General features: G+C 46.1%; 2 protein-coding genes and 1 long non-coding RNA gene across 7 annotated transcripts; 1 reads left to right on the top strand and 2 right to left on the bottom strand.

The window, feature by feature from the left end:
* Positions 1-42966: 42966 nt before the first annotated feature.
* On the bottom strand, positions 42967-112192 carry PFDN1 (prefoldin subunit 1). 5 transcript variants are annotated; one of them, XM_054694323.1, is made up of 5 exons: positions 109608-109724; positions 102891-103089; positions 99715-99881; positions 75980-76064; positions 42967-44642 (listed from the first exon to the last, which is right to left on the bottom strand). In XM_054694323.1, the coding sequence occupies exons 2-5, from the start codon at positions 102921-102923 to the stop codon at positions 44559-44561; spliced, it is 369 nt and encodes a 122-aa protein (XP_054550298.1). In that variant the 5' UTR covers positions 102924-103089; positions 109608-109724; the 3' UTR covers positions 42967-44558. The 5 variants fall into 5 exon arrangements, with proteins under 5 accessions (XP_054550298.1, XP_054550299.1, XP_054550297.1 ...); XM_054694324.1 differs by having other exon boundaries at positions 42967-44639; XM_054694322.1 differs by lacking the exons at positions 42967-44642; positions 109608-109724 and adding exons at positions 66120-68010; positions 112101-112192.
* On the top strand, positions 109793-128975 carry LOC129145626 (uncharacterized). Its single transcript, XR_008551430.1, has 3 exons — positions 109793-109863; positions 113728-113775; positions 128926-128975. It is a non-coding gene; the product is annotated as an uncharacterized LOC129145626 (long non-coding RNA).
* On the bottom strand, positions 127851-139820 carry HBEGF (heparin binding EGF like growth factor). Its single transcript, XM_037509159.2, has 6 exons — positions 139517-139820; positions 139143-139316; positions 136021-136198; positions 130460-130615; positions 129627-129717; positions 127851-129303 (listed from the first exon to the last, which is right to left on the bottom strand). Exons 1-5 carry the CDS (start codon positions 139560-139562, stop codon positions 129645-129647), a joined length of 627 nt encoding a protein of 208 aa, XP_037365056.1. The 5' UTR covers positions 139563-139820; the 3' UTR covers positions 127851-129303; positions 129627-129644.
* Between the last annotated feature and the right edge of the window lie 4359 nt (positions 139821-144179).

The following is a 144179-nucleotide window of genomic DNA, read 5'->3' as shown; positions in this document are numbered from 1 at the left end:
TCATGTCCATGACACCATACAGGGTCATTCCATCTCCTTTTGCTCTCTGTGGGCGCCAGCCATTTTGTTGCGTGTAGTAATCATTCTTTTGTGTAACTAGACCATAATCTCTCTATTCAGTTGGTGAACCTTTGGATAGCTTTCAGTTTGGGGTTGTTAGAATAAAGCTGCTTTGAGCATTGCTATATACTTCTTTTGATGGACTATGTGCTTAGTTCCCTTTACTCTATTTCTGAGAGTAGAGTTGCTGGGTCATAGTGCAAATACCGCCAAAGTCATGAATATATTATAGGCTTTCTTCTAAGAGCTTGATTGCTTAAACATTTGTACATTAGTCTATAAGGTAGGACTTTTTTTTTTTTTTTTAAATGAGGATGGGGATCAAGGTTCATTTCCCCACACAAGAATATCCAGCATTATTTACCAGTAAGACTGATTTTAATTTTTGAATTGCAGTGGTGCCTTTCTGTTAAATCACATCACTACCCTATGGGTCATATGTTTTATGGATCTATTTATCATTATTTTTTAAAGAAAATATCTTAGGCCTCCATGGTGGCGCAGCAGTTGAGCGCTGGGCTGTGAAGCTGCCCGCAAGTCTCTGCAGCACCGGTTCAATCCCCGGCTGCTCCCCGGCCACCGGAGGAGGGTCCCACATGGTGCGCAGACCTCTCCTGCCGCCCGCTGCTCCCCTCAGCAGTGTATCGTCAGTCTGCCTGTTCTGTTCCCCACTCTGGTTCTGGTGCATTCTCTCACCCTTCCGTGCTTCTGACTGTACCCAGTGCTTGTATAAATAAATCTTTAAAAAAAAGAAAAGAAAAAGAAAGTATGCTGAATACATAACTCTAATTGTTTCTCACACTTTATATTACATTAGCCTTCAAAAACAACTTTTTTTATTATTATTTTTTTTTATTTTTATAGAGGCATGTTTATTTATTTATTTGTTTGTTTATTTTGTTTATACAAGCACTGGGTACAGTCAGAAGCGCGGGAGGGTGAGAGAATTCACCAGAGCCAGAGCAGGGAGCAGAGCAGGAAGAAGGACCGAAGTACACTGCTGAGGGGAGCAGCGGGCGGCAGGAGAGGTCTGCGCGCCATGTGGGACCCTCCTCCGGTGGCCGGGGAGCAGCCTGGGATCGAACCTGTGCTGCAGAGGCCGCGGGCAGCTTCGCAACCCAGCGCTCAACCGCTGCGCCACCGGGGAGGCCCACAAAAACAACTTTTTAAAATGATTATAAAAGAACTATTATATATATCACATATAGTCCACAATTGAACTTTTTTTGGGTCATTTACATTGTTTTCCCTCTTTTTCTTTTCTTTTTTTTCTTTTTTTAAAAGATTTATTTATGCAAGAGCTGGGGTACAGGCCAGAGATGCAGGGAGTGAGAGGATTCACCAGAGACAGAGTGGGGAACAGAACAGGCAGACTGACGAAATACACTGCTGAAGGGAGCAGTGGGCGCAACAGGAAAGGTCTGCCCCGCCATGTGGGACCCTCGCCGGCTGGCTGGAATCGAACCAGCACTGCAGAGGCTGTGGACAGCTTCACGGCTCAGCGCTCAACAGCCTGTGCCACCAGGGGAGGCCCCTCTTTTGCTTTTCTATGTCTTTTGTGTTGCAGGCTTTCCTCAACTTCTGATCATCTTTGTCCGTTCATTTATATTTGAGGCAATGAAAAGTCTATTTGGATTTCTGGATGCATGGGTTTTTCTGTGGGGTAACTGCATAAGTTATCCTGTTGGAATCTCATCAAGTATTGGTATCAATTATTTTTCCCATTAGAATTCTTCAGTTTTTCCAGAGAAAATTCTCTGTTGTCCTGCCTGTAGGGTTAATGCCAAGCTAGCAGGTATCAACTTTGAAAAAGATTGTTCTTGCCCCCATCTCCACATCGATGAGTTCCTTTACTGTGATCTTCTCTCCATGGGCCACTTTCCCAAACTCCCGTTGAATGGTTGACTGACTGCTGGCCTTGTGTGCACAGCCCTGGGACTGCAGCGTTTAGCATAGTCTCTTAACGGCGCGTGGTGCTTGCTCTTTCTGGAGCTCTGATTGATCTTTAATGCTGCAATTTCCACTGCTCACTGTTTACATTTGATGCCCACTATGGCAGAATTTATATTTGACTCTACCAAATTTGTAAGGGAAAACATTCATGTCACAAAATTTAATGTCCTACCTTCGGTTTAAAGCTCATTTGTGTTTGGTTTTGGTAAGTGATTTGTAGTACATTGCTCCCTGGCAGGTGATTTTTTTTTTTTTTCCCACTGTGGTTTCCTTCTGTACAAACTTGGGAACAATTGATTCTCACTAGGCAAAGTCCTGCTTTTCAGATTCGGCTGTACGATGACCATGTCTTGGGATGCAGGGAGGAGGAGAGTGCACATGCATGCAATGCATTCGTGTGTATGCGTGTGCATGTGTGTGTGAGAGAGAGAGAGAGCGAGCGTGAACGAGATGGCTGCTATAGCATCATTTTAAGTGCCTCTCTGAGTAGCACATGGGATCTTCCCCTCCCCCCTTACTGAGTGGTTCCTCAGGCAGAGGGTGAACAGTGCACACTCAAACTCAAAATGAGGGGGATACATGATTGAGGAAAAAGGGGAGAAGGGGAAGAACACAAACATTTGGGGAGTTTTGAGGGTCCCAGAGAGAGAACTATAGTGAGGTATAGAAGCAAATAAATGGATCAAGAAAAGTCATAAAGAACTCAGATCTGAAGTTATAATAGATCTGCACACTTTGTTCTTTTTCCTTGTCGCTGTTCATTGCTCTTAGAAGAGTAATGTCTTAGAAGAGTGTTGTCGGAGAAATATAGTCCAGAACCGGAAAAAGTGAGGACATTACTGCAGGGTTCTTGTTGGACTCATCCAGTTAAACTGTGTTTGATGGAATTAGGTCAGTCTGGAGGGCCCTTCCCCCTGCCCCGCAACACTGAATTTCTTGAAAGAGTAGTTCTGGTGGCTGTCTTTTACTTCTGTGATTTAAAAAATAAAAAATGGAATGGACAGGGATGTAGGGGGGTTAAGGAGATTGATTTTGGGCTAGTCAGGCTCGGCAGCTTTCCACGGCCTTCTCGGCCGGAGACAGGAAAGCAGAAAGGGTCAGCACTTAATGCACAGGTGGTCCCTGGAACCTTTGCGTTAGGGTGGTGAGTAAAGGGCAAGTCCATTCCCAGTGTTGACACCATGTTGGCACAGATCAGAGAGCAGAGAGGGAAAAGAACTCTTCTTAGTTCCTGTCGGGCTCCTGGGAAAATAGTCTCTAAAATGGAGACTACATGCAGGTGTGCTGGAAATAGAGCCCTTCAAGTCATTCTGATTTGATATTAAAATGTTTCCATTTATTATCACCTCCTTCTAAGGGCTTTCCTCCCCACCTCTGCCTCCTCCTATTGGGTATAAGCCCCTCTTCCTAACCAGCAATCTGTTTACCACGTTAAAAAAAAAAACAAAAACATTACCCTTGTTTGTCTTCTCAACCCATTTCCCAAGGAAAGCGCCCGAACCCTCTTCACCACTATACCCACTGTGAGAACAGTGCCAGGCACGACTGGTTTTGTGTGTGTGCTTGGTTGCAAGTCACCCACAGCGGCTTAGTAGCTTACCTTACTATTGCTTCCTTGTGCTGGAAATTCTGTAGAGCTAGCTCAGTCTGGGCTTCAGTCTGATCTATGAGCTGGCATGGAGTCATCTGGAATTCCATTTCTTTCTCCTCTGCCTTTCTAAAGCACCTGCTTCCTCTCACGGCTGACTCCCTCTGGGCTGCATATGAGCTGTCAGTGGGTTTATAGGCCATGTCCTTGCTAGACTTAGTGTGTGTCTGTGCCATGGCAAAGGGAAAGGTGGAGTATGTTAGGAGAGCCCCCAAGCTTCTAACTGACAAAAATACTTCCAAACCGGTCCCAGCGGCAAAGAGATGCCATTTGAGATAGGCTAAGTTCTGGATTCTTTGAATTGATTTTGATGAAAAAGGGAAGAGCGTCAGTCTGTGCCCACCCGCGAGTGGAAATGGGATGCTGCTTCCTCTGGGGCATCAGGACTGAAGAATGGGCGGGCACTAACTTGGAATCTGACTGTTATCGCGAGGGGGCTACGGTGGTGGTTTGGGCCAGCTGTAAAGTCACTAGTTCAATGCAGATTTCCTAGGGAGCCTTACTTTATGGCTATTCTGTTCTAAATATCGAGTCACTTAATGAATTTATTGATAGTGTGTTATAAAGAATAATGAAATAGTAACTGTTCATTGAGACTATCAACTTGCTGTTTAGTTGGAATAGCAAACACTCTGGCACTAAGGGTTAAGTCTCAGCACTATGTAGCTATCAGCAGCCACTGCAGCATGAGTTCAATCCCCGGCCAGGGAGCTACCCACATGATGCAGCAGACCTCTCCTGTCTCGCCCGCTGTTCCCCTCAGCAGTGTATTTCTGTCAGTCTGCCTGTTCTGCTCCCCACTCTGTCTCTGGGGAATCTTCTCATTCCCCACACACACACCTCTGGCCTGTACCCCAGCACTTGTATGCATGAATAAATACAATAAATCTTTTAAAAAAAAAAAAACACTCAAATAGGTAAAAAGTTAAATATTCATGCTGGAGCCACAGGCAGAGGCAGGAAAGATACCACTCCAGTCTTCTACCATGCCCTCTGCACAACCCGGTGATGGTTTGTTTGCTTTAACTTAAAAGTCATTGTGTCTGGGGCCTCCCCCGGTGGCACAGCGGTTGAGCGCTGGTTTGCGAAGCTGCCTGCAGGCAGCCTCTGCAGCACCGGTTCGATCCCCGGCTGCTCCCCGGCCACTGGAGGAGGGTCCCGCATGGCGCGCAGACCTCTCCTGCCGCCCGCTGCTCCCCTCAGCAGTGTACTTCGGTCCTTCTGCCTGCTCTGCTCCCCGCTCTGGCTCTGGTGAATTCTCTCACCCTCCCGCGCTTCTGACTGTACCCAGTGCTTGTATAAATAAATAAATAAATAAATCTTTTAAAAAAAAAGTCATTGTGTCTGGCACTGCAGGACAAGGAAAGGAGACACTGGCCCTCCAGACTTCAGCCCAGTCCTGAGAAAGGCTAACAGACTTGGGGGCTAGGAAGCAGGAGCCTCCCTCTCTGAAGCCGCTGGAAACGGGAACCTGTAAACACCAAGGGGCTTCTCCAGAGTCCTGGGAGCCCAGGGGACCCTTGCACCTGGGGCAGCGGTTCTACTCTTTGGGTCACTGGTGGCAGTGCTGCTGTTAGAAGCCCCCAGTGTGGTCCAACCGTGTTAACTGGGGGATTGCTCATCCCGGGTCACCTCCCCTGGTCCAGTCACATTAGTGATGACTTTGCACCTTTCCTCAGGCTGTCTGATCGCAATTGTGAACATCGCTGAGAATTTTAGTAGTATATTGTTGTCTCCACGTATTACAGTTTGTTTTTTTTTTTGTAGAGGTTGATTTCTAGCTTTATAACATTATGGTCAGAGAGAGTACTTGGTATAGTTTCCATCTTTGTAGTTTCATTGACAATTGACTTGAGACCCCACCTGTGATTTGTTCTTGAAAATGTTCCGTGTGCACTTGGGAAAAATGTATACGGGGCAGTTGTTGGGTGGAGTGTTCTGTAGATTCTGTTAAACCGCTTTGATCTCACTCCTTGTTGAAGGCCGGGTTCCCATTTCAGAGCATTTCAAAAACAAAATAATATCCTGTTCTTCATTCAGCCCATCTGTTGAGAGGCTTGCCTGGAGTGAGCGCCGTAACTCGGCCCTAGGGCAGCAGCGATGACCCCCAAGCTGACTTGGTTGCTGCTGTCCCAGCCTAGCGCAGAGCGGGGAGGCAGACACAAAGCACATAAGCAGATACATAAGGTGTTTGCCCTTTGTGATGGCAAAGGAAACAAATGGGCAGAGATAAAGATGGGGAGATGGGGTCTGAGATACCTTGAAGGCATTTTGTAAATGATCTCATGGATTGACATTTTTTTCCTAATGATTCCAACAGATTAAACGCAATTTTTTTTTTTTTTTTTTTTTTTGTCTCTTAGGTACTCTTTGCAGGCCAGTGATGAACCCGGAGAACCCTCCACCGTACTCAGGCCCTGGTCCATCGGCTCCATATGCACCTTATCCACAACCAATGGGGCCTGGGCCCTACCCGCCGGGGCCAATGGGAGGGCCCTACCCACCTCCTCAGGGGTACCCCTACCAAGGATACCCACAGTATGGCTGGCAGGGCGGACCCCAGGAGCCTCCTAAAACCACAGGTACCGTGAAGGATGAGGGGAGTGTGTGTCTATTCATGACTTAGAGTGTGGGCCTGCAGTCCCTTGCTGCCAGAAGAGGTGTTTGCATGCTCTTTCTGGCATAGCAGAAACTCAGCTCTGGTGTGCCGTGCTGATGTTCCCAAAGCTGGTGACCGCTTAGAGTCCTGCTAACTCCTGAGAAGGACTTCTTTCTCAGGAGGCCCAAGTCAGTTCTACTGGCTCCCTCCATGTCTCCTGTCCTCTTTGGGGCTGATGACTTCCTGGCCAACATGCTCTCAAGTGCACCTTCTAGAGCCTGTGAGAGACAGCACCACTTTGACTCTTGCTCTGGCAGCCAATTTCATTAATTCAGGTTTAGCCTGTTGGGATTATTTTATCTCTCAGTATGTTGGCCCACAAGTCATCCTCTTGCCCTTGTTTTGGGAGTTTTCTTTACTGACAGTTTTTCTTAATTCTAGCGCAGTTTTCAGCAGGCTCCAAGTCTGTCTTGTGTGCTAGAACAGTGCTACTCAAAAGTTTACTCTGCAGACGAGTGCCAGCCCATTAATGGCGCTGGACCACGATAAGTACGGAAAGTGAGAGTAAACATTTACAGACTTTGAGACCAATTTGACCTTGCTGTGACTTTCAAGCATGAAACCTCGCATTTTACAAAAAGTCTGTCGCTGAAGGATTAGAGAGAAAACCTCTTGAGCAGTGCTGTGTGCGGTGTCTTCCTCTCTTGTAGCTGCTCTTCCACAGCGGTTTTAGCTTTTTAAAAGTGCTAATTCTTACTGAGTGTTGATTATAAGAGCTTTATGTACATTAACATTTAATCCTTGCAACAGTTCAATGACCATTGTCCCATTTTACCCTGAAGAAATTGAGGCACAGAGTGGAGTAGTGAGGTGCCCATCCAGCGTCACCCAGCCAGCAGAGGCAGGTTCTGAATTGATTTGCATCCTCATTGTTTGGCTAAAGAATCTGTACCTGTAACTGGCCTTCTCTGAACCAGTCCACTTCTTTCTAAGTTTAGGGGTTAGGCTGCCTTTGAGAGTCTCTGGTAATTTAACCCTTTACTAATTAAAAAGAGTAACAGAATTGATGGTTCATTTAATCCCAGGATTTGAGGATTTTTAGAATGGGTGGGTGCCGTAGAAAAACATTAAAGGGGAAGTTACACTCTTTGGAAAAAATTATACTTCTATAGTGACAAATCAGAGGTTCAGAACACATGAATGTGAATACCTTTAAAGGTTTGGTTTTTCATGAAAAATTTACAGTCCAAGATTATTTTGTTGTAACAATTTTTTAAAATTTTTTAAAAGATTTATTTATTATGCATATAAGAGCTCTGGGGTGTAGCCCAGGAGTGCAGAGGGCGGGGGTGGGAGGATTCACCAGAGACAGAGTGGGGAGCAGAACAGGTGGATCTACTGAAATACACTGCTGAGTGGAGCAGCGGGCAAGAGAGGAGAAGTCTGTTGTGCCATGTGGGTCACCTCCCTGATGGGGGATCAAACCTGCCCTGTGGTGGCTGCCAAGAGCTTCATAGTCCTAAGACTTAAACCTTTGTGCCACCAGAGAGGCCCTGTTTTAACAGTTTTTATAGCTCCATTTGAGAGAGTACAAGAAGTATAACCAGTCAGTCAGTAGTTGGCATTCAGGAATGTGATCTCAGAGAGGGATTTCCTGAAAATAAATCTGTTTCTGGGTTTTCTGCCTCAAAGCAAGGTAATTCCGTGATGAATGAAAAGCTGATCAAAAGACCACATTATATGTGATTCCCTTTATGTGAAATTCAAGAATAAGCAAAACTGATCAATGGTGATAGAAATGGGGATAGTGGTTACTCCTGGTGCAGGGCAAGGGTAGGGCTGGCTCTTTAATAGGAAGGGTACAAGGGAACCTTCTGGGGTGTAAGGAATCTCAGTATAAACATTCTTCAAGCTACAGACTTACTGCTGGTGCACTTTTATATGTCAGTGAAAAAACATCACCCTGGCATTTGGGTTATCCAATAGACTCAGCCCAGGGCCTGCTGGGTATAGGCTATAGTGAGTCAGTGGTTTCAGTCCTGGATTGTTTGTACCAACTAGCAGGATTTGGCCCTTTATAGAGCTGGCCTCATGCTTCCTGGCTTGGTTGACTTTGTTCCTTCAAGCAGAAAATACGGATTTGGTCTTCTTTCTTGGCCTTGGCGTAATTTAAGTATCATGTCAGCCTTTTTGAGGAAAAAAAAAAAAAGTCTTAATTCTTTCCTGGATTAAAGGGTTAGTTCAGTGTTGTCAGTTAATCATGATTTCACAAATGCATTTGAAAGCTATTAGCATCCTTCCCTATGGGATTTCTTTCTCTAGCACAGGCTTATGAATTGTTTCCTTCGTAGATTCATTCTGCACCCTAACCTAGAAGGTTATGCCACATAGTCAAGTTCTTCTTTCACTTGGGGCCCTGGTTCAGTGCATGAGACCCTTTGAACCCTGTGCTAAGGGATGCACCCTTTAGGGACCCCTCTCATTCCTTGCTCTCTGTATTATTTCTGAGACCCCCAACCAGGATCATTCTCAGGGCATGTATTCTCTGCTTGTGTCTGTGGCTTGTGAACAGAAATGGAAGGTTTTTTCCTCTAAGTAGATGATTTTAGATCATCCACTTATCTACTTCTCTAGATACATATCTTCACTGAAGCTCAAGTGTGTAGTCCAGGTGGCAGTTGTTTCTTTTATAAAGGCGGGAGGGGCCTGGTTATTCTTCACTGGTGTCTGGTAATTAAGAACGACCTTAATGAAAGTGTGAATGGAAGGGTAAAGGGTAGATGGCTGATCCAGCCAGGGTAGATGGTAATCTGTGGCTCAAAGGTCATTTTTCAGAAATCATAGTTTAGAAAATCTTTGTTTTTCTCAAGAAACCATGTGATTGGAAGCAGCACATCTTTTGTGATTGAGGCTTCCCAGAGAGCAGTATCTTAAGGATCTCTAGGGAGATTTAAATAATGATAATAACGATATTTCCTGGATGCCTGATCATCGCCTCACGTCATCTTACAACCGCCACAGCACAGCATCAGTCCCATGTTAAGAGTGGAATCTGAGGCCCAGCACAGTTGCATTTTGCATTTTGATTATCTGTTGTGTACAACAGCACCCAAACTTAGTGACTTTTCACAACAGTAGTTTATTATTTCTCATGATTCTGTGAGTTGGCTTCATGGTCTCTCTTCTGAGGTCACTGGTGTGACTGAACTCAGCTGTCACCTTGGCTGAGGCTGCAGTGTCCAATGTGGCCTCCTCCCTCACATGACGAGGGTCTTAGTTTGCCTCCCCGAGAGAGCGCCGCATGGTCTCTCATCTAACCTGAGCTGCTTTCAGGCAAGCAGCTTCCAAGAGGGTTGAAGCAGAAGCTGCCAGGCTTTTAGCAACCGGTCCTAGAACAGCACAGCTGCCCTACCTTCTATTATATTCGTTCAAGGCAAGTCACAAGGCTGCTGGATTCAACAGGATGCCCTCTCCCTCCTGCCCCAGATTTTTGTTGTTATTGTAACAGCTTCATTAAAATGTAATTCACATGCCAACACCTTTCACCCATTTACAGTGAACAATCCAGTGGTCTCTAGTGTGGTCACAGGATCGTGTGACCATCACCTCAGTCTAATCCTAGAGCACCCGCAGGTCATCCAGCAAGGATGCCATGTGCCCTCAGCCTTCACTCCTCGTTGCCCTAATCCACCTGCTCCATCCATCTTCTTTATGTCTCTATTGATTTGCCTGTTCTGGACATGACATATAAATGGAAGCATGCAATATCTAGTGTCCTATGACTGGCTTCTTTCACTTAGCATAATGTTTTCAAGGCTCATCCATGTCAAAGCATGTATTAGTACTCCATCCTTTGTATTGCCAAACAGTATTTCATTGTATGAATAAACCACATTTCATCCATGGGGTTGACGACCTTTGGGCTTCTGCTCTATTATGACTAATGGCTATTAAAAACATTCGTGTAAGATACACTCACTGGGAGGAAGCGCAAGAGGATACAGGGTGAGAGCAAGTGACAGTGACCACCACATTCCACCCTTTGACCTCACCTCTTAGTTCATGCGTCTTCCCCTCTGCTCCATGTTTAAAAGGCATCCTGCCCCTTCCAAGACCACCAGATGTCTCATCCAGTAACTACATCCTGGTTGTCCTTGAGGTCCAGGGCTGTCATTGCGTAGCCTGTGTGCAGATGAGGCCCCCTGCCCTGCCCTGCCACCCTTGCCCTCAACTCCACTCCACCACACCCACACATCTCTAGAGATCAAACAGGATATCTATCACCTCCTCCTCGAAGCTTCCTCTGACTATCCTGTACCTCCAGTAGGATTCACCCACCGCATACCTCCACTGCACCAGACTTTTTTTTTTTTTTAAAGATTTATTTATTTATTTATACAAGCACTGGGTACAGTCAGAAGCGCAGGAAGGTGAGAGAATTCACCAGAGCCAGAGGGGAGAGAGAGCAGGCAGACTGACGAAGTACACTGCTGAGGGGAGCAGCGGGCGGCAGGAGAGGTCTGTGGGTCATGTGGGACCCTCGCCCGGCAGCCGGGTATCAAACTGGCGCTGCAGAGACTGCAGGCAGCTTTGCAACCCAGCGCTCAACCGCTGCACCATTGGGGAGGCCCTGCACCAGACTTTTTGCAAAGTACCCCCACTCTCCAAATTCAATTAGTCTTTGTTTTCTCTCCACTTTTCCTCTTTAGTGTCCGCAGTCAGCCAGCCTTGCTCTAACTGCCCTACTGGAAGCCTTCACCATTTGTGTTAGTCTAGACTCCCAAGGCTCTGTTGACAAAATCTCAGCCTTAAATATTTTTTAAAGATTCGTTTTTATTTATTTATGCATACAAGAACTGGGGTGTAGGATAGAGGTGAGGGGGTGAGAGGATTCACCAGAGACAGAGTGGGGAGCAGAACAGGCAGACTGACTGAAATACACTGCTGAGGGGAGCAGTGGGCAAGACAGGAGAGGTCTGCTGCGCCATGTGGGTCAGCTCCCTGGCCAGCACTGAGACTTAACCCCTAGTCTACCAGGGAGGCCCTCAACCTTAAATATTAACCAACAGAGGGTCACCAGAGACTATGGAGAGACTCCAGAGTGACAGATGTGACCAACCAGACAGAAAAGGACTCTCAGGGTGCAGAGGCAATGAGGAGCAAACCCTCCTAGAACAAAGAAAAAAAAAACTTCCAATAGACAGAAAAAATAAATCTTATTGAAGTAAGAGCAGGGATGCTGTATAAAAAGGAATGCAGGAGGGGTCTCCCTGGTGGTGCAAGGGCTTAAGCACTGCACTATGAAGCAATCCGCAGCCTCTGCAGCATGAGTTCGATCCCCAGCCAGGGAGCAACCCACATGGCACAGCAGACCTCTCCTGACTCACCCGCTGCTCCCTCAGCAGTGTACTTCAATCTGCCTGTTCTGTTCCCCACTCTGTCTCTGGTGAATCCTCTCACTGCTCCCCCACCCCGGCATCTCTGGCCTGTACCCCAGCTCTTGTATGCATAAATAAATAAATCTTAAAAAAAAAAAAAAAGGAATGCAGGAAACAAAAGCACTTAAAGAAAATATGAAACCGACCTCTGCCCAAAGATGAGGTCTTGAAGCCACATTTGGCAGCCAGATCCTGCCAAGTCAGAATTGAAGGCTTTGTGTCACAGGTGGAAGTTTGACGTGTGTTTCACTGTGTTGCTCTATAACAAACCACCCTAAGTCTTAGAGCAAGAGGTTAAGGGCAGGACTTGGCAGAAAAGTTTCCCCACAGCATCTACTATGGCCAGAACGTGGCTGGTGTGTGCTGTCTACCCTCCAATGAGGTTTTCAGCCGTTCCTCTTGGCTTTGTGTTTGCAGCGTGTCCGAAAGTGTTCTGTGGGCTTGGCTTACACCTGCAATACAGACGGAAAAGCCGTGTGGTTTGGCAACTGCTTCCCAAGGCGGGGCGGAGGGAGAGAGCAGGACGGCAGGGGGTCAGAGGCGCCCGCTGAGGCGCTGCTGTCTTAGGTGTGTGTTCCAAGCCCGTCTTGTGCGTCTCCATTCTGACTGGTGTGTTAGAGCTTCTCGTTTCCCTGGAAGGTTTAAGTTCAACATTATGTCCTCTGTTTCAGTTTTGGTGCAATGTGTTTCGGGTTCATTATAACAAGGAATAATTTTCCAAAGAAAAAAAGAAAAAAAAATCACACGTCTCAGCCGGGAGGTCCTGATCTCTCCCCAACCCCATGTGCTCTCATGGGGGCTGACTTGGGCCTGTGGAAGAGTGTTGAAATGGAAGCGGCCAACAACAAATCAAAAACTTTTTTACTTAGCTTTTACGTTTGAAACAAGTTCAGACTTAGGAAGAAATAGCACAAAGGATTCATACTCCTTTCACCCAGATTTCCTCCAGCCTTATGTAACCACCATCCGGTGACCTGCCAGGCTGCTGCCCAGGCTTAGAATACCACTTGCATCACACTGTGTGGCTTGAAGCAGATGAGGGCCTGTCCAGCCTGGACGCTGGTGGGGGCAGCAGACTTCACTCCTCGGTGGTGGGGTGGCACAGACATTATCCAAGAAGGAGGTGGGTTGGAAGATGTTAGGAAACCCTTCCACAAGTTCCGATGGTGACAAGGCGACCTGCTCCTCAGGGAAGCAAGCTAAGTAAGGACTATTTCAAAGGGTTTGTGAATATGCTGTAGTGACAACTATTGAAAGGGGAAAACACTATCTTCTGTCTCATCAGAATAGGCAATCTTTTTTTTTTTTTTTTTTTTTTTTTTTTTAATAAATTTTATTGTTATATTCCCCATACAATTGCAGCCCCCCCATTCTGACCCCAATCCCTCCCCTCCCACCCCCGCCCCCCTAAAAGTGTCTCTGGTTCATAGTTTTTTGTTGATTTTGATTTTCACTTTCTTATAGTTATTCATTTTCCTGGTCCCTTATTTAAGTTTTCTAGATTCCTGCTATGAGTGAGACCATCCGGTATTTTTCTTTTTCTTTTTGGCTTATTTCGCTGAGCATGATCCCTTCCAGCGCCATCCATGTTGCTGCAAATTGCATGTGTTTATCTTTTTTGAATGCTGAGTAATATTCCATGGTATATATGTACCACATCTTCTTGATCCAGTCATCTATTTTTGGGCATTTGGGTTGTTTCCAAAGCTTAGCTATTGTAAACAGTGCTGCTATAAACATAGGGGTGCAGGTGTTCTTTGGAATTGATGTTTCTGTGTCCTTTGGGTAAATACCTAGGAGTGGAATTGCTGGATCATATGGAAGCTCTATGTTTAGTAGGTCCAGAAATCTCCATACAGCTTTCCACAGTGGTTGGACCAGTTTGCACTCCCACCAACAGTGCAGAAGAGTTCCTTTTTCTCCACACCCTCGCCAACATTTGTTGTTGCTAGTTTTTTTAATATGTGTGAATAGGCAATCTTTTTAAAGACTGATCTGTGAATTGGCTGGAAGTTCTTGAAAGAAGAGTTTTTTAGTTCTGTCACCAAAATGGAAATGACCCCCCCCCCCTGCAAATCAGAAGTCCTTTTGAGCTCCTGGCAGACATCACGAATCGGCTGTGGCTTTCTGCTCAGCCCAGTGTGGCTTCAGAATCCTCCTTCCTAGTGTCTAGGCAGGCAGTGTGCATTGTTAGGTCAGGTGAAGCCATTGACTTTCTTGCTAGGCCAATCCTCCACTCCCTCCCCCATTTTCTGAAGAAATGACTTCCAGAGAGGTTTAATGACTTCTCCAGAGTCAGTGATTGTTGATTAGAATGGAAGGCCTGATTCCAAGCAAGCTAAATGCATTTCCTCATTATGCTCTGCTGCTGCTGTGTGGCCCAGATTCCAAAGACATGCTGAAATCCTAGTGAAGGAAGATGCCTCTTTCACCCCATTCCCTCCCTACCCAGCTCCTCCCCTAGCCCACAACAAAACCTGGTAGATACAGCAGCACCAGCTTCCTAGTAGACAGAATCAAGTGGAATGAGAGGCAAATGCCCTCATCAACACCAGACCTGGCAGGCCGCTCCTCCTCCCTGACTTCTGCGCGCGCGTCACCTCCGCTTGGAGGCAGCTGTCCCTCTCCCCCTCGCGGCGGCTCACTGCTGACTCACGGCATTTGCTCAGTAAATACGTGTCTGATGAATGGTGGCTGTGAATTCATGTTTGGGGTCTGTCCCTCTTTCCTTTGCTATTTAACTCTCCTGAATGCAGATATTGGGGTTACTGGGGATATTGGGGTTTTCTTCTGCGTTAGGACTGTGATAGCTGGCAGTGAATTGCTTTAAAAGGGAATTTGCCTCAGCAGCATCCTTGGGGTGGCCCCCTGGGATTCAAAAGCCCCATGGGCCTGCGGGCTGGGTTTCTAAGCCCCCCTGGTGGGAAGGACCGGTGAGCCTATTCTAGCTCCTTTGTCATTTGAGAAGCAAAAGAAGAGTGCGTGTTCCAGGGGTGCCCTGCTGGCTCATCAAGCAAACAGCTAGAAGGTGGCAGCGGCCCCTTTATTCCACATCTGAGGCCGGGGAGTGATTGTGGTGTGTTTCTCCTCCTGCGCCCTGGTCTTGGGTCTGTCTCGTCTGGGAGCGTGAGGAAAGGCGTTTTTACGGGCTGGCAGCTCTGGCTAATTGGCTTGAGGGATGAACTTAGAGCTTGGCTTCTTTGAGCCTTGTATTCCTTTTTTCATCAGATACTCTTCGCAGGCATTTTTATTGCCCCGGGAAGCCTTTCCAGCGAAGGCGAAGTCTACTTCAGGGCCCTTGCTCCCTGCCGGGTATCAGATGACAGAATGTCCCAGCAAGGGCGCTGCGTGGAGCCGCCAAAACCCGCACTGGCTTAGGAACCTGGGTAGAGTTTCTCCAGTTCCCTTGGCTTCTGTTTCCTTATCTGTAAAATTGGAATTACAGGACTGCAGTGATGAGTAAATAAGATAACATGCCCTGTGCGGAGTGTACCCTTCCTCAGCCCACACACGCTTTCAGGCTTTTGCTTGTCAAGCTGCCTGGACTCTTAGGGGAAAGAAGTTTTTCCGAGGGTCACTCCTCATCTACTCTTGGGCTCCCCACTGGCCAGCGGGAGAGCACCAGAGGCCTGGCATCTGCAGTCATGGCCACCCGACTGGGCTCCCTCCTCCTGCCCTTTCTCTATTTTCTACCCAGACCCTTCCAATGGCTGGTGTCTGAGAGTAAAAGCCAGCAAGGCCCTGCATGAGCCAGCTGCCCCCGCATGCTCTGCATCACCTTCACGGGCCCCCTGTTCACCCATCAGGAACCCTGTGCCCCCAGGGCCTATGTATATGCTGTTGTTGTTTTTTTTTTTTAATTTTATTTATTTTTGCATAGAAGAACCGGGTCTTAGGCCAGAGGTGCAGGGGTGAGAGGATTCACCAGAGAGTGGGGAGCAGAACAGGCAGATCTACTGAAATACACTGCTGAGGGGAGCAGCGGGCGAGACAGGAGAGGTCTGCTGCGCCATGTGGGTCACCTCCCTGGCCGGGAGCGAACTCAGGTTGTAGTGGTGCAAGCGCTTGAGATTTAACCCTAGGCCACCTGTGCTGTTGCTTTTCCCTGCATGAATGGCTTCACTTTCTATTGATTCTTGCTCAGCTGTTGCCTAGTCGGAGAGGCCTTCCAACCACCGCCCCTCTCCCTCCACCCGTTTAATAGAGTGCCCTAACCTGGTGTTCTCTGTGCCTGTTGTTCCCCTTTTTCCTATTTAATGGATGGTTTTCATGTTCGTGGGCTGTCTTTCTCCTGCTAGGATGTAAGCTCCTTGAAGGCAGGAGCTTGGTGTCTTAGTTCACTACTGAAATAATAAAAATTGGTTCAGCAGCCAATATCTTCTCCCACAATATCCTCCACTGCTACGGCCCCCTGGGAGGCCACTCCTCTGGCCTGGCCTTGGGTTCCTTTCCCTCCTTATCACATCTGCGCACACTCCTGGAAGTGGCCCTAAGAGGCTGCTGCTTCCTGAATTTTTGCTGAATGGAGGCCTGCTGCTCAGCCCCGAGTCTGTGCTTGATCATCTCATTGGCGTGACAGCTGTGTGAGGTGGGTCCTGTCAGAGGAGAGAGCTTGCCACGCCGGAGCAGGAGGCAAGCGCGGAACAAGTGTTCTAGCTCCATGTCTGACCGAAAGGTGTTCTCTGTGACTCACCTGCCACAGCCGGCCCACCCCCAGGAGAGTGCCCAGCGCCCGCGGCTCCTCCACGCTGTAAAGATCTGCCTCCAGATCTGATCCTTGCTCAGCTCCTTTGTGCTTTGATGTTCCTTCTTTGCCTGGTTTTTCCTGGTCTTTGTCTTATTCAGAGCTGAGAGTGTGCTGGTTCTTGCAAAGTCTTCCTTTAGATTTTATCCTGCTTATCTTTGTTCAGTCCATTTAAACTTCATCCTTCCTCTCCCACATCTTATCGCATATCCTGGGGCATTGATTTGAACCTTCTGATGCCCAAATGACACTTAACAGAAGTCCTGGGTAAAGTGTCACTCTGTTTCCTAGCGGCCTAGGCCCGCATCTTTTAAGACCTTAGCCAGGCTTCTCAGAAGTAAAAAACTTGTGCTTTTTGACCCAGCAAGTGGGTCTGGGCACGTAAACCTTTTGCTGTGAGAAGAGAGAGGCAGATCTGGTGGCCTCAAGGACGGAGGTCTCTAGAGAAAAAGGAGGATGAAGATGAGCAAGGAAGGGGGAGTATGGGATGGGGACAGTAAGTTCCCCAGACAGTATAGTCGCTGCTAGTTAGTATAGGACTTCCTTAGAGATACACTGAAAGCTCGAATCCCCAGGGCCTGTGCAGATGACAACACAGAACCTGGGAGAGTTGGCTGTGATCTGATCCACCCTGAACTTGGTCCTTCAACTAGGGATACTTATGGGGTCCTCCTAGTTTTATGGCTCTTGACAGGACCTCTGCCATCAGTATATTTCTCTTAGCCTCCCTATTCCTCCCCCAGAGAGGGCATAGACTTTCATGGTCCATTGGGCTTAGAACCTGCTGATAGTTGCTTTGGAGGGAAAAAAGTCCCTTTTCTTTCTTTCTTTTTTTTTTTTCCTTTTGTAATATTCTATTGACTTCCCTTTAGTTTGAAGACTTTTCCATTGGCCTGGGTTTCTATGTGATAAGCTGGAGGTTTTGATTTGTCTGAGCATAAAAAGGTTTCCTCACCTAAGCCTTGAGCCTGCTAGTGTAGGAACTATATACAATTTATGGGTTTAAACATTTCTTCTACCCTCCTTAATGGTGTTCTTTTATTCTTTGAATAATAATCAACATTCTCCAAGGCCTTGAGGACCTCCTGGTCTGGCGCTGGTTAGCAGATTCCCTTCAGTTCCTCAGCCTCACCAGGCCTCTCTTCCCACATGACTTTTGCCAATGGAAAATTCTTCTTGCCTCTCTCCCTGAGTACAAGTAGCCCTGGGTAATCCTTCCATATCACTCATCTGTCACTTCAGCGTCAGTGGTGTCCCACCCCCCAGTCTGGGTCAGGTTTCTGTCCTTCTTAGTACTGTCTGGGTTTACAATTTTACAGTCTTGGCTCTAGTTGAAGAATGAAGATCTTCCCTACTATCTGAAAGCAGAGACTTGTTTGACCACTTGATTCCCCAGTCACTTCTTGCTGATGAAGAAATGTTTAGACATACTGCAGGAGAGAGGACAGAGTGAGATTCTGGAATATATCTTTTCAAGTTGTTGAACTCTGGGCTTGATTTTGTAGAAAATACATTATTACCTCGGTTTTCTCCCTCACCTTATTTTTGTCTGTGAGCCTAGCGAAATATTCAGTGTGTGGTTGGGGGCTGGGCTGCCACCTGAGACTGGCAGTCACAGATGTGTGCATACTCAGAACAACAATGACCTTCTCATGACCTTTTGTCATCTCAGTTCACTTTCCTGTTCTTATTTCCTAGACATTTCTTTCTTACAGCACATGTCACCTGTCCCTGGCTGCCATGTGCAGACACCGCTGTGCTCTCGGCCCACCCCACCCCCAACACACACACCCTTGGTCATAAGCAGCTTTCCTGGAGGGCAGCATCTCTCAGCATTGTTGCCATTTGGGCTGGATAATTATCTGTTGGGGGTCTGCTGTGCTGTGTGTTGTAGGGTGTTCAGCAGAGTTCCCAGCCTGTCTGCTGGGAACTGTCTGTGCCAGTAGTGTCTTCTCAGTTCTGACAGTCGAAAAGTCCCCCAAAATTACCAGATTGTCTGGGGTCCTACTCACCTGCCTTTGAGAACCACTGCTATAGAGTCTTTGTAATAAATAATTTAAGTTGGCCATTGCTTTTGAACCCAGTGGAAGCAAAGGCCTTCCTAATCAACTTCATCAGCAGGGGAAAAGCACATGACTCTGTCTGGTGGCCTGCCCAGGAAGGAGGATCCAGGAGTTTGGAACTGTGAAGAACTCCCTCTTGGCCTCTGACTGGACAAGCTTTGGTTTTGAGCCTCTGTTCAGTCTAGGCCTAGAGAATCTGGTGTTCACTACCAATTCCCACAGTAAGACTATCAGAGCCAGAAGAGTTTGAGGGCAAGGGTCTAAAATTTTTAACATTTAATCTTCACTATTAAGTATTAAATAATAAATACCAGCTGAAAAATAGAAAGTCCTTATTGAGTAGTTACTGGGTGTTAAGCATTTTTTTTATATTAATTCATTTAGTTCTATAAACCACCCTCTGAAGTAGATCTTTTATTACCCCGTCACACAAGGAAACAGAAGCATAGAAAAGCTGACTTGTCCGTGGTCACGGAGCTAGGAAGCGGGGGAGCTGGGATTCAAAACCACCAGTCCAGCCCCCAAGCCATGTTCCTTAGTGACGGCCATTTACCACGCATGTGGTGAGGGCCTGGCACTGAGCTGCGCCGTGGACGTGCCTTCAGTCCGCACACTGGCCCTTTCGCGTGAGTGGCGTTATCTCAGACTAGAGATGTGGAACCAGCATCTCACAGGAGCCAGCGTCTCCCCCTCCACCCCCAAGGGCCTGGCACCTGCTGCTGTGGGTCACATGGCCTCCCGTGATTGAGTAAAAATGTTTTCTAATTTCGTCTTGCCTCTTCCCTGGAAATCCCCACTCAACTCAGCATTTGTTAAATGCCTTCTGCAACTTAGTGCCAGTCACTAAATAAATGTTATCATTTCTAATTAGATCTTACTCAGATGCTTTGTGTATATTATCTTATTTATGCCATACGGCAGTCCTGGAGGTTTCCCAAAGAGTAATTTGCTGAGCCATGAGCTGAACCCAGGGCTGTCTGGTTTCAAATTGTATTCCTAGCTCTTACGCTCTTTTGCACTCCATTAGACAATATCCTTAAATCACTTCAAAGTTAACAATAACACGCATGAGAGCAGTGGTGAAGGAGGGTTGTGTGAGCAAGCTGCGTCCTTCCTGGGTTACTTAAATCCAAACTCTGCCTTTCTTTTCACGAACACAGATGAGATTGGCCTTCAGTGAGGGCACTGGGCGCCTGGCATCAACTGTGCCTCTCGTCCACATACTTGTGACAGACCCCACAGCCAGGCCCGCACTTAGTGAGGACCCCTCACCTCAGCACTGCGTTGCGTGGACCTGGGCCTCATGTAAAGGTGCCTGGTCACGAGGACTCTGGGGATGGTAGGCTCCTGCAGACGGCCTCGGCTTCCACCTTGTCAGGTGTAGAGCCACGGTCTGGTTTTGATCAAGTACTCCATGCAAAACACTCTTTTGCCTGTTCAAGAGCCTTGGCCGTTGCTCAGGGGTAATGGAGTATGAAAAGGCAGCTGCTCTTTGCAGATCTGATTTACTTGGCTGGCCATTGGGATGTGCCAGTGCCCACTGCCTGGAAGCCGGCTGGGTTGGCCAGGCCTGGCTGACCCAGGGAAACAAGGGTGTTTTGAAGTTTTGTCCTGCTTGCAGACCTGTGGGCTTCGCTGCTCTTCTTACCCCCCTGGATCCGGGGGCAGCCTGGGTTTGCTGTTCCAGTACTGCTTTTACCCAGTGCTGACATATGACCTTCACGTTCCCTTCACCTCTTTTTAAAGTTAGGTTGTATAAGCAATGAGGAAATTGGTTTGTTGAGCAAAGAAAAACTTGTTTCGGGTACAGGTATCTCAAGAATTTGCCTGGTGTGGGTGGGAGAGAGTAGACCAGTCCCTCGGATTGCACCCAAGACCACGGAGTTAGGACCTGCCTGTCCCCACTGCACTCTGCAGAGCAAGCCTGGTGCTGCGGGTCACGAGTGGGGCGTCACCTCTTAGCGAGGACCTTTCCCTGGGACATAACCTTCCAAGTGAATGTGCGCAGGCCAGGCTGGCTGCACCACACCCCTGCCGCTGGCATGGTGCCCACTGGCACCAAGCGCCACTTCCCAGCGGTGGGGGTGGTTAGCCACAGGGGAAAATCTATATTCTGTTTATCTTGTGGCTCTCTGGAGTTAGATATTCTAAAGAGCGGGACATAACACAGGATAATTATAGCTAAAATGCTGACAGTGAAGATGGCAAGGAACATGCTGGTCACTGGGTCTGGCTGGAGCAGGTGCTAGCCTGAGTGGTGGCGACCGCGTCCGGTGTGAGCAGGCCACAGGTGCCTATGCTTTCCAAGCAGCACCTCTGCTGTCCCCGGGCTGCTGCCCATGGTCACACTGGCTTCTCACCCAGAGAAAACACAGCCTTGTTTTCTCAAAATAACTTTTTAAATTGCAGAGTACCTCTTCCTTATAGAAAGGAAATGATACCCACAATTTTGCTACCCAGAATAATAGTTATATTAGCATTGTGGTATAAATCTGTTAGTTTTAGTTTTTTGTTTTTTGCTTTTGTTTTTCTTTTTTTGATGCAGCCCTTTTGGAAATTCAGCTAGTACATTCATCCCTGTTGAGGCGTGTATTTGCAGCTAGATACAAGTGCTGTTGGGTGTTTTGGGGTTTGTTTTGCATTTTTATTTTTTCCTCTAAAGTTCATCAGCTCTGTGTGTCCTTAGCTGATCTTGGCCCCGTAGCTGATCAAGTCCTGAGTGGGATCAGCTGCCGTCGAGGGCGCCAGGTCAGATGCCAGGCTCACTGCCCTGTGTATTCCCTGCTGACCGCCCCAGCCTGCCCTCATCTACATGGTTCTTGTTTGCGAACATCTCAGTTCAGGGTAAAGCTCTGCAGCATAAGATTGCTTTTCTTCTTAGCCCTGTATTTATTTGGCTTCTACAATAGCAGCAGCAGTGATAGCTATGATTTATTGCCTGTCTACTCTGTGCCCTGCACTGTGCCAAACTGATTTTCAAGGAGTTCATAATTTAATCTTTATAACAGTCTGAGAGGTTGATGCTGTTGTCTCCATTTTTAAATTGAGGAAACTGAGTCACAGAGAGATTAAGGGGGTTGCATTTTACACAAGTGCGCTATGCAAGGGATTGCCAGCATAAGCCCTGAATCCAGTGAACCCATATCTGCAAGACCTGGACCTCGGGAGGACATAAGAATGGAGGGGTTGTGAGCTGAGCTGATAACCTGGCGGGGGGCTGAGAGACCCCCAAGATAGGTCAGTGAGTGGAGTGTGGCAGTGTCTGAGTAGCTTCTTCTCGAAGCTTCCTGCTGTTCTGGTTTGCCTTGGCTCCCTGAGGGAGCAACCACCTCCTCCAGGAAACACTGACTATCCCAGCTCTCAGGGAAAACATCGCAACCAAGAAGCCTGCTGCCCTGTGCTGCCAGGGCCACGGCCCTTTTGATTTTGAGAGGCCAGTAGCGCCTACCCTCTTTCCCACCGCTGGGCTCTGTGGCTTTTTCCTCCTTTGATCACAGGTGTCTTGCACGTCCAGGCTGGGGTCTTGCTTGGCAGAGGTGGCGCGTGCTCCTAGGATGCCGTTGCCCATCCTCAGCCTCTTAGACTCGGAGGCTTTGGAAGCCGGAGAAGGGAGTAGAGCAGCAGTCTCCCTCCCTCACTTCTTCCAGGGAGTGTCTCAGGTGAGCATATCGAGAGCCTTGGCCTCGGGACCCTAAAGACACACCTGCTTGCAGACTGGAAATTGGGAGTAACCGGGAGACGTTTCAGTGCCACTCAGCAGTTTCCTCAGGGAAAAATCTCCATCAGACTCTCTTCAAAACAGTGTCTTGGTTCCCTTTGAGCTTTTCCATGTGCCTGTTTTGAGGGCAGTTCTTCCTGGGTAAAAATGGGGCATGTGTATCTGTGAGTACTTGAGAAAAGTCACTAGCCCCAACCCCCAATAATTCTCTGTCTCAGCACCCTTGTGTGGCCTGGGTGGCCATGAGCTGCTCCAAGGATAGGATGATGACCCAGCACCAAGGACTCTGCCCTTCCAGGAAAGTTCAGGATCAGCTGAGATCTCTTGAAGGATTTGAACTGACAGAAGTGGGGGTGACTCCCTTAAGAACTAAAGATGTTTAGTTTTTTCTTCATGTTTGTCTTCACAATACCTCGCAGTGACTCGGAGCATAGCCAGCAACGCCCCTCCGAGGCTTGCCTGCTGTGCAGGCCAGCGCCGGCTTCCCCAGAGGAGGTAAAGGTGCAGGACAAGTTGTTCTTTGTTCATTTACTTGATCATTCACTCAGATTCACTCATTTCCTGGATGTCTCCTATATGCCAGGCCTACCGCTGCCCTGTGCTAGGCTAAGCGACCTGGGTGTCTCCAGGTTTGTTATCCAGGTAGGCTTGGGAGCTAAGGATCGCCAGGGTTCGCCTTGGAGCTCAGAAGGCATCCCCAAGTAGGACCGTTCTTGGCTCAGGCCGGGCCAGGGTGGCAGAAGGGTCTGGGTAGTCACCAGCTGCAGCTTCTATGGTGGGCAGCGCCCTTTCCTGGTGGTCACCTGGAGCTAGCCCAGGCAGGACCCCAGATACACACCTCTGCAACCCATGTCCCCAACTCTTTGTTCTTCAAAAAGACCTCAGTTCATCGTGCCAAGTGAAACACTGTCCCTAGAGTCCCCCGCCCACGTCTACAACGCTGTGCCGGTCCCGATGTCTCAGCAGTTGGGGAGCCCTGCCATCTGCCCTCAGCTCTCTGGGCAGCTGCTCGCCCATAGAGGAGCTGCTGTATCCCAGGCCCTGGCCTATGTGGGACTAGGCGCAATTATTACCACCACGTTATGGGGGCAAGACTGAAGCCGGAAGAGGTTGTCACGCTCCGGGGTGTCCAGCTGCAGAGCCACCTCCCCTCATCTGCACTGTTTTTTGGCGGACCACTAGGTCCCAGAAATTGGGTGTGCCTGTGCTATGGCCTGGGGAGGGGCGCCACTGCCTGCGGGCTGAACGTGCTGGGGTTTGCCCCCGTCCTTCTGCTCTCCACGCTGGTGGCCTGTAAATAAACCACCTCTGGGCAGGCGACCCCTGCCCCCTGCCCCCTGCCCCATGCCTGGGAAGCAATCAGAGCTCTCGCATTCTCACCACACGAGCTCCCTCCATCCCTGCTCCCCTCCAAGGCTAACCCCACTTAGTGTCCCACGTCAGGTTTTTCACTGCAAGGGTTAGCCTGTCTTCCTGTTTCAGAGGAAAGGTGGTTTGGAGACTTTTTGATCTGGCTTCAGCAACAAGCTGGTTGGAACTGGCAGAGCTGACCGCGAGAAGGTGTTTGGTGTGTGCCCGAGTTGCAGTCCCACTGCCAGGAGGGCGGATCCAGGCACAGTCCCACAGCCAGGCCGTACTCTGTCCCGCTTTCTCCCCTGGGGAGACGCTGGCCTCACCTTTGCCTGCTACCTCTCCCCGGGTGCGGGGAAGACGCTGAGTGCGGGGGTGGCTCTCAGGACACCATGTTGTTGACTTTTGGGGGATGTGGGCTGGGGCAGTGTGAGGACCGTAGGGCGCGAGTGGAGACCTGAGTGGGGCCAGAGCCCCTCGTGGACCTTCCCCTGTCTCCAAGGAGGCCCTCGCCCCTCGTGGTGGGCAGCGTGGTGCAGGGGGCGGTGGGGACAGTCCTCGTAGGTGAGCCGCTGCAGCGAGCTGCCCATGCTCATGAGCCCGGGCAACCTGTCCCCCGTGACCTCAGAATTCACCTTGTGCCTGGGCTCTAAGCTGAGGTGTGTGCAAGGGAACAGCCATTTTGTCACAAACGTAGGTAAGCGTGATGGTGGAGGAAGCAAACCTCCTAGGTGTTTTGCATAAATGTATCTGCCAGAGCTGTTAATCAATAACACAGGAACCTAGTATGTGTAGGAGCCAGTCGGGATCTGTGGACCTAAGATAAAAACGTGCTTTGTGTCGAGGAGAAACGATATGGCAGTGTTTGCCTTGCTCGGAAAGGCAGCGTGCGCTATCTAAATGAGCCGCTCGGCCGGCACCAGAGTGAGTCAGACCAACAGATAGCAGCAGCCTGTGCCTGTCTGCGCCTGGATGCTCACGGCTAAGACCCGGGTGACCCGTCCACTGGAGCCTGCTCCCCGCCGAGTAACTTCTCCATGTTTCAGGGCCTGAAAGCCAGGGAACTCATAACTCTTTGCATTTCTCCCGTGCAAGTACTAACCAGGCCCAACCTTAGCGTCCAAGATCAGGCACATTTTGGGGTGGTATGGCCGTAGAAAATTCCTTGGATTTCCATTTTAGCCATCCAAATCATGGCAACGGTTGTTTTACATTCATGGGCCACTGACATTGGGAGTTGGTGGTTTCTGATTCTCTTTGTTCCCTGTCTTTCTTTTCCTCTCCTTGCTTTGTTTCCATGATTTCCTGGTTCCGTCTTTCCCGCTGCCCAGCATGAGGAGCTGATCACCACCACCACACCACCCGCTCCTCGGGGGCTGGGGATCGGGGCCCTGGTAGATGGGCCAGTCTAGAACAAGGCCCACTCTGGGCCAGCCCCTCATTAGCGGTCACTTTAGATTGTCATTTTAGATTGCTTTAGCATGAGGGAAGACAAGGGAGGACGGAGTGGAGCTACATTGGACTTCCCTCCCTCCTTAGTCATGGAAGATCATCCTGATGTGAATTCAGTCGTTGTTCGTGGTCCCACCCAGCATGGCCCGGCTCCGTGCGCCTCCTCAGACTGACCCTCGGCTCCTCTTTCCCTGCGGTCAGCGGGTGGCCGGAGTCCGGGGGGCAGTCGTTTATCCCCAGACCCCTGCGCAGGCTTGGCTGTGTCAAAAAGACGAGCAGTGAGCCAGTGAGGTGAGGGGGGCGCCAAGAGAAGGGGCAGGCGGTGGAATCCCTGTTTCTGATGACACGTGTCTCTGGGGGATGAGGCCAGGCTGGCGACTGCAGGATTGGTTCCCAGACCCAACTGATAAGAACCGAACCCGCTGCCGGGACCGAGTGTCCCCGCCCCGCCACCCCACTGTACCCGCGGTGAAGCTGAGAGCGGGTGTCTCTCCTGCCCAGAGTATCGAGGGGCCTGAAATCCTCACAAATAAGCAGAGGACTAGACAGTTCAGGGTTTTTTGTAGGTGGTGAAATGTTAATAACATTTAATCTTTTCGCCAATTTTAAGTACAGTAAGTCCTTCACCTTGTGTAGGTTTTTGGAAATAGCAACTTTAAGCCAAACAATGTATAATGAAAGCGGGGCCTTGAAGCACTGGGTTTCACTCAACTCGGTGGGATTTTTTTTCTCTCCAGCATAACACAGCAGCGTTGCTCAAGCCCGTCGTGGCTGGTGCAGTGGCAGAAGTACATTCCTGCTGCTCTGTAGCCGTCCCCGCGGCTCCCCAGCCCGACAGCCACCCCCCTGCTTTCTGCGAGTGCACCTGCTCCTTGTCAGCGGCACCTTCCAGCATTGGTCCTGTGGCAAACGGCACTTGGCCCAGCTTTAAGGTTCGCCCAGGTGGTAGCGTCTGTCAGCAATTCATTCCATTTGAAAGCTGAGTAACCACCACCCCGGTGTCTGGATACGGCGTGCCCGCCGCTCGTGCACCGGTGGACACTGGGGTCGCATCCACCTGCGGGCCCCTGTGGCTGTGCCACTGTGAGCACAGGCCTGCAGATACCTGTTCTGTTTGCTTCCAGTTGAGTGTTTACTGGCACAAGGAGCGTTTCTCTGAAGGGCAGTTTCTGATGAATCACCCTTCTCTGCCGAGAGCCAGTCTTAGACCAGAAGTCAGCTTTACTCACCGCCCAATTTTAGGCGCCACCACTGGCCACTCGTAACCTCACACTCCACTTTGATATTTGATAAGACTTTTCCACGGATGATAGTTCCGGTTTGACACAGCACCCGCCATCGATGACTCAGTTGGCCACTTGTACTTTTGGGGGCACCTTTGTCAGTAGCGGGCACGGGCACTGGCAGTACACCCGCCCTAGGGGCGCAGGCTTTCTTACCCAAGTTAGACTGGTCTTCTGGCCTCGTCTCCCTCCCTCTCAGGCCCTGAAACCCCGAACCCCTTGCCAGCCGAGGCTCTTACAGCCATCTGTCCACACACAGCGGCTCCGTTCAACCACAGCAGTGCCTCTTGCCATCTGTTTTCAGCCATCCAGTTCCTAACACAACGTTGAGCATTATTAGAACTAGATGTAAATCTTTCCTAGGAAAGTAGAATGTACGTATGGCATACTGTGGCATTTGGAATCACCACCAGGACTGGCATTCCCTGCACCAGCTTGGAACGGGTCCTCGTGCCCCCAGGATGGGTGAGGGGCACACTCCTCACCAGCTGCCCCGTCCTGAGAGCCACTGCCCCTGCATGAGACTCCTACGCCACTGTCCCCCTCTATTTGCCAAGCCACTTCAGACATGGAGGGGGCTGGCTGTGAAAGTCTTGTCTTGATGGGTATGTGGTCATTCTGTGCCGATTTCTTAGTAGAAATTCTCCAAACCCACAAATGCGCCAATTCAAACCTCTTCCACGGAGCCGGGAACCCTGGCAGCCTTGAGTGCATGACATGGTGAGTGTCCCCAACTGGAGGGCCTTTGGCCACCTCTGCAGCTCCTCGTTCCACCCACGCCACGCTGCCTCCTGCCTCTTGGGCCCTGCAGGGGCAGCTCGCAGCGAAGACGTGCCTGCACTTGAGAAACTCCTAGTCCAGTGAAGGCCTTTAGAAACTCGGAAATAAATCAGTCATTTCTGAGACAGTCCTGTTTTCTCCTTCCAGAGCCACAGCTGCTGCTCCCCTGTGTCCCCGGCTGGGTCTGTTCTGGGCTGTCTGGGACACATTCTGTCCCACGCCGGCTGAAGGCCGCCCTCGGGCCCTGCGTGCTGTGCTGTGCCCTGCAGGACTGGGTGGTGCTGCTGAGGCTGTTTCTGAATGGCTGTAACCGTCATGGGTAGCAGCAGCTCAGGGTCAGGGAGATCCCGGCTGGGCAGGCTGGGCCAGGAGCTGCCTCTGGGAGAAGGAGCTGCTGGGCCCAGGCTGGAGGAGGCAGAGGAGGGGCTGGGCCTGCCGCTTGCTCTCCTGTTCCTCTGCGGGCCGACTTCCTGCCGCTGCCTGGCGCGGCCATCGGGGCCCTGGCTGGGAAGCTCCGAGCCTTATCTTGAGCCAGTGCGTGTGCCTCTCCTTGCGGGCCTCGCTGTCGACGCCGTCAACCCAGCGCCGCACAGTGAAGGCACTAGGTTCACAGAGATGTTGAGGATGGCCCGGGCCGGGCGAGCCGAACTGGAGCCTGAGCTAATAAGCGTGGGAGGGAGGAGGAGCCGCGGGCGAGTCGCTGGGACGCACAGAGAAGGCTTCGGTACCGGCTCGGCCCTGTGCCCACCCTCGCAGTCCCGATGGGTGATTTACTGGGGTTTGCTTTAGCTGCTGGAAGAGGAAGGGCGGAGCTTGCCAGGCAGCAGATCACATGCTCCTCAGAGGGTCAGGAGGACTGTGGGTGTGGAAGGGGGGCCTTTCCACAGTCATCCAACCCAGCAAGGCCCTGCCGAAACTCTGGGTGTGGCCGCTGGTGAATCAGGCGGCTATTTGTGGACCTGACGGGGGACAAGGGGACACTTTTCTGTCCCGGTTGAGTAGGCCGTTCCTCCGGCAGGGAGAGAGACACCTTGTTCAGGGGGCGCACAGGCACGTCCAGGACCGACTGCTGTCTGCTCACGGGGGTCACTGTCCACGCAGGGAGGCTGAGGATGGGCGGGTTCTGGGCAGGTGCCTGTGAGATCCACTGTGGGGTTTCTGGCTGGGGTGGCTCCCAGGCCCTGAGGGGTGAGGTGGGTCATGACGAGGCGTGGGCTGGCAGTCAGGACACAGGTATGTCTGTGGCCCTTGGGGTGCAGTCCCTGTGCTGCTGTCTGCTGCTCTCAAGCAGTCAGGCACCCTGCCTGTGTCGGCACTCCCAGCTTCCCAGCCTCGGAGTCCCACTTCCCAAAGATAGGAGCTTTTCTCACCAACCGTGAGCCTGGACTCAGGTGCCCTGTGGCTGGCGGAGGCCAAGGTTAGAAGCGGTGAGGCTGCGTGTGTGGCATGCGCATGAGCTGGCGTGACAGAGCATGTGCAGAGACAGGGCCCTAACTCCAGGCAGATCCCCCCTGCATTCTGACCTCCCACCACGGGTCACTGGAGATGGAGCCCTGGTCTGTTGACTCATCTCTTCCCTCACGGTGGCCTTGGGCAGACCCCTTCCTTGGCTGTGCCCCAGTGACCTCGCAGTATAGTCAGCCCTGCAAGTCCTTTGTTCCCAGAACAGCACTCTGGTCTTTTTTCTGAGGTTTCGCCCTAGTGACCTGGTGCCCCCTCCTGCCTTCCCTCTGTCTCTCTGGGTCTGTCTACCAGAAGCTGGCTCTTTCCATGGGCAAGGGAGGGGTCTGCCTGAGGGCCAGGGTCATTTGAGTAACAGCAATTAACATCAGTCAGCAGTCATTGAATGCTTTGCGGGGTGTTGGGCACTGGGTTAAATGATGCATGTTTTTTAAGATTTATTTTATTTTTACGCATACAAGGGCTGGGGTAGAGGCCAGAGGTGTGTGGGGGGGGAGCAGTGAGAGGATTCACCAGAGACAGAGTGGGGAACAGAGCAGGCAGATCGACTGAAATACACTGCTGAGGGGAGCAGCGGGCGAGACAGGAGAGGTCTGCTGTGCCATGTGGGCAGCTCCCTGGCTGGGGATCGAACTTGTGCTGCAGTGGCTGCGGACAGCTTCATAGGTTGGGTCTTAACCCCTTGCGCCACCAGGGAGGCCCTAAATGATGCATTTCTTATGCCTGTCATCTGTGTATTCCCGGCAACCTGTGGGGTATAGATCACTAATGTTGCCCCTATTTTACAGCAGAGGGAACCGTGGCTAAGGGTGTGTGGCCAGTGAGTAAGGAGCTATACAGTGAAGTCCAATGTGATGCGTCCCACTGCCAGCTTTGTACTGAAATCCTAATTGCAGTGCCTCCGGTAAATTGGGACAGTGTCTTTGGGAATTGACCTGGATGGGGTGAAACTGTCACTTAGGGAGAGTTCCTTCCTTGTTTCACTCCGAACTGCCTCTCTCCAGAATCTAATGAGAACCCACAGTTTCCCCCACCTATACCCACTCCCCTACTACTTCCTGTTGAACCTGGGGTTGCTGGGGACTGATGCTTGGAAGAGGCGCTGCGGCTTTAGCGAAGCAGGCTTGGCCCATGGGACAGCTGGTGCCCCCTGCAGGTTATCTTCACGCATCGCAGGGTGGGGCGCAGACGGGCTCTTGCAGCCTGGACGTCCTATGCCCACAGGTCTGTGCTAGGTGGCCTGTGCCCGCTGTGCTGATACACACCTCGCCCCCAGCAGCTGTCCCTCTGCTGTGAATGCTGCTGTAAGTGGGCTGTGCCTTCCCACAGCAAAGCTGTCCTTACCCAGCTGGCTGCAGACGCCAGAATTCTGCCACCACCAGATACAGCGGTGCCCAAAGACAGAGGGATTTCACATGTGAAATTAAACTTTTCTCTGGATTATGAGTCAACCAAGTACATACCTCCGCGGGGTGCAGGGGCTAGAGTTGGGTCACCTGACTCAAGGAGAGCAGCACTGGCTGGCCTCCCCAAGCACGCCCAGAGGCCGTGATGCCCAGTGCTGTGCCAGAAGCAGCCTGCCTTACTTAGGTTGGCTCTGGGGCCTGAGAAGCAAGTGTTGACCTCAAACACCAATTAGTTATTTTGACAACAAACGGTGTTTATTGAGAAATAAAACAGAGCGGGCAGATTGGATAATGCATTCATGGTGACATCCACGTGCTTTTCCCTGATCCAAGACCAGTAGCCCCCCTGTAACCTCTGGGGGACCACCCCTCACTTTCCCCTGAGGGGAAACAGTGGGAGATGCCTGCTCTGGGCCCTGTAGTTGGCTGATGTTGACACAGGGGCCACTTTCCAGCAGCCACACTCGCTCACAAGGGTTCTGAGTACTCGTGTTCACACAGGGCATTGGCTGTGCAGTCTCTGTGGGCAGGGCTGGGGGTGTGGGTTGCTGAACGAGGGTCCATGCTGTGACTGGGCAGTGTAGGGGGCCGAGGAGAAAGTGCTTTGGAGAGGAGGGGGGACCTGCCTGAGCGAGGCGTGCCATGATGGGCAGTTCATGTGGGAGGGGGCATGGGACTGCTGTCTCCTAGCTCATCCTGGACAAGCTGTGTAGCTTCTGCCATGCACCTGCTTCCTCTACAAACTGAGGCCACAGTGCGTTCTCTGCGGGGCCTCGGCAGACCTGAGCGTGAAGGTGGTAAAGGCTGACGCAGGTGGTTGCAGGAGCCACGGGCGGCGTCCTGGCTTAGGAGACGTTAGTGTCCCAGCAGCCCCGGGTCGTGTAGGGTACGGGGGCAGAGCAGAGCAGAGACATTTCCAGAGGGAAAGAGGATGAACCCCATGACAGTGTTGCTGTGTCGAGAGGCCAGAAGGGGGGGATCACCTTTCAGGGTCGGCCGAGAGGGCAGTGGGGCTCCCGACAAGGGCGCGGCAGGGTCACGGGAGCGCAGGATGGGGCGTCTCAGATGCAGGGGCTTGGCAGAGGAAGGGGGAGGAGTATGGTGTTCACCCTCATGGGGGAGAGCAGAGGGCAGCCAGGGGGCTGGTCCAGAACCTGAAGGTGGCCTCTCACTGTACCCGCTCCCTTGGCAGCCTCTTTCTGCACAACCCGGCCAGCTGGGCTCCCTATTACCCGCCTGAGTCCAAACCCGAAGTGGAGGCACAAGAGGCCAGGGGTGGTGTGGTCAGTTCTGAATGCCACCCGGCATTGGTGCATAAGGAAACCTGGCAGCTGTTTGGGACCTGGCATGGAGTCGAGGTGGGGGGTTTCTGCCTTATGGGGTTCCGCCTTCCAGATTGCATCAGTGCCGGGGTGTGCTGATCTCCAAGCCCCTTGGCAGGGAGGAGCAATGACCTAGGAGCTGCTTCTCACCCGCTTGTCCAGCAGGACGCCCCAGTGTTTGCCCGGGGCTGGCAGAGGCAGCGAGGACGGGGGAGTCGGCCTTGCATCGGAGACATGGCTGAGGCTGTGAAGCGGCGTTGCAGGCCACAGGCCAAGTCTGCTGAGGAGCGAGAATAACTGGGAGCATCGGTTGGGTGGAGCGGGTCCAAGTGGGCGTGCGGTACCAGGGCTGGGAGGAGGAGGTCTGAGATTGAGGCCCGTGCCACTCGGGAGCCCAGGTCGAAAATGCCAGCTGTCCCCAAAGCCCTGGAGCTAGTAGTGGTTGTGTTCCCGCCCCCGCCCCCGCCCGTTCCTTGCAAAGAAATTCTGCCGATTCACACTCCTGCTGACCGGTTGGTGAGTTAGAAGTGGGGGTGACACGGAGCTGTTGTGAGGATTAAATGAGATGGTGTGCAAAGCTTCAGCCGGTGCCTGCCAGGGTGGGGCCCCCTTCAAACTGGACCACTTAGGGCGAGCTCTGGAAGGGGAGGGCCGGTGGGAAGAAGGTCTCACGCTCCCTGGCTGATGTCTCCTTCCTTCAGGAATTTGAAGCTGGCGGTGAGTATCGGCCTTGTGCGGGCCGGGCCAGGCTCGGCGGGGCGCAGACCCGAGGCCTGGGTCGGGCTGGTGCTGGCGGCAAAGGGCGCTGCTGCTTCAGCCCCTCTGACTGGGTGTTTCTCTCCCCACCTGCCCCCAGTGTACGTGATGGAACAGAAAAAGGACAGAAACGTGGGCTGCGAGGCGGTCCTGGCCGCGTGCTGGGCCGCTCTCTGCTGCTGCTGCCTGCTGGACTCCTTTGACTAAGCGCCCGAGCTGCCTCCGGGCCGCCGCCTCCTGTTGCTGGAATAAACAAGAGTGTTGCACAGTTTCCATCTTTTCTTTCCTTGAAACATAACTAGTCCACAGACTTTCAAGTTCCAGCAGCTTTGAGCGGTGTAAACTGGTATCTCACAATTTCACTTGACCTTTCCTAATTACCAGGAACCTGGAACATAAACATTTTTGGTGATTTGTCCGCATGTATCTTAGGGTTGGCGTGTGTTTGTAGCCCATTTTTTCCTACTGATCTTTCTTTGATTTGTGGGAGTCTTAAATAGTCAATAATATTTTCATTTTTTAAATAAGCTTGGCAAGTATCTCCTCCCTCGTCCAGCTCTTATTAACCTTTTTAAAAGCGTATTTTCTAGTCTGAAAGTTTGTAAATAGTCTTTCCCGTCATGCTTTTTGCTTTAGTCTTTGAGAAATGAAAAATCGTTTTCTATTCCAAGGTCATCAAGGGGCCCAGCATGTCGGTATTCTAGAAATTCATCACACAGAGTGTTTAGTCCACCTAAATTATTTTTTGATCATGATGTGGGATAGGGTTTGTCTTTGTGGTTCCATGTGTGGTAGTCCTAATGCCCACTGTAGATTAGGACATGCTCTCCTACCCACTGATGTGAATCGAGCTGGCATATGCGAGGGGGCAGGGACCGGGAGTCTGGCATGATGGCCTCTTCCTCACCCGGGCACTTGTGCACCGGATTTTAGGGTGAGTGCGTCGGTTTCTGTGGGCAACAGCCACTTGTCATTAAATGGGATGATGTGTAATTTGCAAAACTGTCTTCCTCCCATGAACATGCTCTCTCTCCATTTATTTTTGTTAGCTTTTATGTCCTTAGTCGCCTAATTTTCTGGACAAAGCTTTCACATAATCTTTGTTGGTTTTTAAAATTTCATCCAAGAGTACAGCTTAAATGCTGTGAATGGATTCTTTTTAAAAAAAATTACATTATTCGTGGAATACTTTAACTCCAGGGGGCTTGCAAATTACAAGTTTTTTCAAAGATTTATTTACTTATGCATATAAGAACTGGGGTGTGAGCCAGAGGTGGAGGGGTGGGGGTGTGTGTGAGGATTCACCAGAGAGTGGGGAGCAGGACAGATTGACTGAAATACACTGCTGAGGGGAGCAGCGGGCGAGGCAGGAGAGGTCTGCTGCCCATGTGGGTAGCTCCCTGCCATGTGGGTTAGCTCCCTGGCCGGCCCAGGAGTGGCTACAGTGGCTGGTGATAGCTTTAACAGCGCTGTCTTTAACCCCTGCGCCACCAGGGAGGCCCCAAATTAAAAGATTTTTAATTTATCATAGCATCGGCTTGGGCATTTGCATTATGGGAAGAGCAATTCCTGATCTACTGCTTGTTTTCCCGAGGGGCCCACGCCTGCCAGCCCTGTGTTCCTTCAGTCAACCTGCACAGCTCCAGTGTGGTGGACATCTATGTGGAATACAGAGTCCACCATGATTTTATTCCTCCCAAGAACACCAAATAGGGACGCCCCACTCGCCATCTCGTTCCAGCCAGAAGCCCAGGAGTCATCCTGACCCTCCCTTTTTCAATCTTCGTATCCAGTCCATTACCCATTGTATCGTATCCATCCACAGAACAGACACCACCCCTGGCCCGGGCGGCTTTATGTGCGAGGAAGGAACCAGACATTAAATAATCCTGCAGGCAACAGGCGATAGAAGGTTGGTATTGCTATGAAAACACAGAAAAGCGGGACAGTGTAAGAGGGATCTGAAAAGTGAATTAGGTATTAGAAGGAAAAATAACTATAGGAAGAGCAGGTACTAAGGCCCAATGAGAGAAAAGCACAGGGCCATTTGAAAAAGTAAAAGAAACTGCTCTGGCCCAGAGCAGTGGGATGTTGGCAACAGTTGAGCAACAGGCAAGAGCGAGACAAAAGGCTCATACCCGCCCCCCCACCCCATTAAGGACGCTGGTCTTTGTCCTATAAACAGTAGGAGCCACTGCAGGATTTTAAGCAAAAGGATGAACATGATCAAATTTGCACTTTTAAGAGATCCTTTTAGCTTCCCTGTGGAGAATGGTTTGGAGGAGCCCCAAGGGCACCTGGTGAAGCTGGAGAGACGTGAATGAATTGGAGACATTTGGAAGTGAAACTGACAGGCCTTGGTAATGGACTGGATACGAAGATTGAAAAAGGGAGAGTCAGGATGACTCCTGGCCTTCTGGCTGGAACGAGATGGCGAGTGGGGCGTCCCTATTTGGTGTTCTTGGGAGGAATAAAATCATGGTGGACTCTATTCCACACAGATGTAAAACCATCAGTATATGTCCTTTTCCTTCTGTCTTATTTCTCTTAGCATCCCCTTCAGTCCCATCCATGTCGCAAAGGGCAAGAGTTCCTTTTTTGTTTGTTGTTTTTTTTTAATGGTGACTAGTATTCCATTTGGGCGCTTAGGTTGTTTCTATAACTTGATTACTAAAAATCGTGCTGCAGAGAGCATGGGAGTGTACACACTGCTACAAATTAGTGTTTTTGCACTCTTCAGGGAGCTATCTAGGAGTAGAAGTGCTGGATCATAAGGTAGATCTGTTGTTAATCTTTTGAGAACCCCCCATGCTATTTGCCAGAGGGGCAGGACCAGTGTGCATCCCCACCAGCAGTGTGCAAGGGTTCCTTTTGCTCCACATCCTCGCCATGGTGGTGGCTGTGGTGTGGTAATGTACATCTGAAGGTACGATCCTGTACCTCTGAATCATAGATACTTGTAACCTCAATTAGAATATTGTCTTGGAAGCAAACCCATCACTAACTGCTGGTGTATCCTGTGAGGACCTGCTGAGTAGTATTCTGTTATATGGAGGTCTCCCAATTGAAGGATTTTTGCGTCGTTTGCACTTTTAGGGGATTGCAAATTGACGCAGAGAGGCTTTTGTGGAAATGTACATTTTCATTTTTCTAAGGTGAATACTCAGAAGTGGAATTTCTGGATTAAGTGTATGTTTAAGAAACAGCGACTGTTTTCCATAGTGGCTGTACCATTGTGCACCCCCACAAGCAGTGAGAGAGAGTTCCAGCTGCTGTGTCCTTGACAGTCCTTAATATTGCCCAGTATTTTTTATTTTCGCCATCCTGATAGGTGTGTCATGTGGCAGTGATCTGAGGTCATAGTAGTTATTAGCATCTTTTGAACAGCTGATGCTGTTTCCGTGTGGCCACTTGCCTCTCTGACACCCTCTCCTGAAGCGTCTTTTACCCACTTTCAACTTGGGATGGTTTCTTACTGTGGACTTTTGAGAATGTTTGTTTATTCTAGGTACAAGGGATCTATTAGGTGTTATTTGAAATATTTTCTCCCACTTTGGAATTTGTCTTTTTATTCTTCGCAGTGTCTTTCAAAGAGCATAAATCTTACATTATTAGTCCAGTTTATACTTTTCAAGATGATGCTTTTGGTGGTGTCAGGTCTCAGAACTCTAACTCCATGTCATGAAGTGTCTTACATTTTCTAAGATTTTTTTCTAGTTTTAAAAGTAGATCTGTGATCCCCTTTGGGTTAATTTATAGAATGAGCATTAAAATGGTTGAAGTTGCCTTTTGCACCCCAATTTCTTCAACATTTGTTCAAAAAGATTCTCTTTCACCCTCGAACTGCTTCTGTGCATTTGTCCAACATCAGTCAGCCATGTCCATGCGGCCTGCGACTGTCTATTCCATTCCTTTGATCTATTAGTCTCTTTTGCCGAGAACATAAATGGCTTGACTATTGTGGCTTTATAGTAAACCTTGAAATAAGGAAGTGTGATTCTTCCAGTCTTCTTCAAAATTATGTTGTTCTAGCCTTCTTGCCTTTCCACGAATTTTAAAATCAGTTTATATCCCAAAAAAGAGTGCTGGAATTTTGATTGCAAGTGCACAAAGCTTGTCATCATTATGGGCCCTGATGGGTCATTTAATGGGACTGCTGGCTCCATCTTATGTGTCCTACAAACCTCTCATCACACAAAGCACCTGCACTTCCCCTGCTGCATTGTCATTTCCCACCGCGCCCCAGCTTATGGTGGTAGTCCTCTGACACTGGTGGTGTGCAGCCCAGCGGCAGGGCAGCCAAGGAAAGCTGCGCTATGTTGTGGGGCTTGTCCCACCTGGATCAGGCTGAGCAGGATGGCACGTGTTTGCCAGCCACTAGAGCAGACTCCCTGCCACGGGATCATGGGTCTTTCGTGTGCCGCAGATAGCCAGTTTTCCCTTTAGATTTTCCTTAACTACTTCTGTCTGGCACAACCCTGCTCATGTTTATTTCTCCAAAATCCACATTAGAAATATATCCATACTGTATCATCACGACACAACCAGCTGCTTCTCCCTTCGTCGTTAGGTCGCCCATTACACTGGGGCTTCTCACACTTGTGGACGCCCCATGCATTCCCTTTGATCTTTAAGGTGAACTCACACCCACGGCTCGGGTGGGTCTTCTGAGACATGAAACAAAGGTACGTGTTGGAACTGGGGGTGCTGGGAATCGCCCTGCTCCTGCTCTCACCCTGCCTCTCCTTCCCCTCTTCAGCCCCCCTCCCCACTCTCAGGATAAGAGAAAAAGGCTTCCCAGGCTCCGTACAGGAACATGGGCCATTCTCCAGTGCCTCCTCCCCTTGAGGAGGCCTCCATCTAGGGGAGGTTAAGGCGGCTGAGGAAGCTACTGCTCGAAGTGACGCGGTCAGCTGGTATAAAGACATGCCAACGGGAAGGTTTCATCACGGGTGTGGGGCAGATGAGTCAAAAACAAGACTTTTTCTGCCCTCCCGCCATGAGCACCTGCGGTCTTGCACGTGCACCTGCAATTATGGCCACCTGGGCCCAGAGCGCGCGCAGGTGTGAATGGGGACACTACGTGTGCCGCGGGGCTGTCCGTGCCCGTCCTGAGCCAGGACCGAGAGTGAAAAAGCCAGAGGCAGGCCAGAGAAAGAGAGCAAAGATTTGTGGGGGTTAGGGGGCTCCGTCACCTGCCTGCCGGCCCCAGCCCCCCTGCCTGGCCCCCCTGCACCTGGCTTGCACTGGAACAGGGCTCTTGAATAGTGAGCTGATGGCCATTTCAAATGCCCTCTCAGTTTGCCCGTATGCCACCGTGGGCCTTCACACAACTGAAGGACGGAGCTGCCGGCCCCGCACCCACAGAGCTACCCCATGACGGGAGGGCTTGTGCGGCTTGGGGGTGCGGGGCTGTATTGGATGAGTTTACAAGATGATTTCCAGGCAGGTGTAGGTTTCTGTAAATCTCGAGAGACAAGAGCCCGTGGTAGTGAGGGAGAAGCTACTGAAAGGGAACCTAAAATGTTTACTAGAGGCTCAGGACGGGCAGTTTCCTCTATGGCTCTGCCTGTCGGCATTTCTGCCTGAGGGTGGGGCTGGTGGGGCAGGCGCTCTCCCTGTCAGGCTGCACAGTGTCCACACGTCTTGTTTATCAAAAAAATGTTGCTCTCAGGGCTACTGGTCACAGGCCTGACTCGGGTAGGCAGGACGGATGTTCAGGCTGGCCTGTTACTAAGCCGGGGTGGGGGACATCCCTGCTGTAGACTCTGGACGCTCCGGACTGGGGGTTCCCTCGAATCCTTATCAAACTCTCAGAAAACTTGGTCTTGGCTCCGAGGTGGCTGCCTCCATCACAACAGGAACCCACATACTGGTCAGCAAGCTCTTTCCAGACCCATCCAAACACCTAGCACTTAGGGTCTGGAGAAAGATGGAGTGGTGACTCATCTGCCGGGCAGTGCTCAGTGGATCCATCAATGGGCACCAGCTCCACACTGTTCCGCCCTGGAGTGGGGGTCTTGGGACAGGAAGAAGGGACAGGCGTGGGAGACCAGGCGAAAGCTGCAGAAGGAGACATGGGGGGACTCAAGGGACGCCTGAGCTTAGCTGGCAAATGCAACTGCTGTGGCAGAGCCAAGACCCAGGCTGCGTCAGCGCTGCTGGCCCCATGTCCTGCCTGCCTGTGAAGGAAGAGGAGTGTGGAAGGAAAATACCCTCACCTCCCTGAACACTGGAAGATTCAACAGGGCTAGGGGAAAAAATTTAATCCATATACATTTGCTTTCCACAGGCCCAGGAGGACAAGGCAGGGAAGTAGAGGGGTGACTAGGCTGGGGGTTGGGGGGGCCGGGAGGCCGGCAGCACCAGGCCTCCCAGCCCCCAGCGAATCTTTGCGCTCCTTCTCTGGCCTCCGGAGTCTCGTGGTCTCGCCTCAGTGTGGGCCTCACCGCTGCTGCCTTGCCCCCAGCACAGGTGTGCACACTCACACGCACCCCACACACCCTGGCCCAGGTGGCCACAATCATAGGCGCCCGTGCCCTGTGCTGCCTGTTGGCCCTGGGCATCCATGCCAGCGGCATGTTTAAAATAGCAAAATCTAAAAAAATACATAAAATGTATTTTTCCAAATTTTTTCTAGGTGGTGTACCAAGCTTAGATTGAGAAAACTTTTTTTGCTAATGTCTGCCAGTCACAAGTTGTATAATCTGCACGGCATCTCCGAGCTCACGTCCCTACACTATAAATGCAGCCTCTCCTGCTCTCGACCCGTCAGGGTCCAGGGCAAACGACAGACCCTTGTTGGCCCATGCTCCTTCCCGCACGTGCTTACCCGGCGCTGGCGGGCTGCAGAGAGCAGGTGGCACTGCCTTTAGGACACTCAGTGCTGGGGCCCCACTGTGCTGTGACTCCATGATCCCCCGGCTGTGTACATCCAAGGAGAGCTGAAGTGAACCTCCAGCAAGTTGTGTGCGCCACTCTGCCTTGCACGAAGGGACAAGACCCACCCCCATGGCTGTCTTCGGGCTCGCTTTATCCCTAAAAGTTTCCCTCCCGTCCTGCCTCTCAGCCTAGGCAGTAAGAGGGCCCTTCCAACATCCCCGGGCCCTCCGGGAACGCGGGCCTTCTGTTGGTCTTCGTGCACCAGGGCGGGTGAGAGCAGCTGAGCGCAGGCCACAGGTGCTTCTCCCCAGGCAAAGCTGTCGTCTCCCTGGGGCAACCTACTGGGAGGTGCTGTGGCTGCGGTGGTCTTAGCAATTGAGACCAGCCTCGGTGCCCATCGCTGGCCTGGGCTGTGAGGCCAAGATGTTGCTCCTAGTTCTGGGCAAGGTGGTCAAAACTGAGTGACCTCTGTCTTTTCATTTCCCTCTCCGTGTCCGCTCTCGAGCTGGGACCGTGTAGAGTGCACACACAAACAAGAACGGCCTAATGAGCTCTATGACTATTCCAGAGCACTGGATTAATCATTTAAAATGTCTGTGGTGAGCAAGTAAAGGTTTCAGATTCAAGATAAAGCTGACTAAGGAATTAGTGCTGCCAGCTGAGAAGGCCTCTTACTGGTCTTGTTTGCAGGTCATCTCTGCCCTGGCCCTGTGGGCCCCAGAGCCCCACTTACCTGCCCAGAACCCGGCCTCTGATTCGCCCTTGTGAATGGCACCCCTAGATCTCAGGACCGGGGGAACTGCTGGTTGGTATGGCTGCTGGGCCTTGGTTTGGTGGGCAGAGGACTGGCATGTTTCCAAGTCTCTCCATCTATCTCACCTGCTTCCAGCACAGAGCTGAGGAGGTGTGTGACTGTCTCCTCCATGTGAGCTCTGCCAGGAACTGCTCTGAACCAAGACCCAGGGCTTACCCGGGACCCCCTGACCTAGCCTGGGCACTACACACGCACCACATGGCAAATCCTGCGTGCTGGCCCGCTGCAGAGAAGAGCACGGAGGGTTGCTGCCCTAGGGCACTCGGGGGGCAAGAGAGACACCGGGGAAGGGCCCCCTGAATCTGATGTCCAACTCAACTGCAGACTTCTGGGAACAGAAAGTCCTTAGCTCAGGTCACTGGCTCTTGGCCTTGGCTGAACAGGGTGCTCTTGGCTTCTGAGACGTGAAAAGGAGAATAGAAGGTGAGCCTTTTGGCTGGTGGGGTGCCTTTATCCATCAGGCTGGCCGCTGCGGGGTATGGCTCTCCAAGAAAGCAGCCCCTGAAACGGCCCACCTGGGCATCAACTGCTGAACTTGCAGGGTAGTGCCTACTCCCACCTCCACCTACTGCTCTTTTGACCTGCCCTTTTATCCCATTAAAAAAAAAACCAAAAACACTTTTTATTATGAAATGATTTAGACTTGCAGAGACAGCCTCTCTATACTGTTCACCCAGCTTCCCCTAAGGTTTCACATCAGATGTAACTGTGGTTCTGTGGCCTTTTTGGGCCCTGCTTGGTAGCGCAGGCCAGTTCCAGGAAGGCCCCTGTGGGCTGGGTGTGGAATGCATGCATTTGGCACCATCTCTGCCCTGTTCCTGCTGCATAACCAGTACTGCCGGTGCCACAGGTCCCCTGGCTTTAAATACCGAGGAAGGCTATCATGGCCCAGGGCTGTCTGGGAGCTCAGTAGCTGGCCGGCCAGGGCAGAGAGGTGCCTGGGGTGAGGTGGTATTCCAGGGTGACTTGCCCATGCAGAGCAGTGTGACACGTGCCGCCCTCTGGAGGTGCAGTACCCTGGACCTCGAGTGAGAGGGCATTGAGGGGGATTCAATTATAAAATACACCATTACTGACTCCCCTTTCTCAGCTCTCTCCTGAGCTAGTCACCCCTGAGGGACCGAGAAGCTGCGAAACACAATTCACTGTACCTCCAGGCCACCCACCACCGTCTCAACACCTAGGGGCACAGGTTCTGTCATAGCTACTGGAGAAAGTCACAAGGACTCGGGAAGCGCTGTTGCTGCTCTAGGAAACAACTGACTCGGGTTTCTAAGGTACAAAGGGCACTTACCACCCCGGCTAGGTTGACTGCAGCCCACTGTTCTGTCGTGATGCTGATTATTTAACTCTGTAAGCACTGTCTGGGAGTAATGAGCTCGAAGTCCCTACTGCCCCAGGTGTTGGACTGTCATGTGAAGTAAGCCCTGGAGAGACCACCACACTGAAGGAGGAAGGTGACAGAGGCAGCAGGCGTGGGACATTTTGTTTCCAGACTAAATGCGCATGGTCCAGTGGTTCTGACGGGAGGGAAGGACCAGTAGGAGGGGAAGCAGTGCCCGATGCTTGTACCACGGGGTCGTGGAGAGGGAGGGGGACCCTGGAGGAAAGGCGCCCAGCACAGGTCCTGGCACATTTGTGACCATCTCAATAATGGTAGCTTAAGAGACCACCCTCCCAAGCGATCGGCCTCGATCAAGCAGACTATTTCTAGAGGTGGCGTGGAGAAGGCCCTCTACCCCAGGGGCACAGAGATGGCACAGATTATTCAGAGGGGCCCTAGCCAGTTGAGTTTCCCTGTCAAGGATGCCCATGCAGAATCAGGGGAGCCTAGGGACTTAGGTCATCCGGGCAGATGGCAGGTGAAAGTCTGCCTGGTGTCCCCTGCTGCAGTGATCCCAGGGCCGGAGTGTCCAGGCTGGGCTCTGGCTGGTGTGAGAGAGGACTGTCCCGAACCCCATTCACACCTGGTCGTCATCCTCTCCAGGCTGGGCCGGGGCAACACCGGCTTGCCAGAGCCCCTAGAGCCCAAAGGGCTGAGTGCAGATCCTGCCCCTGCCTCTGGGTGGTCCATGTGCTTGCACAGCCTTCAGGCCCTTACCTGTGGAAAGGGGAATGACGACAACCTCTAGTCGCAAGGTTACTGTTAGGAACAAGACAGGTCATGTCGCTGTCAGGCCCCAGAAGAAATGCGTTGTCTTCTCCACTCGGCTTCCCTGGTGGTGGTCTCGTCTCCCAGAACAGGGCGCGGTGTTACTGGGTAGGCCCCCTGAGAGCGAAAGGGACAGCGGGCCAGGGCTGTCTGGGGGGGAGGGGCGAGGACGCGCCTGATGTGAGGGGAGAACCGGGAGACGCCCGCTGACCGCTAGTGGCCTGCTGCTACTCTACCAGCCTCCAGGGAGAAAACTGCCAACAGGGGTATAAAATTTTTTCTAGCCTTCCTTACTAAATTATCCTGGGTAGATGCGTGTTACTTTACTAAAAGTAATGTTGCTGAAGTAAGACCTGTAATGAGCTGTCCGACATTACAGATAATGCAGTGTAATAAAAAACTCATCTTGGGATTTTCGATGGTAGAATTAAAAAAAAAAAAAAAAAAAAAAAAAGGAGACGTGCCCCCGGGGACCACAGTGCTGGCCGCGGGGTGTGGCTGCCCAGCTTCCCGAGGACTTGTCTCGCAGGGATGGAGGAAGGCGGAGAAGGGCAAGAGGCTGTACCTGGTGTGCTGGGTGCTTTCGGCTGCCTCGCCCTCCCTTGGCCTGTTCCCGCTCACCCCGCCTCTCTTCTTCCCCTCCAGTGTATGTGGTGGAAGACCAAAGAAGGGATGACCTGGGCCCTTCCACCTGCCTGACAGCCTGCTGGACTGCTCTGTGTTGCTGCTGTCTCTGGGACATGCTCACCTGACCGGCCCAGCCCTCCTGTCCTGCCAGCTCTGCTGCCACCCGACGGGTGTGCCTGCCCCCATCTCTGATTGCTGAAATAAATGACTAGCTCCGCAGACACTTCTACTTTCCACACCGTGGGATTCTAGATTAGCAGGGTTGCTGCTGTTTAATTCAGTGACTTGATCTTTTTAAGGCTCAAAATCCATTTCTTACTGGCCTTTCACAAATGTGCTAAATGACTTTCATTTTTTTTTTTTTTTGGCCAAAGGCTTATTATGAAATATATATTTATAATTTTGGAATTATGCTTTCAAGGTAGTGAGGAGATAAACCACTGAATGATTTCTCTGCTAAGACCCTGTATGTTTCAATAAATTTGTCTAAGCCTCAACTGTCTCCATTATTCCAGATAGAACCCAAGCCCAGGTCCCCACTGCCAGGCGCTGTGACCACTGCTCACTGAGGGCACCTCCGCTAGAGGCCGCCGCCCGGCATGTGAGGAGCAGTGTGGGTGCTATCGGGAAGGCAGGTCCTGAGGTCGGCTGTTGTCCTTCAGCTCGCTCGTGCATGCGGCCCCTTGCAGAGCTAGCACCGTCTTCCTAGCCCCATTCAGAGATGGACTTGCGTGGGAGCTGTCCCTGCTTTTACCCAGGGTCCAGGAAAGGGCCTGCTCTGGAGGGAGAGGAGCCCAGGGCCACACCTGAGGCTGGCTTTTCCTGCAGTCCCTCCTCCACCCATTCATCTCCACTTTGGCCACGGGGTGGCGCTGAGCTGCCACAGCAGCGCCTCGGCCTTTCCTTCCTCAGCTCATGCCTTCCCTGCAGAGGAGGGATGTGCTAAGGAATCTTTAACTATCAGTTCCCTCCGACTGACAGACAAGCCATGATTTTGTATCACCTGATTTCTGTGGTGTAAATGGTCCCACCACAGCTGGCTTCAGGCTACCATGTGATGTCCTGGCCGTGGAATAGGAAGGAGAAGCGCACGGTTATATAGTATTTCCACCATCCAGATACAACAGGCTGTGAACCTCAAAAATAGATAATGGCCAGATTTAGTCCATTAGGAAGGGATAAGTTTTGAATATTTATTACCCTTGTTTTTAATATAACTTGATGGGGAATTTACATAACTTAAATTTCAAAATATTGGCTATGTTTAAGTAATGACCAGTTGCAACAAAATTACTGAAAACTGAACAACTGACCCTCCAACCAGGGTGAGCTTGCTCCACTGTCCCTCAGCTCCTAGGAGGAAATCTGGGGTGTGGTGCCCTCCTTATGACACTGGCCAAAGGGACACTAATGATGAAGACAGGGCTGCTGGCTTATTACTGAGTTTTCTTTTGGAATGTTTGGGAAGAACAGGAAAGAAATCTTAGGACTCCCACAGAGGAGCGACTGTTGTGCTCACTTACGTCCAGCTATGCCTTGGTCTCTTCTTCCTTATCTGTACACTAGATAGAGGCTCAGAGGTGGCGGAGGCTCAGAGGAACAGAAGAGAGGAAGGGGGTGGGCTTCAACGCAGAAGCAGCAGGGCCACACCTGGAGGAGGGCGGGAAGGCGCTGCGGTGGACAGCCTCTGCCTCTTGCCCTGTTCTCATCCTCAGCCCAAGAAAAGCAGACTTCTTAGCAGAAGGGGATGCCTTTTATTGGTCTGACCAGCATGGCTAGTAGCAGGCTCGGAAGAGCGCCCCTAGCTGTCCTCTGCCCTTTCGGGGAGGGTGGGCTTATCCCTAGGGGAGAGGAGTGTCAGGCTGGGCAAGGATAAGAAATACAGGGTTGGGATCTGAAAAGGGGCTCAGGGTGATGTAGAAAAATCGGGGTTACCACACAGCCACATTAAATGTCCATCAGGGCAGAGCAGAACCTGCTGCCCCACACAGGCCCCTCTGCCCTTGCCAGGAACGGAGGGTAAGAAGGAAGAGCTTCCCCCAGAGGCCTCCTACTGTGCCCTTCTAGCCATCAGCATCTCCCGGATGTTGTCCTCCGCTTCCTTCACACTCCGCTCCAGGTAGGACTTTTTCTGCTGCAACATGAAAAAGAAAGGTGGGTGAGGACCAAGGAGAATAGGCGACGCTGGCAAAAACAGCTTTTTTGCCCAATGGTGATGGCATCTCCTCTGCAACCAGTGGCTTCTAGGAGTACACACCTGCCCGGAGTGTCCCCCCCATCCCTGGCCCACAGGCAGGAGGGGAGGAGGTCGCTTGGTACAGGAAGCAGAAGTGCTCTGGGGAAGACAGACAGTAGCAATCTTTCCCTAAAAGGAAGCAGACTCTAAAAACAGGCGTCTCAGTACATGAAGTTATACCAGACAGACAAAGGCCAGGAAATTCCAGGACAAAGCTCCGGCCCCACAACAGACCGTCTCTCAAGGTTTTCCAAGGCCCGGGCCAGGCGCCTAGCCACCCCGAGGCAGGCTGGAGAGCGTACCCGCGCGCGACCCGGAGGCAACGGGCTGGCGAGTACCAAGTGGTAGCACACGTCTCACTGAGGCAGCTGAGTCAGGAAGAAATCTGCTTTTCTACTGAAACTACCGCCTGCCAGGAATCCAGGACAGTGACACACCGAGTAAAGCAGACCTTTCGGAAGTTAGCCCCTAAACCCATCTGGGTCCTAAATTAAAATCTCAACTTACACAAAGACCTTTAACTACTTTCAGAACCAGGATTACAAAAGATTAGTCAAAGGAAATGATGTCTGTGTGTTATTTGTTCTGTGGTCACCCCAGAAGCAGGTGGTTTTACCCTGGTCCCTGCCGGGGGACCCAGCTGTGGCTGCATTCCCTCTTAACAGACATGAACTGAAGGCTCCCTTGTGGAGGACCACTTAGTATGATGCGTGTGGCTCAACTCCACTAAGCGAGCGTGCAGAGCCCTGCTCCAGGAGCCCAGAGCGGCCACTGCCTTCGCTCCCACCCCTTCTCCAAGCAGCCGTGGATTCCCTCTGACCACTGACGTGCCCTGGGGGAGCCAGGGCAAGCCTGTGTAGCAGGGGGCTGAGCAATCTAGTCTGAGAGACTAGTCTGGAAACTCATCCCTAACCACGGAGTTAGGAAAAGTGACATCGACGCTCTACTGCTGGAGCCCTTCACTATAATCCACTGGTGGCCCTTGGCATATCCTGGCCCCTAACTCCTGCCGTTCTCTGTCTAGAGATCTATTAAATAATTCAGGGACTTTCATCCCATAGGAGCCAAGTGTTGTGGGATCCACCCGACTTTATCAGTACTTGGGTGAACCTGACTCCTGTTTGTCTTCGCCTAACTTCCAATTTCCTGCCGCTATAAAGAGCCCTGTCTCTACTCATCCCCCGCCTGTCCAACTGGCACACAATTCCCCGGGAAACAACAGGAGCGCCATAAAAACTCATGGTGACCATGACCGTTCAACAGCCACAAACGCAGATTGTTGCTAAGGAATTCTGTTTAATTACGCTGCTACACCTGATACAGTCCTATCACTGTGTTATCGGAGTGGGAACTTAAACTTCCTTTGATAAACAACCCTCAGACTTTACTTGTGGTGAGTTAAAAAGCGGCAAACACCAGTAACTTCTGACACACCACTGAAGAATGCATGGACTGGGTGTCGCACAGAAGGGGCGGACAGCTAGCCAGGGAAGCTCCATCCGGTAGCTCCTGGGTCCCAGCCCCGTGGAAATCTAAGGACAGGTGAGTGGAGCAAGCACATTCTACTTGTGCAGTCGTCAGCCGGCGTCAGGACCCGGGTCTGTGGCGTACCATCCCCACCAACCTGCGGCGCCAGCTGGCAGAACCTTCAACTTGGAACGTCACCAAGGGCTTTTCTCCCGACTGCACGGGCTCTGGCCAATCAAATCTCTAATCCTCAGCTTGAAGATCGTTCATTCTGTAACATCCCCTTTCACTTTCAGGATTTTGTCATGATTTTTGCCACTGCATACCCTGAAGCCCTCAAGTGTTAAAATAATATAAAAATAAACTTGCCAATCTTTATCAGTTTAGACATTCCATTTTTTTTTTCCAGTCCAACAAATGCAGCACTCCCAGCACACAGGGAACTGTAAATGTATTTCAAAAGAAGTAACAGGTCTCATCCTCAAAATACATCCAAGCCCAGAAGCTGGCCTAAAGCACCCCTGGGGTTGAAGGCTATCTCACAAAAAATGACAGGTTGAAATCCTAACCCCCAGGATCCGTAAGTGTGGCCTTATTTGGAAATAGTTTTTGCAGACACTACCAAGTTAAGATGAGGCCATAGTGGGTGAGCCAGCTTATAAGAAGGCCGCATAAAGACAAAGGGACCCAGGGAGAATGCCCCAAGCGCCAAGGAAGAACAAGGAGGGTGGCCACCAGCAGAAACCAAGCAGAAGAAAGGAAGGATTCTTTCCCAACCCTTCTAAAGGAGCCATAACCCCACACTACCTTAATTTTAGATTTTTAGCCTCCAGAACTAAACCCAGTTTGTGGTAATTTTTTTATGTAGCCCTTGAAATGAGGGATGCCCTCCCCCCACACACACATACACACAGCGGGTCTATCCCATGGTTCTTCTGGACCCACTCTGAATTACAGAGGCCTAGGTAAGGATTCCTAAAAACTAATGTGCTGGGACTGTTCTTACCCCCCCAAAAAAACTGTAGTAGAATCAATCCAAACACACATGAAACCATCAGAGAAGATAAATAAAGGAACCAATGATTAAGTCAAACTTTTTCTGCCTTGAATCTCCAGCGCTTCTTCCTATAAGCCAGAAATTCTGTGGACTCCAGTCTCCCCCACTTCTGCGAATGACACATCTGTTCCTGCGATTGCTCAAGACAAAAACTTTGGTGTCATCTTTGCATCTTTGACATCTGGTCAGCCAATAGTCCTGCTAGCACAATCTCAACATGTATCTAAATCTGACCTCAGTGATAACCTACGTGGGCTCTTTTCTTCTGCTGTTGGCCCCCTTCAGTTTCTCATCCACACAGCAGCCTGCGTCACCTTTTAACACTTAAAATCCTCAAAGGCCATGTAGACAGTTTTGCTCTCAGCTGACTCTCTGACCACCCCACCCAAGTCCTCACTCATTCATCTCCAGACACTCTGGCCTCCAGCTAGTCCTCCAGCCCCCAGGTATGTTCCTGCCTGGCACTGCTGCCTCTTGGCTCTCTCTGCAGGAACAAGACAGCCACGTTACTTGCCTCCTTGCTGCCTATTCTCTAAAACACCTTGCAGAATCTGTCTTGCCTTATGAAACAAAAAGATCCTGGAGGGCAGGACTTAGCTCTGCCTGCAGATACTTCCCCAACGTCTAGAAGCATGACTGGTATGTAACAGGAACTCAGTACTTGTGGAATGGGAAACCTGTTAAGGGAAACGGTGCCTTGCAGAATTACTTGTGCACACAACTCCTTTTTAGTTATTCCTCCCAAGGCGAGTGGGTGAGAACATCCACCAGAGGAAGCTAAAGCAGTGGCTGACCACTGTCCCTCTAAAGGGTTTTCCATCTTTTGGCACTGCCCTCTATCCTCTGCCCCTGGACATCCACGGGATTAGAACGAACTTCACTGATCCCACTAACAGAACAGACGCTCAGGGTCAAGTCCTTACCCTTAATCAGGTTAACTTACAAAACAAACTATCCCAACTCCCCATGCCCTGGCATCAGAAATCCTTGAGAAACTGCTCCATCCCATGTCTTGTCTGGGCTACTGTGAGCTGCATAAACTGCTCTATTTTAACGCTTCCACCAGGAGTCCCAGGAAGGTGTTTGCCACCTTCTGTTTCGCTGAGCAGACTCCCTCAGAACCAGAGGAAATTCTCCGGTGCCATCAACCCACAGAGCTCTGGGCACAGCGACATGGGGCCTTGTCCTCAAGTCAAGTTCTGAGATTTCCCGTGGGGCTCAGAATGGCCAAAGAGGTGACACTTTTGGAGCTATTGCTCATCAGTCTGAGGTTCTTCCTTCTGGGAGTTGACTGAGGGCTGGTGTTCACCTCATCCTCTCACCAAGGAAAAAGACGCCAAGTCCCTAGAACTTTTCTGACATGACACAATTTCTCAAATAGACTCCTGAGGTAATTCATCTTGTGATGCTATCTCTATATACTTTTTCTTTTCTAGTAACTCTGTCTCCCTTTTTCTCTAAATTAGTATTTTTTCTGCCTGTCATTCTTGGAAAGTGGAAAGAGTTCACCATCTCACCCTGTTTCCCTATTTGTAAATTGTCAACACCACCAGAGTCCCCACTCTCCTATTTCCCCTTAGTCACAAATTCTCTTTCTTCAAATGAAGAAAAGACAAACAAAACAGGTAAAGTAGAACTCGGGAGCCGCAGGAGACATGGCGGATGAAAGGAGACTTGTGGCTTGTCCCCGGCCTCCAATCCAGACTATGCGGGCAGGAGACAGGGCAGTCTTAGCGCCCCTCTGTCCCTGAGGTTCTCTGAGATGTATGCTAAGAGACTGCACTGAGCCCCCTGTTTCTGAACCTGAGTTTTATATGCTCTGGCCACACACTTCTCTCTTGTGCTGAATCTATGGCTACCAGCTTTTGCAGCCCCTGGCCAACTTCAAATTCTTCTATTAGTCAAAAAAAACCTGAGGCAAAAGCTACCTTCTCCCTGTCTCTCCCATGACCTCCAAATTAAAAACCCAGAGTCCTCACTGATTCTCACATTCTCTCAGTTTGCAAAAACTGAAACAGCCAGAGGATGCCAGCTGCCCACAATGGGCGAGTTTAGCAAGAGGCCAAGAATTCACTGAAAACTGAGGAGGCATGTCTTGGCAAATAGGGTAATATGTGCAGAAGGCAAGGAAAAACAAGAAGAAAGAGAAAGAAGACAACATGGGGGAATAATCAGAGAAGTCAGAAAGGGCAACCTGCAGCAGCACAGAGCTGTAGTGAGCCGTGGCAGAGCAACTGGCAGCACAAGTGCTGTGCCCACCCAGGTGGGTGAACAGTACACACCAGAGGCGAGAGAGGCAGGCCAGGAATAGACGCAAACAGACAAGAGGCCCACAGGTACAGGTCCACTTGGAACCTCAACCAGGTACATCCACGTCACCAATAAGGATGCAATTGCTGAACCATCTATGGCTGGGAGACAAATTCAAACCAAACCTGCAAATTCTGGGCATCAAGCAAGAGAATACAGAGAAAAACTAAAAGGTTACTATCTCTGTATTTTTTAGAAAGAGCTAAAAAAAGAGAAAAAAAGAAAGTGCTTTCAAATTCTCTCTCAGACGTACCTCTGCTGAAACAGAGAAAGGGCTGGTTCCACAGAGCAATGACCATGTTCTTTCCCAGTGTTCTTCTGCCTGCTAAGAGACACTGCTACTATATTGGGGCAGACCCCCAAATCCCTCCCTCATCACCTGCTCAGCTTGTCCAAGACAATCCTCTACTTGAGCACCTCACAGTAGAGAGAAACCGAGTTGGGGGAGGCAGGGATTCCCATTTCCTCCCCAACAACAGTGTAGAGCCCCTCAATTCCCCTGGGGCTTAAGTGGCCTCTACCCACTGTTGCCTTCCCTAACCTATCAGCCTCACTTAAGTTCTAGAAAAACCCAGTCCATCACACAACTCTGGACAGAGGGTAGTAGGACAGTTCTTAGCTGAGGTGGCGCAGGGGGCAGGATCAGCAACTGTTCCAATGAATATGGTGTTGATAAGGCTTCATACACTTGTGAGCACCAGGCCTAAAGGGAAGAGGACAGCCAGTGAATCCTGTCAAGTGACAGGTAACCAAAATATGAACACTGGGCTCACGGAAGATTAAGTGGAGAAGGAAGTTTATCACTACCTTAACTATCTAAAGCAACAGCTCGTAATATATGGCCTCTGGACCAGTGACACCAGCATCACTTGGGAACATGCTAGAAATTCACACTTTCAGGCCTCAACCAGCCCCACAACTTCTGTTTTCACAAGTTCTCCAGTTGATTCTGATGCACCTGAAGTTTGAGAACCACTATTCAAAGGTGGGAGGTCAGCAAACTTTTCCAAAAGACCAGATAGTAAGTATTTTAAACTTTGTGGAGTTGGCCGTCTCTGTCATAACTGCCACAGTCAGTTCTGCCAGCGCAAAATGGCCATGGATGATGCGTAAACAAACGAGTGTGGAGTGACTGAATGGGCAGAGCTGTGATCCCACAACAAAAACAGGCAGCAAGCGGGATCTAGCCAGCAGGCTGTAGCTCGCCGACCTGTTTTTAGAAAAGAGAAGCCCTTACAGGCAGACGTGAGCCCAGCAGGTAGAGCTATTTCAGAGATTTTAGACTCTTAATAAAAGCTGCCTAATAACAGCTTAAGCATCCATCCACCCTTCGTGCAGTCCACCACCAAATCGTTTCTCTTTTCTCCTCCCCCAGCACTGGGGCTTGAAGTTCGTGCGTCATGTTTTCCCATCCTCTTCCCCTCCTGCTGTTGCAATCCACCAGTGCTGGGGTCACCCCTCACTCATGGGGTGCCCTCTCCTCTCCACCACTGCGGGACCTCACAAGCGACTTCAAGAGAGCAAAGGATCCACCCAAGCCCATGACCGTATTCTTTACCAAACTGTTTAAGTCACCTAGTGATCTAGGTGACTCACACCCTAGTGATCTCGTCATACCGATTCCCGCTCCACCTCCTGCTCGCGTTCACACCACTACTTCATGATTTCCAGGCCACTTCTACCTGACTCGCTCGCTCTAGCACGTCAACCTCCCCTCTCAAGTTTTCATTATTCATTACCTTTCATGCCCTTTCCCGTCCAGCCTAGCTTCGCTTTCACAGTACATCGTTTCTACTTACTCCCCTTACAAACATCCTTTCCTCCTTTGCCTCTCTCTTCCTCTGTGCACCTGGTAAAATGCCAGTCTGAATTACACTCAACCCGGTTACGGAGGGACACACGTTTGTACCTGGACCGCTGAGTGTGGCTGCAGAACAACACAGAACTCTGCTGAATGGTTTCACTTTAAAATCAGAACCATGAATCTTAAATGGGCGCTTCTGGAAATTCTATTAAACTCTGCCAATATGTTCACTCATCTGCTCTCCAAAACAACTATTTCATACTTTATCTAGTCTTCTCGAATCTCCTGTAGTCTCTTCCCCGGCTCACTCCAACCTCACTGTGAAAATACCAGATTGCTAATTTGGTGAGAATTCTCTCTTCTTCCCACTTCCAAATCTACCCAACCTCCATTAAACTCTCTTCTGTCCCTACTGTTAACATGGAAAGAAGGTTCCTGCTCCTACCAAAATACAACCTTTCACCTGGGCCTCGATTCCATCCCCACTTGTCTTCTCAAAAATCTCATTCCCCCACCTGTCCTTTCTTCTTAATCTTTAATTCCCCTTTCTCTGCCAGATCTTTCCTGATGAGACACTTTTTGACCTTGCACTCCCCTGTGGGTACTGTCCCCCTCCTCTTCTCAGCAAAATTTCTCAAACCAGCTGTTTTCAGCAGCTGCCTTCACTTCATTCCTTCCCATGTGCCCCTCAGATACCTCCATCCCCACTTCCATCTACTCCACTGACTGACGGCGGTCTAGGTCACCGATGATGTCTGTGTTTTCCAGAGCAGTGACTACTTCTCTATTCTCTTCTGACTCAATCCACATTCACTCATCAACAGCATCTGGCACAATTCTTGCAATACTCTCTTCTCTTAGCTTCCATGCTGCCACACTCCTGTTTTCTTCCTACATCACTGGCTACTCCTTCTAACTTCTGCTTTTCAAACTCCTCCTCTGTTCCACTTCTAAATGTTGGCATTTTCCAGGAAACTGTCCTAGAGCTTTTCATTTCCCTTCTACACTCACTCAGGAACCCTCATCTAGCCTCATGGTTTTAAACAATATTATAATGACTCCCCAATTTCTATCTCCAATTCTAACCTCCTATTTTGATTTATATACCCAGTTGCTTACAAGACATCTCCTCTTGGGTGTCAAACATATCTAAAACAAACACAACTGTGTTAGTTACTCCTTCCCCTCCCAGTCTTCTCCATCTCAGAAAATGGTACTCGTCCAACTGCTCAATGGAAACCACCACAGAAATAAAAGAATTCAGAAACCATCTCCAATTCTCCTCAAACCCCATATCCCTCATCCAAACCATTAGCAAGTTTTCATTTTTATCCAATTCCACTGCTACTATCCTAGTTCAAGCCTCCATCATTTTTTCCCTGGACCTCTGTCACGGATATTTTAACACATAAATCAGGTTACCTTCTGCTCACAATCCTCCAACAGCTTCCATGGCACTCAGAATAAAATCCAAACTCCTCAGCCTGAGCAACAAGCCCCTCTATCACCTCGTCCCTGCCAACCACGCCAGCCTTATTACCACTCTTCTCCATTTTCACTCACTTAAACAACTCCACCAAACTTTTTCCAATCTTAAGACATTTACTATCTGTGCCCTTCACCTGGAATGTTCTTCCTTTAGATACTTCTAAGTGGCTGGCTGCTTCTTTTCATTTAGCTGAAAATGTCACCTTTCAGAGAGGTCTTCCCTGATTACTCAACAAAAGGAAGCCCCCAGTAACTCCCTATGTAGCTACTTTTACTACATTATATTTTATTAGTTTTTCTTTCTTGTCTACATCTGAATGTAAGCCCCACAGAATAATGATCCTAACTTGATTAATGCTTCATACCCTAACCAAGAAGTGACAAATAATTCATCTGTTCGTTATTTACTGCTACCAAATATATATCAGGTGCAAAAAAGCACTGGAATCAGAGCAGTGAGCAAGTCACACCCTTATGGGAAGAGATGACATATTGCTGGGCACGGGGAATGTAACCACCATTGTACTAAGGGTTCCGAGGGAAAAGCACAGTGACTAAGGGAGGAAACACCTGATAGAATCAAGGAAGTCACAGAAGCACTTTGAACTAGCTCTGAAGGATGAGTAGGAATTAACTAAGTGGAGAGGTTAGAGTGGGGAGAGAGCAATTCCAGGCGCCGGTTGAGCGCTGGGTTGCCAAGCTGCCCGCGGCCTCTGCGGCGCCGGTTTGATCCCCGGCTGCTCCCCGGCCACTGGGCGAGGGACCCACATGGCGCGCAGACCTCTCCTGCCGCACCCACTGCTTCCCTCAGCAGTGTACTTCGGTCCTTCTGCCTGCTCTGCTCCCCGCTCTGGCTCTGGTGAATTCTCTCACCCTCCCGCGCTTCTGACTGTACCCAGCGCATGTATAAACAAAACAAACAAATAAATAAATAAATAATATGCCTCTATTAAAAAAAAAAAAAAGAAAAAAAAAAAAAAAGATGTGGTATTTATCCCGAAGAGAATGGAAAGCCACCACATTTTAAGCAGCCATCACAAACATCAAATTTCCATTCAAACCAAAGTATCACTCTGGCTATAAGAGAGATGAATTAGAGCAGAGCCTCCCCCCAGAAAGCCCAGTGAGTCATGAATGGGTCATAATGTGCCCAAGATATTGATCCCTTCAGTTCCCAGAGTGGGTTTAAGGCAGTCAGCCACCCACTCCTCTTTCCAGCAATTCCCTCCAATTGTGAGTACCCTTGTCCATTTACCCCAGTAAATCACACAAATACTATTTTCTTGGTGCTAAGTTGGGAAACACCAGATCAGAGGATACAACTGTGAATGATGGGAGATCTGTTATGAGGACATTACAACGGCCTTGGAAAGACAGGATCTTAATAGTGGCAATGGAGATGGAAGCAAGCAGGAGATAGAATAATGAAATAATCAGGAGAAAAAAAAAAATCAGTGAGACTTCATCAAGTCCTTCTGCATAACCTTCATTATACCAGAAGTTGTAGGAGCAAGGGGTGAATGGTAACTCCCAAGAGGATCAGGTTGGAAGGGAAGATTATGAGTTTAGTTTGAATTTAATGTACCTTATGAAATAGGAGAAAAACACCAGATTGGTGAGATACAATTTTGTGTCCAAGTAGTATCTGGAATCATGAGAATGGCTGGTATTACTAGCAAAGAACACAGAATCAAAGTCGACCTACTTAGCCTTGTAAAAAGTCAACATTTAATAAGATTAGAAGAGGAGGAAGAGAAGGTACAAGCAAAAACTGAAAAGGAGGAAAAAACTGTGTCACAAAAACCAAGAGCAGAGTAGTTCAGAAAAAGGGATGAGATCACCAAAAATCACTGGATGCGCTGGAACACGAACAGTGACAACATGTCAGAAATGGCTGAGGGCAGGAGAAGGAGGGCTACATCTAGTGGCTGCTAGGATAGCTCCCAACTTTAAAAAGGTCAATGGTTCTTTGAGACCTGACCTTAAAGCTCCAAGAAGGAAAACTGGGGCTCTTGGGGGCCCCAAGGGCACACGTACTGCAGTATCAGCAGAAATAATTTCCCTTCCTATCTTCAGTGAGGCACTGGGCTTTTTTCTGCAGCTCTGACACAGGGTTATAGACGCATCAGTATAATTGAGCACAAGGAAATGACTTGAAGGGCTAAGTGCAATATTCAGAAATTATAGGAGCAGAGATAATGACCTTCAGAGACACACAATGCCACAGCTAAGAATTGTGTGCAGTATAAATGTACTCAAGGTACACTAAATATGACTAGTACTTGTTTTAAGAATGGAATTTTAAAAATCAAGAAGAATATACACAGAAAGCCCTACCAGCATCACAACCCTGGAGTCTTTGATGGCTTTCTAAAACCAAAGAAAAACTACAAATTACAGCACCCATAGAACACCTTTTTAAGTTCCATCATATGTACAAAAGAAATGTAAACAGTAGATATTAAAAAGATCATTTAAAATGAAAGCACTTTACAAAATCAAGATGCTTCTCAATATATATTATTTTTCTTTTCCAGGATCACAAGCCAAGTGGTCATCAACGGGATAGAGAAGCAAATAAAACAAGTTTTACTATTTCAACTTTTGCCCTACTCTTAACAGAAGAGCAAGATGATCCAATCAATAGTGTTTACTGTGGAGTTTGGCCTGTAGGCATGGTAAAGGGCTAGGTGAGTGAGGGTGTGCCTTCTGAAACAGGAAATAAGGGCAACACCTTGCATTCTTGCAAGTAGAGTTATAATTGACTCAACTGTGGAGGCAAAACTAAGGTATGTGTGGCAAAATTCTAAAGACAACAATCCTACTCTCTGCTCCAAGCAACTCAAGAATTTTTACTACAATTCAGTAACAAATAATCCAATTTAAAAAAAGGGCAAAGGACTTGAATAGACAATTTCCCAAAGAAAATATACTAACAGCCAATAAACACATGAAAAAGATGTCCCCCATAATTGGTCATTAGAGAAATGCAAATAAAAACCATAATGAGATGCTCCTTTATACCCACTAGGACGGCTATAATAAGAAATGGAGAGTAACAAGTATAGGTGAAGATAAAGATAAATTAGAACCCTCATATATCACCAGTGGGAATGTAAAATGTTCAGATGCCGCAGGAAAGTTTGGTAGTTACTCAAGCAGTTAGAAGATAAAACTACAATATGGTAATTTTGTGGAACCAGCCATTCCACTCCTGGGTAATACTCAAGAGAAATGAAAACAAGTGTTCAAACAAAAACCTGTGAATGCTCACAACGGCATTAATCACAATAGACAAAAGGTAGAAACTGAAATGTCCATCAACTGACAAATAAACAAAATGTGGTCCACCTCTACCATAAGTATTTCTCAGCCATAAAAGGACAGAAGTACTGACACATGGAACAACACAGATGAAACTTGAAGACATTGCATTACATTGCATTTTTGCCAGACACAAAAAGTAACGTATCGTGTGATCCATATATATGAACACCCAAAACAGGCAAATCTTTAGAAACAGAAAACAGATTTGTGGTTGATACACTGGGGCAAGAGAGGGAGTGAATGGGCTGTGACTATTCAATAGGTAAGGGGTTTCTTTGGGGGGTGATAAAAGTTCTACAATTACACAGTGGTGATACTTACACAACACTATAAATTTTAAATGAATTTTACCTCAATTAAAAATAAAGAATTCCTAGTCTTTCCAAAATGCAGCACCACAAAGACAAAAGACATGACATGAAAACCATGCGGCGTGTTCAAGGACACGGGAGGGCAAGTTCCTGATGTACTTTCGCAGTAAATCCGTCTTTACTCCACCCAAAGACTCAGGAGTAACACAAACACAAAATGGCCAGGATAAAATAAACTGACGTATTAATTTCTGAAAATTGCCTTTAATGTTATCAGCAGAAACACCAAACATTTAATCAGTTAAAATGATACTCTGGGAGAGCCAATGGACAAACAGAGGTAAGGAAACGTCTATGTGATCACCTTACTACTGTCCAAACATGTAACATATTTATACAACTAAAAAAATAGAGATATGGCAACCGGAAACCCATAAAAGGACCTGGAGACAGTGAAAACAAGCAAGAGCTCAAAGCCACCGCAAGCACAAATGGATGACTCATCAGCATCTCTGTGGACTCGCAGAGGTCAGCAGAGGGCAGAACTGGAGAACTACAAATGCACTCCAGTATCAAAGGGCTACTTATAAAGCTTCCTAAAACTTCAGCTTTCTTTTCATGAAGAAAGAGAAGGAGGAGTTATATCTGCCAGTATCACCAAGAAATCTCTCAAATCTAAGATAAACCTCTAGGACACATATTCAAGCCAGGGCCTTTGGGGAGCATGAAGAAGTCAAGTCACATCGCCCAGAGACACTTCTCCATCCAGGGTTCACACCATGATGAAATCACTCTACAGACCAGACGTCACAGCTGCCACTTATCCCAGCTCCACACCCACCCAAGTTACCATGGAACTGGTACAAACAGAATGGAGTTTAATATGCTATTAGCTCTGATCTAAGTAGCTGACATAACACCAATTAAATTTATAATGACATAGGAGTAATAAAAGAGCACTTGGCATACGGCTCTTTGCAAACATGATTCAAGGGGTGGTTTTCATTTTGCCCTTCCTTCAATTTCCAGATGCCAGGCCACTGAGAAATCACTTTCATTCTCTTTACTCAGAGTTGATGCTGGGGGAGGAGGGGTATCATTTTCTAAGAAAAGAACCACTAATATTAGAAGGTCTGGCTATTGGGAGTATCCAACCACAAATAGGAATCCCCCTTTCAGATGGAGTGGCTGGAATCTAGAATCTGCAATCCTGAGTTCCTCTTTCCTGACTGATTTTGATTATGACATGGCTTCCCCACAGAATCCAGGGCTTAGAAAACAAAAGTAGCAGCTATCACTACCCTGCTGGCACCTGCAGCCTTGAGTCCATGCACTTGCGCTCCAAATGGTGACACTGACACGTAGTAGTGTCTTTTGGTCACACCTACACAGCACATGTACACTGAGGCTCTCATCAGTGGGTCCTTTGAATAAAATGTACCAGGTTATATGTTTTTATGGAATACCAGGTAGCAATTAAAATGAGTGTACTACATATATTTATTACTGTGGATGGAGCTCAAATACCTACAATTGAATGAAGAAAAAAAAAAGTTGTTCAAAGATATGAACAATATGATTTCTGTTGAATGAATACAAGATGCTGTGGAACATGTAACGGAAAGATACACCAAATGCCTGGTAGTAGTTTCTTCAGATGAATGGCAATGAGGTTGAGGTGAGGGGATTTCAATTTCATTACTATTTTTTTCTAAAAACTTTAAAGCAAATATTACAAAATGCTAACATACACTATCTCTGGGTAGTAACTGCTGTTATTTTTTAAATTAGCTTTGAACATCTATATCTTTGATTTTTTTCCCAAATTAAACAAAACAAAACTTTACCTCATAAGCATTTGGTGGTAGTATGCTCAACTAGTAAAGAGCTACTGAGCATCCACTATATGCAAACAAAATCCCTTATTTACTTAGTATCTACTGTGGCCCAGTCACAGCATCAAGTGATTAGCACATACTATGTCACAAGGTGGGTACTTTTAGCAAGGGAGAAAAATGTTTCTCTTCCTCACCTCCAGTTTTTGTTAGCCAATCTACTCTTCCAATCTACTCTTAGGAAGACCACTGGTTTTTCAGATTGGCATGTTTGGAAAAAGGACTATGGTCCTTCCCTTTCCACTCTGCCAGGATCTGCCTCCTTGCAAAGGGTATACATTTTCCTCATAATCTTCACAGAGAGGTTCTGCCTGACTCTGCAGACACCTGTGGTCCTTCCACACTTCCAGATTTGCTGGGTGAATCAGTTTTAGAAACCATTATTGTTGTTGCACACCTAAGCTACATCTTTCAAGTTAATCTTTATCAGTAATAAAGGTAAAATATGCAAAGACTTTATATCTGCCTGCCTTTCAACTGGATACTTAGGTGGAGATAAAAGGGATTCTTTATGGTTTCTTGCCATTAATGATGTTTTAAGATTTATTTATTCATGCATACAAGAACTGGGGTACAGGCCAGAGGCGCAGAGGGTGAGAAGATTCACCAGAGACAGAGTGGGGAACAGAACAAGCAGACTGACTGAAATACACTGCTGAGGGGAGCAGCGGGTGAGTAAGGAGAGGTCTGCTGTGCCATGTGGGTAGCTCCCTGGCCGGGGATTGAACTTGTGTTGCAGTGGCTGCGGAGAGCTTCATAGGTTGTGTCCTAAACCCTTGAGCCACCAGGGATGTTTTTGTTGCCATTTTTCACAGAAGCATATTTAGGCTTAGGATCACTAAGTAACTTAACCAAGGCAGTAGGTAGTATGTGGCAAATTCAGAATTCAAATTCATATTCATCTGATTCCAAGTTCATATTCTTAATTATTGTGCCAAAGCATTATATTATGCATAGTAAGCAAAAAGAACAGTACCTATTACTTGCTAAGAATCTTCAAGAGGAACTAGAAAATAATCTAAAAGAGGCTTTCCTTACTACAAGAACAGTGAAAGAGGATAGGAAAGTGCACACTCTGTACATATGTGAGGGTGCACAGACAATAGTGAAGGTACTAGTAATAAAATCCCATTAGGCAACTTTTAAAAAAAAAGATTTATTTATTTATGCATACAAAAACTGGGGTACAGGCCAGAGATGTGGGGGGATGAAAGGATTCACCAAAGACAGAGTGGGGAACAGTACAGGTGGAATGACTGAAATACACTGCTGAGGGGAGCAGCAGGTGAGTCAGGAGAGGTCTCCTGCACCGTGTGGACTAGCTCCCTGGCCAGGGATCAAACTCGTGCTGCAGTGGCTGCGGATAGCTTCATAGTGCTGTGACTTAACCCCTTGCGCCACCATGGGCGGGGGGATTGGGGGAGAGCTTTTATAAAATTTATTTTTACAGATTTATTTTTTTCCATAAGGCAACTTTTATCCTTCAAAACTAGTAGGCATGTTTGTTTTCACCCATCTAAGTATCCACGACTCTTAAATCTTACTCAAATTGCCATAAATAAATGGCCTGCAGGGTTTTTTAGCTCCCGTGCCCTCAATGAGCTGCGTTCAATCACTGCTACAATATGTTCCCGCAGACAGCACTCAGTGTTAGTCTAACTTTGTCAACCTCTACTCGCTGCCAACCCTACAAACCTGCTTTCCGCAGCACAGCAGGCCTGCCCAACTCAAGGAAAGGCCTGGACAATCCTCTCACCGTGGGGAGAGTTGTTCCAATCTCTTCAGCCTGACCCCTTCTCAGCAAGAGCTTGCCCGTGTGGGTTTTCACTCAGTACTCTGGAGACACCATGGACAACTGACCAGAAAACATGAACTCATGCGTCCTCAACACCACAGTTGTACCCACAAACATATAGAATCTCAGTGGAGCCCAGTACACATGAAGTGCCACTGGAAACCACACTGAATGAATAGCCTTGGCACCAGGAATAGCTACCTGCCCAGAACAAGCAGTACTTACACAGAGTGAGTAAGAGACAACTCTGATTTCATTCATTTAGCCCTGACTTCTTTCCCTTAGTCCTTTCAGTCCCACTTCTCACTCCAGCTCTCCACTGCACCACTCCACTTCCAGATTTTTGTCCACACTATTTCTTTGATTTGAAATGCTCTCTCCTCTGTTCCACCCAACCTAACATCATTCTAAACTGACCTTTAAGGCCCAGATGAAATGCCCCTCTCTCACAAATCCATTCCAGATTGCTCCAGCAGGAAACTGAGTGATATATATAAATATATATGTGATATACATATATATATATATATATATATATATATGATTCCTTAACTGCATGTCCAAAACTTTAAGTCCTCTCTATCATCCCTAAACCCAGTCACCTTGGTTTTACCTTACAATGATATATCGAGTCTGATTGTCTTCACTGTCATTGCTCTGCTCTAAATTGCCATCAATCTCTTATTCACATAATGCAACAACATCCTAACAGATTTATAATCTATTAACAAAGCAACCAGACTCTTTCTTTTAAAATGTGAATCAGGGGCCTCCCCGGTGGCGCAGCGGTTGAGCGCTGGGTTGCGAAGCTGCCCACGGCCTCTGCAGCGCCGGTTCGATCCCCGGCTGCTCCCCGGCCACCGGAGGAGGGTCCCACATGGCGCGCAGACCTCTCCTGCCGCCCGCTGCTCCCCTCAGCAGTGTCCTTCGGTCCTTCTGCCTGCTCTGCTCCCCGCTCTGGCTCTGGTGAATCCTCTCACCCTCCCGCGCTTCTGACTGTACCCAGTGCTTGTATAAATAAATAGATAAATCTTAAAAAAAAAAAAGAACAATTAAAAAAAAAAAGAGTTGTTTTAAAAAAAATAAAATGTGAATCAGATCAAGTTATTCCTGTTTGAAGCCCTCCAAAAAGTCCCAAATTTCAGAAGATAATCCAAAATCCTTACCATGACTAGGAGGCCCTCTATAATCTTATTCCCTGATATCTGTCGGATACTACCTCCTACTATTCTCTACCTTGCTCTCTCAACTGCAGTGGCCTCTTGCCATTCTCCCAATTTATCCATTATGCTCTCACTCTGCGGTTTTTTATACTGGCTGTCCCAGTATAAAACTGAAGCTAGAACTCTCTTCTCCCAGATACACACACCTTGTACCCTCATTTCCTTCAGGCCTCTGCTCAAGTATCATCTTCTCAAACAAACTTCCCCTGTCATCATTCCCATTATCCTCTATCCCTGTAGCCTGTGTTTTCTCTTTAGTATTTGTCAATTATATTATTTCTTAAAGCTCTTGCTCCCGTTCTCCAGACTATAAACTCCACACCATGAGGGCTTTTGCTAATTTTGCTCAAATTAGCTCATTGCCTATATTAGCATGTGGCAGATAGTAAATGCAACAGGATGAAGATTCCTTAATGTGTACAATTAAAAGAAGGAAAAGCCTCCATAGTTAGAAATAACCCCAAAGTAATCTGCATAATCAACACACCCAGCTTTATGCATACATTCATGCATTCGTCTGGTCTATCTAAATAACAATTATTATTGGCGACAGCCTTATGTAGTAAACTGTGGAATTGCTTAGTCCTTCCAAAGAGAGGAAAATCAATTATACATGATGAAGTTCAGTCTATGATGCTGATACATCAACGCTTACAGATTTAAGCAACAGGCATTTTCCATTTCAGTTCAAAACCTGATCCAGTTTAAGACTTATGCCTTCCATCACCACCAATCTTCTGTTTCTCTCTCCTGCTTCTCTCAGAGAGAAGGGAGACAGAGTCTACATTAAAAAAGGCTTTGAATTTCAACTCCAAAAAAAAATTCAGGCTCTGGGTGGAAAGTGATGTTTTTCTTTACAAATTTCTAGATTGTACTTGAGCACAAATGAAATCTGTCTTTTGCTACTTACAAACATTTAAAGTGTGGCCATGCAGGTCATTCCACATGAATCACAAGACATTATCATCTATAGAGTAAGGATAGTCTTAGAAACTGTGCCCTAAATTTATACTTGAGGCCTTTCAGTGCACTAAAATTAATTTAGTATTTCATTAAAATGGAACAAACCAGGTTGGTGATTTAAGAAATGTCTGAAAGCAAGGATTTCCAAGCAAGCAGTGTCCAAGTGCTCAGATCCCAACATTTTAAATGAACACCAGGATATTCATTAATACAGTTTTTCCCAAGACATTTCCCCCAATAATCTCTAATATATAAAAGCAATCCATTTTTTTTTTCCCACTTTGGTGCAAAAGTGATCAGGATAAGACAAAAAAAGTTGCCCAAAGGAAATGATTTTAGATAGGACTTCTGATAAAAAATCAATAAGCAATTTAGAATTTAAAAATGAGTAAGCCCTCAAGTGAGTGAACATATAGGACACCAGAAATATGATTGAGAATTTACTCCTAGTTTCACAGACTCCACTATTGGTGAATACATAGCAAGGGGGGGAGGGGGGAGGCATTTAAGTCATTCCTCCAGTGATGCCAGACAGCTTTGCAAACAAATTCTAGATTGCTATCTCCAATTTATTTCTATTATTAGAAGTTAAGGCACACAGAGGCCAAGGACCAAGTAGACCTTTATGCTGGCAATGTTGGTGGGTAAAAAAAAGAAAACAGGTGTATTAACGTCACATGCATTCTTACTTTTATCAAACAACCTGACTCACTCTGAAGTTAGAGGAGCACTAGATAGAAAGATTTATTTATTCGCATACTAACTCCCCCATTTCTAACCATCACCCTTTCCCTTCCACCCTCTCTCACAGGCTAACCGCACATTTCCACTGTCGAAGGCCACATTAAAAGACAGCAAAAGACCACAATGGCCTAGCTAGTCTTTAACACAACCACTGGTGGGAGCATGCTCTTTGAGCCCCCAGGCCCTGGCTCTACACTTGTAAGTGGAAGTGGGTACGTGAGCCCTATGGGGTCTGGGGAAAGAGAGAGCTCAAACAATGTTCTTGTCAGCATTTTAAACAAAAAATCCATTCAATGAGAATGGCACCATGTTCCTTTTGCCCTTTCTCCCTAGGAACTAAATTAAACAGATTACAGACAGTGGCAAGAGCTGGCCTTAGAACAGCCTCCCCCTTATTTGTTATTTTTAGCAATTTAATTCGACAACGCCTGACAACTAAACATGCCTAGAATAGCTAAAGGGAGGGGGGGGATTATCAGATACTACCAGCAAAAAACACACTAGTCATCACTTCCTCCAACCCGAAGAAAGAATCATTTTCCATGTCTTTATAGCATCACACACAGTTTGAGCCTTTAGAGTCTCATAGAAAAACAGAGTACGTATAAAAGACCAGTGGAAACCGATAATGCTTCCTGACCTGTTCCACCCTCACATGTGTTTTCTTAAAAACAAAAGCAGAGTAAAATGAACTAAATTGCTTTACAAAAAAGCTAGGAGTACCATGCATCTGTGACCATTTTGGAAGTTTGCCTCATAGGAGAATTATGTACCCAAAAGAATGGCTTCATGAATTGTGATGAAATTCAAATATTTTTACTGGGCTAGAGGTAGGTAAGAGATTTGTTTAAAAGAAAACAAAGGGAGGTCAGAGAAGCTCCTCTAATAAATCATAATTCTCAAGACAGCATCACCCCATACATACTATTAATAAATGAAATACCATAGTGAAAATTCTTTGAAAAAAATCAATAAAATGGTAAAACAGGGTAATGTCCTAAGTAGTGTAACTATCTATACCCACAAATTAACTGAAATTCATAAAAAATATATTTTATGAAATTTAACAAGATGCCATTTATGAAAGTATCCCTGTACATGAAATTATTTATCCGCATTTTCTGCCACTTATCGTAGGTTATCACGTTTTTTAAAAGACAATGCAGGATAAAGCACTATTATTTTAGTGTGGAGTTATCTCTAAAACACATGATGCTTAATATAAACTACTTTAAGCCATCACACACACATCTCTGTGACTTCAAAGTCTTAAGTGACTACTGCAAAGATATCAAAGAAGATGCCAACACCTTGTATTATACTTTTGCTGTAGAGAGACAACCAGTTTTATTTTAGCTTCAAAAACAGGATTCCAGGGCCTCCCTGGAAGGGAGGGGCTAAGTTTCAGCACTATCAAGCTATCAGCAGCCTCTGCAGCATGAGTTCAATACTCAACCAGGGAGGTGACCCACATGGCGAGCAGACCTCTTCTGTCTTGTCCGCTGCTCCCCTCAGCAGTGTATTTCAGTCAGTCTGCCTGTTCTGCTCCCCATTCTGTCTCTGGCGAATCCTCTCACTCCCAAACCTCTGGCCTATACCCCAGATCTTTATGCATAAATAAATAAAATAAATCTTAAAAAAAAATAGGATTACAATTAACTTTTTAAACTAAAGTAATGATCTGGGCATGAAAGGAAACTGGTATTCTATTTTATTTGGCCTCCTACCATCTTTTTGTTTCAAGGAAGCTTTTTGCTCCTAATGTGGTAATTCAAAAAAGACAAAGTAATAGCAATAAACTTACTAGAAGTGACTCTAGGTATCTTCTAATCCAACCCTCTCATTTTACAGATGAGGACACAGCTTACAGTACAAGCAAAGGCTGGACTCCAGAATTCCTAAGTCTACCTAAAGTATTTGAATTAGGAATTTAAGGTAATGAATGCTCTGCTATTAAAACCAGTAGACTCGGAGACCTGCATTTGTGGCTTAAGTATAAGCTGGGATCTTGTTCTTTTGAACTCACATGCACAGTGTGCTCATTAACACAGGTGTAGCCTTGCCCACATTGAGTACTTGACAACTCACTTCTTCTGGCCAGTTTCTATGATGAGAGGACTCATCAGAATCAAGCTTCTGGGGCAAAGAAAAGTATCCTGACTAGTATATTAGAACCCTCACCAACTAGTTGTTAGAGCAGGGAGACATTCAACAACAGGAAAGAAATCAAAATCCAATTCATCAAAAGATATCATTTTTTAGACCGCCTAGAAATGACTGGAGAACTCTCTTGCATGGGAGAGAGGAGGCAAAAGATAAATATTTATGGCAAGAGAGAAAGGAAAGTATAAATCATAAAGCAGATAACAGCAAAAGCTGGGGTCAATAACCCTGGGAAGCATTCAAAAGGACAGTCCATGTGGGTACGAATACACTGAGGAGGGGAATCCAGGCACCCTGGGAATGTATCCTAGGAAAAAAATAACTGAATTGAAATGCAAAAACTTGAACTCTGGGCTAGATGGAATGCAAATTTTTCTTTTAGATCGATCACAAAATAAAGATATGCACCAATGAACAGATCAAATCAAAGGACTAAGTGTGTAAAATAACTGAAATATGTATTTTGAAGTAACAAAGGCCATCTAACTAAAAGAACATATCTTTTTGAACTGTTTACATCTAAGTTCACACCAGACATGAAAAACGTCCACGGAGGAAATGAAATCTGTCACAGATAGTTTACATTTGGGCAAACATTAGCAGATACCCTGACCAAGGTACTGGTAACAATCAATAAAGAATACCCAACCAAATAAAGAGCATATATGGGCTTTTTCAGGCTCATACCAACTCTTCTCTGAAAGTCAGAGAGGAGGATTCAGCAGCTCTAAGACACATGAGCACAGAGAAGAGAGACAATACACTAGAAACTCCAGAGTTTCCAACAATCTTTCTTTTAGACTTGTTTTAAATAATTAAAAACTATTTTAAAATGCTCTTTTTATAAATGTTGAGAATGCAAATGAATTCTAGATAAGTATTCATATCTGAAATCCTAATGTTGGGAAAATAAATCACTTCATGCACAACTCCGTAAGTGAAAACAATATGGGAAAGAGATTAATTTACTCCTTGCAATTATTTTTCTTTTTAATGTTTTAGAAGACTCAGAGGTGTCTGGCTATGTAGCTACTATTGAATGTGGGAAATCATCAAGCTTATTTTTAGATTAGATATTTTATACTTCTCTCCAGGACTCAAACTCTCCTGGGTTGAAGTGGAGGATGTTTCTGAGAAACAGTTCTCCTAAGCAAAAGATTAAGAGAGAAATTATACAAATACTCTATTAAGAACATCTTGACTTGTTAAGGACAAAAATGGACTGTCTAGAAAGGTACCTTATGGTACAACTATATAAAGGAATAGCATTTAGCAATGAAAATGAACAAATAGCAATCTCAGGTAGCAAAATGAATATACTTCAAAACAAAATATTGAGCAAAAAAAATGGGGGCTTCCCTGGTGGCCCAGGAGTTAAGTCTCAGCACTATCACCACTACAGCTTGAATTCGATGCTGGCCGAGGAGATAACCCACAGGTGCAGCAGAACTCTCCTGCCTTGCCTGCTACTCCCCCTCAGCAGTGTATTTCAGTAGATCTGCCTCTTCTGCTCCCCACTCTCTCTTTGGTGAATCCTCTCAACCCCACACCTCTGGCCTATACCCTACATCCTTTTACACAAAATAAAATAAAATACATTTTTTAAAAATATTGAGCAAAAGTAGCAAGGAAAATACACACACACACGATATTGTTTATATCAAGTTCAAAAACAGCCAAGATTAAATTATACTTTGGGGATATATACATAGATAGTAAAACTATACATTTAGAAGGAAATTATCACAAAAGATAAGAGCAGGATGGAAGTACTGGGGTGGTATGTAATTTGGAAGAGGGAAATAAGGAGAGGCTTCTAGTGTATTGTCAATATTGTTTTCCTGAATGTTACAGGTATCTGCTATAAATTATTAAGTTTTGCATACTTTAATACATGTTTCCGTTAAAACTCTATTTCACTACAAAATAAATACATGACTAATTGTTTAATGGGTTCTAAACTTTGAGCTATGCAACCAGATAAACCATTGGGTGAAATTCTTGCTGAGTGTATAAAAAACAGTCCATCACTGGTTCTGCTCTCACCTGTCCTCTGTCTTCATTGAAAGACACAAATCACTGTTTATCATACAGTAGTGTCCACTCCACATCACCTCTAAAAAGGGGCTCCCATCAGAAGCACAACAGTACCAGCCGTAAAATGCACTGGTTAGGGCAAAAACTGTACACCCATCCAAGTGCCTACCAGTTACCACCCATGCTATGGAAAAAATGATCCTCAATAGGCAGAGTAAAATCTCCTCAATCATGGGAACTCCTCCAAAACATTTTCTCATCAGAGTCTCAGAACTCAGCCAACTGCTCAGTGTCATAGGCACCTCCTATCCAGTTCTCTCACGACTATTCTTCCTACACGTTTCAGGAACCACTGTGTGAACAAAATTGCCAGTTTTGTGGAAGAATCAGGACTTTATGTCATAGAGTGGCTTAGAGTTTACTTATAGCGTGAGTTACAGAGTTATTTCACAACCCTGGGATTGTAACATTCTGCGTCAGAAGTGGCACTAAGCAGGTCAGAATGTCCAGGGTTTCCTTTTCTAATTCCTCATTGCTGAGCTAATCAGGGTTGGTAGAAGGGGTGATACCATGTCACAGACAGGGGAAGGGAAGTGGCCAGCCAGGATATGCATATGCTAGAATACAGTGGGTACTTTAGACTGAAGGTAGATGAGCCTGAAGCAATCACTGCGTGGCCCACCTGCAACAAGGGAGAGACCCATTAGAGAATGGTGGTCAAAATGTATCTATGCATCACAGAAAGCTTTACAGTTCTTTCAAGGGTTTAAATATCTGAAATTGGGATTGGATGACAAGCGATTAGAAACTGAGCTGTGGGCCTCCCCAGTGGTGCAGTGGTTGAGCGCTGGGTTGCGAAGCTGCCTGCGGCCTCTGCGGCGCCGGTTCCATCCCCGGCTGCTCCCCGGCCACTGGAGGAGGGTCCCGCATGGCGCGCAGACCTCTCCTGCCGCCCGCTGCTCCCCTCAGCAGTGTACTTCGGTCCTTCTGCCTGCTCTGCTCCCTGCTCTGGCTCTGGTGAATTCTCTCACCCTCCCGCGCTTCTGACTGTACCCAGTGCATGTATAAACAAATAAACAAACAAACAAATAAATAAATAAAACATGCCTCTATAAAAAAAAATTTAAAAAAAAAAAATCAAAAAAAAAAAAAAAAGAAAAGAAACTGAGCTGTATCACTTCATCTGAATGCTGAAGCTGTTTCCCAACTACAAAAGAAGTCCTTAAGTAACCATTTCCTCTCTACACCAAAAAAGCAAGCAGAAACACAGAATGAGTTATTCACTCTTTAGGAGACATCTCCGCAATGTCTCAGTATGTTTTAATTGAACTTTCATGAAAAGTGCATTTTCTCAAAGTCTACTATTTTTCTCCTTGTAGCAATGCTGTACATTTCAAAAATTATTTTTACAGAGACAGATGAGACTCAAAAGTCTTAACTCCAAATCCCAAACAATTAATTTTAAAAAATAAACTTTTGTACTTTTTAATATCAACATAAGCTATATTTTTTATGTATTACACATTCGGCTATCTTCTTTAAAAAGTCGTAAGATAGGGGCCTCCCCGGTGGCGCAGCAGTTGAGCGCTGGGTTGCGAAGCTGCCCGCTGCCCGCAGCCTCTGCAGCGCCTCTACAGCACCGCTTCGATCCCCGATCCCTGGCTGCTCCCCGGCCACCTGAGGAGGGTCCCACTTGGTTCCCACCCCCAAACCAGCCCCCGCCAACCCTCCCAACCTGAGCCAGCCAGGGAGCAACCCACATGGCACAGCAGACCTCTCCTGTCTCGCCCGCTGCTCCCCTCAACAGTGTGCTTCGGTCAATCTGCCTGTTCTGTTCACCACTCTGTCTCTGGTGAATCCTCTCACCCCCCGCATCTCTAGCCTGTACCCCAGTTCTTGTATGCGTAAATAAATAAATCTTTAAAAAAAAACAAAACTACGTAACACTATCATATAGCCAATCTGCTCTGAAAATATTTCCTAATCAATTCCAACAAAGTGATTGTGGTCTGAAGAACAACCCAACCTAGGAGTATTAAAGTATAAATATGGCTCATGGGCTACACGATGCCCAGATGCCCTGATGCTGACGCTGCTGAGAATTCAGAGAAGAGGGGCTTGGCTCTCCTTATCCCTCAATAAAGCTGTTCAAAATATTTTTTTAATGTAAATCTGGAATTTTAAGGAGAAAAAAGGCAATTCAGGCTATCTTTCCAATATTAAGAGAGCACTTGTCTTTATCCTTCTAGTAAGTAATATAACTCCCTTGCAAGGGTACCCTCACCTCAGGACCACAAAAGGAATGGGTCAACAGATAAGAAAGGCCACCAGGTTGTGGGCGCAGCACAACAGAGTTATCAGAAGTTAAAACAAATTCAGGTTACCTTTCGTGTTCAAAGAAAAGTCGGGTGGTGAATCTGGAGTGGACAAATACAAAGAAACACTAAGAAAAAGGCAGGGTAAAAGGCAGTCTAGGAAATACCCATGGAGATGGGCTCTCAGGTTAGAGAACCTGGTTCAGACCAGCATCTGTGTCGGGGAACAGGTTTGTCCACCATGACATTTACGCAGACTATTGGTAGGGAGTGAAGAAGCATATACAGTGAAGAAATCCACTAAGTGAGTTACCAGTCCTGATCAGAAACTGATCCTAAGATCTATACCAAAAATAACCTTACAGCTTCATAGATAAAAATTACTAAACGAAAGTAGCTTGTCCTTTATCTACAGAGTTATGTATAAATTGTGCCTCCCCAACTTAATTTTATGGTATGTAAAGATAGAAATTAATGATTATGACAATTACATAGGATTAAGGTGAAACAACTGGACTGTCAAGAAATACAAGGGTCAGAAGAAGACATTGTAGATTTGAAAGGAGGAACCACTGGGAATGCTGGAAAAACTAATTAGAGTTCTGAATCTATATCAAGCTTCCAAAGTAGTAAGATCCATATTTATGAAGACTTCAACTGGTAATAGTTTATATTCCCAAATTCCCATATTGTGCTATGAAACTAAAATAATTAAGCAGGGAAAAAAAAAATCACCTAATGTAACACTGAGGAATCCAAAAATACTAAAATAATTCAACAACAACAAAACAACACAAATTAAAATGTGGGGAGAGGTTGTGAACACTTTTTGAAAGATGATATACAGACAGCTAATAGGCATATAAAGAGATGTTCATTATCTGTTATTACTAGGGAAATGCAGATCAAAACAATGGGATATCACATCATACCTGCAAGGATGGCCATTATCAAAAAGACAAGAAACAACAAGCGTTAACAAGAATGTAGAAAGGGGACCCCATGGCACATTGTTGGTGGGAATATAAATTGGAGCAACCATTATGGAAAAAACTGTATAGAAATTTGGCAAAAATTTTTTTTTAAGATGTATTTATTTATGCATACAAGAACTGGGGTCTAGGCCAGAGGTGCAGAGAGGTGAGAGGATTCACCAGAGACAGAGTAGGAAGCAGAACAGGCAGATCTACTGCTGAGGGGAGCAGCAGGAGAGACAGGAGAGGTCTGCGGTGCCATGTGGGTTAGCTCCCTGGCTGGAGATCAAATTCATGCTGCAGTGTGGCTGATGATAGTTTGATAGTGCTGAGACTTTAACCCCTGTGCCACCTGGGAGCCCTAAACCAATGTTATTTTAATTAAAAAAATTGTTTTACATTGTTTGAGGAGAGCATCTCTGGATCCATTTGGGAAAAGCCACTGACCATTTGAGACTTGGTAACTTAGGCGGTTTTCATTTCCAGCCTCTTCTACTTCCTAGGTTGCAGGTCCATCTTGGAAGTGGATTCCTTTGCTCTTAGTTGGGGGTTTGCTTCCTCTCCCTAGATGACACTTTGATTCTAATTGAATGGTTTACTATATCAAGTTTGTAATGCAAAAGTGAGGAGATAGTAGATGTTTCAGTTAATATCAATGAGTAATGGAAGGATAAATGCAAGTAAAATGTGAATTGAAGACCCATTTAAAAAAAAAAAAAATTTTAAATGTAGTTCTTGTCCTAAAACTGTCTGCCTGTGTCTGTGTAGGTATCTCTTTTAACAATCCTTTCTCTTTTAGGGCCTCCCCTGGTGGCGCAGGCAGTCAAGCACAGCATTGTGAAGCTGGCCGCAGCCTCTGCAGTGCGGGTTCGATCCTGGCCAGCCCACGAGAATCCCATATGCGCAGCAGACCTCTCCTGTCTCACCCGCTGCTCCCCTCAGTGGTGTGTTTCACTCAGTCTGCCTGTTTTGCTCCCCGCTCTGTCTCTGGTGAATCCTCTCACCCTTCCGTGCATCTGGCCTGTGTACCCTGGTTCTTGTATGCATGAATAAATAAGTCTTTAAAAAAAAACAAAACAAAACTTTCTCTTTCAAAAGCGGCAGCAACAGCAGCAACTCTCTGTCCACCTACATCTATGCAGGTGTCCCTTTTTTCCTAATAAACCCATCCTTTTTAAATGCATTAAGGCTGCTCAGGAGAAGTAGCATTAAACTAAGACCTTAAGGATTAATACATGGAGTTGGTAAAGGCTTAGTTAAGGAAAAAGTGGAGGGAACTACATTTGCAAAATTCTAGTAGAAACAAATAAACCATAACAACTTCTAAAAGTATCTCCGCATGGCTGGCACACACAGTGCTATAAAAGAAGATATTGGAGGGCCTCCCCGGTGGCGCAGCAGTTGAGCGCTGGGTTGCGAAGCTGCCCTCAGTCTCTGCGGCGCCGGTTCGATCCCCGGCTGCTCCCCGGCCACCAGAGGAGGGTCCCACATGGCGCGCAGACCTCTCCTGCCGCCCGCTGCTCCCCTCAGCAGTGTACTTCGGTCCTTCTGCCTGCTCTGCTCCCCTCTCTGGCTCTGGTGAATTCTCTCACCCTCCCGTGCTTCTGACTGTACCCAGTGCATGTATAAACAAACAAACAAATAAAACATGCCTCTATTAAAAAATAAATAAATAAATAAAATAAAAGAAGACAGTGGAAAAGAGGAAGATGAGAGAAATAAACAAGGCTTCTCATAAACATCCTTGAAGGCTGTTAAAAAGTTTGAACTTTACCCTAAAAACAAAGATGATGATTATGAGGAATAACAGCACCAGATTTCACATTTTAGTTTAAATATATAAAAAGGATGGAAGGGCAGAAAGCTGGAAATGTGGAAACCAACTCAGATGTTACTGCAAATGGTAGCAGGAGCTGGTTTAAAGGTGGGGAAAAAATTCCTGAAGGAAATGCCATTACTGGAAAAAACAACAAAGAAGTAATATGGTTCAGGAAAGCCAACTTAATCCAAGGAGGATTTAAAATATAAATTAAAGCAATAAAATCACACCTAAACATATCCCAGAGGAACTACAAAGCTTGCAGGACAAAAAGAGAAAATTAAAAGCAGCTAGAGAGAAAAAGGCAAAGGAACAACAATTAGACTGACAGATGACTTTTCAACGGCAACAATGGAAGTCAGAGAAGTCAGCAGGTATACTAATGCTGCCTTTAAAAGAGTTGAAAAATCCCTGAAAATATAGAGCAAAATGAAACATATCCTCTGAACAGTTATAGAGTAATAAGCATTTACAGCACCCAAATAATGTTCCTAAATACTGAACTAACAACAGCCGGTGGAGAAACTGACATATCGTTATAGATGGTGATGTGGCACATCGCAATAAAGTGAATAAGTAGAAAAAAATCAAGACACAAAACATTTGAACACAACAATTAACAATGTACCTTGCATAAGTGCACATGTGGGTATGGGAACATGCATACCAACTATAAAGGTAGGATGGGGGAAAGTATAGGACTGCCTCAGGGAAGAGTAGAGTGTGCAGTGGGTGATATTAAGAACACAGGTTAGAGTAGTATTTGGGAAATGTACTAAATGTAGAGACAGGGCTCACACAATAATTGAATGTTGGGGTAATTAAAAAACCTGTAATGGGAGGAGGAATAAAAACAAGAAATTGAATATATTTCTTATATTACCAAAGGGTGAAAAACAGTATATATAATTTCTCTTTATTTAAAAAGAAATGTATGTGGATAAATGTGTTTATAAAAAGAAGTTAGGAATGAAATGCATCAAATTATAGATGTGAAGGGCCTCCCTGGTGGCACAAGGGGTTAAAGTCAGAGCACTATGAAGCGATCTCCTGCTCCCCTCAGCAGTGTATTTCAGTCAACCTGCCTATTCTGCTCCCCTCTCTGTCTCTGGTGAATCCTCTCACCACCACACCCCACACCTCTGGCCTGCACCCCAGCTCTTGTATGCATAAATAAAATAAATCTTTAAAAAAAATTGCATGGGCCTCCCCGGTGGCGCAGCAGTTGAGCGCTGGGTTGCGAAGCTGCCCGCGGCCTCTGCGGCGCCGGTTCGATCCCTGGCTGCACCCCGGCCGCGGAGGAGGGTCCCGCATGGCGCGCAGACCTCTCCTGCCGTCCGCTGCCGCTGCTCCCCTCAGCAGTGTACTTCGGTCCTTCTGCCTGCTCTGCTCCCCGCTCTGGCTCTGGTGAATTCTCTCACCCTCCCACGCTTCGGACTGTACCCAGTGCATGTACAAACAAAACAAAACAAAACAAACAAACAAATAAATAAATAAACATGCCTCTATAAAAAAAAAATTGCATATCTTTGACATTTGCAAATGTGCAGAGAAAAGGGAAAGGTCATATTTTAATTGTTTAATTATCTGTTCGACTTTTTCTTGTTTTAGAGTACGCTTCTATAACTTTCATAACCTATTATAATTTTAATAACAGAAAATAAGACATTAAAAAGAAAAAAGAGAAAATAACTTTCTAGGGGAGAGGCCAAAGTTTAGTGCTACTATTTTTTTTTTTGCAGCTATAATTAGCATTTCAGATGCATACCAACTAATCTACTTTTATTACCTGAAAGATACCAGCATACTCTATTTGATAAAACTCCACAAAAGGAAAATTTGAAAAATAAATTTCCTAATACTCAACAGAACTGAAAAATATGCTAAAATCATCATCTGTGGGGCCTCCCCGGTGGCGCAGCGGTTGAGCGCTGGGTTGCAAAGCTGCCTGCAGCCTCTGCAGCGCCGGTTCGATCCCCGGCTGCTCCCCGGCCACCAGAGGAGGGTCCCACATGGCGAGTAGACCCCTCCTGCCGCCCGCTGCTCCCCTCAACAGTGTACTTCGGTCCTTCTGCCTGCTCTGCTCCCCGCTCTGGCTCTGGTGAATTCTCTCGCGCTTCTGACTGTACCCAGTGCTTGTATAAATAAATAAATAAATAAACAAAATAAATCTAAAAAAAAAAAAAAAATCATCATCTGTGGCAACTTTACCATGGTAAATTTTGTAACTATGAATGTTACAATTTATCAAACACAGATATTAGATGGAAAAAATAATCCATGCCCTCCTCCTATCTTATTTCCTTAGTGTAACCAGTGTTAACAATTTTATGTTACATATCATTTTCAATGTTCACATGCAGATCTTGTTTTTTGTTTGTTTTCACAAAAATGATAATTATATACATATTATTTTGCATCTTACTACTTATTCATCAGATAATTTTAGATGTTTACTTATAGTTGCAAAACTCATTTTTTGTTACCTGTCTGAAATAGTTTCAGACAGATCAAGACACTTTTGTTTGAAAACACTAGAGGATTCACTCTAAGATTGGCCTGACAAAAATGACAAAGTAGGTCACAATAACAACCTGACTACTATTAATCAGGTAACACTTTTTTTGTTTGCTTATTTGTTTTGTTTTTACAATGTATCTTTCTTAGCTACAAGTCTATTATCAGGTTTCTTTAAATTATCAGTAATCAAACAAAAATAAGCCTAAGTAACCTCAGACACTGCATGCTCCCAAGTCACATCAAGTGGGTACTCCTGAAAAATCCCCAGGAGGCTACAGGGGGTGTTCTCAACAATTCAGCAGAAGGCTGAGTCAGATTCTGAACCACTGCCTCACAGAAATTAGATAAAGTGACCTATGAAGTCATGGTATCCACCCCCATTTCAGGAAATCTTGGTCCTCAAGAAATAACAACCATTTTTTTTTTTTTTTGTCCAGTCCAACTTTCACAAAATACAGGATGGAACTTTCACTAAAATCCAAGAAGATACTTCATCAAAGGTCTCAACATACAGGAAATTAAATTGCAATTTTCCAAAGATTCACTAAGTTACAGGAGCAGTTTATCATTCAGACTTGCCACTCAGTGCTTGTCTACAGCCAAACCTATGCTAAAGGAATTACAATGTGCAAAAGAGACATATCATACAGATCCTCTAACTACTATGATCCCTGACTATCCAATCACAATTTGTGGTGTTTAAAAACAGTGTTTTTATTTTATTTAATTATTTTTTAAGAATAAATATGTTCACTCAAAGACAATAAGGAAAATATCTTCAGGATAACAGCATCCTATCCTCTTCAAAATTCTCTATAGTTCCTAGACTATTTTTTTTGGGGGGGGTCTCATGCACTGCCACGAATATGACTTCTTCATAGTTCTAACACAATTAGGGAAAAAACACAAAAACAATGTGACATGACTTTGGCAGGCATACATTTTCATTTAATAACCAAAAAATGAAGTAATTACTTTTCTCCTAAGAACTGACCAATACTATAATATTCATTCAAAACTTACTTCCAATTCTTTAATTTTTTCTTCTGCTATTTTCTGCTTCTCTAACAGTTGGCTGTGAATTACCTCTTTGGATTGCAGAATAAACCTACAAAACAAAACAAATGAAGATTAAGCCACATAATCACTATATTCATTAACGTCAACAGCTATAAATCACAAATATTAAACTAAGAAAACTAAAAGGATGATCACCCAACTCAGGAAAAACAAAATGCCATCATTAGGTTAATGTGATTCATCAGGAAACCACCACAGATTTAAGTTTTCTTGGCAGAGAAGGAATAAAGACTTAATTAAAAGTAAATTCAAATACACAATTGCTGATGCAAGAAACTGTATACAGTATTATACAGTATTATGAAATATATACAGTATTATAAATTAATGTCACTTCAATGAAAAGAATAACAATAAATTCAGCCTTCTTGATTAAGAAAGGAATCAGATTTCAAGTAGATTCTACATCAAAGAGGGAAAAATAGGGGCCTCCCTGGTGGCGCAGGGGTTAAAGACACAGTGCTATCAAGCTATCACCAACCACTGCAACACGAGTTCAATCCCCAGCCAGGGAGCTACCCACATGGCACAGCAGACCTCTCCTTTCTTGCCTGCTGCTCCCCTCAGCAGTGTATTTCAGTCAGTCTGCCTGTTCTGCTCCCCACTCTGTCTCTGGTGAATCCTTTCATCCCCCAGACTTCTGGCCTACACCCCAGTTCTTGTATGCATAAAAATAAATCTTTTTTAAAAAGGGTAAAATAACATCAAGCGGAAAAAATCTATCATAGGCTAAGAGAAAAGTTAACAAACATTAAAAATCCCCCATAATTTTTATTTTTTTAGTTATCTAAGACAATTTTTCTCTAGATATTTTTAAAACAATAAATTTGAGTTCCTCCTCCAATTTTTTTTTTTTTTATAACAGTAACTCATGACCTTTTAAAGTCACAATCAAGCACTGTGTTAGGATCAATGCATTAGTGTTTATATGAGTTTCTCACACACAAAAAAGCGCTGTATAAGGCCTAGTATCTTTTAATATTATTTCCAGGGTTTATAATACCTCTGAAAAGCTCAAAATGCAGAAGTGGAAAATTCTGATTTTTTCAATTTTACAGTCAGACACATTATTTACCACTGATGAGGGTGGAAATATGAGGACACTTTAAAAATTAACACTGAATTAGTTTTGTGACTTTATGTTCATAATTCTTGCTGTGGGGAAGGAAGAACTAACTATTTTATAGCCTCAAGTAAATGAACTGTATTATTTCCCTTCCACCGGAAGCAGGGGAAAACCTCAATTACTCAAATCATTTTCGGATTGTTCGACTAGCTATGACAGATTTCAATTAAATATTACAATTAAGCAGACTGTTTCTTCTCTTTGCACATTAAAGGTTTCGCAACAACCAACTAAACATAAGTTCTTAACAAAAAGCCAAACTGCTGACCTCAAAAAACAAGAGTGTGTCTAGGTAGGTTCTTACAAAGAGGATCTGGTATTATAGATCTGAAACAAACAAAACAGATCAAAAAGAACAACTCCTCCTTTGCCTAGACACCTTGCAAGAAACTGCCTTTCCTCCCAATTCTTCATGAATATACCTTGCCACAAATATTAACAGTCTGGTAAGTGTCTCTTTTACTCCACTAATTTATAAAGCCTGTACCCTGATGTGGACATTCTAGATAATTCATCTGCTGATCCTAGTCTTCAGCAGTAACTTTATCCTTGTAAAAATCTTACACATCTACAGCAAAGACAGATCACCTTCATGCAAAACAAGAATTACTACATAACCCTTTGTGACTAAAGTGTTCTCATTTAGTACAAGAGACAGGCACTATTTCTGATAAAACTACGGTTTATAGAATATTCTCCTCAGACCGTACTAGTTATTTAATATAGTGTTGAAAAGAATTGTATTTAAATTTCAGTATCACCGTGTAGAAAGTATCATAAACCTAGGCTCAAGAGTCACCAAAGTATGTCATTATACACATAATTTTCTAAGAAAGTCTTTTAGCTAGGGATATAATAATCTTCACAGCAAAATACACATTTTTAAATAGCATTGATTGCTGGCCAGTGAGTAGTATTCTCAAATAAAAGGTCATCAGACATTATCTTTATTAGTGTCTGGGAAATTTTCAAAGCTAAGATTAGAGGTCAAGTCATTACTTATGTGGCCTTTAAAAATAAAATATCTGAACAGATACTAAATCCCTGGAGCAGAAAATAAATTTACTAGAAAGCAAGAATACTCAACAACAAAAACATGTTTTTCCAACGCCACACACCCTGAGGTAGCTATATTAGACTAAGTCAGCTTAAGGCCAGAGAGATGTCACAAAAGCTGGCCAAACTACTATAAGCCTAGGGAGACCTCAGTCCTGACAATTTTAAACAAAAATGAGTACTCAGTAAACTCACAAATCTCAAGAGTAGTTACTTAGTCAAAATTCAAACAAAATTATGAAAATTTGTTTTAGTCCTCAATTTAAAAAACGCCGAAGATATACTATATGGAGACAGAAAGGGGCCTCAAGAAACAAAATCTAGAAAATCACTTATTTGTGTTTGAATTATCAGATGCCGTTCTGTTGTCTTTTTTTTTTTTAATTTCAGGTGCTGTGTGAAGATAGAGGATCTATCATAATAATGTAAAAATGAGAATGATAAACAAATATTATGCACATAGTTTCTCAAAGTAGTGTGTCTCACAGAGATTTTGCCTTATAGTTTATGGAAAGCCAAATGGCAAATAAAGGATACTTAGTTAAGAATGTGGTGCATGGGCCTCCCCAGTGGCGCAGTGGTTGAGCACTGGGTTGCGAAGCTGCCGGCAGCCTCTGCAGCGCCCGTTCGATCCCGGCTGCTCCCCGGCCACCGGAGGAGGGTCCCACATGGCGCGCAGACCTCTCCTGCTGCCCGCTGCTCCCCTCAGCAGTGTACTTCGGTCCTTCTGCCTGTTCTGCTCCCCGCTCTGGCTCTGGTGAATTCTCTCACCCTCCAGTGCTTCTGACTGTACCCAGCGCTTGTATAAATAAATAAATCAATCTTAAAAAAAAAAAAAAAAAAGGAATGTGGTGCAGGGCCTTCCTTGTGGCGCAAGGCGTTAAGATGCAACCTATGAAGCTGTCCGCAGCCTCTGCAGCATGAGTTCAATTCCTGGTCAGGGAGCAGCCCACAAGTGCAGCAGACCTCTCCTGACTCACCCGTTCTGCTCCCCACTCTGTCTCTGGTGAATCATCTCACCCCCCACACCTCTGGCCTACACCCCAGTTCTTGTATGCATAAATAAATAAATGTTTGAAAAAAAATCATGTTAACAAAAAAAAAAAAAAGAATGTGGCACATGGGCAACTTCCTGTCTCCATCTCTCAATCTCTCTGTCTCTCTCATGTACTTTCTTGAGTACAACAGAGCATCATTTCTAACTCATAACACAAAGAAAAAAAGAATGTGGCACAAGGAAAGGCAAACTAAGAAGAAATTATTTTCATATGACAAATGATATGCAGAAAATATACTTCCAAGACTCAGGATTATACCATCTAGACAAGAGTCACTGCTTTGTAAAAAGCTTCTAGTTTGACATGGAAATCAGTGCCCTCCCTATACTCTGTTTTTAAGGATTCATAGCCTGCTAGTTCACTTCCTCATTTATTTGTAGTTATGCCACCTGGAAAACAATTTTATGATGACTTTGGTTCTGTTTGAGAAATACCTGAGGCTGTGTGCTCAACTGTCCCACAGGTTAATACATGACTTCCGTTTTCTTCTGACTCAGCATGAATCAAAAATGTTGCTCATCTTCCCAAAACACAACCAGTGGTAATATCTTTTGGGTACACTTCCACCTAGACATACATTATTCAAAGACAACAATAGTCTCATGATAATGTTCTTTGGGTGGGAAATTTTCAGAGGATGTGTGAAAACATACTCTAATAGCATTTAGAATCTGCCCACACTCACTCTCAAGTGTGTACTGTCACCTACAATAAACTGTGGCCTTGTGCCACACGTTAAGCAGCACAGGAAAGAAGAATGAGTCTGTCTTTGTCAGTTATAGCTCAATAAAATTTGTAAAATTCAATGCCTTATAATGAACACTAACCAAAAAAAGAAAAGAACATGTTTGGTTTTTTTTTTTTGCCTCATTCTACTGGCAATGAAAATTATTTGCATGTGTACACAAAGATCTACATGCAAAAAATCTATTGCTTAATATTTTAGCAAAAAAAAAAAAAAAAAGTACGAATAACCAAAATCCCTCAGTAAGGAAGTGATTTTAAAAAGCATGCTACATCCAGGGCCTCCCTGGTGGTGCAAGGGGTTAAGTCTCAACACTGAAACTATCAGCAGTGGAAGCTAATCCACATGGCCCAGCAGACTTCTCCTGTCTCGCCCACTGCTCCCCTCAGCAGTGTATTTCAGTCAATCTGCCTGTTCTGCTCCCCACTCTGTCTCTGGTGAATCTTCTCATCTCCCCGCACCTCCCACACACACCTCTGGCCTACACCCCAGCTCTTGTATGCATAAATAAAATAAATCTTAAAAAAAAAAAAATCATGCTACATCCAGATTACAGAATGCTGAGTCAGTTAGTTAAAGACTTCACTTGTCAGAGTAATGAAGGTAAATAAATACCTTTGCAACTCTTTTTATTTTTTTTAAGATTTATTTATTTATACATTTAAGAATTGGGGTACTGGCCAGAGCTGTACCTCTCACCATACTGGTGAGAGGATTCACCAGACAGAGTGGGGAACAGAACAGGCAGATCGTCTGAAACACACTGCTGAGGGGAGCAGTGGGCAAGTCAGGAGAGGTCTGCTACTCCATGTGGGTAGCTTCCTGGCCGGGGATCGAACTCATGCTGCAGTGGCTATGACAAGTTTCATAGATTGCGTCTTAACTCCTCGGAAGGAGGAGTTGCGTCTTAACACCAGGAAGGCCCGATTTTTTCATTTTTTTTTTAACATTTTGCTAAGTTAACCTAAGGTGAGGTTGCCATGGGCTCAAAATCAAATGAAATCAGGAATTCTGGAAGGTAAGAAAGCAATCTATTGGCTTTCACCTTGACTATTTCTGCTCAATCCTGGAGATTTTTGAGCATCCACACGGGCACAAAACAAGGAGACAAAACAGGAGGTAGAACATACTGACATTCCAAAACAAGGATCCTACTAGGAGAATCCTCAATTAAAACCAATTTCCCAGAGTGTTTCTCTTTCAATCTAAGAGTGAAGAAGAAATAAACTTACCTCTCTGGAGAGTACAATAAAGGATATGTGTTTATCAATATCTTCGTAATAAAGTTGAAAAAGTTAAAATGTCCCCCCAAAGTATATTATTTAACTGGCCTCCTCATGGATTGTGGTTGAAATTCAATACTATATGATGCAGAAACTCTCAAGCACAGAATTTAGTTTACAGTATTCTAATCAAGTGAATAGCAAAATTCAAGAAAAGTGGAAAATGGGTTAATAAAAATTAACCAAACTTGAAACACAAAGAGAAAAACAAAGTATGTAAAATCAAGAAGCAGGAGCCTCCCTGGTGGCACAGCACAATGAAGCTATCCACAGCCACTGTAGCACGAGTCCGATCCCTGGCCAGGAAGGTGACCAACATGGTGCAGCAGACCTCTCCTGTCTCGCCCACTGCTCCCCTCAGCACTGTATTTCAGTCAATCCACCTGTTCTGCTCCCCACCCTGTCTCTGGTGAATCCTCTCTCACACACACACGCACACATACTCACATTTCTGGCCTTGCACCCCAGTTATTGTATGCATAAATAAATAAATCTTTAAAAAAAAAAAGCAAAACAAAACAACAACAAAAAAAACCATGAAAAAGCATGTGAGGTCTAAGAGATGCTATCAAGTAGTCTAACAGATTAGGAACCCCGAAGAGTGGAGAACATAGGACATTCTTGAAAATGGACGAGAACTTTCTAAAACAAAAAAAACAAAAAACACCAATCACAGCTCCGAGCCACTCAATAAAAATGGACAAAAATAAATACAAAATGAAAACAAAAACAGAATACAATTAGCTGTAACATCATCAAACTACTGAAAACTAATGATGAAGAGAAATCTTGACAGCAGCCAAATAAATGACATATTGCAAAGAAACAAAGATAAGAATTACAGCAAACTGGGCCTCCCTGGTGGCGCAGCAGGTTGAGCACAGTGCTGTGAAGTTGTCCACAGCCTCTGCAGTGCTGGTTCAATCCCGGCCAGCTGGCAAGAATCCCACAAGGCGCAAAGACCTCTCCTGTCCCGCCTGCTGCTCCCCTCAGCAGTGTATTTCAGTTGTCTGCCTGTTCTGCTCCTGCTCTGGCTCTGGTGAATCCTCTCACCCTCCCGCGCCTCTGGCCTGTAACCCAGCTCTTGCACAAAAATAAATAAATCTTTAAATAAAAAAAAAAAAAAATTACAGCAAACTTGTCACAAACCATGCAAGACAGAAGACCATACTGACTTTTTTCAAAGTCTAACAAGTCTATAATAAGTTCCTAGAGACTGCTACTATAAGTAAATAATGTATAATACCACTAATTTCATCACAGGCTAGTCAACATGAATAAGAGTTAAGCTCCTCTGGCTAATTTCCAGTTGCAAAAACATCACCAAACTTCTAAATAAAGACCCAAAACACTTCAAATATTAAGCTATAATTTGTATTCATTTTCCTAGTCACTTATTCCATTTCAGGGTCTTGGATGGCCAGAGCCTATTCTGGCAAATCAGGGCACAAGGTGGAACCCAACCCTGGCCAAAACACCTTCCATCACAGGGTGTACACGCACACACATGCACACACACTCAGACTGGGACAATTTACATGCACTGATGAAGCTAACATGCACCATTTTGGGGATGGGAAGACAGCAAAGTACCCCACGAAAACACAGACATGGGGAGAATATGCAAACTATGGACAGTGGCCCTCAACTGGGGATCAATTTTCTCATAAATGTTGTAAAAAACATTTAATAAAATGTATTCAATGTCAAGAACCTATGGCAACAAAAGAAAAAAGCTATTAAGCCAGGGCCTCCCCGGTGGCGCAGCGGTTGAGCGCTGGGTTGCGAAGCTGCCCGCGGCCTCTGCGGCGCCGGTTCAATCCCTGGCTGCTCCCCGGCCACAGAAGGAGGGTCCCACATGGCGCGCAGACCTCTCCTGCCGCCCGCTGCTCCCCTCAGCAGTGTACTTCGGTCCTTCTGCCTGCTCTGCTCCCGGCTCTGGCTCTGGTGAATTCTCTAACCCTCCCGCGCTTCTGACTGTACCCAGTGCATGTATAAACAAAACAAAACAAAACAAACAAACAAATAAATAAAACATGCCTTTATAAAAAAAAAGCTATTAAGCCAGCATTACATACGCAATGAAAATATCAAAAAACTGAAGGAGAAATTCAAACAAAAGCTGAGCATTCATTCTAGAAAACATACACCTGAAGAAATATTATAGGTAGTTCTTCCAGCAGAAAGAGTATGCTAACATGTGGAGACTTACAAAGAAATGAAAAGCATTGAAAATAACACAAAATGAGATGAAGAGACAAATTTTTCTTCTATGGCTTGCAAGCTGATACTGCCACATGCTTCTCTTTGTAATGTCAAGAGAATCGGTACCAACAGAGACCACATGGTCAACAGAAAAAAGTTATTTACTACAGTAATGCACTGCATAATGGTGTTTCTGTCAACACATACCACTGCATACACAACAGTGGTGCCCATATACAGCCTAGGTGCAGCAGGCTATGCCATCTAAGTTTGTGTTAAGTACCCTCCAGGGTATTTGCATAACGACAAGACTGTCCAACAAATTTCTCAGAAGATTCTCATTTATGTGTATGGCTATATATAGCCCATTACCAACTCCTGGTCTAAAAGCAAAGTAATACATTGTAGGCTTCATCACATATGTGACACGTATAAACAATAAAAAAATTAAATAGAGGGCCTCCCTTGTGGCGCAGAGGTTAAAGTCTCAGTGCTATCAAGCTATCACCAGGCACTGTAGCACAAGTTCAATCCCCTCCCAGGGAGCTGACCCACACGGTGCAGCAGACCTCTTCTGTCTTGTCCACTGCTCCCCTCAACAGTGTATTTCAGTAGATCCGCCTGTTCTGCTCCCCACTCTCTCTGGTGAATCCTCTCACCTGCCTCCCATACCTCTGGCCTACACCCCAATTCTTGTATGCATAAATAAATTTTTTTTAAAAATGAAATAGAGGGAACAATTTATCATCTTTATAAAATAAAGTAGTATAATACTATTATTTGAAAGTAGGTTGTGATAAATTAAAGATACAGTATTATAAATAATAGGACAGGGCCTCGCCGGTGGCGCAGCGGTTGAGTGCTGAGCTGCGAAGCTGCCCGCAGCTTCTGCAGCGCCAGTTCGTTCCCCGGCCGGTCGGCGAGGGTCCCACGTGGCACGCAGACCACTCCTGCCACACCCGCTGCTCCCTTCAGCAGTGCATTTCATCAGTCTGCCTGTTCTGCTCCCCGCTCCAGCCCTGGTGGATTCTCTCACCCTCCCGCGCTTCTGACTGTACCCAGTGCTTGTATAAAAAAAATAAATCTTTAAAAATAAATAAATAAATAAATAAATAATAGGACAGTCACTAAATTTGAAACACTAAAACAGTACAAAAAGAGCCCTCAAAGGGACAGTGTAGGGAAGGTCACAGTCAGTGGGTTCTCACCCATGTGCTCAACTGCAAGACCAGTAAGGCTCAGGGTCCAACAACAACAGGGTTTAACAAACATGACATTGGGAAAATGAAAGATTTTTTGAGGCTACCAGCTCTCTCACTCCATAGTGACCATAGTGCACACAAGCTGCTCTTTGAAGATGGGGTGACACTGCAGTACCCCACAAGAGCAACTTGAAGGCTGGACCAGACACCAAACCAGACAGCAAAGGACCCAACAGCACCAGGAGGTGGTGCCGAAGAACCAAAGGCCGTGGTCAGCATTTTGAGACACTGGGCCCAGTCCAAATATACTTCTTGCCATCAATGGCAGAGCCAGAGGCAGGTGCAGCAGCAGAGTCTCTGCAAAGGTCTACAGAGGTGTGGAGGTCTAAAAGTTTACAAAGTCTACAAAGGTCTGGAAAATCCCACAGAGGTCAACTGCTCAATGTGTCTCTCTCTTCAGAGGTTGGGAGTAAAACCCTTCTTCTCTGAAGATGGTCCGAAGAATGCTTCCTCTTTGAAGGTCAGTTGCTGGCCACTTCTTTGAAGGTGGTCCAATGAATCCTTCTCTCTTCAGAGGCTGGCGGCACATTGCTTCTACCAAGGTGGTCTGATGAATGCTTGCTCCTCAAAGGCCAGCAGCAGAATTCCTCAAGCTGGCTCTTGTTCTGACTTCTATTTCCTCAGGGTGCCCCACCTTACAAGACTTACTGTACTGTTTTCAATCTTAAGTATCTGATTGAACCACTTTGCACCAATCAGCTTGTTTTTCATTTTTCAATCCGAGTAAGTAACTAATGAAGTGAATCTGAACTAGATTGGTTGACTTAGCTCACATATGATTGGTCCATTTTTGAAAAGGGGGGAAAAGCCCAGTCTGCCCTGCACTCAGGTCAGGGCAGGCTGGTGGGCCTGTTGGCTCCAGGAAGTCATGGACAGAGGCATGGCTGGGGGAGAAGGAACATCACAGGCAGTAAGTGGACCCCCCAAAAGCCGTCTTGTCCCACAGCCTTTGAGGGACATGGGGATCTGGTAATGATTTTAAAAAAGAAAGTTTACTAGAACTAGCAAGCCAAAAGGAAGATAAATGGATTCATAAAAAAATAATCTAAAAAGCAGAAACAAAAGGAATAAAAGGCTGTAAATTTATAGCAGTAATTATAGCAGTAATTAACTAAAATGTAATTGATCCAAACAACCCAATTAAAAGGCAACCATTGTCAGATTTGGATTAAAAAGCAAGACCTGACAATACACACCACCAAGAAATTCACCTTAAATAAAAAGACAAAGATAGGTTCAAAGTAAAAGCATATCCACTATGATGGCAATAATCAAAAAGACAGATAATAACAAGAGTTAGAGGTGATACAGAAAATTTGGAACCCCACCCCCCCCCATATCTCCAGTAGTATGTAAAAAGGTACAGCTGCTGTGGAAACATTCTGGCATTTCTCAAAAGGTTAAAACAGTTACTGTAACACACAGCAATTCTGGGCCTCCCTGGTGGGAAAAGGGGTTAAGTCTCAGCATGATAAAGCATTTGCTCTGCGGCCAGGCAGCTACCCACATGGCCCAGCAGACTTCTCCTGTCTCACTTGCTGCTCCCAATAGTATATTTTAGTACATAGGCCAGTTCTTCTCCCCACTCTCTCTGGTGAATCCTCTCACTTCCTGCCCCCACCTCTGGCCTACAACCCTAGCTCTTACATGCATAAATAAAAAATATATAAATCTTAAAAAAAAAAAAAATAGCAATTCTACTCTGATGAATTCAGCCAAAAGAAAGAAAACACAGGGCCTCCCCAGTGGCACAGTGGTTGGGCGCTGGGTTGCAAAGCTGCCCGCAGCCTCTGCGGCGCCGGTTCGATCCCCGGCCACCGGGTGAGGGTCCCGCATGGCGCGCAGACCTCTCCTGCTGCCTGCTGCTCCCCTCAGCAGTGTACTTCAGTCCTTCTGCCTGCTCTGCTCCCCGCTCTGGTTTTGGTGAATTCTCTCACCCTCCCGCGCTTCTGAGTGTACCCAGTGCTTGTATGTATGTATGTATGTATGTATAAATAAATAAATAATGAAATAACTTAAAAAAAAAAAAGAAAGAAAACACACTCTGCACAAAAACTTACCCAAAAACTTGTTCACAGCAGTACTATTCATGAGAGAAAAAAGTGGAAACAATTCAAATGCCTTATCAACTTATTAGTGTATAAAATATGGTATATACATACATGAAATATTTGGCAAAAAAGAGAACAGAGGGCCTCCCTGGTGGCGCAAGGGATTAGGACACAGCACTATGAAACAATCTGCAGCCACTGCAGCACGAGTTCAATCCCCTGCCAAGAAGGTGACCCACATGGCACAACAGACCTCTCCTGTCTCACCCACTGCTCCCCTCAGCAGTGTATTTCAGCACATCTGCCTGTTCTACTCCCCACCCTGTCTCTGGTGAATCCTCTCACCCCCCACACTCTGGTCTATACCCCAGTGCTTGTATGCATAAATAAATAAATCTTAAAAAAAGAGAGAGAACATAGCACTGCAACATGCTACAGCATGGATTAACCTTTAAATCTGCTAGAAAGACAAACTCAATCACACTGTATGCTTGTATGATTCCATATATATGAAATAATCAGAACAGGCAAATCTATCCAGGCAGAATGATTAGTAGTCGACAATGGTAGAAGAAATGTGGAACAACTACTAATGGGTTCAGAGATTCTTTTGGGGTTCTAGAATTAGTGATGATAATTGCACAGTTTCATAAATATACTGAAAGTCACTAAATTGCAAATTTATTTTTTTAAAACACTTTTATTCATGTCTTACTTACTGGAGAAGCATTAGAACAATTCTCTTTTTTTTTTTTAAGATTTATTTATTTATTTATGCAAGCACTGGGTACAGTCAGAATCGTGGGAAGGTGAGAGAATTCACCAGAGCCAGAGTGGGCAACAGAGCAGGCAGACTGAAGCACACTGCTGAGGGGGGCAGCGGGCAGCAGGAGAGGTCTGCGCGCCATGCGGGACCCTCCTCCGGTGGCCGGGGAGCAGCCGGGGATTGAACCGGCACTACAGAGGCTGCAGGCAGCTTCGCAACCCAGAGCTCAACCGCTGCGCCACTGGGGAGGCCCACTAAATTGCAAATTTAAAAAGGTTAAAAAAGTAGTTTGTTATGTGAATTTTATCATTAAAAAATAGCCAAAATATTTTAAAGACACTTCAACAGAAAGGAGATAAAAGATGACATATGCTCAACATCTTAGTTATTAGAGAAATGCCAATTAAAACCACAAGGTTTTACATACCAATCAGGACAGTTAGAATTAACAACAAAAAAAGGCAATACCAAGTGTTGGTAAAGATGAAAAGATATTGGGGCCTCCCTGGTGGTTGAAGGGGTTAAGTCTCAGTACTATCAAGCTATCACCAGCCACTGCAGCCCAAGTTGGATCCCCCGCCAGGGAGCTACCCACATGGCCCAGCAGACCTCTCCTGGCTCTCCTGCTGCTCCCCTCAGCAGTGTGTTTCAGTTAATCTGCTGGTTCTGCTCCCCACTTTGTCTCTGGTGAATCCTCTCACCGCCCCCCACACTTCTGGCCTACACCCCAGTTCTTGTATGTATAAATAAATAAAATCTTTAAAAAAAAAAAAAGCGCCTACTTTACTTACAAATGCAACTCTAAAAAGCTGAGTTAAGGGCCTCCCCGGTGGTGCAGCGGTCCACAGCCTTGCAGCGTAGGTTCGATTCCCAGCAGGCCAGGGAGAGACCCATATGGCACAGCAGACCTCTCCTGCCTTGCCAAATGCTGCTCCCCTCAGCAGTGTCTTTGGTCCATCTGCCTGTTCTGCTCCCGGCTCTCTCTGGTGAATTCTCTCACCCTCCCGCACCTGTGACCTGTACCCCAGTTCTTGTATAAATAAATTAAAAAGCTGAGTTAAGAAAGATAATTAGCACTACAGTATACCAGATGGTGGAAAGTGCCATGGAGAAAAACAGTCGAAAAAGGAAATACAAGGGGCAAATTACGGGGAGGATTTATATGTGTAATTTTGAATGGGATGGTCATGAAAGGCATCACTGCCTTCATAAAGACCTGAAGGAAGAAAAGGGGTATGCCACGCAGACATCCAGAAGAAACAGTCTTCAGGCAGAGAAACCAGCAAGTATAAAAGTCTGACTTTGGGCCTCCCTGGTGGCACAAGGAGTTAAGAAGCAATCTATAAAGCTAGCCGCAGCCACTGCAGCACAAGTTCGATCCCTGGCCAGGGAGCTACCCACATGGCACAGTAGACCTCTCCTGACTCACCCGCCACTCCCCTCAGCAGTGTATTTCAGTCCATCTGCCTGTTCTGTTCCCCACTCTATCTCTGGTGAATGCTCTCAACCCCTGCACCTCTGGCCTGTACCCCAGTTCTTGTATGCATAAGTAAATAAATCTTAAAAAAAAAATAAAAGTCTGACTTTGCTGATGAAATGGAAAGCCATCTATAGGTTTTGGCTAATTCATTTTTGACTTAATGTTTTAAAAGAACTGCTGTGTTCAGTTGATCAGACTATAAAGTACTAAAGATTGAAACAGAATCCAGTTAGGAGACAGATGCAGTAATCCAGTGGTAGCTTAGACCAGGGTGGTGTTAAGTAGAAGTGTTCAGATTCTGATCAAAATTTAAGGACAGAGTCTTTGCTAATGGATTGAATATGCAATTGAAAGAGAGGATTCAAGGTGACTCCAAGATTTGGAAAAACTGGAAGGACAGAAAAGTCAATTAATGAGATGAAGATGACTCAGGGAGGATGACCTGGTTTGTTTGAAAGAGGAGAAATTTTATTTTGGCCAAGTTAATTTTGCGATGGCTATTAGACCATCAAATGGAGATGTAAAGGAGACCAGTGGATGTACAAGTTTGCAATTCAGGAAAGGGCTCTAAGCTAAAGATGGCAGTTGTCAGTACATTAAAAGGCATTAAAGAGGTGGGGCCTCCCTGGTGGCACAGGGGTTAAAGACACAGTGCTATCAAGCTATTGGAGTTCGATCCCCAGCCAGGGAGCTAAGCCACGTGGTGCAGCAGACCCCTCCTGCCTTGCCCACTGCTCCCCTCAGCAGTGTTATTTCAGTAGATCTGCCTGTTCTGCTCCCATTCTGGTGAATCCTCTCACCCCCTAACCCCCACACCTCTGGCCTACACCCCAGTTCTTATATGCATAAATAAATTTTTTTTTTAAAAGTATTAAAAAGGTAAGCCTGATGAGAGCAACAAGAGACTGAGTATACATGAGAAGAGAAAAAAAGTCCAAAGGCTGAGCCTAAGGTCAACCTTAAACTTAGAAATAAGAAAGAAAACAGCAAAGGAAACTGAACAGGAATGGCCAGTGAAATAGGAAAACCAAGAGGTGGTATCCTGATAGCCAAGGAAAGAAAGTTTTCAAGAAAGAAAAGAAGATCAACTGAACTATTTACTACTAATAGTCAAATAAGATGAAACTAGGAATTCACTGGAATTATTAAAGCATCATGGTCCCTTCAGGAGCCTAATCCCATGTAAACGTTTCATGTCCTAGAAGAGTAACTCATACACTGCTAGGTTCATTCTGTACTAATTAAAAATCACTGCCTATTTTTGAATCAAACTACTCCTGAAATGGAAGCTGTAGTATGTTAATCTATTTTAAACATGATGCTTATTTTTGGTCACTATTTGGTATTCCAACTATTCTTGTAAATAATCACCTCTGATGTTTACCACTTGACTCTGGCCTCATCAAACCCCAAACATTTCCACATATAAGCAGTGAGCTACTCTACAACTTTTTTCTAAGATGTGATCTATATTTTACTAGTGGTTAAAATAGAGAAAAATATCACCATTTGATAATAAGAAAAATTATCATCCAATGAGTGCTGCAGGACACAGAGACTCCTGGTACAAAAACAGAAAGTCCCAGAGAAATACAAATGTTTTTTGGCACAAATGCAAAGGTTTCAGTCATATACACATATACAGGATGCATACTGTGGTCCAAATCTTTTTGCCCTGTGCCAAATAACATAAAAGGTTCAGCTTAAGCCAGTCATGCTCTTTTCTATTTAAAGACACATTTTTAATACTGGGCTCCTGCTGCTGTGCAAATTTTGATATGAGAACATTTCTTCTTCAGAACCAAAGGAATAGTGTCTTCCAAGTACTCTGGTCCATTTCAAGGTAATTGAAGGAAGCTTAAAACAAGAGTTGGTAGTGAGAGTTCCTGGCAAGAACAGAGATAACATTTTCCCAGACATGTCCATTCGAACTTACTATCTGAAAATAAAATAAGCATAAATTCTTTACAAAACCACAGGCACTAATAATGCATGTAATATACTGCAATCCTAATAAACTCATCTGGGTAAGGGATATTTGTAGTTCACAGCAATTCCAGATATAATAATAATACTAAAAAATCATGACCAAGTGTATATTCATATAAGACTCTTGCCATCTAGAGCAGCAAAATTTTTTTGAACTCCATTTTGGATATTTCATTAAGCAGATTATGTTCCTTAATATAAACATCTTAGTCATCTCTCAAACAAATTAGAGAACCAATTGTTCCTAAATTTGCCACTGAGATAAGCGGTAACTAAAACCAGAAATTCTTGGTATAGTTTAAAATTGATAGGTTTTCATCTCTGAGAAAATTTATTTTTTTAATTTTTGTGTAGAAAAACTTGGGGTGTAGGTCAGAGGTGGAAGGGGGAGGGTGAGAGGATTTACCAGAGACAGATTGGCGAGCAGAACAGGCAAATTTATTGAAATAAACTGCTAAGGGGCCTCCCAGGTGGCGCAGCGGTTGAGTGCTGGGTTGCGAAGCTGCCCTCAGCCTCTGCAGCGCCGGTTTGATCCCCGGCTGCTACCCGGCCACAGGAGGAGGGTCCCACATGGCGCGCAGACCTCTCCTGCCGCCCGCTGCTCCCCTCAGCAGTGTACTTCGGTCCTTCTGCCTGTTCTGCTCCCCGCTCTGGCTCTGGTGAAATCTCTCACCCTCCCGCGCTTCTGACTGTACCCAGTGCTTGTATAAATAAATAAATAAATAAATCTTTAAAAAAAAAAAAAAAGAAAGAAAGAAACTGCTAAGAGGAGCAACAGGCAAAACAGAGGAGTTCTGCTGCGTCATATATGGGTTAGCTCCTTGGCCAGGGATCAAACTCAGGCAATAGCAGTGACAGCCCTAAGACTTAACCCGTAGGCCACCAGGGAGGCCCCCATTCCTGAGAAATTTAGCTGAAGTTAGTTACAACATATAATTCCTTAATACAAAGTAAAAAGTTCTGGGCCTCCCTGGTGGTGCAAGAGGTTAAGTCTCAGCACTATCAAGCTATCACCAGCCACTGCAGCATGAGTTCAATCCCCAGCCAGGAAGCTGACCCACATGGTGCAGCAGACCTCTCCTGACTCACCTGCTACTCCCCACAGCAGTGTATTTCAGCATATCTGCCTATTCTGCTCCCCACTCTGTCTCTGGTGAATCCTCTCACCCAACCCCCGCCCACTTCCACCTCTGGCCTACACCCCAGCTCTTGTATGCATAAATAAATAAAACAAATCTTAAAAAAAAGTAACAAAGTTCAAAATTACTGCTACCTTTACTTTTATAAGAACAACGCGATGATGGCACTTTTCACTCTCCTCAGCTACCCTACGGTGCATATCACCAACTGGACTCCACCGCAGGGGGGAAAAAACAAAAAAAAAAAAAATCAGGATTTTTTTTGTTGTTTTCCTCCTAATAAATTTTTACTGCAGTAATGTTGGCTTATGTTTCCGGTGTAGAGTACTGTAATTCAACACCTTATATACCAACAACAGTCCAGTTTCCATCCACCACTTTATCAATCCCTTTCATCCCCTTCACCCACCCTCTAACACCCTTGCCCTCTGGTAACCACCAATCTGCTCTCCCTATCTAAGAATGGAGAAAACCAAATAACATATAATTTCTCTTATGGGAGGAATTATATGTTATTTGGTTTTCCCCATTTATTTCTCTTAGCCCAATACCCTCAAAGCCCATCCATGCTGTCACAATGGAAAGATTTCATTTGTGGGTTTTTTTTTTTGGCTTAGTAGTATTCATTAACACACACACACACACACACACACACACACTGGTTTATGTGTGCATATGTATATGTTTACACATATACCCCTCTGTGGAAGTAGAGTGTGCCCATCTGGGTTACATACATATTCAACATGAACAAAACTGAAGTCATTATTCCCTGCACAACAGGAAAAGTTGTATTTTTTTCCCTAAGAATGCTGAAAAATGAAAGCCATGACTTTAAAGGTTTATATATGCGTATGTATGGATATATCCATACAGATATACACCATTACATACTACATACATGTTTGTAGTGGGGGGGGTGTGTGTGTGTACATACCACAATTTCCTTATCCACTCATTTTCACTGGACATTTAGATTGTTTCCCTATCTTGATGTTAGTAATTCTGCAATGAACATGAGCTTATCGTTTCAAATTAGTGTTTCTGCATTCCTCAGATAAACAGGCAGAAATGGAATAGTTCAATCATATGTTAATCTTATTCTTAATTTTTGAGGTCTCTCCATACTGTTTTCCATGCAGGCTGCACCAATTTACATTCCACCAACAGTGTATAACATTATCAAAATGAATGTCCTGTGTTTAAGCGAGACTGTTTGGATTCTAAGGGACATGGGAGGGGAAGAAGGGAAAGAATTATTAAAAGAACTCACTTGCAGAAGAAACATGGCTATGTAATTCCTACGCAAATGTTTGCTAACTTCCTCTGGCATAAAAACAGTGATGTCATTATACACAGCAGTACAGCAGTTATAACGAACAGAAAATTTTTCAATCACTGACAACTTAAGGAAATTAAGAATATTACTCAAAAATCTCCTCTCCCTAGAGTATCCATCTGTGGAAGATTGTGCCCATCTGGGTTATATACATACTCAACATCAACAAAACTGAAGTCATTTTTCCCTGCACAACAGGAAAAGTTGTGTTTTTTTCCCTTAGAAGTCTGAGCAATGAAAGCCATGACTTTAAATGGCTCCATATAAAAACATAAGAAGGGTGGGTCACAGCCCATTAGGAAAAGCAATTCAACATCAAGAACTTCTCTTCCTTTAAAATAAAAATCTAAAAAAATAACTTAAAAAACTCTCCCTTTGAAAATTATTTTCATTGTTTCTTGTTCTCTAAAATACAGATTATTAAAAAAAATAAAATAAAATACAGATTATTGCCTGTAAAGAGTATAAAAGCTTATAAATTGAATTTGTAATGTGTTCATACCCCAAAGACATCTGCACATTTTTTTCCTCTTATAGTAAGCATTAAATATCCAAATTTGATTCCACTGGAAAAAAAAAACATAAATTTTTGCTCTCATATCAATATTTACCAATAATATTTACTACTACCACAAGATTTGTGGTTTATTTCTTTTTCTTCTAGGAATAAAACATAGTAGCACTATTTCTTCAGCTTTAAAATTACCTCAAATTGACAAACATCAATTCTATAAGGACATGAAATCATAAAACGGTTGCAGAACTTGAGACACCAAGGCTATGTATATTTCTGTTAACATTTAACAAAGAAGAACTGCAAATGTTTCATCCTGGCTTTATAAAATATCAGACTCAAAACACAGGTTAACATCTAAACTAACAATTAAAATCACTACAAACCAACAAAACATATTATACAAATGGGCAGTTCAACCAAGTTGTCATGAAGAGTTCAGATTTCCTCATCTTCATTAGTTGAAAAACTGCTCAACTTTTTCGATTTTTAAAAAATGAGTTACCTGCCAGGAATATACCTACTCTTTCACTTTCTACCTGTGCTGCATTTATCTTAGTGGTTGAAAGTTCCAGAAGATCTCAACCACTAGAGATCAACCATCAAATTACTTCAAGAAGTAGAAATAGCAACACCGCTCCCAAACAGCAATTTCTGCATTGCTAGACACTTATCTAGTTGGTAGATTTAAACCATTGTTCATTCTTAGCTCCCTAAATGTAAAAAAAACACCCACAGAATAGTGGCATAACTCTAAATTAGTTTAAATATGGAACAAAGTTATTTTTAGTTAAGTTCAGGTTTTTAAAAAGCACTAATCATTCTTCTCAAAGGCTAATCTATTCAAGTTCCTCCCATATTAAAAAAATAAAAAGCTAATTTGTCTCTTTTGAATAGAAGAAATGTTATTTATGTACTACTCAAGCAAATGGATTTAGAATAATAGAATAATAGACATCAAATCAGAGTCAGGATCATATCAATTGTTAACAAAAATAAATTTGACATTAACACTGCATGTCCTTTCAAACACTAGCATGGCTGAATGTCATTTACATGCATTTTCAAATGAAATTTTAAAAAATTACTCTTTAATGCAAAGGGAAAAAAACTGTAAGCCATTATAAACAGTTCATTATTCATGAACAAAAAAATACAAGAAACATTCATATTATATTTATTTGAGATGTATCTATTTCCTCCTTGCATGCTAGAAAGATACAAAGACAAACACTTCCAACTATTCAGACAGATCATTCCACAGTTGTAACTTTCATCATAATTCTCAAAGCAGTATGGTGAGGTCAGCTCACAAACAGCTTAAGTAGCAAAACTAGAAATTGGTGGTAGTAGTATCAGGCTACATAACAGCCCCTCCAAAGAATATGAAGTAAGAGAACTAAAATGTGCTGGCAACATACCAACAGACTGGATGGGATATGCTTTGAGCAATGAATACACAGTTTACAGTATATACCAATTCATTATCTTTCCTGTAATTTGATTTTCCTTGTTTAAAACCAAAAGTAGCCAGATATGAGATATTTAATACCACCAAATATCTCCATACTTATGACTTGACAGGCATCTTGGTAAATTAAATAGTTGCAACATATGCAGATATTTTTCTGCAGAGAACTGTCTTTTCTCCAAGGATTATACTATCCTCACAGCTCAATTCTAAAGGCTTGTATTTTCTTATTGTCAGTTCTATCACTACAACTGGCTGGTATTTAGAATTCTCTACAACTGTCTGGTATTTAGAAGTAAGTGAATGTCCTGAAGAGATTTAATAAAAAATTAATCCTATCAGGTCACAAAAAAATTTGCCTGCAAACAATTACTTCAACCTTAGTCAAAATATATACTGATTTTGTAATTTCATCTTGACCAAATCATAAATTAAAACAGAGTAATAAACTCTGATTCTAATAATAAACTTTCTAGACATTTTCTTTCTAAAGAACCAATGTAAATAACTACTTTAGGCAAAAGAAAGAATCAGGGCCTCCCTGGTGGTGCAAGAGGTTAAGACCCAACCTCCGAAACTGTCCACAGCCACTGCAGCATGAGTTCGATTCCCGGCCAGCCAGGGAGCAACCCACATGTCACAGCAGACCTCTCCTGTCTCTCCTGCTGCTCCCCTCAGCAGTGTACTTCAGTACATCTGCCGGTTCTGCCCCCCACTCTGTCTCTGGTGAATCCTTTCACCCCTCCCCCCAGCACCCGCACCTCTGGCATACACCCTAGTTCTTGTATGAATAAAAATAAATCTTTACAAAAATAAACAAAGTATGGGGTATCTTTAAAAAAAAAAAAAGACCTGGCATCACCCAGAAAAGTGTGAATAAGTCTGCCCAGGAGAATGGAAAAATCTCCAGAGAAGATGAGTTATGTCTGTCTCAAAGACAGAAGATGAGGTATGTCTTAAATACAGAATTTCACAAGGGAGGGTGGTATATTGCAAACCAAGGACAGAAAGAGCAAAAGCAAGAAAGCACAAAAATAAGGCATGTGACAAAGGTAAGAAAAACAATTTCTGATTCATGTGCTACTACTCTTCTACCCTCATCCCATGGGCGATACCACTAAGCAATTAAAGCATGCTTAATTAAACTCAATATCCTTCTTAACAGAATGGAAGTAAAAAAACCCAATGGAAGGAGGCAGATTCACAACATGAAATTTATATACTATCCTAAGCCTGGGGATAGAAAGTGGTAGGAGAGAAGGGTTTAATTTACCTTAATTTAATTGCAATTTAACTTAAGCATCCTTCATTTGGACAATTAGGAATATTCATGAATGCTAGGCTGACAAGATTAGATTTTACCCTCTGAGCAACAGAGGACAAAGGATTTTATGATCAATATTGATATGATCACTGCAGGCAGACATGCAAAAAATGCATTTGGATGAGTTTAGTGTAGTATATATACACAGGTTGATTTTTAATGATGCTCTCACCTGAAACAATGTTACAATACAATGTTACTTCAAAAAAAAGTGTAATTTTTAAAAATGCATTTTGATCGATAGAATAAAGGCAGCAAGAACCCTTAAGACGTTATTGCCATAGTACAAATAAGACACATTGAGGCCCGAATTTCAGCAGTGGCAAAAATCTGCAGCAGGTTCTGAAATAAAAAATGAAGTGTTTGGGGTTTTGTTATCAAAGGCTTTAAAAACAAAAATCCAAGAAAAATTAGTATTCAATTACAATTCCCAAAAAATACTCAAAGAGAAAACGGACAGATTAAGGTAAAAACTACAATTAAAGAAGTGAATCACAATGATACTTAAGATTACTCAACACTATGAATTCAGAAATAGATATTTCAGGTTTAGCATCAAGAAAGAAAAACGTCCTCATGACCAGACTAATACTCAGCAAGTCTTTTCTTCCTGTCATGGCACTAATACTCAAGCCAAACAACAAATGCTACTCACCTTACATGCCCCTACAATGCAGGGGCAAACACACTCCCAGTGAGATGCAGAAAGCACAAAAGTCAAATTTAAAACCATATACGGGCTACACTTTTCCAAACATTTAAAACTATATATTTGTTTTAAGAAGCATCATTTACATGAAATAAATCTTCTGGAAAAAGCACTGTTCTCCTGTAAACTAATTCATATTCTGATCTTTAAACTCTGAAATTGTATTTTTAAGTAAGAACACAATTTATCTGTAGCACTTTGGGAAGTACAAAAACACTCCTATCACTGCTACAGAATGTTTAATAAATGAAATTATCCTTATTAAAAAGAAAAATTCATTGTAGTTCAAAAGGCCAAAGTTTTTCTATTTTGGAAAAAAGATTATTTAGCTGTTGCAAACAAAGGCCTGTGAATTGAGATCCAAGTACAACATGTTAACAAGTATGCTAGAATAGAAAAGCTAGCATTACTGTTTTAAGCCATAAGGATATTCACATTAAGGATAAAATTATCCTTCAGTGAATGCCAACAATGCACCTCAGGGTACATAGACATATTCATTCTACTTTGTTCTCATTCCAATTCTTTTGTGTCCCAGTAGCAAACTCTCAAATTAGGTTTCTCTTCCTCTTAAAACAATGCGAAACAAAAAACATGAGATCCAGAGATAAAATTTACTTGTGGCAAATTTTGTTATTCTGAGAAGCCAAGTCAGATGAACAGTTTATCGTAATCTCTTTTCCATAATCTTTTTTTTCCCCCGGAAAGATATGGATTACATTAGTTGTGAGCAAGGTCTACTTCTCATGATGTCATTCCAAAGTCACTACGAAATATGCTTCCTTCAAATCCATCACAAGTCATCCTAAAACTGATGTCAAATTCCATTCCAACCAAAAGATCTCCAAACTTGAAGTAATGGTTGACTTCCTAAGTAATATTCATAGACCAAATTCCAGAAAAACCCTCCTCCTGTATCTCCCCCTCTTTAAAAAAAAAAAACAACCAGCCTTCTCCTTTTAGCTCATTGTAATGGAATGTGACCTGCAGTCAAGGGCTTTTCCATTGCTCATTTACTAAGAGAACAAGAAACAGATCTTTTCTCATAGTGGCAATATATTTAAAAAAAAAAACAAAAGGTGCTGTTTAGGTGGTTAATCATAAAATAACTATTAGAACAAACAAAAGGTAAATTGGTTTACTCATAGAAGAGCTGTCCAATTAGAACAATATATGATCAAATTAGTGTTTAAATGATAAATAGTTCTTTATTTTTATTTTACAAAACTGGTCAAACATATAAAAGATCTATGATTTGTATGACTCCTAATAAATTAGGCAGGGAATGGGTGCATTAAAACTACAACTACTTAAATAAATCTTTATGCCCAAAATTACTATAAAAATCATTTCACAACAAATCATTTTGTCACTGAAAAGTTACTGAGGGGCCTCCATGGTGGCACAAGGGGTTAAGACGCAACCTGTGAAACTATCATAGCCACTGCAGCAGGAGCTCAATCCCCGGCCAGGGAGCAACCCACATGGTGCAGCAGACCTCTCCTGTCTCGACTGCTGCTCCCCTCAGTAGTGTATTTCAGTGAATCTGCCTGTTCTGCTCCCCACTCTGTCTCTGGTGAAACCTCTCACCCCCCACACCTCTGGCCTGTACCCCAGTTCTTGTATGCATAAATAAATAAATCTTTAAAAGAAAAAGAAAAAAAGATAAGTTACTTAAGTACCTAATCATACAGGGAAATATTTAATATTTCCTTTCAAGTCTAAACTTAAGCACATCTATCTGAGGTTCTGTTTCTCATTTAAATAAACACAATGCAGGGCCTCCCTGGTGGCACAGAGGGTTGAGCACAGCTCTGTGAAGCTGTCCACAGCCTCTGCAGTGCCAGTTCGATTCCAGCAGGCCAGGGAGATTCCCACATGATGAAGCATCCCTCTCATGTCTCACTGCTCCCCTCAGCAGTGTATTTTGGTCCTTCTGCCTGTTCTGCTCTCTGCTCTGTCTCTGGTGAATTCTCTCACCCTCCTGGCCTCTGGCCTGTACCCCAGTGCTTGTATAAATAAATAAATATTTTAAAAAATGCATTTGACTTGATTTTTAAAGCTTATGATATTTAAACCAAGTTTTAAAATGAACAAATCTACGATTTAATTCAGACAATCCTCTCCCAAGATCACCCCATTAAGGATACATTTTACTTACATTCTTCCTACACCTTCATACATATTAGTCTCATCTACCAAAGTCATAATCTCGGTATCTGTAAGATGAGCATGCTTTTTCGTTCTGTTTAGCTGTTCAATCTGTATGTCTGCAAGCTTCACCTTCTGTTGAGTGTCAATAACTTTGGCTTGAAGCTCTGTGAAGGCCTAGTAAAAACAAGTCCTTGATTTAGTAGTTAAAAAAACATTTTACAAGAAACATTTAAGTCAATCCCAAATATATTAAAACAAAGTATGCTACCTGGAGACAAAAATGAAATGCACCAAAGCAAACTTCAATAAAAATCCTTATAACTGTAAACCATCAGGTCACTATGTTAACTACTGTATTTATCATATCCTCAGAAGATGTGATTTGAAGAAACAGGAATAAAAAATATTAAACAATAACCACATCAAGAAGTAACAGCAATAAATTTAACAGTCAAGGAATGAAACCCAGAGATCCCAGACCAATACCATAAATTTAACAATTTGCTACATTTGTATTACAGGATTAGGTTTCAAACCACCTTCCCACATTTGTTTGAAATAATTAACATGGGGATATTAATCTGAGAACACTGAGAAAATATCTCATTTGGTCCTCTCAAGAATCTGTGAGTTAGGTATGGCAGTTTCATCATTACAGTTTACAAATTAAGTAATTAAATATATTAAAGAGATATATATCATGTATGTGATATGTATCATATATAATATAAATATGACAAAGAGATATGCACAGGCTACTATTAGGTGAAAAGGTAGATACTTAAATTCATTTCTTATGACCCCTAGTTCAGTAATCTTTCTAGTCTATCTCTACAGTAATATATTCAGAATATGAATATTTTTAAGAGAAAGACAAAAGAGAAATTCAAAACACTGGTAGAAGAATGGCATCAAGATCTTCATATGCACATAAAAAGCCAAATATGAACTTTTTGTACATTTACTTAAAAATAAATACAATTCTGGGCTTCCCCAGTGGCGCAGCGGTTGAGCGCGGGGTTGCGAAGCTGCCCGCAGCCTCTGCAGTGCCGGTTCGATCCCCGGCCACCAGAGGAGGGTCCCACATGGCGCGCAGACCTCTCCTGCCGCCCGCTGCTCCCCTCAGCAGTGTACTTCGGTCCGTCTGCCTGTTCTGCATCCTGCTCTGACTCTGGTGAATTCTCTCACCCTCCCGCGCTTCTGACTGTACCCAGTGCTTGTATGAATAAATAAATAAATAAATAAATCTTTAAAAAAATTTAAAAAAAAAATAAATAAATAAATACAATTCTTCCATATTCATTGAAGTGCCCAGAATGACTTTCACATGCTGTCACATTTCTGCCTGAATAACAACATCTGTGACTGCAATACACGGAAAAGGCTACAAAACTCAGCCATTCTGACTTTGTTCTCACCTACCAGTAAGACTTGAAAAGATCTATTTTAGGGGGAAGGGAGGTGTCTGAAATGCCCAATTTGACTCCCCCCCCAAAAAAAAAAGACCGTGTAAAGCTATTAGAAGATAAAAATAATCTTTAAACAAGTTTCATTTATTTAACTTAATTGGTTGTCAAAACTATCTCATTTAGGTCTGTAATCCTCTCCTTAGCTGGCATTCATTGTCCACAGGTTTCCAAGCAACAAGTTCAAATAATACTGGAAGGTAAATCCATTCACAGCTGTACTCTATTGTTAGCACTTTCTCTAAATCTTAACTTAAATTTGAACTTTTTACAGAAGAAAATAAACTTTCAGAATACTTCACGAGTTCTTAAAATGAATTTTGTGTTGCATGTAAAATTATAGCTACCACCTGATTTCTGTGTCCAGTTTGCTAAGGAACCTAGTACACTGTTAAAACTGAGCTAGTAGAGCATTATAGGGCACCATATAAGGGCTAAATTTACAAGTTTCAAGACAAGAATGGCAAAAAGATACAAACACATAAATCCTAGGGTCAGTAACAAACAGCTTCTTTTATTTGTAGCAAAAGCAATTTCAGGGGCCTCACTGGTGGCAAGGGGTTAAGAAACAGCATTATGAAGCTACCCACAGCCACTGCAGCACAAGTTCAATCCCTGGCCAAGGAGGTGACCCACATGGCGCAACAGACCTCTCCTGTCTCATCCGCTGCTGCCCTCAGCATTTCAGTCAATCCGCCTATTCTGTTCCCCTCTCTGTCACTGGTGAATTCTATCACCCACTCCAACACACACCTCTAGCCTGTACCCCAGTTCTCGTATGCATGAATAAATAAATCTTAAAAATAAAAAGCTATTTCAGCTCTCCTAGTTCTTATGCAAGGGCTGACTATAAGACAAGTCTTCAGAAGTAAAATTTACTCTTCGGAAAATTGAGTTAATGGTCAAAAAAGTGGGGGGTAAGCTGGACAACCCCGAATTCTACTCCCAACCGTCAACTGATTCTTTTACGGAACTCAGTTTCCTTTTCTGGAAAAGTAGTGGTTTAAAGTATTATAGATGAAGTCTAGGATCCTTACTAATCCCCCTAAAAAGGCATCTTGGCTCAACAGTAATTTTAAAATCCTCACAAATATAAGGTGGCCAAAACATTTCTGAGTACAACACATTTATAAGCAATTGTTTGAACAAACAAACCCAATTCCTTCTGATACTGTTTTTGCTTGGAAAACTTTACTAGACTTGTCTTCAAATTAGGGGGTGGGGCAAGGTGGGAGTCTAAGGTCTCACTCAGAACTGTATGTAAATACTGCGCTCTTTCAAGGTATGGGATCGAATAGGTGACCTAAAAACACAGTGGGAGTTTTTCAAAGCAAAGGAAAGTGCAGAATTACAGATGCCTCAGCTTGGGCACCGAGTACGAAGAGGCTCCAATTTGAAAGGCTCACTTCAGGCCTTATTAGGAAACTGGGAGCTCCAAGCGAAACGAAGCGGCTTTCGAGTTGGAAACAAAAGGAAAGTCCAGCCAACGGTCCGCAGACTTCATCAGACCCGGCCCAACCGGCTCTTACCCGGGAACAACCGCTCGCCCCCTACTCCGAGCCTAAGGAGACCCGGTCCCGCCTCAGGACTCTGGGAAACCATTTCCCAATTCTCTAGGGCCTCTTTCCTTCCGCAGGACTCGGGCCTCACTCGATATTCTTGTTCACAGTCCCCTTAGCTACCGGGAAGCCTCCGCCTGGTCAAGACCCTCTTTTACCTTCTTCAACTCCAGATCCACGGGGGCCGCCATCTTGGTTCAATTTGCGCGCCTGCGCAGTATGTGACGGTCGATAAAAAACCGGTGCGAGAGGGGAGGGCGGGGAAGACCGGTCTCCAAGATGTGCGCGTCCCCTTCTTTCTGCGCCTGCGCATTAGTGGGCCACCGGGGCTTCTTTCACTCCCCGGGCCAGGTGACTCTGGAAATAATTCGGATTGGGATTCAAAGTCTGTCTTCCCCATGTGACCTCTCACGCCTGGCCTGCTTGTCCATGAACTTACAAACACAGGCCAAAGCATATATTTCGTGCATGGTTTTAAAATTTTGACAAATACTTTAATTTGTGCTGCTAAAATGAGATATATGTGGATAAAGTCAAAACCTCTTCATTCAGGGCCTCCTTGGTGGCGCAGGGGTTAAAGACAGCGCTATTAAGCTACCACCAGCCACTGCAGCACGAGTTGGATCCCCAGCCAGCCCGGGAGCAACCCACATGGCACAGCAGACCCCTCCTGTCTCACCCGCTGCTCCCCTCAGCAGTGTATTTCAGTCAGTCTGCCTGTGTCTGTTCCCCAATCTGTCTCAGGCTCTGGTGAATACACACACACCCTGCACCTCTGGCTTACACCCCGTTTAAAAAAAAAAAAAAACCAACTCTTCATTCATTCATCCTTCAGCTATACTCTCTTCCCCCTCCCCATCTCTCTGCTATCTGAACTGAGAAAGAATCTGCCTGAACCGCAGGGATGCCAGTATGGAAAAGAACAGAAGGCTTAGTGGAAGTGTTCTTCCAAAGAACTTATTTCTAATGAACGCTCCTGGAAGACCTTCTAGACACAGTGGTTCTCAAAGACCAAATGAGTGGGGGTTGTTTGTTTGTTTGTTTGTTTGTTTTTGTGGGACCCTTGTGGTGAACCGCATTGCACAACAGCTGCGTCACCAGGGGAGGCCCTCAGATGAGAGTGTTTAAAACAAAACGAACAAAAAAAAAAAACCAGAATCTCTGGTCTTCATCCCTAACTTACCTAAAATCTTCGAGATCAGGGCCCAGAAAAATGACCTTTTTTTGCATAACCATCTTATGATCTGATGAAAATCATCTGCAGCTCATATTTTGAGAATCTGCTATAAAGGACCTTGCATTTGAACCAGAATGATGGATAGTAATTCGTCTTTATGAAATGGAAGAAATGGATATTTCACCTACTCTAAAAACTTAGGGTGAGGGGGAGAGCAGGGAATTTGGAACCAGTCACATCTCGATTCAAGATTTAGTCTGCCTTGCCTTGACTCTCAGTCTGTCTAGTTCCATTTATTAGCAGTGTGGCAATAGTTTGTCTCCTAATTTAATTTGAAAATAACAATATCGGGAACTCCCTGGTGGCACAGGGGTTAAAATCTCAGCACTGTCAAGCTATAGGCTAGCCACTGCACCATGAGTTCGATCCCTAGCCAGGGAGATAACCCAAATGGCGCAGCAGACCTCTCCTGTCTCCCCTGCTGCTCTCCTTAACAATATATTTCAGTAGATCTACCTGTTTTGCTCCCCGTTCTGTCTCTGGTGAATCTTCTCACCTCTGCACCTCTGGCCTGCACCCCAGAACTTGCATGCAGAAATAATTAACATAAATCTTTTTTAAAAAACAAAAACTTGATTGTGGGGATGTTTTCCTGGGTGGGACGTATCAAATTGCACATTTTAATATATTCAGTTCATTATATGTCAATTATAACAATACTTTTTTAAAGGGTGTTTTTAAAAAAAGAGATGTATTTATGCATACAAGAACTGGGGTACAAGCCAGAGGTGTAGGGGGTGAGAGGATTCACCAGAGACAGAGTGGGGAACAGAACAGGCAGATTGACTGAAATACATTGCTGAGGGGGAAGCGGTGGATAAGACAGGAGAGGTCTGCTGCACATATGGGTATCTCCCTGGCCAGGGATGGAACTCGTGCTACAGTGGCTGCAGACAGCTTCATAGGTTGCGTCTTAACCCCTTGCACCACCAGGAAGGCTCTGTAACAATACATTTTTAAAAGAAAATAAGGACTCCTAGGCTTTTGACCTAAGCAAACAAGTTGCTAGTAATGTCTTTACCATTCTTTTTTTTTTTTTTGAAGGTTTATTTATTTATGCATATAAGAACTGGGGTACAGGCCAGAGGTGTGGGGGTAGGGGGGTTGTAAGAGGATTCACCAAGACAGAGTGGGGAACAGAACAGGCAGACTGACTGAAATGCACTGCTGAGGGGAGCAGCAGATGAGATGGGAGCGGTCTGCTTTGCCATGTGGGTCAGCTCCCTGGCTGGGATCAAACTCATGCTGCAGTAGCTGTGGATTGCTTCATAATGCAGACACTTAAGCCTTTGTGCCACCAAGGAGGCCCTGTTTTTACCATTCTTTTTTTTTAAAGATTTATTTATTTATACAAGAACTGGGGTACAGGTCAGAGGCGCAGGAGGGTGAGAGAATTCACCAGAGCGAGAAGGGAGCAGAACAGGCAGATGGACTGAAGACACTGCTGAGGGGAGTAGTGGACAAGGCAGGAAAGGTCTGCCACGCCATGTGGGTATCTCCCTGGCTGGCCAGGAATCGAAAACCCACACTGCAGAGGCTGCAGACAGCTTCACAGGGTAGTGCTCAACCCACTGCGCCACCAGGGAGGCCCTGTTTTTACCATTCTTGTGGTAATTCTTATGATATAGTTTGCATACAGTCACAAAATCTATAGGAATAATAAAAATAATCCTTTCCCAGTTAAGAGACTGTATTTATTAGAATAAAGATTCAGCTGCTATAACAGAGACACTGAATAGCAATGATTGCAACAAGATAGGAGCATATTTACCTTGTCACAATACCCAGGGTAAGCACATGAGTTCCATAATGCTAGAGCTCCTTAAGCACTTTCTATCTTATCCATATGATCCAAGATGATTCATCACCACCATATCCATAGCCTAGCTAGAAGGAAGGGGAAGAAGAAGCAGAAGGCTCACTCCTTCCTTATAAAAGCAAACGTTATCCCAGAAGTTGTAGGTGTGATTCTATTCATATCATACAGGCCCGAACAGAATCACATGGCCATTCCTGGGGCCAAGAGAGCCTGGGAAATGAAGTTGTTTATATGGGCGACTGTATTGAGAGTAACACAGGAATTCTATTATTAGGAAAGGGAAATAGAGGACAGATATTGGTGGGAAATTAACAGTTTTTAACATTAGAGCTTTTCAGCATACAAAGCAATTTTCTATTCATCAAGTCAATTGATCTTCACAACTTTGTAAGATAGATGAGACCCAAAAATCTCCCTCAGTTTGAGAGGAAGTTTAGCAGAGTGGTTGAGTACAGGCTTTGGAATCTGATGACCTAATTTCAAACCCCACTTCTAAAATTTACCAGCTGTAAGATTCAAGAGAAATACTTAACCCAAAGCTGCCCTCTCTTCAACTGTAAAATGGAGGTTATAATAACAGTCACCTCTCAGGTGGGTATCATGATTAAATGAGCTTACACATGCTAAAGTTCCTGGGATATTTACACATAATCAACATTAGCTATTGTTGTGCATCAATATTACAAATCTACAGATAAGGGGCCTCCTTGGTGGCACAAGAGGTTAAGAGCTATCTGCAGCCACTGCAGCATGAGTTTGATCCCCGGACAGGAATCTGACCCATATGGCGCAGCAGACCTCTCTTAACTCACCCGCTGCTCCCCTCAGCAGTGTATGTTGGTCAATCCGCCTGCTCTGTTCCCTACTCTGTCTATGGTGAATCCTCTCACCCATACACCTCTGGCCTGTACCCCAGCTCTTGTATGTAAAAATAAATCTTTTTAAAAATCTACAGGTAAATAAAAAAGCAGTCCACAGTACAATAAGAATAACAGTTAAACAGAGGCTTATAACAGAATATGAAAATTTGGCAGTAAGCCCAGGACCTTCCTAGGAGGGAAAGATGGGAGGGAAGGCGTTGACCCCTGGAACTGGAAAACATAAAGGAGGACTCCTAACTTAAGAGCCTTGTAGACAAAGTAGGAATTCATGGCAAATAAAGGAAAAAGGATATTTCTAGAAGAGACAAAGACACCAAGGCAAGAGACTGTTGTCTTCAGAGAAATGTAAGTTGCTTGATTTGGCCAGAACCATGTTAAACACCAAGAGAAAGGTACAAAGAGATAGGTGAGAGCCAATGGTGGAGAGGCTTCCACGGCAAACTCAGAAGCTTGGTTTCCATCTGTGGTTACTGGGCAATGAGTGTTGTGAGCAGGAAGTGAGGGCCATATTCACATTCTATAAGACTACCATGACCACTTAGAGTGCAGTGCTTCCCAGAAGGTAGGTGAGAACTGAAGCAGCCATCCAGACACCAAGAGGCTAGAACTAAGGTAGCAGAAGAAGAACCTAGAATGCATTTGCTTTTCAAAATCCCTGTCCTGTCTTGAGCTAGTCTTCTCTTAATTCTGCCATCTCAGGTGCTTTTGCATGATACAAATTACAGGAACAAATATCTTCTTTGATAACATTTTTCTCTCTCTTTTTCATAACATTTCTATATAATGGTAGCCAACCATTATGGTTTGCCCAGATTGTCCCAGTTTTTGCACTGAAAATCTTAAGTTCTGGGAAACACCTCAAATGTGGGAAGATCAGGACAGTCGGTCACCAATTTTTTAGAGTCTTGTAGAGAAAGTGTGAGTATAATGATTAAAAGCAAATTCTAGAAACAGATCCCTCCAACATGTATCAGGTGCAGGACCTTGAGCAAGTTACTTTACCTTTCTGCCATTCAGTTTTCCCAAGAAAAATGAGGTTGATGTAACATAGTGTCTAACCCACAGGGTCATAGTGAGAATGAATGAATATATACTTAATTGCATTTAGAGTGGTACCTGGAACTTTGTATGTGCTATGAGCACTTTGCCCTCATAGCTGTTAGAAATTGCCTGCTTTCTGATTTATTTCACTTAAGTCCCAAACATCCCCTTGCTGCGTCATCCTTTCTTGGATGTCTCCAGACCTTTCACTTCAGGTCCATCAGTCACCCCACCCAAGGGTGGTGAGAAAAAGTAGTTCTGTGACATTGGAGACTCTGGCCTGTGGGTAGCCTTTGAAGGTTTTGGACTGAATTGAAGAGAATTGAAGGCCTTTTAAGACTCTCTCCCAAGAGAGATACCTCCTAATAGACTCAATAATGGGGAAATTTGCACCTGTTTCCTTTGAATATGAATTCTGCCTGGAGTAGGTTGGGAGGGGTGGAACAGTTATAAGGCTTGTATGCTAGTTCTGAGAGGGCCTAAGGGACCAAATTGGGAGTGATCCCTTCCCAAGTGATACATTTGCCAAGAAACTCTGAGGTAGCTTTCTAGTTAACAAAGAAGTCTTGAGCCCAGGACCTTCCTAGGAGGGAAGGGGGCCTTAGCCACGCCTACCAAATGAAATAGTCACTGGAAACTCTGCAAGGAGAGGAAGTGAGTCGTCATAAGCAGGAACTGGCGGTGGCTTTTCCTAGGCACCTTGCCACATCTGATTCAATCTGTTTATGAAAAGTCCAAAGAAAGTGAATATTTTCAATAAATTTGATGATTTCAACCTACGTAAGAGATGGAACTGATTAACAGAGCATAACACAGTCTGGGTTATTTATCCCTTTGCTCATCAGAGAAAGTGAGGGTGTGGGGCCTGCCAGAGGTGACAGCCAAGAGCAGGAGACTCTGCCCCAAATAGGAAAAGAATAAAATAAAGGAAAATCAAATGCCTAGTGAGGAATCCACATCTCTATTGATCACCGTAGCTCACATTAAATGGAAATAGTTTCTGGTCCGTAAGAACAGGAAAAGGAATACAATGGAGTTGGCCAAAACACATGCATTTTATAAACAGGCCCCAAAAAGTACCAGGGCAGAGGAGTATTTTTCCTACCATCAGAGCTATACTAGGACAAGGTGACTAAATATTTTTCCCCAAAGCACCTATATTTAGCAGCTCCAAAGATTTTTGAATAAGTTTTTTTTTTAAGATTTATTTTATTTATTTATGCATACAAGAACTGGGGTGTAGGCCAGAAGTGTGGGGGGTGAGAGGTTTCACCAGAGATAGAGTGGGAAGCAGATCCACTAAAATACACTGCTGAGGGGAGCAGCAGGTGAGACCGGAGAGGTTGGCTGTGCCATGTGGTTACCTCCCTGGCCAAGGATAGAACTCAGGCTGCAGTGGCTGCCTATAGCTTGATAGTGCTGAGACTTAACCCCTGCGCCACCAGGGGTGGCCTGAATAAGGTTTTTTTCAATTGTGAGGAGCTGGAGGAAAAAAAATGGGCCTCCTGGTGGCCTAGGGGCTAGGGGTTAAGTCAGCACTACCACTTTGACCGCCCACCTTGGCAGCCTGAGTTAGTCCCCAGCCAGGGAGCTAACCCACATATGGTGCAGCAGACCTCTCCTGTGTCCCCTGCTGCTCCCCTTAGCAGTGTATTTCAGTAGATCCACCTGTTCTGTCTCTGGTGACTCTTCTCACCCCCTGCACCTTTGGCCTACACCCCAGTTCTTCTATGGAAAAATAAATAAAATCTTTCAAAAAAAAAAAAGTCCTACCTTTTTAAAATGACAAGCACATGGGTGTAGCACCTACTAAGCAAGAAACCGTTAAAATAGGAAGTCCCACATTGTCTGCCTTGTTACTCACTTGAATATGTAGCCACAGCAACTACAAACTTACGTGTGACCAGTTTAGTCTCCACAGTGGAAAGAGATGCCTCTTTCCTTCATGGTTCCAGAGAGAATCCCAGGCTTGGATTTCTGTGGCCTCGGTTAGGTCATGTGTCCACCTTTGAAATGGTCACAATGGCCAGAGCAACGAATGATCTGATTGGTCAGGTGTAGGTCACATAGCCTTTTCTGGAAGGTTAGCTGTATCAGTTTCACCCAAAAAGCACAGGAACTGAAGGTGGGGGAATCTGTCTTCTTTCAAAAGGGTAAAGTATAATTGTCAAAGGAAGAAGTAAAGGATCTTACAAAGTGGAAGAAATAAATAGACACTCTATCTTAACTGTTAAATTTTCACCTTTTTCTTTTCTTTTTTTTTTTTATATAGACGCATGTTTTACTTATTTATTTATTTGTTTGTTTTGTTTATACATGCACTGGGTACAGTCAGAAGCGTGGGAGGGTGAGAGAATTCACCAGAGCCAGAGCGGGGAGCAGAGCAGGCAGAAGGACCGAAGTACACTGCTGAGGGGAGCAGCGGGCTGCAGGAGAGGTCTGCGCGCCATGTGGGACCCTCCTCCGGTGGCCGGGGAGCAGCCGGGGATCGAACCGGCGCTACAGAGGCTGCGGGCAGCTTCGCAACCCAGCGCTCAACCGCTGCGCCACCGGGGAGGCCCAATTTTCACCTTTTTCAACCCTCTCTCCTAATAAGTAGGTCAACTCCGTTTCAACAGGTACATGAACATCATGGTGGCTAACTTCTACTCTTTCTCACATAGCAATGGTCAGGGACCTCAAGGAAACAGTTCTGCTTTTGTCATTGGATGTCAGGATGCCATCTGGGGGACTGAATCTGAGACTTAGTGCTGTTCAGCTTTTCTAGTTCAGACACAGTATTGATATGTATACGAAAGTATTAAGTTTACAAGGGTAAGTACTAAGTACTGTTGATAGGGATATGGACGTTAACACTTCCTTTTGACCACTCAGCTAAGGTCAAATATTTTGGCCTGGGTTTTAGAAGATAGAAATCATGGTTGGCTGAGGGTGAGTGGCCAGTGACCTCATAGGTCTTGTGTTTCTAACCACAGCGATTAGTAGACTACATGAAAGTCACTACCTGGAACATTAGACTCTTAGCATCAGCTCCTTAAAGAATCAGGGGCAAATTCTGGAAAGAATCCCATTAGTTCATCCACTTGTCATATTGTAACAGGGTGGTCCCCAGGAAAGGGTGAGGTTCCAGGTTTCCTGCCCCACTCAGGGGAGGGTGGCGCTAAGCAGGGAGAGAAGAAGCTCCAGAGGAGACTGAGGAAGGAAGGAAGCAGGATGGGGAGCCAGAAGGAGACCTGCAGGAGGCACATGGAGCCAAGAAGAAACCACACTTGCCTTTTGGTCATGGACTGAGTGACACATGAAGAAACTGCACTTGCCTTTTGGTTGTGGACTGGGTGACACAGATGTGGGTGAGCCTCATGGGGAGGTGACAATGGTGGTTTTTGTCTTGATTTTGATTTTGCTCTTTTCCTCCCAGACTTGTATGGTTGTTTCTGATCCTTTTCTGTGGTCCCCACTGGAAGATGCTTTAGGCTTGTGGAAGGCTTTGGGGCCTTGCTCTGGGCTAATCCCTTTTGGATGGACTTTTACTCACGAGGGGACAGTTAACTTTGGGTACTTGATTTGGAAACTATTCTTTGCCTTTCCTATATTGTTTACTAATTGCATTAAAGTTCCTTTTCATTAAAGTCTCATATGTTTTGTGTTGATGTGGTGGATGGCAGAACCTATTTAGAGCAGGCAGGTTTGTGGGCTCTGGGGTGCCCCTCTCCCTGACCTATAACAATATATCTTCATTATGCTTTGCCATCTAAAGTATAGGTCTGCAGGGCCTCCCCGGTGGCGCAGCGGTTGAGCGCTGGGTTGCGAAGCTGCCCGCAGCCTCTGCAGCGCCGGTTCGATCCCCGGCTGCTCCCCGGCCACCGGAGGAGGGTCCCGCATGGCGCGCAGACCTCTCCTGCCGCCCGCTGCTCCCCTCAGCAGTGTACTTCAGTCCTTCTGCCTGCTCTGCTCCCCGCTCTGGCTCTGGTGAATTCTCTCACCCTCCCGCGCTTCTGACTGTACCCAGTGCTTGTATAAACAAAACAAACAAACAAACAAATAAATAAAACATGCCTCTATTAAAAAAAAAAAAACATTAAAGTATAGGTCTGCATATTTGACCTCAGCTAAGGGGTTAAAAGGAAGTAGGAACATCCATATCCCTATCAACATTACTTAGTACTTATCCTTCAGTACTTCCATGTACTTCCATGTATCTATCCATAGTGTCTCTGAACAAGGAAAGCTGAACAGCACTAAGTTTAGATTCAGTCCCTCAGGTGGCTCCCTAAAGCGTAGGGAGCTATGTAATAGGGAATCCTTGTCTCAAGGAGTGGGAAGAACTTGAATTCTTCTAGTTTACCCCTCTCTTAATAGTGGATGAAACAGTGAAGGAAGCAAGGCTCACACAGGCATAGCTAGTTGATGCCCAAACTGGAACAAGAGCCAGGTGTCTTGGGCCCCCTTCCAGAGCTCCTCCTGACTGCCCTGTGGCTTCTACCATAGATTCCAGCAAGACTACTGTGTGTCAAACAAAAGAATTTGGAATCAGAAGACTCTAGATGTCTTGGGAATATGAGATTCCTTTTTGAAGCCATTTACCCTGGACTGCATTTAAAGATGAGGTTCTTGAGAAGGTGACAGGGCCTCAATCCCAGAACATAAAAAAAAGATGAGATTAAATAAATAAGCTCCAGGGCTCTGCTCCTTACAAGCAAAGTGAACCTGGTATTCTTTCAGACATGACCTATGCGTGGGGAGTTCTGGGTTGTCCATAAATTCACCAGGATGTCCAGGGTGTTTTGGGTAGTGGTGTGCTGTGAGAATAGGCTTTTTTTCCTAGATGATGATGAGCAAGAACTCTTCAGCATCTCAAAACTGCTGACAAGTCATAAAAGCTTAAGAACCAGCACTCAAAAGTGTTTTTCCAAATGGAGCATGTCATCAGTGTTATTAAGGGAACTTTAAGAACACAGAGACCTGGGCCCTCCTCTTGGAGAGGTAGAGTAATTGGATCAGTTTGGAGAGTCAAAGAATCTTCATCTTTCAGAAGCTTATCAGGCTTAGAAGCAGCAGTTACAGAAGAAAATGTTAATGGAAATGCTTTCCTGGAAGGGAGAAGGAAAAACTGCCTCAGGACTTGGCAACTTAATGCCACTCTAATTGTAAATAATTCAGGTGTTTATGACAAAGAAGAAATAGGAATTCCTGGAAAGGGGAGAGAACTGAAACCCAAGGAGCAAACCATAGAGAAAATAGTGAAATTCAATAGGCCAAGGTTGTGTTCTATGGCATTGTGAGCACAGCCTCCCTGGGCAAATCAGCTCTTTGCCCAAGCAAAGAGCTTCACTCATCCTCTAGGCCCCCGCCCCCTCACCATTTACAGAGACCGTCAAAATCTCTGAATCCCTAATCTCCAGGGCTGTAGAGTTAGAACAAATCTGCCACTTTGTATTTTTCTCTAGTGTCTGAATAAAAAGCTACTCATACATTGACTTTGTTCATTTATGCATGAAACAAATATCTGCTTCTCCAAAATGCTAGGCACTGCACTAACAATGACCAAAATAGACCCCTTCCCAGTTCTCCTGGCAAAGTGCTGGATTCATTTCATTGGAGAATTGGAATTATGAAGATATCTTTTCCTTCATCTTAGTGGTTCTGTTATACAATTTCTCCTCTATGCCCAGAACACACTACGCATTCTTTTTCCTTGTTTTTAATTTATTATTTTTATTTTCAATATTTATTTTTATTTATTTATGCATACAAGAACTGAGGTACAGGCCAGAGGTGTGCAGGGTGGGGTGAGAGAGGATTCACCAGAGAGAGTGGGGAGCAGAACAGGCAGATAAACTGAAATACACTGCTGAGGGGAGCAGCGGGCAAGACAGGAGAGGTTTGCTGTGCCATGTGGGTTAGCTCCCTGGAGGGGGTGAAGGTGGGGGGCGGGCATCCAACTCATGCTACAGTTGCTGGCGATATCTTGAGAGCGCTGAGACCTAACTTCTACGCCACCTGTATTTTTCATACAGGCTTCCCACTGTCCAGTTCTCTAGAATTTTCTTCCAGTGTTCTGCCTGGTAAGTTCCAATTAACCTTGTGAGTATTGTGACTTCAAAGACCTTTTCACGAAGAGGTCTTTTCCTGAGTCCTCATTTGAAAGTAGTTCTCCCTGTTATCCTCTCTCAGAGCAACTGACACTTTTTCTTCATGTTTTTTTGTCACGATTCTTAATAGTATATTATTTCATGGGATTATTTTCACCTTGAAAAAAATCATTCATACAATAATCACATGCTGAATGAAAACGGTATAAGTCATATGCCAGGAAAAGAAAATTAACTTCCAGCCGCTGACTCCCTGATTCCCAGTTCTTTTCCCCTCAGGCAAATGTTGTTATTACTTGCTTATATTCTAGGTACCCTATGTATTTTTGTGGGTGTGTGTAATTATTTATTAAGTGGCTATCTCCTTGACTAGATGGAGGTGGACACCATATCTGTTTGTTCATTGCCTTGTCCATATACTTGGCGCATTCCCATAATTCACATGTGTTGGTGAGATGAATGAAGATGTTAAAAGAACAGAGCGATTGGATGAATATCTAACCTGCCTACATCTTTCCTGCTCCTCCTCAGTGCAGAGCACACACCAAATTTGCCCAAAATTCCTGGGCTTCCTTACTCTCTGCTTCTCTCACTGGGTTGAAATTATAACTCTCCAGTCTGCCTGTCTCCCCCAGTATACTGTGAACTCCTGGGGGCAGAGATTACGTTTACTCTTAGGGAATGCGGTGCCACGTATCCCAGCAGTCAATGAACACATTCTGACTGACTGCTTGTCTAATCTGACTCACCAGACACTTGGATCATTTGCAATTTTGTTCTCGAACTCTGCCAGCTCACAAAAATCAGTTGTGATTTTTCCCACAAAGACTAGCTTTTCTTCAAAATCTATTGTTTAGAGCAATGTACTTCACTTGAGACTCACTGCTGGTTCTCTTTTAGGGCTCAGTTCCCTCATATGTAAAATGGAAATAATAACGCCAAACTCCCAGAGAGGTTGTAATAATTAAATGAGGTCTTATGTAAAAGTACCAAGCACTTCACCATGGTTGTTCATTTCCCCACTGCCTTCAGCAAGACAAAGAATTTCAGTGGGTATCTGCTTTACTGAAAAAAAGCAGTCTCTGCATGAGAAGTAAGATCAGTGAGGGGAGGTTCCCTAATAAAATAAAATAAAAAATCCACTTTGGACAATGACTCGAAATATAATGGCTTCATGTCCAAGATGCTGCTGAGTAATGCACCCTCAGGACAAAACACACAGACTTAGAAGATCCCTCAGGCCTTATGGATTTGGTCCTCTGCCTGCCCCTTCAGTATCAGGTTGCATGCTTCCTCCCTCTGCTCCAGCCTCAGCCATACATAGCTTGCTTTGTTCCTCCTTGCACCCTTTGGATGCCAGGTCTTTGTGCATGTTCCTCCATCTGTCAGTCACTTATTCTATCCTATAACTCTAAGCTTAAAAATCTCTTCCTTGGGCCTCCCTGGTGGTGCAAGGTGTTAAAACGCAGCACTATGAAGTTATATACAGCTACTGCAGCACGAGTATGATCCCCAGCTAGGGAGGTGACCCACAAGGCACAGCAGACCTCTCCTGTCTCCCCGCTGCTCCCCTCAGCAGTATATTTCAGTAAATCTGCCTGTCCTACTCCCCACTCTGTCTTTGCTGAATCCTCTCACCCACTGCCTCTCTGGCCTGTACCGCAGCTCTTGTATGCATAAATAAATAAATCTTAAAAAAAAAAAATCTCTTCCTCAATAAAACCTCTAGATTTGATCTCCTGCATTAGGTGACTCCCTGTGCCACTGGCCACTCCCAGAGAACCTTGTTCTTTCCCTTTCATAGCACTCAGGACAGAATTCCTAAAGGGGCTCCATTCAAACCTCTATTTCACAATTATTTCCAGAGTTTCTCTGACCTGCTAGGCATTGTCCGGAGGCTGGGGATACAGTGGAAGGCAAGATAAGTCACAAATTCTATTCACAATACATGCATTCTAGGGCCAGAGACAGACAATAAACAAATAAATTAGCATGGGACTCTGCTATTCGTTTCTGCATTTCCAGAACTGGACAGTGGACCCAGTACACGCAGATACTAGATAAATATTTAATGAGGTGATGCCATCAGATACGGCTACCTGGACAGTGTATCCTGTCTCCCTACTATTATAGTTACCCCCTAGTCTGTGCAGATCACAGCCTGAGTCATCTATCCCACACACCCTCCCAAATCTGATCATGCTTCCCCCTACCTTCTCTCACTTTAAGACCCCCGTCTGGCTCTCATTGCCCTGAGGGTCCAATCTGAACTGCTTGGCACAGTCTGAAAGGCCTTGTCTACCTCCCTCTGTAGCCTCTTCACATCTGCTGCCCACCCCACCCCAGCTGCTGACATTCCTGTCACACCAAACCCATTTCAGTTCCTCATTCACATCATCCTCGCTGTCTGCTGACTGTTCCTTCTGCCTAGAATTCCCTTAACCTCTCTGATCCATTGGACCTCAGCTGCTCACTGTTTAGGGCTCAACTTGAATTTCACTTCCTCAGGGAAGTGGCCTCCCTGACCCCTAGAGCAGGAAATCACTGGGCACCTCCTTTTGCCCACATAACTTTTTTTAATAAAGATTTTATTTATTTATTTTTGCGTAGAAGAACTGGGGTACAGGTCAGAGTTGCAGGGGGTAAGAGGATTCACCAGAGACAGAGGGGAAGAGAGCAGGCAGATCGACTGAACTGCACCGCTAAGGGGAGCAGGGGGCAAGGCAGGAGAGGTCTGCTGAGCCGTTTGGGTTGCTCCCTGGCCCAGGATCGAACTCGTGCTGCAGAGGCTGCGGACAGCTTCATAGATTTCATCTTGCGCCATCAGGGAGGCCTCTGGCTGGGCATTAAACTAGGCTGTCGTGGTAATAGCGCTGAGACTTAACCCCTAGGCCACCAGGGAGGCCCCCACATAACTCTCTTGACACTTGGTGGTTGTGACTTGTTTAATTGTCCAGTGTTCCTGTTAGAGCACAAATTCCTGGAGGGCAGGACCTGGGGCCTGTTCACTCTTGTGTTCTTAGTCTCAAGAACAAAGGAGGAATCACTACGTGTCTGAGATGAATCTGTGTGTAGCAAGCTCGCTCAGAAGCTGCCAACTTCGAGTTGCAGTGTGGCACCTCTCAGCAGCCTCTTAGGAGTATCAATGCTCTTTTACAATTGCAAACAGTTAATTCTCAGATTTCCTCCACACTCTGAGTCAGGGTGATTTGCCCAGACTTATTAATATGAGGAAACAGCTTCTGGGGAGCAGGTGATCTGCCCCGGGGAGGTAGAGAGGTGAGGCAGGCACAGGGCTCTGCCTGTGACCACACTACCTCCACAACCCCCCCACCCTTTCTTATTCTGAGCACCAGGCGGAAATGTAATGTCATGACACATTGGGGGATTTCTTTCCTCCCCTGCATTTTTCTGAAGTGACTGCAGCCTAGGGGGTTGGGGGAGCACAGGCCTTGAAAGGAGGGAGGCGGGTGGTGGGGAGGTTAGCTGCCGCATTCCTTAGCAGCCTCCGTTTGCATAGTTTTGAGGAAGAAGAAAGGAGTTTGCAAGCTTTGGCGGCTGCACTAGGCATTCAGCTCCTGTTCTGGCAGCTGCAGAGGCTGGCCCTAACACAGGCCAAGCCAGGAGGCAGGCTCTCTCTCCTGCCTGGGCTGCCAAGATGAGGTAGAGGAGGTCAGGCCCTCAGCCTAATGTGGGGGCAGAAAGTGTCCCCTTCTCTCTGCCTAGCCTGGCAGCGGTTAGCCTTGAGCCATTAAGTGTGTGTGCAGGGGTGGGGTAGAGGAAGCCTCAGGGCCTGAGTGCCAATCTTCCCAGGTGGGTGTCTGATCCAGACTTCAGGGGGCTAGCTCAGCCATCCCTCACCCTAACCCCCCCAGGAGATATCAAGGGGCAGCCCCTGGGCAGATGTCCCCACCCAGCTGCTGGGGCCACTGCCATCACATTCCAGAGCGGGCCTTGAGCCACAGAGCATGGCTTGAGAAAGAGCTTGAGGCCCCATTCACCATGGAAACTAGGCTTCCTAGGAAAAGGTCACATATTTGATGTGGCTGTCATCTGGGTACCTTAAATGCAGCTCTGTTCCTGTTTTCCTGGGACACCCGCCAGTGGAGAAGGCCTGAGACAGTGGGGTGGCAGCTGACCTGTTTGCCTGGCTCTAGGCAAACCCCAGTCACAGTTTCCCCTTCTCAGCAAAGCCCAGTGCTACACCCATTCACACAACCTGTACCCCAACTTGTATTCACTGGGCTATTCTTTACTCTCTCAAGGACCTAGCCATGCCAAGAATCTGGAAAGGGAGGTACCAACAAGACCCAGAAGGGTAAAAGATAACAGAGGGCTCCAAGTTGGAGCTTGTTAACAACTATCATATATTGGGGACTGACTCCACTCCAGATACTGTGCTTTACCTGCCTGGTAATCCTCCAAAAACCTTAAAAAGAAAACAGGCTCTGAGAGACTAAATAACTTGTCTGAAATTATCATACAACCAGCAAGTGGCATGGTCAGGATCTGAATCCGGGTTTGTCTGCTCCAGTGCTGGGACTTAACCTCACTCTTTTTTTCACCCATTCATCTATTCAAACATTCATTCATTTCTTCAATTGTTCATTAGTTCACACACGCATGCATCAAACATTTTGTGAGAGTCTCTGATGTGGCAAGAGCTGTCTTGGAAGTGGGCAAACAGAGCTGCAAAAGTTGCTGCCCCATGACCTCTAGGAGTTCCCGGTGGGAGAAGCAGGTGAACAAACCATGACAATATGCAGCGAGATGAGAGTGATGGGAGAGGAATGCCAAAGCTGCTGCGGAAAGAGGACAGTTTTCCAGGTGTCGTCCCAGACCCAGTGCTGTGGAAGCACAGAGAAAGAATGACTAACCTGCCGGGACAAGGGGTGGGTGGCAGACTTTCTCCAGTAGGTGCCTAAACAGACACGTAGAAAAGAATGTTTATACCTGCAAGGTTAAACTCAGGTCAGCCTGGAGTGTCAGGGTCTAGAAATGTACTCACTGTGTTCCAAGGGGACCAAGAAGGAACACTTTCCCCAAGAAGACCTGCACGGGCCCTCCTTACCAAGCGTGGCGCTGCCCAGGGCCTTCTAGCCCCCTTAGGCCCACCAGAGAAATAAGAAGAAGTCAGGTCTTTCTGGAAAGCCTTGGCTGAGGGCATGATTTACATAGCCAGCTTTTACCCAGACACTAGTGGCATGCAGGAAGAATGAGCTGGTAGCTTCTTCCTTCTTTCACGCTCCCATGGAAGCCAGCTCATTGTCAAAAGCTGGGGGACAGTAGCAATAAAACTAGTCCCTGGGTATAGTGAAACTAACCCAGTGACTTCCAGGTTAGGCATGAAAATAAGGGTTGGGGAAAAGGGTGACTTAATTCCTCCCGTCTGTCTGGTTCCTACACCCACATCATCTTTGGGGAAGACTCCTACACAGGACTATAGCACTCCAGCCTGAAAGGAAGCCTTTTCCTTCAATGCACTGTTGGTTAGTAATGGCCAACGGCTGGGAGGGAAGAAGAGAGGCAGGAAGGAGGGAGGGATGTCCTCTGAACAGCAAGAGGGCAGCTGGCTTCATGCTGTGTGGGAGGCAGTGAGCTAAGAGGTCCCTGTTCTCTTCTCTCTCAATCAGGGGACAATCAAGAAAAAAATGTGCAGTTTCAAAAGTTCAAAAAGAAAATCCAGACCACAACAACCTCCAATGTTAATTTGGGGGTGGCCTACATCAGGAAAACAATCATGGGAAGGGGCAATTCTAAGTTCCTCCTCCTGCTTTTATTTTATTTTTTTTTTAATGTTTTTATATTTATTTATTTTTAAAGAGGCATGTATTATTTATTTATTTGTTTGTTTGTTTATACAAGCACTGGGTACAGTCAGAAGCGCAGGAGGGTGAGAGAATTCACCAGAGCCAGAGCGGGGAGCAGAGCAGGCAGAAGGACCAAAGTACACTGCTGAGGGGAGCAGCAGGCAGCAGGAGAAGTCTGCGTGCCATGTGGGACCCTCCTCCAGTGGCCTGGGAGCAGCCGGGGATCAAACCAGCGCAGCAGAGGCCGCGAGCTGCTTCGCAACTCAGGGCTCAACCGCTGCGCCACCGGGGAGGCCCTCCTCCTGCTTTTAGATGAGGTTCTTCTCTTTTTCTTTTTCCGAGTTAGTCCTCCGTGGTGCAATGCTGCCTGGTGCTCTCCTCCCTGGGGACTCGGCCTGATCCGGCACCTGAGCATAGCAAGGGGGAAGACACAGGCCCCTCTTCTCTTCTCTCTCTTCATAGAATCTTGACCAAGACAGGGGCTCGGGATCAGTGAGCAGCTGGGGCCTCCTGGGCAAAAGCTGCGCTGAGGGACATCATGTCAGCTGGGGGCAGCCGTGTGCAAGGTACTTCAGCCCTCTGAGACTCAGGACCTGCATGGCGTGTCCTGAGACCAATTTCCAACAGGGGTACCATGTGGAGACTTCCCTACAGCAACAGTGACTTCAGACACCGGCACCCTGAATTCAGCTCAGTTCTGACACTGGCTACCTGGGGAGATCATCAGATTTCTCAGCTTAAAGGCTTGCTTTCTCCTCTGCCAGCTGCAAGTCCAAGCAGTTACCTGTGCTTCCGGCCAACGGGCTAGCGGTTGGAGGTCCCCAGAACACCGATCCGCAGGCTCCATTCATTGGCCAAAGTGGCTCACAGAACTCAGGAAACCCATTTACTTACCACGTCATTAATTCACTATAAAGGATAAGACTCAGCAGCCAGATGAAGAGAAATGTAGGGTGAGGCCCCCAAGAAAGGAAGTTTTGTCACGGAGCTTGAGGTCTGGCAAAGTGGCATGTGGAAGCACTCCAGTTCCCCAACTTGAAGTCAACCTCTAGTTCCTCAACTTGGCTGGAAAATCAGCAGGTGGGACTTTCATGTTGGTTTCCCAGGCCACCAGCCCCCACCCCATAGGCATTTTCCCAAATGTTACCCTCGTTAACGTGACAGGACACAACTTTATCACTCACAACACTTAGGGAGTTATAAGATTTTGGGGACTGTGAGCCTGGAACTGTGGATGAAGGCCAAATATATGTGAGAAATATATACTTTGGTCATCTGAATGATCGATAAATATCTTTCTCGTAAATGATATTTTCAAAGGACCCTCATCCACCACACTTGGAATAATAACACCAACCACTTCCCTGGGGCACTGGGAGGATGAGCTGTGAACTGCCATGTAAATGCCAGGTGTCCTTATTTTTTTATCTTTGGGTTTTTCTTATTTGCCCCCTTTGCTTCATTTTTTTCTCTTGTATCTCACTCCCCTGCCTCCTGTGGCCCTCTCTGCAGTACCCTCTTTTACCCCACATGGACTTATATCCACAAAGGAATTCTTATTTTTAAAGATTTATTTATTTATGCATACAAGAGCTGGGTTACAAGTCAGAGATGATGGGGGTGAGAGGATTCACCAGAGACAGAGTGGGGAACAGAACAGGCAGATTGACCGAAGTACACTGCTGAGGGGAGCAGCAGGCAAGACAGGAGAGGTCTGCTGCACCATGTGGGTAGCTTCCTGGCTGGCTGGGGATCGAACTCATGCTGCAGAGGCTGCAGATTGCTTCATAGTGCAGTGCTTAAACCCTTGCACCACCAGGGAGGCCCCACAAAAGAATTCTTGATTTCCACGCCCCTGTGAACTTGCTCTTCCTTCCATTTCTTCCCATCTTGATGAGCAAAACCATTTTTTTATCTGGTTTCTCAGGCTAAAGTCCAAGAAATCATCCTTGATTTCTCATGTTCCCATAATACTCACATGCAGTCTATCAGCAGTCTCACAGGTGAGTCCTCCAAACAGATCCTGCATTGACCACTTCCCAGCAACTTCTCTGCTACCACCCAAATCCTGGCTGCCATCACGTCTTACCTAGATGACTACATACAGCTCCCAACTCTTCTTGCTTCTCAGAGACTTTCTCTACATAACAAAGTCAGGTTTCTAAAACATAAGTCAAATCATCTCATGCCACTACTCGAAAGATTCCATTGCCTTCCAAATTGTTCACCTTGGCTTAAAAGGTGCCATGCGATCTGATCCCTGCCTCCCTCTTCAACCTCCAACAACTAGACTGTGGTTCAGGGTCCCTTTCTGTCCCTTACACATAGTAAATTCATTTTGATCTCAGGACTTTGTTAACTCCTTAGAAACCACCTGTAAAGGTTAATTCTGTCCCCACTGACTCTTCAGCATATCACATGTGTGTGTTACTTCCTCCTTTTTTTTTTAAGATTTATTTATGCATGCAAGAGCTGGGGTGCAAGCCAGAGATGGTGGGTATGTGTGTGTGTGTGTGTGTGTGTGTGTGTGTGTGTGAGAGAGAGAGAGAGAGAGAGGATTCACCAGAGACAGAGTGGGGAGCAGAACAGATGGATACACTGAAATACACTACTGAAAGGAGCAGCAGGCAAGACAGGAGAGGTCTGCTGTGCCATGTGGATAGCTCCCTGGCCAGGGATGGAACTCATGCTGCAGTGGCTGTGGATAGCTTCATAGTGCTGTGTCTTAATCCCTGCACCACCAGGGAGGCCCTGTTACTTATTTCTGAAATTAATCTATTTCTTTATTTACTCATGTAATGTAGGTCCATGTGTCAGTCTTGTCTACTTGCTGTTCTCTAGTGACAAGAACAGAACTCAGTTTTTTTGAATGAACAAATGAATGCCCCTGCTCCAAATTTACTTTCCCTTCTTTTCTCATTCTGTCCCTTCCCCCTTCCTCATTCTGTCAAAATGCCCTATCCTTCAGAGTATGGATCTCATCTGGAAAGTGATAGGGAGGTGTTTGCTGAATGAATGAGCTAAAATGAATTATACAACAAAGCATGCCAGTCTCTTAAAGCAAAGCTCTTCCCAGGGGTATTAGCATTCTCAAACAGGAAGCTTGAATTTCAGGCATTGTTGACTAAGTAAGGAATTTCAGGCCAGCCTAGTTGAAATGATTTATTTGGACAGAGTTACTATTCTGTGGCTTCTTATACCCACATATATTTATTAAAATCCCTTAGGCTCCTTTGAAACCACAGTTGGCATTAAAACGTAAAACAGTGATTGAAAAGCATTGTTTAGGGGCCTCCCTGGTGGCGCAGCGGTTGAGCGCTGGGTTGCGAAGCTGCCCACAGCCTCTGCGGCGCCGGTTCGATCCCCGGCTGCTCCCCGGCCACCAGAGGAGGGTCCCACATGGCGCGCAGACCTCTCCTGCCGCCCGCTGCTCCCCTCAGCAGTGTACTTCGGTCCTTCTGCCTGCTCTGCTCCTCGCTCTGGCTCTGGTGAATTCTCTCACCCTCCCGCACTTCTGGCTGTACCCAGTGCATGTATAAACAAAACAAACAAACAAATAAATAAATAAATAACATGCCTCTATAAAAAAAAAAAAAAAAAAAAAAAAAAAGAAAAGCATTGTTTATTTCTAAGGAAAGAACTGTATCCTGGGAATCAGAGGCCTAGGTTTCAATCCTGGAGGTGCCACTAATGAGCTCCTTGGGCAGGCACTGAAGATAACCAACATTTTCTGAGCATCTAGCATGTGACCAGCCCTGCGCTATGAACTTCACTCACACATATCATTTTTGTAACTGAGTTACTTTGAACTCTCACACAAATCACTTTGCTGTAGATATTTTTAGTATCTCTATTTTATAGATAGGGAAACAGGTACAGAGAGGTCAAGTATTGTGCCTGAGAGCAGTGGAGCCTGAACTCAGGCCCTAGTCTGTGTCAGCCTGCACCCCTCGTCCTTCCCTTGCCCCCTGATATGGCCTCTTGGTCTCTTGTGAATCTATCACTCAGGGCAGAAGAAACTCTTGGATTTTAAGAAACTGTTCTCTAAGACACCTTTCATATGATGTGATTTTTTTTTTTAAGATTTATTTATTTATGCATATAAGAACTGTGGTACAGGCCAGAGGTATGGTGGGTGAGAGGATTTACCAGAGACAAAGTAGGGAGCAGAATAGGCAGGCTGACTGAAATACACTGCTGAGGAAGGCAGTGGGCAAGACAGGAGAAGTCTGCTGCACCATGTGGGTATCTCCCTGGCAGACAGGGCATAGAAGTCCTGCTGCAGAGGCTGCGGATAGTTTCACAGTCCTGTACTTAACCCTTGCGCCACCAGGGAGGCCCTCATATGATGTGATGTCTTCACTATATTATTTCTGGATATGGGAAGAAGCTAAACCAAGTCTGGCCCAAGAACTTACATAGGAATGTAGCTTAGTGGTTTGAGTATCAGGAGTCAGCCTTCCCAAGATCGCAAGAGCCTTTATCACACATCTCAGGCAAATCATTTAACACCTCTGAGCCTCGATGTCCTCATCTATAACTCTCCTGGGATGAATAAGAGCATCTACCTCCTATGTTTTGTAGAGACGTAATTGAGATGATGCCTGTGGGGAGTCTAATACCCTGCACATAGCAAGCACTCCATGCATATTAAATATTTATTAACCATAATAATAATTATTATGAACTTACAAAAGAAAGCATCTCAAAGATTCCTGAAAGGGATGCCCACCGAGAAGAGGTAGAGACTCTGTCCTCAGAAAGGCCAGAGTTGTTCTGTTGACTAATTTTGGGTAGTAACTGCAAGTTCAAGGGCTCCCTGTCAGCCAAGTAGATGTCAGCTCCTTGGGGGCTCCAGTGATGCCTGAGGAGAGCTTTCAGCAACAGCAGGGCCAGGAGAAGAGAGTAACTAAAAGGCAGGAAGCCAAGAACCCACAGGAAACATTAGCCGGAGAAACAAAGTGTGCTCGGAAAAGCCCAGCCCGGGTGAGGGTTGGAGGCTTGAAGCTTGGAAGCAGGAAAGGGAGCCCCACAGAGAGTTCAAAGTAGCTCCCTGCTCCGCAGATGCATTTCTGACATCTGCACTGTTTTCTCTGATTACCAAAGCAATAATACTTTCGTACCTTACAGAACCACAGACAAGGCGGATTGCAAGAGTCACCTACCCAGGTTTAAAAAAAATCTTTTTATTGAAGCTTCATACATATAGAAAATCGTACAAATCATACTTGATGAGTTGTCTCAAAGTGAATGTACCTGGGTAGCTAGCACCCGGATGGTGGAACATGATGTTACCAGAACACCGCAAGTCCCCATCCAGTCATTACCAGTCCCTGCAAGAATCTGTTGATTGAGCCTCCCCGGTGGTGCAGCGGTTGAGCGCTGGGTTGAGAAGCTACCTGCAGCCTCTGCAGCTCCGGTTCGATCCCCGGCTGCTCCCCAGCCACCGGAGGAGGGTCCCACATGGTGCGCAGACCTCTCCTGCCGCCCGCTGCTCCCCTCTGCAGTGTACTTGGGTCCTTCTGCCTGCTCTGCTCCCCGCTCTGGCTCTGGTGAATTCTCTCACCCTCCCGCACTTCTGACTGTACCCAATGCTTGTATAAATAAATAAATAAATCTTTGAAAAAAAAAAAAAAGAAAAAAAAAAGAAGAATCTGTTGATTTATTTCACAGTTGTGTTTGTTTTAAACATTTAAATAAATGGAATTTTTTTTTTGCATTATACTTTCTTATGTATTTGTGATAAATAAATGGAATACACACAGTATTCCTTTTAGTGACTGGTTTCTTTCACTTAGTTGTGTTATGAGACTGAGCCATATTGCCTTTCAGTATTTCAGTGTGAGGATATACCACATTTTACTTACTCACTTTATCATCAAATATTGAGGGGTATTTGCAGCTTGTAGTAATTGTAAATAATGCTAAGATCATTCTTATGCATGTATTTCCATGAACATAAACGCTATACTCATTTCTTTGGTGCTTAAGAGTAGAATTTCCTGGGCCTCCCTGGTGGTGCAAAGGGTTAAGACACAACCTATGAAGCTGTCTGCAGCCTCTGCAGCATGAGTTCAATCCCTGGCCAGCCAGGGAGCCACCCACATGGAACAGCCAACCTCTCCTGTCTTGTCCGCTGCTCCCTTCAGCAGTGTATTTCAGTCAGTCTGTCTGTTCTGTTCCCCACTCTGTCTCTGGTGAATCCTCTCACCCCCCACACCTCTGGCCTGTCCCGCAGTTCTTGTATGCATAAATAAATAAATCTAAAAAAAAAAAAAACAAAAAAGTAGAATTTCCTGGTTTATAGGGTGTGCCTATGTTCAGCTTTGACTGTTACTGCTGCTCAAAGTTTTAAAAGAATATTCAAAGTACACACGAGAATTCATGGGCCTCCCTGGTGGTGCAAGGGGTTGAGTGTCAGCACTATGAAGCTATCTGCAGCCACTGCAGCATGAGTTTGATCCCTGGCCAGGGAGGTGACCCATATAGTGCAGCAGACCTCTCATGTCTAGACTCCTGCTCCCCTCGGCAGTGTATTTCAGTGGATCCACCTGTTCTGCCCCCTACTCTGTCTCTGGTGAACCCTCTCACCACCCCCCACACCTCTGGCCTGCACCCAAGCTCTTGTATGCATAAACAAATAAATCTTTAAAAATAAAAAGAATTCTATGTGGGCTCCTGAGAAATTTTGGAGTGTCACTAACTCACTAAGAGGATGAGGAGGGGGTAGTTCAATGGCATTTGTCCAGTGGATTGTCAGAATCCAACCCACCCAGGATACCATGGCCACATGACCTGCCCAAATTCCACTTTTTCCTGTTATCTCAACAGAGACTCTTCTCTAAACTCAACCTTACCTCTGGGACAGCACTGGATTCCACACTTGCTTACTTGCTCATCTTGGACTGGACTTGAGTTGTTTCTTATATTCATTCATCCATGTAAAAAATATTGGTGGGCCTCCCTGGTGGTGCAAGGGGTTAAGCACAACACGGTGAAGCTAACCGCAGCCTCTGCAGCACGAGTTCAAACCCTGGTTTGCCAGGGAGCTAATTCTGCTGCTGCTCCCCTCAGCAGTGTATTTCAGTCAGTCTCTCTGTTCTGCTCCCCACTCTGTCTCTGGTAAACCCTCTCACCCCCCCCCACATCTCTGGCCTGTACCCCAGTTCTTGTATGCATAAATAAATAAATCTTAAAACAAAACAAAACAAATATTGGTGCCTACAACTCATTGAATTGGAGCGATGCAAATACCCCTACCCCTGTGGAGTTAATATTCTAGAGATATTCATGGAGAAAAATATAGCATTACAAGGACACTAAGTAGAGTCGGGTACAGAGGCATGCAAGGTGGTCAGGGAAGGCCTGCAAGGCAGACAAGATCTGGATTATGTTTTATTAAAGATTTATTTATTTATGCATACAAGACCTGGGGTGCAGGCCTAAGGTGTGGGGGTGGCGGTGAGAGGACTCACCAGAGACAGCTGGGAACAGAACACGCAGACTGAAATACACTGCTGAGGGGAGCAACGGGCGAGTCAGGAGAGGTCTGCTGTGCTATGTGGGTAGCTCCCTGGCTGGGGATCAAACTGGTGCTGCAGTGGCTGTGGATAGCTTCATAATGCTGAGACTTAACTCCTTGTGCTCCCCTCTCTGTTTCTGGTGAATCCTCTTACCTCCCACTCCCCCCCCACACCTCTGGCCTACACCCCAGCTCTTGTATGCATAAATAAATCATTAAAAAATAAACAAATTTGCAAATGGACTGGCTGCAGAGCATGAGAGGGGAGTCCAAGATGCCTTGTTTCCACCAGGAGCCATGCCTGCACAGCATCCAGCCCTGAGTCCAGGTTCTATAGGTTGAATGGTGGATGCCTTTGCTGGCATCCTGGCAAAATTTATAGGCAGTCAAACTTTCTGTGTGAAAAATCTATTCTCTCTTGTCTCAGGGTTATTGTGATGTAAGTATTAAAACAATCACTGGAGTCATGCTAGCCAATCCAGCTTTGTCATTTACAAACTGTGTACCCTCAGGCAAGGTACATAATCTCTCGGAATCTAAGTTTCCTCCTTTGGAAATCTGGGGCAACAATAGTGTCTCCACCATTGGGTTGCTGGGGATACTGAGATAGTGTACATAAATAGGCTGGCATAGGGCCTAAGTAATACCGAAGCAGGGCTTAGGAAAAAACCTGTGTTAAACCAGTTCCCAATTAAAGCAAACATACAGAAGGCTAGGGAGTAAGGGTTATCTTTATTTGGGTTGCAAAGTATAAATACCAACCAGTTTTGGAAATACAGGTTGTAACAGTTCAGAAATGGCACCAGAAACTTCCAGAAGGGACCATGACAGCATACCTTTGCAGTTTCAGCAAGGTGGGTTTACACAAAAGCCTTCCTCACCTCCAACCTTTTCTATAGCAATTGGTAAGTTATCAGTTACGAAGAGCAGTCACCTCCACTGTCTCCTGTTCATCCTCAGCCTTTTTCTTTGCTAACACCTTCTCTAGACTATGCTCTGCTGCACTGACCCCTGCATGGAGGAGCACCAGAAGAATGGCAGGAGTAAGAGAAATGTCTTGACACAAGGGAAAATGGGTTCCCACTCTGTGGGCCTAGGGCCGTGGGGGGCGGGGAGTGAGGACCCAGGAAAGCTGCAGGCATGGCAACCTCTTCTGAGAATGGGCAGGGAGAGGACACAGGGAAACACCGGTATCCATTACACTTTGACATCAGCACCTTGGGCTTTCAGAACACAAAAGGTAGACAAAATCGCCTAGGCAAGACTGCAGTCCAACTCATAGAGTGGATCTCACAAAGTTAACTCCTACATCCTGACCATACAGAAGTCCCCCAGTGGCACTCTGATCGTGGAAGATCTTCAGAAATGTGGACAGACAATAGGTGACTACAGACGGGTCACAGAGCCCATCTCAGATTTGTGGCAGAGAAGTGCAATGCTGAGCCAGACGGTGGGGGATGTGGGGGCAGGGGGAGGGCCAGGAAAATGCCAAAGTAACAGTCTAGGCACTTGAATTATTATTGTTAGATTGTTAAAAACTAAATAAATTAACATACATAGAATAAAATAAATATATAATTTAAGAGGCATTTTACAAACAAACAAACAAACAAACAAAAAATAGTTGTTATTTTCCCATCTTGGTAAAAGTCCCAAAATTCAGAGTTCTCAGGCTTGTGGTATTTCACAGTTAGCTCATCAAATCCAGAGCCGGGGGGTGGGGTCCAAATAGCAGACCCCTTGGTGGCTACTTGAGTACATGGCTTCTCAGCCTTTGTTACTTCTTCCCAGTCCACAGGTCTTTCCTTCTTTCTCTCCTTCTTCTTTTTCTGTTTCAAAGATCCTGGAGCATATGGAATTTAACTGGCATCTGAATCCAGAGGATAAGAGTTTAAACAAACTTATGGGGTAAGTGGGGCTTGGTGGAGGGGAATCGGAAGGGCATGAAGGTCTCTCATTTTTGCCTTCTTCTGACCCAGATCCGGTTGAACATACTCTGTTTGGCACTTGAAGGCTCTGGTATTTTGGCGAAGCTATTATGAGAGAGACCCGATCTAGATAGCAACTGGGGACGAAGGGAGTCTTCGTGGCTAGCTGTGAAGTCCTTCCCCTCTGCAGAGTCTGCAATTAGCTTGTGTCTTCTCAGAGGTAGCGTTCCCCAGACGATTCCTACAACACAAAAGGAAGGCACCGAAAGCCAGCTGTAAGAGGCTCCAGGCCCAGTCTGAAGAAGTGGAACGATCATCTGGGAAGAGTTTGGGAAGGAGCAGGGCTGAGGACAGGAGGAGCTGTCTTCTCAGAAACTTTCTTGGGTCTCTATTAACTTTCCTAAGTGGAGATGAAGCACCATCAACTTATCTGAAAATAATTCTGCCATAGGACCCTGACTCCACAGTAGCCTCCCTGCCAACCCCAGTCAAGAGAACTCAGCACAAAGGCACAGACTCAGGAGAGGAGGTGAAGGCACCGCAGGGCAAAGGATGGACCATTACCTTGAGCACAGGTCTCTCTCAGTGGGAAGTAGTCATGCCCAACTTCACTTTTTCTTCATTCTCCACATCATAACCTCCTCTCCTGTGGTACCTGAGGAAAATGAGTTTTGTGAGTAAGCCCTGCCTACTATGACAAGCTGCAGGCCACAGAGCAGGTCCTTCCAGAGGATGCTGTCATGGTGATTCCCTCTGCTCCTTAGAAAAGTCCAGAGGGCATGGCAGCCCAATAGAACTCTTATCGAACCCAGCTGCCTCGAGGGAGGCCTGTCTCTACAATTTGTTAAGACCTTTCGCCTCATTTATATAATCCTCACATCTTGTGAAGTAGGAGGAGAGAGATTACAATCACTAAAAGATTATAATCCTTGGAAAGGATTGGCCTTTCTACAGATGAAAAAGGGCATAGAGTGCTTGGCAGGCCTCCCCCTTCTAGAATACAACCTGGATTGGAAACATGGCCTGAAGTCAAGATGCCTCAGGAATGGAAGGATATGGTACTAGTACCTTAATACCAAACCACACACTAATGATGTCAAGGAACAGAGGCGGGAGGAAGAACTGTAAAGAGGAAGCTCCAGGGTGGGCTGCAGGGACTGTTGAGGGAAGCACCACCGGCCATGACTGGGCAGTTTGTCCTGGGCCCTATGCACTAGACTCACATCATGCCAGAGCAGCCAGGCTCCCAAAGAACCTGTACCCAGGAAAGTCAGACCCCTAACCCAGGAATTGGGAGGGTTGGAGTGCTCGTGTGACCTCTAGGCAGAAAACCCAGGAGAAGGAAGAGAAATGGGAATGATTGGTAGCAGCAGTCTGCAGAAGCCCCTAATACTCACCTAAATATGAGAAGCCCCACGATGACGAGCAGACAGACGGATGACAACACCACAGCCACCACAGCCAGGATGGTCGTGTGGTCATAGGTATACAAGCGATTTTCCACAGGTAGGCTCAGTCCATGACACCTCTCTCCGTGGTAACCTGGGTGGCAGCTGTTTCAAGAAAAAACCAAGAGGAGATGAGGTCTGTGGTTTGGCCTCTCCCCTGACAATGGCCCACGTACATGAGCTGAACCCCAGTACCCACGCCCTCAGTCCATCAGTACCTGACATGATCCCAGCCTTCCTCTATCCTTTGGGAGGAGACTTAAAGCCCCTCTGAGGGCTCTGTGGTCCTCCTTCCTCACTCCATGCCCTCACCTCTCCAGTCCCTGTGGTTCTCTGGCCTGAGATTCCTGCTCCAGGCAGGGAAAAAGCGAGGGAGGACTTCAAGGTCTTGGCTAGATATATTCCATGTGTAGATGATGTATTACATGTGTGTCCAAACCTTCCATTGAAGCCAGTTAGAGGACTAGGCACAAAAGCTAGTGGGCTGAATGAGGAGATTTAGTATCACTCCCTCTAGGGAGGCCCCTCAACACGGTGACCAGAAATAAACCCAGCCGTCCCCACCAGTGCTTCCAGCATCCAGGCCCTCTCGCCTGCTGCCGGCCTATTAATAGGCCTGTTCCTTTGCCAGGAGTCATTTTTCTCAAGTTCCCTTCATTTAACTCCCAGTTCCCCCTGGGGTGCAGAGCCCAACTTGAGAGCTGCAACACAGCCCCTAGGTCTGAGCGCTGGGCTACCGGGCCTCCTTCATCTCAGGACAAACCGAGATAACATCTTCTCACTCTGCTATCCTGCCAGAGCATGGAAGAATGTCAGAAACAACCTTTTGGCTCTTCTAACTCAAGAAATAAATCAGATGGCAACACAAAGCATTTCCCGGACACCCTTAGGAAAACTCGGAAGCACTTACAATTGAACGAGCACATGCACGTCCCTTCCTTTATCTGAGGCCCCAGAAACCCTTTGATGTAGGCAGGAGCCCCAAGTTACAGCAAGGCAGAGCTGTTTTCCCCACACAAAGTAGAGACATGGATGCGGGTTGTCTGAGTTCAGTGAGCCGCCCACTCGAACCTGCAACTGCCCACCTAATCAGGGGGTGCAGTGGCGCAGCAGTCTGGGGACTCTAGGCCATGTGATGCTGCAGGAAGACTGGGAACCTGGTGGCCCTCTATTCAGAGCTTGGCCTCCTCTAGGAAGGAGGTACATCTGGTGCCTCAGAACAAGGAATCCCTTCTTCTGACCGAGAGGAAGTGGACCTGTCTAGAACTGGCAGCAGCCAGGCTGCCCCTGTCTCCTGCCCAGCACCTCCACCTGCCCCAACTCCTCCTGGGCACCTTTGGGAACCAACTCACTGCAAGATAAATGCAAGCCCACTATACACACAGTGGAGCACATGTTTCCTCTCCGAGCCTCTCCACACATCTGCCCCACAGGCCCGGGTGGACACAAACCACCCCTGTCCTGAAGGATGTGGAAGAAGTTCTCAAATGTTCCTGAAAAGGTCACTGTATCCAACAGGATATAGTTTATATAACAAGTCACACCTAGCACACTGGACACTATCTTTATGGAGTAGCTCAATTGCAACTCCTAACACTCCAGTAGGGCAGACACTGCCCTGTTTGGCAAATGGAAAGGCTAAGATTAATGGTCAGAGAGATTAAGTGATTTGCCAAAAGTTGCATGACTAGGCAGCAGGAAGGCAAAGACTAGGAACAAGTCTTCATAGACTGCAAATTCATGATTCCACTCTGAACGTCCATGTCCCCCTGGGAAACGCATATCTGATGGGCTGATGGGCCCTGACCTTGCTCTCTACCTACATCAGTAGTAGTAGCAGCAGTAATAGTAATAAAGAATAATAAATAGCAAACACTAAAGGCCACAAAGAGCCAAAGTCCTCTCTGCTGACTGCTTTACAAGGATCATTTTATTTCACTTCTAAACATTTTATAAAGCAAGAGTTACTAGCTTCACTTTTAAGATGATGGGACTGAGGCTTAGCTTCTGTTGGAGAACCTGCTCCAGGTTGCAAAGCCCTGAGCGATGCAGCCAGGATAGAAGCCCGCAGTCTGGGTGACTTCAGACACTGCTCTCCTGGCGGAGGGAAGCTGAATTTGAGTCTGTTTTTCATTTCCAGTCCATCATTCAAACCCCACAGGTAGTTACTCAGATGATAGAAATAAAACTTGGCCTCAGAGTCCTGCAATTCAGTTATATAATCCTTGCACAGCCACCCTGAGTCAAAAGGATAATAATGTAAACATCCTAATATTAGCCCCTCCCCCCCTGCAACTGACTCTGGCTGCCACCGCAAGGAGGGGGACAAGTACATTCCAAGCATCTACTGGGTGGGGGCAATATCGTGTGTCTTGCCCAGAGCCATCAAACTGGGACACGTTTCTCCTATCATGTCTGTGACCCATTTTACAACTTGTCTTACAAGAGAAGCAACAATCCTCTAGGATCCAGAGAAGTCTTCTAAACGGGTTTCTCCGCCTGGAGCCCAGCAGGTGGAGCCCACCATTTGACAGAACACATACATTCCAGACTCGTCTGCTGCTTTTTCTTTCTTTCTTTTTTCTTTTTTTTAATATTTATTTTTATTTATTTATGCATACAAGAACTGGGGCGTAAGCCAGAGGTGCAGGAGTGAGAGGATTCACCAGAGACAGAGTGGGGAGCAGAACAGGCAGATCTACTGAAATACACTGCTGAGGGGAGCAGTAGGTGAGACAGGAGAGGTCTGCCAGGCCATGTGGGTCAGCTCCCTGGTGGGGGATGGAATTCATGCTTCAGTGGCTGCCAATAGCTTGATAGTACTGAGACTTAACCCCTGCGCCACCAGAGAGGCCCTCTGCTATTTCTAGCCAGGTGATCTTGAGAAAATTACTTTTATCTTCCCAAGCTCCAGTTTCCTCAAGTGAAACACAGAATATTAAATACCTGCCTCACTAGAGTACTCTAAAGATCAAATGACAGAATATATGTAAAAGCACTTAGTAAAAGGCGAAGTCCCACATACATGTGAGTTATTATATAATCAAACTTCAGAAAGTACTGCCCATACCCTGGGGAACGGGGACAGGGTCACCAGAGGCAGACAGAGCCAACGAGAGGGGTTCTCCTCATTCCTCTCGGCATCTGGACAGGGAGGCCAACCAGAGCCTCCAAACCTGTCTCCATGGGCTCTCAGTTCATCTGCCCCCAGGGTTTCTCCAGCCACAGGAAACTCTGCAACCAATTTTTGGGTCAGCAGCCAGTCAGGAGCCCTAGGAAACTGGTCTTTAAAGCAACTTTTGGCTGGTGAGACAAAAGGGTTTTCCTGTGGATGGTGGCTGCGGAAAGCTGGTTTAGGAAGTCAGCTAGCCTGCCACGGTGCTGGGACACACCCTGGCTGGCGGTTCCTGGGTCTGGAGGCAAGGAGGAGCCACAAGGGCCCCAGATATCATGCCCAGACGTCTCATTCTCCTAAAGTGGGAGCCCTGTGACTTCTTGTGGCCTTCTGTCTGGAGTACCGAGGCAAAAGGCAGCCCAACCAGACTAGAATCCCGCTGTGAGTCTGCTAGGAAGCAGGCACAAAGCTTCCAAATTAGGTTGCCATGCTCTTAGGCTAGCAAAAGTCTTAAGAGACCTCTAGGATAACAGCTGTTCTCTATAAACTCCAGTTCAAACTCTGTAAGGACAGGGACAGGGAAGAAAGATGCCAACACCCTGGGACATGAAAAGCATGTGGGCCTGGAAGTCAGGCACCTGAGTCCCTGCCCTGCTTCCATCCACTTATTTAGCTGTTGATCTCAGGCGAATCACTTCCTATTCCCTGGCTCTAGTTTCCTCATCTTTAAGCTAAGGGAGCAAAGCCTGCCTGCCCTGGTTACCCAGCAGAAGGCATTTGAAAAGCCCAGTAAGGGGCCACATCTCCTCAAGAATAGCATCTGGCACCAAGTGAGTAGGTGCTCAACACACACCTTCTGGGCACAACTCACATTAAATGTAAACTCTGAGGCTCTGGGGCAAAGCAGAGAAGCCGGCATCACCACACCCTGGGGCCAGCCTGCACACCCTAAGGTGTACCTAAGTTCTCTGGACTTAGCGAGTCCATCCCGCCCAGCACTGTGGGGAGCAGCCTTTCAAGGGTTCCCAGCTGAGCACTGGCAGTTCATCCACCAACGCCCTGGACCAGTTTGGCCCGGACAGATTCCTGGCCTCAATCCACCCTGACTCCACTCAGAGTCACTGCTTCCGCCCTGTGCTAATCATGCCATTTTACAAATTTAAGACAAACATTTCCTGCCCTGTCCCAAGACATTCAGAAGGATGATATGAGGACTCTCCCTGCCACTCTTAAGCAACCTCCTCCAATGCCAAGCTCCTGCCAAGGATGTTATAGGAGAGGAGACACAGTGAGGGCTGGGGGAAAGTGACAGGGCTGCCTGTCAACTGCCAAACATGGGGCAGCTATGCCATGTGAACTCAGGCGTGACGAGAGGGCTTTAAAAAGCCCAGGTATCTACACCAACCAGGAGAAGAGATTCCAGGCTGCTAGGCGTCTGCGCACCCAACAGTCTCCTGCCCTATCCAGAGTCTCCCCAGTCACAGAGCCTGCCACCCTACAGGGACCCTGTGCCCAGCGGAAGAGAATGGATGTTTGCAGCCTGACGCGCACTGGCCTCAGGCACACTGGCGACATTATGCCTGCCAGAGAGCATGGCAGTGCCGTCATCCCTGAGAGGTTGCCAAGGCCGCCGTTTGCTGGGCTTGGCCTAGCAGAGCAGCTGGGGAACCCACAGCTCCTCCACCCACACCCCTGCCCAGGGAAAGGGTGGTGCTGCGTGATGGGGGCTGATGCTGGCTGGGTTGAGTTCCATTTCCCATTAATCTTGCACAAAGGAAGTGTTCTCCCACCCCATGGCCAAAGGCCAGTACCCTCCATGTCCCCCCATCTGCTAGGCCTTGCGGGAGTGGGGAAGAAGGGAGGAGGGGCTTCACCCTGTTTCTACAATGACTACTCTCTGTAGGGGACTGTCATGCCTTAGAATCAACCCACATTTGCTCACTTGTGTGCACACAAGCCTGAATGCACACACACCTGCCCAGAGGAATCGAGATGCACCTCACACCTGCTTAAGGGCTCAGGAAGGGAGGTCCCAGGAACTCCACTGCACCCAGGAAGCCCACTCTGCCATGTTCCCTACTGCCTTCTCCCATGCAGAGCAGGGCATGAGGCATGATGTCATCAGCTGTCTGCTCTCCCAGCCACATGCTCATTTCTGGGTGAGAAGGAAATGTCCCCAAGGATGAAAGAGCGTCACAAACCCACGCCACAGGAAATTGCATCCTATGAGGAGGGAGCCCCTTCCGCTAACTAAAAATATTTTCCCTCCTCCCAACTTCCGTGCAGAGGTGGAGAAGAAACTGGGTAGAATTATGAGCTCAAGGAACAGTGACAACGAGGAACAGTCACGTGCTGACCAAGCATGCTGATGAGAGCCGGGGCAAGGGACACTTACACACAGGATGGAGCGCGGAGCTCCTTCACATATTTGCATTCTCCGTGGATGCAGAAGTCCTTGTATTTCCGAAGGCATGGGTCTCTCTTCTTCCCTAGCCCTTTGCCCTTCTTTCTTCTTTTCCCACGCTCCTCTTTGCTTGGTGTGGCCAGAGCTTGTGGCTTGGAGGAGAAAGCAACTGCAGGAGAAAGGCACCCTGTTAAGTCTGACTCCCGGGGAAAAGAATCAAAACAACACAGAGTCTGGAAGGAGAATGAACTCATGGCTCAGTGCCTTCCAAGGTCTAAGGAAGACTGGGCAGCACCCCCAGAGAGCGGGAACGTTCCCTCAGGAGGAAGCGGAGGCTGGGGAGTCCCAAGAGAGGCATTTCACAAACTCAGTGTAAGAGTCTAATTCCAAGAATGCTAACCTCTGTCAAGTACCTGCAGCCGACTGGGCAGTTCTAGCAACCTCATCCCCACCCACTGTCCATCACCATTCCTTTTCTCTCTCACACCCACGTGGTTCTATTTTGGCCTTCAATCACTCTCATTTCCTGACGCTTCACTCAGTGACCCACTTCAGGAAGACACTGTCAGAGATAAAAATTGCTTCTGGAGAAGGTATTCGGAGGGTTTTTTTGGGGGGGATGGGGGTTCATAGGGAGGATCCTAAAATAAGAACAGTGCTTTGCATATTTGAAAGTTGCTAAGAGAATAAATCCTGTATGTTCTCATTGCAAGAACAAAGATGTTACTATATATGGTAACATATTAATATTAGAGACTTACTGTGATGAACATTTCACAATATGTACAAGTATCCATCATTATGTCACACATCAATTCTAACTAATGTTTAAATCAATTACACCTAAAAAAAAGAAAGCAATGCCCATATCCAGGTAACTCCCTCTGGGGCACCCATTATACCAAGTTCAGGGACAGGACAGCAAGCAAGTCACCCTTGGTTAAGACTTTGTTTTTTGTTTTGCTTCAAGTAAACTATTACCCTGCGCTAAAACCCTGTAGAGGGCCCCTGTGAGCCCTTTACAGCTTGCCACTTCTCTCAAAGGCCCGCTCACATTTATCTCCAAATGTCCTGTTTGGAATTCTTTAGGATGGGGAGTTCAGTGTGTCCCTGAGGTAGAAAGATGGAAAGAAAGAAGCTATCCAGAAGAAAGTGGGACAACCATGACTCTGCCTTTCCATACCTCTAAGGGGGAAAACAACCTTATACCGACATCCAGCTGTGAGTGACCATGGACTATGCTCATCAGCTCTAGGGTCTGATATCAGCTCCCCTACCACTTCTCCCAGAAGAAAAAAGGTGCCCGCTGCCCATGGCTGCAGCCATTTAGCTGGCAAAAGGGTGAGCACCATTACAGTAGACTGGAAACCTAGGAGCTTTTAGCTGGAAGTGACGTCAAAGATTACCACGGCTTTCCATTTTCAGATGAAAATCCTGAAGTACCAAAAGGCAGTCGTGAAGTCACGAAGGACTAGAATTAGAACTAAGGCCTCTAGATTCTCTATCAATGGCTCCTTCCCAACCTTCAAAGCTCCTGTAGACAGCCCTCTCCCCTCCCCTGACAAGTCTAGAACACCTGAGATATTGAGCCAGGAATGAGACAATGAATAGGCTCTGAAGTCAGCAGATTTGTGCTCCAATTTCAGCCATGTGATCTTGGGTAGGCTGCTTAATCTCCCTGAACCTTGGGTTTCCCAGTAAAAGTGGATAGCAAGAGATCCTATCTCAGAGGGGTGCTACAATGATTACATGAGCCAGGATAACATGCCAAGTGCCTAGAACACAGTAGGCACTTACTAACTGGTAGCAGTTATTTATTTTACATGGATTCTGAGACCTAAGAAACTATTCATTCAGCAAAGCAAAGAGAGGCAGGTGACAATTATCCCATAGTCCCCAGCTTTCTGTGGTGCAGACCCAGCCTCCCCCAGAGCTCAAGAGGAGAGACAGAAGCTCAGAGGGACCTGGTGATCAGAACTGTGGTGAAACTGAGGCAGAAGGGCCCAGTCAATCAGGGGAGAAAGAGTGACAGGGTGTCAGCCAGGCTCCTGCTGGGGAGAGGGAATAGTGAGTCAGGTCTGTAGAGGTATGAAGAGCAGCCGTGTGGGTGGAGAGTGAGTCACAGCCCAACTCTGCCCAGCCTAGGAGGACAGGGCCAGGGGAATCCAGGTTGTTCTGGCCAGGGTGACTTCAGAGGGTCATTGGGAGAGGATGAAGGGTGGAGCCTGGGCTCAGCTTTTCAGCAGACCCTTGCTTTAAACAGAGCAGATGCCGCATCGAAGGGAAGCGCCGGGTGAGGAGGAAGGCTGCCTGAAGAGCAGGCGGGGTTAGAACAGGTAGGTAGCTTTCCAGAGTCATTCCAGGGCTCCAGAACTCAGTCCCTGCTCCACCCTCAAGAATCGCTACAGGTATCTGGGGGCAGGGAAGCAGGCAATGCCTCCCTTCTGGACTCTGCCCTGTGCCTGAACTCAGTGACAGCTACATCTGTAGCTCTTGGAATCTCTCAGATTTAAAGTGATCAGGAAATCCCATCTTTGGGCTAGGGTTTGCAGACACCCAGCATTTTAATTCGCTCCTAAGCACCCAGTACTCACCATTCATAGCCTCCCCCGAGGTGTTTGCTTCACCTAATGAGAACAAGAGCTCCTCACCCCATCTGTTTCTCCAACCTGGAGACAGGTGGATTGGTGGAGACTAAGATGGCACACCTACTATGTTCCTAGCATTTCCACATCTGTTATTTTATACTCCCTATTATACATAATAAGGAGTTAGGACTTGCTCCCATTTTTCACATAGAAGCTGTAAGGAATAGCATCTGAACCATTCCTTGTTCCTATCAACCAGCTCACCTTAGAGGATCCCAGACTTCTTCCCTGTCTCAATTCACCCCAAAGTGTCTGAAGGTCCATGTGAAATGCAAGAGCAAGAAGGACAATGGGACCCATACCCCAGGAGAGCGGGACCCTTGACGGGCAGAGTAGATTTCCCTTCAAGTTCTCCAGGAATACCTGCAAACCACAGGTGTGCCCACACTGCATGACCCCCGATTCTCGGATGGACTTATTCTTCAACTGCCCCCAGGGGTCAAGGATAGACAGCCCCGCACACACCTCTGAAAAGGTCCAGGTCTGCCTCTTTCAAGTCCTGGACATCCCGGCTCCGGCTGCCTCCCAAGGGCAGCAGCTGGTCCGTTGATTCAGTGGGTGAGTCCAGGTTGCTGTTTCCGACCGCCAAGCCTCTCCGAAGCCGCTCCAGGCTCTCCCCGGTCACCAGCGCCGAGAACACTGCGGGTGAAGGGCGAGGCTGCATCAGACCTCTCGCCCAGACCCCCGGCCGCCACGCACGGAGGCCGGCGCCCGCTCGCCGGAGATCACTGGCCCCACCAAGTGGCCCGCGCCGGGGGCGCTGCCGCAACCTTCCCCCAGTCCCCTCAGCACAGTGTCCCCATCCCCCCGACCTCCGGAGGCGTGGGCTGCCCTGTTACCTGCAGCCAGAAAGAGCTTCAGCACCACCGACGGCAGCAGCTTCATGGTCCCGGACTCGAGGAGGCGAGAAGGCAGCAAGCACTTTGGAGGCGGAGGCCACGGGGCGCTGGCACCGGAGCTGGGGCCGACGGAGCGCAAAAGATTCCGCCGGGCACCGTTCGCGGGCGGCCTCTGGGTGCAAGCCTGGCCGGGACCTGCGCGGAGCTCGCGGCCGCGGGGCGTCTGTCTGCTCGCTCCGCTCCTCCGCCAGCCCCAGCCCTGCGCGCTGGTCAGGCCGGTCAGCCGCGTGCAGCTCGCAGCTCCCTGGATCGACTGAGCGCTCCGCCGCGCGCGGCCGGGAATAAGGCTCCGCGAGGCGCCGAGGCTCCGCCCGCCCGCGCCGCCCCTTCCCCCCTTCGCCACCCCTCCCCCTCCCGCCCTGGGAAGCCGGCCCCGCTCTCTGCGCCGCCAGCGCAACCCCGGATCCCGCGGGCGCGGCTGGGGAACGCGGCGCGAGTAGGGGGCGGGGCTCACATTTTTTGGGACCAGGCCCGGGCGGGCGCCGCCTGATTGTGGGTAGGGCTGCTAACAGGCAGGTGGCGAGGGCGGTGCTACCTTTCCCTGAAAGCTTGTGGCGCTGCAGCCTAGGGACTGCTGAGCTGAGCTCTGCCCTTGGACACACCTCTTTGCCTCTCCTCTTCCAGGCCTGGTCCCTCAGGCCATCCCTGCAACAAGCCAGGGGTCTCCTCCCACGTCACCGTCTGAGTTTTGGGAGCCTGCTTGTTTGCCTATCAGCATAAGTAATAAATAATCATTAATTCATCTGTCATTTGAAGATTAGATGGGGAGAAAAAGGAACCCTTATATACTGTTGGTGGGAATGTAGACTGGTCCAGCCCCTCTAGAAAACAGCATGGAAGTTTCTCAAAGGATCAAAAATAGATCTACCATATGATCCAGCAATTCCACTCCTAGAAATCTACCCGAAGAATGCAAAAACGCTAATTCAAAGGGATGGATGCACTCCTATGTTCACTGCAGCAGTAGTTACAATAGCCAAGTCATGTAAACAACCTAAGTGCCAAAGGACAGATGAGTGAATTGAGAACATGCGGTACATACATACAATGGAATACTACTCAGATATGAAAAAGAGATGTGCTCTTGCCATTTGCAACAAGGTGGATGGAACTGGAGGAAATAATGCTAAATGAAATAAGTCAGAAGGAAAAGGACAAATACTGATGTTCTCACTTATGTGTGGAATATAGAGAGCCCAACATGATTTTATTCCTAGGCATCTAGTTCCAGCCAGAAGGCCAGGAGTCATCCTGACTCTCTTTTTTTCAATCTCCGTATCCAGTCCATTACCAAATCCTGTTGCTTTTACTTCCAGATGTCTCAAAGGCATTCATGTCTGTCCATCTTCACCATGTGCCAGGACATGCTGGGAGAGAGCTCTATGGTTTGACATTCAGAGTCCACAAATTGGTCCATCCAGAGCCACTTTCCTGATTGGGTCCATGTGTAGGGGTAAAAACAGGCCTACTATCTATTTACACACAGTCGAGCCCATTGTCCCTCGCCATCGCCATGTTTGCAGGGGTCACTTTGACTCTGTCCTCCTAACTTGTTGCAGCTGACCCTTCCCAGATCTAGGTTTCTAGAGTGCACTGGGATCACATCAGACCTAAGCTGGAATCCTACCTTTGCTCTTTTCTCTGTAATCTTGGACAGGATATTTAATCTCACTGAGACTATTTCCACATCTCTCAAATGGAAATCACATTGACGATGATGATACCTAATTTGCAGAGAGTGTTTTGAAAACTGAACAAGGAAACACATGTAAAGTCATTAGTATGGTGTTAGGCATATTTAAGCTCTTGATAAATGTGACCTATTACCATTATGGATATTTTTGTTGTTATCACTAAGCATTCTACTTTGACCACTCCATTCCCTTAGCAGTCACCTTTCTCTCCGTTGCCCCCAGGTCTGAGGCTCCATGCTGTAGTTGGACTGGTTTCAGACAGAAGCTCACCTGTCACCTATTTGGCGAATTGCCACTGTGGGTTCCTTTGGGTGGACAGTATCCGGCCTAGAGCCTAAGCAGATGGTCACCGCCCAGGCCACACCTTTGTTCTCCCTCAGCAGCTGCCTGATCACCTGTCCCCAAAACAAAGCCACCTTGGGGTCAGGGCTCTCCCTAGGGAAGGGCGGAGGGAAGCACTTCCTGACACACAGCCAAGTCACCCCCCCACCCTTTGCCAGGTTCACACCCTCTGCTCCTGTCCTGGCCTGCCTCTCTCTTCGCACGCTCTGTCCTTCCGCCTTCTCACCCCCACATCAGCCTCAGTCCCATTCATGGGGCAACTCCAGGCTTTCATCACACCTCAGAACCTCACCCCAGCTAGATTTGTATGTCAGTCAGGTTTATGGGAAAGACCTGGAAAAAGAAAACCAAAGAGCTGACATGGATTTCTCATAGTCACTTCCCCTCTCAGAAACTTGAATGTCCTCTGATAAAAAAGGAATCACAATTCATCCTGGGGCAACCTCATTAAGTCATTTACTGCACACACATTAACTGCTTTTCTGACACTAGAAACACAGCAATATGACTGCCAATGGCATGTTTTCATGAAACTTACATTTTGTGGTAGGAGGGGGGACAGGCAGCACAGGCAATAAATCAGGAAAGAAAAATAGATCCTATAATGGCAAGTACTCAGATGAAAGTTGAAATACCACGCTGCACTTCAGGGTGCTGTGTCCCAGGCTTGGGGGGGTGACACTTTAGATTGGGGACTGATTGGCAAAGGCCTCAATGAACCATTGACATGTAAGCTGAGGACTGAATAAGAAGGAAACAGACTTGTGATCATCCATGGCAAAGCATTCCAAGCCATGTCACTAGTGCAAAAACTGAGGTGGGCACAAGCTTGAGGAGCAGGGAACAGCAGGAAGGTCAGAAGGAAGGAGGAGTCTGAGATAACGTCAAACAAAAGCCTATTGACAGGGGCTTCCCAGGTGGCACAGTGGTTGAGGGTTGAGCGCTGGGTTGTGAAGCTGCCCACAACCTCTGCAGCAACCTCAGCAGCACTGGTTCGATTCCTGGCTGCTCCCCGACCACCCCCCACGCCCCGGCTGCTCCCTGGTCCCCCCCCCCCCCCCGCCCCGTCACCGGAGGAGGGTCCCACATGGCGCGCAGACCTCTCCTGCTGCCCGCTGCTCCCCTCAGCAGTGTACTTCGGTCCTTCTGCCTGCTCTGCTCCCTGCTCTGGCTCTGGTGAATTCTCTCACCCTCCCGCGCTTCTGACTGTACCCAGTGCTTGTATAAATAAATAAATAAATCTTAAAAAAAAAAAAAAAAAAAAGAAAAGCCTACTGACAGATGATGGAGGACCTTACAGGTCAAGGTGAACATTAAGTTTTGTTCCCTATTACTGTATCAAGTGAAAGGTGGATGGGAGAACCCAGTTATGCAGGATTCTTTCATGTTCCCCCTCCTCCTTCACAGGCCTCCCCCACCTGCTCGCTGACTGTCAAGTGCCAGGACACACTCCCAGAGAAAGGCTTCTCCACTTTCCCTGACTGTGGTATTGACCTTGAGCCAACAGGCTTGGACACTTACTGGCCCTGAGCCACCAGTGAGTCAGAAGGGGGCAAATCCAGAAAGAAACCCTGGCATCCTGCTCCCCTAGCCCTGTGCTGGGTTCCCAGGCCTCTGGAGAGTCAGGCTCCCTGGGACCCGGTGCTGCTGACTCACTGCTAGGCCATCCAGACCTTCATTTGGGGAGAGCACTGGCAAGTCAGTAAGGAAGAGCTGGGGGAAGTGGGCACTGGTGATGACAAGAAAAGAAAGAGCGAGATTCTGGAGGGAGCACCCTGAGTCTCTTCCCCACTGTGGCTGAGATATCTATGGTTGTAGAATGGCTCCCCAAGCTTGGCTGTGCCTCAGAATTGATTCAGGATAAAGAGGTCCAAGCCTCACCCCAGTTCGCTGAATTAAAAATCTCCTGGGAGTGGGGCCCAGGCATTTATACTTTCAATGGATAACTCTAACATCAGTCAGGTTCAGAGAGCACTAGTCTGCATAATTAAACAGGATTATGACTCAGACATCTGAACAAAATCTGAACCTCTAAGGCAGAGGGGAGGAGCTTGAAGTCATACCTTCCAAAGCTTAACCCTTTACCTGCATGACCTTTTGTGATTCTCACTACAGCCCCACCAGCCATCCTCCAATTTTTTTTAAAGATTTATTTACTTATTTTTAATTTATTTATTTATTCATACAAGAACTGGGGTAGAGGAAAGAGGTGCAGGGGGTGAGAGTATTCACCAGAGACAGAGTTGGGAACAGAACAGGCAGATCTACTGAAATACACTGCTGATGGGGAGCTGCAGGAGAGACAGGAGAGGTCTGCTGCGCCATGTGGGTCACCTCCCTGCTGGGGATTGAACTTGTGCTGTAGTGGCTGCTGATAGCTTTCGTAGTGCTGAGACTTTAGCCCTTGTACCACCAGGGAGGCCCCCATCCTCCAAATTTTAAAGGCTTGTAGCTAAACGAGGTGAGTAGCTACCACAGTTGCCCAGCTAGTATCAGCCTTAAGTTGAATTCCTGTCTCCTTGAGCCTGTGCTCCTGCTCTCCACAGGATCCTGAACAAATGGATGAG

This window comes from Talpa occidentalis, unplaced genomic scaffold (genome assembly GCF_014898055.3).
Source record: "Talpa occidentalis isolate TD23 unplaced genomic scaffold, MPIMG_talOcc4v2.1 talOcc4.13, whole genome shotgun sequence".
Classification (NCBI taxonomy): Eukaryota; Metazoa; Chordata; class Mammalia; order Eulipotyphla; family Talpidae; genus Talpa; species Talpa occidentalis.
Note: the sequence above shows the minus strand (reverse complement) of the source record. Positions and strands in the feature narration are given on the sequence as shown.

Coding starts and splice junctions, on each gene's coding strand:
- PFDN1 (XM_054694322.1), bottom strand. CDS start 102,923: ATGGCGGCCCCCGTGGATCTGGAGTTGAAGAAG. Junction 99,882..102,890: donor TGGATCTGGAGTTGAAGAAG/GTAAAAGAGGGT, acceptor TGTTTTTACTAG/GCCTTCACAGAGCTTCAAGC. Junction 76,065..99,714: donor TATGAAGGTGTAGGAAGAAT/GTAAGTAAAATG, acceptor TTTGTTTTGTAG/GTTTATTCTGCAATCCAAAG.
- HBEGF (XM_037509159.2), bottom strand. CDS start 139,562: ATGAAGCTGCTGCCGTCGGTGGTGCTGAAGCTCTTTCTGGCTGCAG. Junction 139,317..139,516: donor GAAGCTCTTTCTGGCTGCAG/GTAACAGGGCAG, acceptor CTTCACCCGCAG/TGTTCTCGGCGCTGGTGACC. Junction 136,199..139,142: donor AGACCTGGACCTTTTCAGAG/GTGTGTGCGGGG, acceptor TTTCTCCTGCAG/TTGCTTTCTCCTCCAAGCCA.